At 43.2% G+C, this 144,179-nt stretch overlaps 3 protein-coding genes across 11 annotated transcripts; 2 read left to right on the top strand and 1 right to left on the bottom strand.

Annotated features, from left to right (window-relative positions):
- Window positions 1-42,953: 42,953 nt before the first annotated feature.
- EXOC5 (exocyst complex component 5) lies at window positions 42,954-95,427 on the bottom strand. The gene is made up of 18 exons (XM_056547294.1): window positions 95,311-95,427; window positions 79,176-79,267; window positions 77,743-77,890; window positions 75,472-75,666; window positions 73,074-73,138; window positions 67,720-67,748; window positions 67,528-67,637; window positions 63,300-63,344; window positions 63,072-63,212; window positions 52,788-52,870; window positions 51,189-51,398; window positions 50,933-51,080; window positions 48,533-48,641; window positions 46,392-46,512; window positions 46,212-46,298; window positions 45,898-46,006; window positions 44,766-44,981; window positions 42,954-43,515 (listed from the first exon to the last, which is right to left on the bottom strand). The coding sequence occupies exons 1-18, from the start codon at window positions 95,335-95,337 to the stop codon at window positions 43,327-43,329; spliced, it is 2,124 nt and encodes a 707-aa protein (XP_056403269.1). The 5' UTR covers window positions 95,338-95,427; the 3' UTR covers window positions 42,954-43,326.
- Window positions 57,385-117,467, top strand: AP5M1 (adaptor related protein complex 5 subunit mu 1). Of its 9 annotated transcripts, none has more exons than XM_056547302.1 (11): window positions 57,385-57,604; window positions 77,022-77,150; window positions 93,145-93,193; window positions 102,935-103,035; window positions 105,685-106,330; window positions 109,524-109,751; window positions 109,943-110,082; window positions 111,193-111,278; window positions 113,333-113,451; window positions 115,387-115,483; window positions 117,326-117,467. In XM_056547302.1, exons 4-11 carry the CDS (start codon window positions 102,968-102,970, stop codon window positions 117,406-117,408), a joined length of 1,467 nt encoding a protein of 488 aa, XP_056403277.1. In that variant the 5' UTR covers window positions 57,385-57,604; window positions 77,022-77,150; window positions 93,145-93,193; window positions 102,935-102,967; the 3' UTR covers window positions 117,409-117,467. The 9 variants fall into 9 exon arrangements, with proteins under 9 accessions (XP_056403277.1, XP_056403276.1, XP_056403272.1 ...); XM_056547301.1 differs by lacking the exon at window positions 93,145-93,193 and adding an exon at window positions 79,220-79,356; XM_056547297.1 differs by lacking the exon at window positions 93,145-93,193.
- LOC130295945 (protein kinase C delta type-like) lies at window positions 57,784-60,018 on the top strand. The gene has a single exon (XM_056547305.1). It carries the CDS (start codon window positions 57,937-57,939, stop codon window positions 59,014-59,016), a length of 1,080 nt encoding a protein of 359 aa, XP_056403280.1. The 5' UTR covers window positions 57,784-57,936; the 3' UTR covers window positions 59,017-60,018.
- Window positions 117,468-144,179: the final 26,712 nt, after the last annotated feature.

Raw genomic sequence — 144,179 nt, 5'->3', positions numbered from 1 at the left:
TGCCAGCATGCCCGGACAGCGTTTAGCTGTCCAGGCATGCTGGGAGTTGTAGTTTTGCAACCAAGTTTTGTTTACAAGCGAGACCAATGAGGAGAACAGCGGAGTTTCCATTGGCTGAAGATGTTCATGTCAACAGGTGAGCGCCGCCCTTGATGCCGGACCAGACACTAATTATAGGATATTATGTACACAATTCAAGTATATTGCACATGATTGCTAGTGTTGAGCGGCATAGGCCATATTCGAATTCGCGAATATTCGCGAATATATGGACGAATATTCGTCATATATTCGCGAATATTCGCATATTCGTTATATTCCCGTTTTATTTTCGCATATGCGAACATTCGCGTATGCGAAAACTATCATATGTGCATATTAGCATATACAAAATTAACATACGCGAAAATTCGCATATGTGAAAATTCGCATATGTGAATTTTCGCGCGCCAGTCTCACACAGTAGTATTAGAGCCTTCTTTACACCACACAAGCTGGAAGCAGAGGGATGATCACTGTGATGTGTACTGTGAAAAAAAAAAAAAAAAAACGAATATTCGTAATTACGAATATATAGCGCTATATTCGCGAAATTCGCGAATTCGCGAATATGCGATATTCGCGAATAATATTCGAATTGCGAATATTCGTGAGCAACACTAATGATTGCACGTTTTTGGACTTGATACTGTATATGGGTTCACTACCCTTCACTTTCTGTATTGATATATATGACCGATTGTGGTCTCTGATCTGTTTGTTATTATTGTGATTGTTTTCTGAGTACATGCCCCCTCCGTTTTGCATGTGCAATTGGGGGGGTGGAGATATATATATATATATATATATATATATATATATATATACACCATTTTGCACTGTTGATTTATGCTTGAGAAAGGCTTTATTGATAAGCCGAAACGTCGCTTTCACAGATGAGTGAATAAACCACGATTTGATGTGACTTTGGAGTGCCGCTTCTGCTTCTTTGTGGATATTACATTGGGGGTCGGTCTGCCCCTGAAGCTGAGCACCCATACGGATCTGGAATCCTGCATCACGGTGCTTCTTCCTTTTCTTCCTTGTTTATATATATATATATATATATATATATACATATTATATATATATATATCTTAGAAAAAGCAGCAGTCTTCATCATATACTTATGTACATAGAGTTAGAGGTGGGGAAAGAAGTAAAGGTCCATCATCATGCAGATACCATAGATGCTTAATGAGATTCTTGTATTTTAAAATTAATTTTAATAGAAATTAATGTTTAAATTAATTTCTATTAAAGGATATAACAAAATAAAGCTACTGGTACTGAATGTACAATTTTTTTTAACATAAGATAAAGCAGCAGCTAAGCTATAACTTGATCACAGTGCCCAGAACTGTCAAGATCGATAATTGTTGTTTTGCGTTCATTTTGAGCCCAGGTGACTCCAAAATTAGATGTAAACTATGCGGGGACACAGAAATGTTTGGGCCTCTCAGGAGGTGATACCAGCAGAAAAGTCTGGAATGTGCTCCTCTGTTCACCCGACACAGCATGCCATTAGAAATATTGGATTTAACGTTGTGCATTCTAAGATATAAAATTAGGCAGACAGAAGTCTGGATGGACGCCCTTGTTTCATACTGCTAACTTGTGGAAAGCTGGTAGCCAAAAGTGCTTGGAACAGTCACCTCTCTCCAGATGCTGCCATTCATTTCTGTGGGAACAGCAACACTTACATCTAATTACAGTTTGTGCTTAAATTAATAGGATGGGGATGACAGGAAAATTTGTCTGCACCACCGAGATGGAAGCCTCAGTTCACACAGCTTAGAGACTACTTGGACACCTCACATGTAACTTTCTTTTTTTCTTTCCTGCCAGTCAACTTTAGTGTTTTTGGTCGATCACCCGGGAGAATATCTTATACTTTGGATTCCTTTAAGATACTGTAGAACACTTGGAATATTTGTTAATTTAAAAAGGTTGTCCAAAATTTGGGTGCATTAACACCACGATTTGAGCATACAGCAGCCGGATCCATGAGGAGAATTTAAAAACCGGCGGCTGCCATATCCCCATCGTACCCGCGCCGTACCCCCATTCACTTCAACAAGCCGGACGGAGTCAGCTAGGGACTCAATTCGACTAATTTTTGGACCGTATCAGCTTTTGTTGACAGATGAAACTGCAGCAGGCCATGGTTTTCAGTCCTGCAACAAAAACTGATATTTAAAAAAAAAAGTTAAAAAAATATGAAAAAGCCTCTTCCCACTAAAAATTTTAATTGCTCTTTTTTTTCCAATTTAACCCAAAAAAGGGTAACGAAAAAAGAATGAATAAACATGTTTGGTATTGGCACACGTGTAAATTTCCAAACCATCAAAATATATTGTTAATGGTATGGTGAATGGCATAAACGTTTGAAAAAAAAAAGTACAACACATTCTAAATCAAATGAAATAGAAAGTTATTAAAAACTACACATCATATCGCATACAGCGCTGTATACGGAAAAATTAGAACATTATAGGTGGTCAAAATAGGGCAATTTTAAACATAAAAAAAAAAAAAAAAAGGTATTTTAAAAGCAGTCCAATAATGGAAAAGCATGCAACCATGGATATCACTGTAATCGTTTTGACCCGCAGAATAAAGAAAACATGTAATTTTTACTGTAAAGGATACAGTGGTTTTCTTTTCAATTTCCCCAAAAAAAATAATATGTCATTAAATAGTAAAATTGGTCACACAAAAATCAAGTCCTCATATGGGTCTGTGGATAGAAATGTAAAAAAGTTAAAGGGTACCTGCCATCAAACCATATTTTCTAAACTAAGGCCTCTTTCACACTATGAAATAGTTCCGTTTAGGAACTTCCGTCACGAGTTCCGTCACTATATCGGCGAAACCCAAACCCCTGACGGCCGTGACTAAATCGCATTGCATGCAGTAATTTTTCCGCCACGCTGTCTCGTCACTGTATAATGCCCGTAATGAATTATGGGCATATACGGGTGCAAACGGGCAGTTACAAAACCCCATAGGCTGCAATGCGATTTAGTCACGGCCGTCAGGGGTTTTGTAATGGCCGGGTTTCGCTGATATAGTGACGGAACTGGTGACGGAAGTTCCTAAACTGAACTATTTCATAGTGTGAAAGCAGCCTAACTCAGATTATATTCCCCAACTACTCCTAACACCCCTCCTGCCCTTAAATAAGAATTTCCGAGCTTAAAAAAGCTGGGCAATCTCCAGCAGGCGTGACATCACTGAAGCCTGCGAGGGCTGTGCCTCACCATGCCCTTCATGCACTTCCTGAGTTTGGTCTCCTGCCAGGCCGGGAGGAGACCAAACTAACTGTTTTACTTGCGAAGGGAACAGAACAGAGCCAACTAGTGGCCATTTTTTCCTTCACATTAAAACCATGTAAAGGTTGAGAATGTTAACAGTAAGTAAATAGCAAAGTGTCTTATAATTACATAAGGAACAATATGCAAAAAATTCAGTTTGGTGACAGGTACTCTATTTTTAGAAGGTGAGGAGGAAAAAACTTAAAATTAAACTATAAAATTAACTGTCCTCAAAGACTACCTGTCACTAAAGAAAACTTTTAATATAGTTTTCCTTGTGTAATTAGCAGACACTTTCCCATTCACTTAATTTTAAAATTATCAACATAAATATGTTTGAAAAGTAAAAGAAAAATGGCCACTAGGTGGCTCTGATCTGTTCTCTGCCACAATTAATACAGTGAGTTTGGTCTACTCCCGGCCTGGCAGGAGACCAAACTCAGGAAGTGTTTCTCTGCACTGAGCTTTATTGACAGCTGCACAGAGCCTCATTGAAAGCTGCACAGAGCTTGAGGTCTTCTATTCATCACAGCCCTGCAACGATGTGAGGATGGAAGTGGTCCCCCAGCAGGCTTCAGTGATGTCATGGGAAACGCCCACTTTCTCCTGCTGGGAGATTTCACTGTGGGAGCAAGAAGAACAGTAAGAAACAGAGCTTTTTAAAGCTCTGAATTTTTTTTAAGGATGGGAGGAGTGTTAGGAATAGTTAGGGAATATAGCCTGAGTTAGTTTAGAAAAGTTTATTTGGTGACAGGTACTCTTTAAGGCCAAAATGGGCAGTGTCCTTAATGGGTTAATAGATCTGACATTTCCGCATGCCTTAATTTTAAATATGTTCACTTAGGGTTTTTTATAGTTTCTTTTTATGGGAAATGGGGTACATTTTATTTGGGGATGGTCTTTATATATATATATATATATATATATATATATATATATATATATATATATATAATTATTATTATTATTTTATTTTTTTTACATTTTGTATTAGGTAGTTGTGCTGGCAATTTTTCTTTTTGTTTTTGCTGTACAATTTAGGGGGAGTGGCACCCTCTATAGCCGTGCACCCCTCCCTGTTTCACAGGAGGTTTCTTTAAATTGATAGTGGATCCAGCATGTCACCCAGTCAGAGGCTATATGCCCAGCAGAAGTAAGTGAAATGAGTTTTGGGGTCCCATCCGAAATGAGGCTGCCTCCGCATGGTGGATGGAGAACACGTTTTGATCAAAAAGTGCGCTAAGAGCATCCATTTTTTGACCACAAGTGCTGCTGCAACCTTCTTTTTTGTATAGATAGATAGATAGATAGATAGATATGTCGTGTCCCGGTACAGTTCCTAAAGTCCCCTCAGGTAGAGTCCCTCGAGTCCGCAGGGCTCTCCTGCAGGATCCCTCTAGGTCATTATTATTGTATATTACTCATGTTCATTAATTATAGGTTTTGTACAGTGAATATAAGCTATGTATAAAGGTTATTAGGATGTTTAAACTGTATAGGACCTTCCTAAGGTCATGTGATAGTCATGTGATCACCTGATACCCAGAGTTCCAGAGGCACAGGTAACCACAGGCAGCCAGCTACAAGTGGGCTTTAGTCCAGCCCCCTGATATATAAAGGGCTGTAGTATCCACAGTCCACACTAATTCTCTTCTCTAAGTCCCTGCTCTCTTAGAAGCAAGCACCAGTCCTGTACATGTTCAGTCCAGTCCAGCTGGGCCAATGCCTACAAGTCTGCAGTCACATCTGATCTCTAAGTCTACAAGTGAAGTCTCTACTGTCCCTACCAAAGTCATAACAGTAGCACAGTGGCGGCATCATCATTATTATCACTACAAGTCCAAGCAAGCCTGAGAGGTTCCCTGCATCCTGGTCACCTCTGGGGAAGTGGGCTATCTGTAAAGACTGTTTTCTGCCTTCAGTAAAGTTCCAGTTGCATCAGAACCTGCTTTGGCTCTCATTTAATATATGCCGTTTCTGGGTTGGTTGTCATAGGCGCCCTACACCAAACAACCATATGCTGGCATCACGAACACTAGGGGTTAACAACATCTTGCCCCAGGGGTTAATACCTCTGGCCCCACCCCCTACACCCCGTGGTCCCGCCATACACCTTGGGTCACCACAGATAGAGAGATAATTAGACAAATAGATAGATAAATATGAGATAGATAGATAGATAGATATTAGATAGATATGAGATAGATGGATAGATAGATAGATAGATATGAGATAGATAGATAGATAAATATGAGATAGATAGATAGATAGATAGATATGAGATAGATAGATATATAGATACATATATAATTAGACAGATAGATAAATATGAGATAGATAGATTTGTATATCTTCAAAGGTCTTTATGTCAGGAACTCCACTTGTGCTCATCTTGAAATCAATTTCCAAGCAGACATGGCTACAGTCCAAGTGGTTTGAGGCTATGTTTTTAATAGTAAAATGTTTCACAACTTCCCGTGATAAATGAAGAAAAAGATTATTGCATTTTCATGTGTTTTTAAAAGTACCCACAACAAGCTCCAATCCTGTCTTGTGGCACTGAGCTCTTGTTCCTTCAGATGCTGAAGTCCTAATCCTCTCAAATATTGGCTGTTATGGAATGAATCCAGGAACATTTATACCAGTTTATTTTAATGCATAATCACTGTTAATAATGGCAACGCGCGTAATTCACAGTATTATCTTTACTTGACAAAAATTTAGGAACTATTACACTGTTGTAACTTCAAGTCAATTTTTCATATTTTCTATTTAACTGGGTGAAATCTTAATGAAATTCTTTATGCGTGTTGAATGTAGTAATGTGCCATGTTTTTCGCAGTGAAACCGTCCCTAAAAGCCAAATAATATTGGCAAATGATTATTAGGCACCAAGCAAATGTTGTCATGATGGGCGTAATATGGCAAAGGCTTTTATGAACAGATTTCACTCCTTAGATTCCATCCAACAAAGAGCTGCAGGACAACACTAACTCATCACCAAGGAAAGTAGGACATTCTACCTCTGGATGTCACTCGCAAGACCCCAGATTGCCAAGACGATGAAACATTTATAACCTATATCCCCTTTGATGCAAAATTCAAATTAGATCGTGTCTCATCATTGGTTTCCAAAAACGCAGGGGGTTGTTCTGTAGACTAATGCTGTCTTAAAAAATAACTTCACAAAACAGCTGAGAAATTGGGAAAAGTTTTGTTCATCTTTCTTACCATCATAACATAAATAACAACAACGTTTCTACTTATAGAATCATGAATAATCATTACACTAACTTATATTTAAAGGGGTATTCCAGTCATTTCAATCCCTACCATTTCCTCTCTACCAGCATGGTCCTGGTAAGGAGAAGCTCTATGGAGTGTTGGACAAGCATGTGCACTGCTGCCTCTATGGGAGACATGGAAACACTTGAGTCAAGTAAAAACATTCAGCGTCTTCGATTACCATCTGATATGGAACATCTACATGCTGGCTCAGCTAATACTCTATACAGATCCTTCCTACCATTGATATAATGGTGATAAGAATGTTATGCCCCCTGCTAAAATAGAAAAAAAGACCGGGGAACGGCGCCTCGTGTATTACCCTTAAACACAAACAGCAAGTGTAAATGTGGGGAAACCCACGGCACTTATAGGTGGCTGCTCACCAGATGTAAATAGAAGTAGTGCATATCACCCCATATAGGGGTACTCACTGATGTCCAGGGGGGGCTGATCTGAGGAAGAGGGGAGTCACCCTTGAAACGCGTAATCTGTATGTTTATTATTTTTAAATACATTTTCGTGTATACAATATTCTAAGGTATACATTGCATCATTTTGTGCACCACCTGATGACCTAACCGGCAGCGCCTGGATGAATGAGGTCCTTTTCCATTTTCCTTTTGATGCCCCCTGCTAAAGATTAAAAGCCAATGGGATGCAAAGGCGGTCACATAACTGTCATATTAGAATTACCACCATCTCAATCATGTGACTCGGTTTACCCGCCCGACTATACTAATAAAGAGGACTCGGGAGACTCAGGAGGATAGTTACTATTGTAGCACCATCATTTTATACCCCATAGTGCCCCAGCAGGATTATAGCACATGCTATGTCACTCTGTCCAAATATTTATTGTACCACTTTAGTTTTATGTTATTGTCATTGTGGGAGATATTAAAACCTGTCCAGAGGAAAAGTTGCTGAGTTGCCCATAACAACCAATCAGATGGCTTCTTTCATTTCTAACAAGGCCTCTGAAAAATGGTGATCTGATTGGTTGCTATGGGCAACTCAGCAATGTTTCCTCTGGACAGGTTTTGATAAATCTCCCTGAATCTGATTGGTTGCTATGGGCAACTCAGCAACGTTTCCTCTGGACAGATTTTGATAAATCTCCCCCATTGTTATTAGGTCCTTTGGTGTTTCCTGTTTGTGTTATCCTGATGTTTGTTTTTAGAAGTTTTGTTTTTGTTTTGTTTATCTAGGTCCTAGAGTCTGCGTGTTGTTTTTGCTAGGGATAATTTATAGTTTAGGGTTATTGCAGGGACAGTAACATTTAGAATGTCTGGAACATCTAGGGAAAGATTAGGAAGAGTTAGTTATGGCGGTTCCAGTATTGCCTCTGTCTCGCCATCTTACAGCATTACAGCATTGTACATATCAGACAAGTGATAAAGGGTGTAAGGGATGTAACAAAACTTACTTTGAGTTTAAAACAAGATTTTGTCAAACTTTAGTCAGTGAGATTTCAAAGATTTCTATTTTGATTTATGAATCTACAATTTATTTTGCAGGTTTATATTGAAAGTCACGCTGGAGGCAACTAAGAAAAGATTTGTTTTTACATTTGTTTTTTGTTTTTTTTAAACCAAACGGCAGAAACAATTGTTGATATACCTCTAAAATGTTTCAATTCTTACGGGCCTATCAGATTAATGTTGGGAAAAAAAGTTTTAAAGGGGTACTTTGGTGCTCCAGCATTCTGAATATTTTGTTCAGAAAGCTCAGAGCCGGAGGCCGTGATCGTGATGTAATAGCCACACCCCCTCGTGACATCACACCATGCCCCCTCCATTAATTTCTATGGGAGAGGGCGTGTTTAGAACGTCAGCCAGGGTATGTTGCAGCCAGGATCTGTTGCAGCCAGGGTCACAACTTGTGACCTGTGACTAAAGATTCATCATCATTGGATTGTTGTTGTTGCAGTGTGACACCATTCGCTAACATGTGCTGTGCGACTAAAGTTGCTGTTTAGCTCTAGTCTTATGAACTTTTCCATATAGCATTTCTGAAGGCTTTATTCATTCATTTTAGAGAGGCCAACCAAGATGTTCCATCTTTATAAATGTCTTGAGTCAACTCAAGGATCTTGTTTCATCCTTTTTGTGAACTGTAAAGAATTTTTGCAGATTCTGCAACCCCAGAAACAGAAGGGTCTGGTGTTTTTTTCCCAGTACTTTCATTGACCCATTGTTCAATACCAACGTCTGTTAATGTTGCTGGCAATGCAATTTCATGGAAAATTGTTTCCAAAAGAAAAAGGAATGGGACCAACCAAGATGGGGCCCCATTTTTAAGGGCCCCTTGGCATCTGTATTGTCTGCCAAACGGTACATATGCCCTTAATTACAGTTCTTGACTAGTCTTGGCAATGCTTTGGAAGCTGACAGATGCTTTTGCATAATAGAATTAAAACACACACCGTGCCATGACAATTCTGAAATGAAAAAACTATTGCTCAATGATGTACTTTACAGTCCAGCACCACCACAGCATTTCCTTTAGTAGTTTGCTAAATTCATACATTTCTCCAACCATGACAGTGGCTTCTTATTGGGGTACTCCGCCCCTAGACATCTTATCCCCTATGCAAAGGATAGGGGATAAGATGTCTGATCGCTAGGGTCCCACCGCTGGGGACCCCTGCGATCTCGGCTGCAGCACCCCAGACATCCGGTGCACATGACTGGCGATGTGAGGCAGAGGCTTGTGACATTACGGTCACGCGCCACTCGTGATGTCCCAGCCACGCCCTTTCAATGCAAGTCTATGGGAGGGGGCATGGCAGCTGTCACGCCTCCTCCCATAGACTTGCATTGAGGGGGGGAATTGTCCTGATGTCAAAAGCATGGCGTGGCCGTGACGCCACAAGCCTCCAGGTGGTGCACCCAATGCTCTAAATGAACATTGGGTGCAGCAGGGAGATGGCTGGGGTCCCCAACGGTGAGACCCCCAAGATCAGACATCTTATCCCCTATCCTTTGGATAGGGGATAAGATGTCTAGGGGCGGAGTACCCCTTCATATCAACTCCATTTCTAACTGACTAAAATCTTTAACATCTGAGAAAAGATAACCCTCTTCTTCCTCCAGACTCTTCTCCACTTCCATTTTGTTTCTGCCTTTCCTTCTCAGCTCAGAACAGGAAACTGTGGCTAAAATTCCCACAGGCACCAAAATTAGACAATAGAAGACTCGAAGAACGTTGTTTGGTCTGATGAGTCTTAGTTCCAGCTACAACATTCAGATGGCAGGGTTAGAATTTGGCATAAACAACAAATAAACATAGATCTACCCTGCAATGTATCAATAGTTCAGGCTGGTGTTGGTGGTGTAATGGTGTGGGGTACATTTTCTTGGCACACTTTGGGCACCTTAGTATTAATTGAGCATGTTTTAATGTGACAGTCCATCTATTGTAGCACATGTCCATCCCTTTATCACCACAATGGACACATCTCCTGATGATACTTCCAGCAGGATAATACACCATGTCACATCACACCATCTCAAACATGACAATAAGGTTACTGGACTCCAATGACCTCCATAGTCACCAGATCTCATCCAATAGATTACCTCTGGGATGTGGTGAAACTGACAGTGGCTTTGATCAAAAGCCTTTTTGGGGTCATGAAAGCCTGCAAATATTAGGTTATGCAACATTCAAGAAAAGTAAAACATTCAAGAAAAGTGTCTGGTGGACTAACCAAGAACTCTGGTTAGTCCTTACCAGCCGAGATCCTTTACTATAGACTCCTCTACAGATTCGTGGATTACAATCTTTCGTCTCTCGCTGGAAACGAGCGCTACCAAGCACCGCTTCTTTGTGGAACCAGGATTCCACTGTCCTTTTCCCTACACATTTCCAGCACACACACAAAAAAAAAAAGGTGCAGAAAAATGCTTCACCTACAATGATAAATGCTGGCCCATATGTTTTCAGAACCTTGTAGAATGTTCATATGGATATCTCTATAATCTTTCCATAGAACTCTACTTCGTGCAATTTCTCTGTTTTTCCTCTTAAAGGGGTACTCCGGTGGAAATTTTTTTTAGGTCTTTATAAGTCAACTGGTGCCAGAAAGTTAAACAGATTTGGAAATAACTTCTATAAAAAAATGTTTTACCCTTCCAGTACTTTTTAGCAGCTGTATGCTACCGAGGAAATTCTTTTCTTTTTTAATTTATTTTTTTGTCTTGTCCACAGTGCTCTCTACTGACACCTCTGTCCGTGTCAGGAACTGTCCAGAGCAGCATAGGTTTGCTATGGGGATTTTCTCCTGCTCTGGACAGTTCCTGACAAAAAAATAAGTTCAAAAAGAACAGAATTTCCTCTGTAGCATACAGCTGCTAAAAGGTACAGGAAGGGTAAAGATTTTTTTTTATAGAAGTAATTTACAAATCTGTTTAACTTTCTGGCACCAGTTCATGAAAAAAAGGTTTTCCACCGGAGTACCCCTTTTAAACATGAATACATTTATCCACAAGTGGGTCACCATTCTCCTTATCAAAGTCACTGGACCTTACACAATCTGCCAGTGACCAATGGAAGCAATGTTATATTGTATACTCTATTGACAAGGGAATGCTAAGGCCCAGCTGTCATGTATTCCTTCATTCATTCATTCATTTAATATTAATTCATTTAATTTTATTTTATGTTTTGTAGAATAATGGTGACATGTAGTGAAAAAATTCCCTTCTCTTTAGACTTAGCCCAGTATGCATACTGCTGTTTTATCATGTACATTAGTACAGTGGTCCCTCAAGTTATAATATTAATTGGTTCCAGGATGACCATTGTATGTTGAAACCATTGTATGTTGAGACCATAACTCTATAGAAACCTGGTAATTGGTTCTGAAGCCTCAAAATGTCATCCAAAAATAGGAAAAAGTGAGGATTAAAGAAAAATAAGTAGATAACTAATATAGATAAAGCAAATCTTTACATATAAAAGTAAGAAAGATCTGCTGGGAGCTGTAATCACTGTCTATGTCAGGGTTTCCCAACCAGGGTGTGTCCAGCTATTGCAAAACTACAACTCCCAGCATGCCCGGACAGCCGTTGGCTGTCCGGGCATGCTGGGAGTTGTAGTTTTGCAACAGCTGGAGACACCCTGGTTGGGAAACAATGGTTTATGTCAGGAGCTTCTTCAGGGTCCTGTACAGTACACACAGTGTCCCAAATGGAGCCCCCCTTACTTGGTGTCCAAAGGAGCAGCTAACCCTGGCACAGGTAAGGAGTAGTACAGAAAATGTAGTTCCTCCCTGTACTGTAGAGGGCGCCAACAGACATCAGTCAGTGCATGCGCTTCAGTAATACAGGTGATTTACCAGTAAAATGCACATTCTGATTGGTCAGTTCCTCCAGTTGTGACAGGTATCACAGATCTGGACTGTCTGTACATTGTATGTTGAGTCTGGTTTCAAGTTACAATGGTCCAGAAAAGACCATTGTATGTTGAAACTATTGTATGTTGAGGCCATTGTAAGTTGAGGGATCACTGTAATAGGTCGGTAGAAACTCTATTATTATTTGTGTCAATGTTTATCCATCTAACAATATTCTTTTCACCATAGCCTCCTTCGCCTGCCATGATGGACGGCTCTTGGTGAATTGTGATTCTCTTTTTGTTCTGCATTGCTGCAGATATCCGACATTCTGGGAAGGTATAATGTACAGGTTCTTGGCACGAAAACCATCATTCCATTGGCTTTTAATACATTTTAGACACAAGTAAATGGAGAGGGATGTTACATTTATAAATTCAGGATTAACATAATATTGAATGGATCTGGACCGTGCTGCGGTTTAAATAGTATTCAGTGCATCCTACTTCTGTTGCCACTGACACACAAAAAAAAGCATTTTAATTGTACATTTGGCTGCTGAAAGTGGATCTTTAAATTGCATGGAAAAGAAAGATGGATTCATTGCATTCGGTAATCTGTAAATAGACTGACTCTCCATGAAATGTGGCATCAATTGCAGAAGCTCTCATTTAGTTTTAGTTGAATAAAGCCCGCGCTAAACACACAAATAACATCAAAACTTGCTGGATTAGAGTGGGGCAACTTGTACTTTAAATCACAATTGTCAATCATCACCCAGGATTAAGGGATATAGTTTAAAAACCTAAAAGCAAGCACTTCCTTTTAGCTGCTGCCTACTGGGCATTTTGGATTTGTGCCCAGGAATAGATTTGCTTGAAACAAGACTGCCCCCCTTCTTCCATCTGAGAGTAATGCATTAGTGCCATCTGCTACTCAGCACTTTGAATTAGATCAGCAAGTAGAGCAAATTGTAGCTCCTGTCTCGGCGACAGCCATGTGCGTTACTCCACGTGAAGTATATTACATGTTACATGTGTGACGGTTGTTCTTCTGGAGCGTTGTTCTACTTTATGGTAATGCAGGGTTTAGAGATTTGGTGACATCTACAGCAAAATTGTCTGTGATATGTCATGTGCTGCATGATTTATAGATTTTTTTGTGTATTTTTTTTTTTTTTTTTACTCTCATGGTTATGTAGATTGATTTCATTATGTTATTTTCATGACAAATTCACAAAATGTGAGAGAGTAAGAGAAAGTTATGAGATTAGAGAGATATTCAATTGCTTTCTCCAAAAAGGCAAAATCCATCAACCATCCTTACCAACAGGTTCCCTTATTTTAAAGGGGTACTCCGGTGAAAACCTTTTTTCTTTTAAATCAACTGGTGGCAGAAAGTTAAACATATTTGTAAATTGCTTCTATTAAAAAATCTTCCAGTACTTATTAGCTGCTGAATGCTACAGAGGAAATTCCTTTCTTTTTGGAACACTGATGACATCACGAGCACAGTGCTCTCTGCTGACATCTCTGTCCATTTTAGCAACCATGCATAGCAGATGTATGCAAAGGGCAGCATGGTGGCTCAGTGGTTAGCACTGCTGCCTTGCAGTGCTGGGGACTTGGGTTCAAATCCCACTAAGGACAACAATAAATAAAGCGTTATTATTATTATAATAATGTCAGCAGAGAGAACTGTACTCGTGATGTCATCAGAGAGCATTCCAAAAAGAAAAGAATTTCCTCTGTAGTATTCAACAGCTAATAAGTACAGGAAGGATTAAGATTTTTTAACAGAAGTAATTTACAAATATGTTTAACTTTCTGCTACCAGTTGATTTAAAAGAAAAAAGGTTTTCACCGGAGTACCCCTTTAATACAAAAATGTTCATGTGGGGTGTCCATGCTGTAGTACTCTGTTGACAATTATTTTTACTTTTAGAACAGAATAAAATAATTAGGACATTCTAAATAAACAATATATTAACCTTGAATAAAAATAAATCTTATTGTACGTAACAGTGACTTCCTATAAATTATTTAAACTTGTGTGCACTCCTCCCTCCTATGCTAGTAACTGATTTCGCACATGATGAATGCACATTCACCTTCCCAAAGATTCAGTACCATAAATGTGTGTAGTAACTTTAGTTGGGTTGTATACTGTCTGTGAGGATGGTTGTGCAGCATGCCAAAATAAGTTTCTGCCACTCCCCTGCAAATACAAAAGTTTAAAACAGTATAAGAATCAAGCATTCTCCTCTGGAAAACATTTTTTTAAATCAACTGGTGTCAGAAAGTTAAACAGATTTGTAAATTGCTTCTATTTAAAAAAAATCTTAATTCTTCCAGTACTTATCAGCTGCGGTATACTACAGAGGAAGTTCTTTTCTTTTTGAATTTATTTTCTGTCTGACCAGAGTGCTCTCTGCTGACACCTCTATCCATGTCAGGAACAGTTGATTTAAAAAAAAATGTTTTCCAGTAGAGTACCCCTTTCATGTATCAGAACAAAGTGCATAACTTAAATACAGCACTAAAGAAAAAACTCATGTCATTATCATAAATACAGCACCAGGGGTAAGTAAATAACATACATACAGGACCATAACCAAGCTCATAACATAGATTACAGCACCAATACCTAGCTCATAATTTAAATACAGCACTAGAATTGAGAACATAAAATAAATGTAGCACCAAAACAACTTATATAATTATCAGCAATATGGCACCAGAACTAAGCAATTAAGATAAAAACAGGACCAGTACCAAGCTCATAACATAGATAATAGTACCAATACCAGGCTCATACAGCACTAGAACCGAGCTCATACAATGAGCACAGCACCCAAGCCAAGCTCATAGCATAAATACAGCACCAGAACTGAGCTCATAAGATAAATGCAGCACCAAATCCAAGCCCATAACATAAATACAGCACTAAAACAAAACTCATATCATTATCATAAATACAGTATGAGGGCTAAGCACATAACATAAATACAGGGCCATAACCAAGCTCATACCATAGATAACATAGCAGCACCAATACCAAGCTCATAATGTAAACACAGCACTAGAACCAAGCACATTCAAGAAATGCAGCACTTAAACAACTCCTATCATTATCAGAAATACAGCAACAGAACTAAGCATATAACACAAATACAGGACCAGAACCAAGCTCCTAACATAAATAAAATCAGCAATACTGTAAGCTATGACATAAATACAGCACTAAAACTGAGCTTAGAACATGAATACAGCATCCAAACCAAGCTGATAGCATAAATATAGCACCAGAACTGAGCTCATAAGATAAATGCAGCACCAAATCCAAGCACATAACATAAATATTCCACCAAAACAAAACACGTCATAAATACAGCATCAGAACAAAGCTCATCAAATAAATAAACCAACAGAACCAAGCTGATAATATAAATACAGCACCAGAACTGAGCTCATAACATAATCGCTTTGGTGATGGCATGTAAAACATTCTGCAAGCTATACCACAACTATATTGATTTCTAAGTCGTAAAAATCAGCTCACCATTTGCTTTCAATGACATTCTTGAGGCCCTAACCGGCAATATCAAGATGACAACTCTACTAATGTGTCTTCCTAGAGCAGGCTAGGTGAACTACAATAAAACATTTTTACAGACCCCACATCATACTTTCTCTGGGCCTCCAGGTGACTGACTCTTCTAGGGTGAACAAGCCCATACTCAGTCAACACTGTCCTCCAATTAGCCCGAGTCCTAATTGGATAGGCCTCGGGCCTTACAGTTTCTATGGAGCAATCATATATTTACTTGACAGCACACACATCGACCATTTTCCTTCAGCCCCTTGGCACCAGAATACACCTTCTTTGTGCTGTTCTTTGTTCTCCACAATGGATAAATAAAGAGTGATCATCCCTCCCTGCTTCCAGCTTGTGGTCCAAAGAAGGCGAATATGCAAATGCAAATTTTATGCGAAAAATATGCAAATATCGGCACTTCCAGAGGACACTGACCCCTCCCTTCTTTTAGCTTGTGGACCAATGAGAAGGATTCAAATACAGTTGTCAGAGGTTAGCAACCAATAGGAAAGTGGTTAGTTGAAAGATATAATCGTGCATGCGCATGTTGTGAATTTTATTCTGAATTTTGCATGGGAAACAAAAGTGAACGAATATGCGAAATTCACAAATTTAGGATGAATATTCGACCAAATATTCGCAAAATATTGCAAATTATACATGTACTGTATTATATTTTGCTGAAAATACTTTTTTTTTTAATATGGAAGGTAATTTCCCCCTTTTTGTAGGCACCAGCGCCAAACGTATCTTTATCCAGCCTGAAGTCTATGAACCCGAACCCCTAGACTTTCAAGGGGTACTCTGGTGGGGGAAAAAATGTGTTCAAATCAACTGGTGTCAGAAAGCTAAACAGATTTGTAAATTACTTTTATTTAAAAATCTTAACTCTTCTAATACGTATGAGCTGCTTTATACTACAGAGAAATTTGTGAAGTTCTTTTCTGTCTGACCACAGTGCTCTCTGTTGACATGTTAGGAACTGTCCAGAGTAGGAGAGGTTTTCTATGGGGATTTGCTTCTAATCTGGACAGTTCCTGACAGGGACAGAGGTGTCAGCAGAGAGCACTGTTGTCAGACTGGAAAGAACTTTACAAATTTTTCTGTAGAACACAGCAGCTGATAAGTACTGGAAGGATTAAGATTTTAAATTAGAAGTAATTTAAAAATCTGTTTAACTTACTGGCACCAGTATGCGGTTTTGGACCGGACCTAAAACCGTAGTATACTACGGTTTTAGGTCCGGTCAGGAAACCTCATACGGGTCAAAACTGAGCCGACAGGAGTGACCGTTTGACTCCGGTCAGATCATTAAAGTAAATGGAGTCACGGGCTGATCCGACCGGGGGACGGGAGCGCACGGTTTGCCCCTCCCCTGCCGGATCCGGCACCCGTATGTACAAAACGTGGTGTGAATGCACCCTAAGACGGATCCACCTGTATTCATCCATAGAAACAAGGGGGGGGGGTGGGGGGAACCAACAGAGGGGAGATAGGACAGAACAATGGCGTCACTACTGCCAGCACATATAAATAGTACAGGTATTATAATAAAGAGGCAACAGGTAAACTGTGCATATCAATACAGTGACGTAAGTGCATAAGATACAGTACCAACCTCAAAAAGAAATCAATAAGGTGCAAGAATGCAGCAGGAGTGACGCCACCCAAAAGTACATTTCGGCGATATCCTTCGTCCTGGGGGTGACCCCAGGACGAAGGATATTGCCGAAACGTACGTTAGGGTGGCGTCACTCCTGCTGCACTCTTGCACCTTATTGATTTCTTTTTGAGGTCATAGGTACTGCCGAAAGAACAAAAATATTCAATCTTTCAGCTGAGCCCAGAATCTGGAAATACTGCAGTGTGCGTGGTGCAGCAGAATCCCATATTGAAAACAATGAGAGGCTGCTGCAAAGGAATTTCCAAATGGAAATGACATTGTGTGAATGAGCCCTCGTACTCAGTTGTACATTGAGTGACCCTGGTGCTCTACTGAAGTGGTCAAGTCTAAACCAAATCTATGTGAATCTACCTTAATGGAATTTTTGGGGATCTGCTCATTTCTATTTATTAGCAAAATGGGGGAGATATATCAAAACCTGTCCAGAGGAAAAGTTGCCCATAGCAACCAATCAGATCGCTTCTTTCATTTTGCAGAGGCCTTGTTAAAAATGAAACAAGAGAACTGATTGGTTGCTATGGGCAACTTTTCCTCTGGACAGTTTTTGATAAATCTCGCCTAATGTGTTTTATTATATGGATAGTGAGGCCCAAACAAACGCATCAATACAGGTGTCTGTGATGTCCCAGTATGGGATATGCATCTCACAGTCTCACAGTCCTTTCAGCTTAAAGGGGTACTCCCGTGGAAAACTTTCTAAAATGGACAGCAGAGGTCTGCAGAGAGCACTGTGGTCGTGACATTAGAGAAATCCAAAAAGAAAAACATTTCCTTTGTAGTATAAAGCCCCTGAAAAGTACTGGAAGGATTAAGATTTTTTAATAGAAGTAATTTACAAAATCTGTTTAACTTTCTGGCACCAGTTGATTAAAAAAAAAAAGTTTTCCACGGGAGTACCCCTTTAAGTCCCTGCACTTCCCCATGGCTCACCTGCATTGTACCCCTATATTCAGTATAATTGTATATTATGTGTAAAGGACCTTTGATATGGTCACATGGTTATTGATCACATGATAATGGTTGTCACATGTTAAAGCCACATGTTTTGTTACCCAGAGAGCACCAGGTGACCAGATGACCCACAGCTAGCCTATGGGCTCCTTGCTCAGCCCCCCGTTATAAGAGGGGGAGGTACTTGAATCTCTCTCTTATAATTTACTCTCTGCTGAGGTCAAGTCCAGTCCAGACGTCTCAGAGCCAGTGTCCAGCGCATCTGGAGGCCTCAAGCCTAAATTACAGCCACAAGTCCAGTAAGTCAAGTCATCATGGTCTGCTATCACTATCTTCAGTCAAGTCAAGTCTATTATAGTCAGCGTGGCTGTGCTAGAGTCTGTCAAGTCACTGCAAGTCCCAGCAAGCTGCGAGGCCCCCTGTGTTACTGGTTACCTCTCTGGGATCCTGGCCTAGCTGTAAAGACTATTACCCTCTGTCTACCTCAGTAAAGTTACCGTTAACCCTGACCTGTCCTTGGACTCTTATTTGCCCTGCCTAACTAGGACTAGCGGTGCTACCGTTCGGGTGGTTCTCAGTAAAACCACGCCCTGGCGTCACGAACATTTAGTAGTTAATACTATCTGCCCCATACACCTGTCTACTGGAAAAATCAGTGATTCTGCTTTGCCTTTAGAAGTGTATATGAAGAATATAAAGAATATAGAACAGTGTTTCCCAACCAGGGTGCCTCCAGCTGTTGCAAAACTACAACTTCCAGCATGCCAGGACAGCCGAAGGCTGTCCTGGCATGCTGGAAGTTGTAGTTTTGCAACAGCTGGAGGCACCCTGGTTGGGAAACACTTATATAGAGGTAGTGATTCCTGCCTGTCACTTATAGGGAATTGTCACCCTCTAATAATTCGGGGCACAAGCGACAAACATTGCATATATTACCAAGACAATAAAGAAAAGCACACATTGGCTCTCCGTGTTGTAATATGCTAAATCCAATCTTATGGATAAAAGAAATGTTAATAAGATTATTGAAACAATGTGTTAATTTAGGAACAGTTCGGCATTCTAATAAGTTACAAACAGTACATGAAATTACAACCCAACAGGTAGCATTATTGAATTCATACAGGCGCCCTTGGCAGAGACATTCCAAATTTAAACTTAATTAATAATCCTAGTCCTGGTTTCCATAGTTTCTTTTTAAACATGAGTACCAGTAGAAACTGGCAGTAACTTTCCTCATATTCTCGGCTATAAACCCCCACCAGCTGGCAGCGTGTATGAAAGGAGAAACATTCCGCATACCTCAAACCGCCTGTCATTCTAGCGCCTTTTGTCAAGAAACCTGCTGCTGAGTTGTGTTATTTTTTTTATTATTATTATTTTATATTAGTTCCATTTTGCTACCTAATTATTCTCTTTAGCGTTAAGCTAGTGACCATACCCATAATACACTGCAACGCCTGGTTTTCTAAGTAGATTGTGGAGGATGATTACAGGGTTGCTTTTTGTTGCGTTTTTTTTTTTTTTCTTGATTTAAAGGGGTAGTCCTATTTAAAGGGGTACTCCACTCCTAAATATCTTATCCCCTATCCAAAGAATCTCCCTGCTGCACCTGACGTTCTCCCTGCCGCAACCGACGTTCGTTTAGAGCGTAAGTGTGCAGCGCCGGAGGCTCCTGACGTCATGGTCACGCCCTGCTTGTGACCTCATGGCCACGCCCCCTCAATGCATGTCTATGGGAGGGGGCATTTCGGTCGTCATGCCCCCTCCCATAGACTGGCATTGAGGGGGGCGTGACTGTGATGTCACGAGCCTCCGCCCCGCATGGCCAGTCATCCGGCATGGAGCAAAGTTCGCTCCGTGCACCGGATGTCTGGGGTGCCACAGCAGAGATCGTGGGGGTCCCCAGTGGCAGAACCCCCGTGATCAGACATCTTATCCCCATCCTTTGGATAGGGGATAAGATGTCTAGGGGTGGAGTACCCCTTTAACTTGTGGCTCAATTCAGGTAGAAGTCTTGTGGAAAAGTAGCCAAAATCTTGTAATGTGTATAAAAACATCAAATATTTATATAAGTAAACAATATTCAGCTATACATGCTAACCGTATGTGGTACGGGGTGTGATGCAGGGCAGATGGAATAACCCTAGGGGCAGATGGCATTAACCCCTTGTATTCGTGACTCCAGGGTGTGGTTTACCGTCAATACCACCCGAAGGTATACCGCTGGATCCTGGGCTAGGCACGGGGGCAATAATGACTCCGACGCCAAGTTACTGACAATGGTAGCTTTACTGAGTGACAGATGGAACAGTCTGTACAGTGTAGCCAGGCCCCCGGAGGTGACCAGTGACTTCAGAGACCTTAAAGGGGTACTCCACTGGAAAACATTTTTTTTTTTTATTAACTGGTGCCAGAGAGATTTGTAAATTCCTTCTATTAAAACATCTTAATCCTTCCAGTACTTATCAGCTGCCGTTATGATCCACAGAAAGTTCTTTTCTTGTTGAATTTCCTTTCTGTCTAACCACAGTGCTCTCTGCTGACACCTCTGTCCATTTTAGGAACTGTCCAGGATAGGTTTTCTATGGGGATTTTCTCCTACTCTGGACAGTTACTAAAATGGACAGAGGTGTCAGCAGAGAGCACTGTGGTCAGACAGAAAGGCAATTCAACAAGAAAAGAACTTCCTGTGGATCATAACAGCAGCTGATAAGTACTGAAAGGATTAAGATTTTTTTAAATAGAAATCTATTTAACTAACTGGTACCAGTTGATTTGAAAAACATTTCCAAAAAGAGAAAAGATGCACTCACCATGTCTCGTAGAAGATAGCTTCTGTTTATTGCAGTGCAAAAACAACAGGACCCTTGCAGTCAGTGATGGGAGTAAGTGCAGGACGCTGCAGACGTCTAAAGGTGTGACAGCTGTTTCACCTGCGCATGTGGGCTTCGTCAGACCCCAGTGGCCCCAGGTCCTGTTGTTTTTGCACTGCAATAAACAGAAGCTATCTTCTACGAGACGTGGTGAGTGCATCTTTTCTCTTTTTGGACATATTCACATTGCGTTATGTGCACTATGGATAGCACTATGGATAGCACCATTCCAAGTCTAGCAATTAATCATGATTAAGGGCTGGCCAGAGTATAGTAGAAGAGGGGGGGGGGGGTTGCCAGGCTATAAGCATAACTGTATCTACCCTGCATCAATATATGATTTAAAAAAAAATTTCAAGTGGAATACCCCTTTAAAGAGAGTGTATAAAGTGGTGACCAAGCATGTACACTGGTGCCTTATGCTCTCTAAGTGACTGGTGATGGAAACACATCACCATTTACTTATAGAATACTATCTATGCCTTATTCTACCAGCATAAGGTGACACAGAAAGTACTTAAGTAGGGCAGGTACTCTCATAACACAGACTGGAATCCTTGCTCATTGTACAGTACAGAAAGCCAGTAATGCTTTCTGCATCACTGGCTCACTTTCTGAACACTTGCTGGGCCAGGCACTCTATGTAAGTAAGTAAGTAAGTAAGCTGGCTACTGTCTGAAGACTCACTGGGATATGATACAGTTGGTGGCAGCTAAATCTTTGGGCTTCTTATTGAGTAAGTGTCTGGGAATTCTGGTGGGCCACTTGAACACCATATGGACAAAGGACGGCCTTGTGCAAATTGACATGTAGCACTATTTTTACATTCACATGGAGTAAGGCACCATAATGTATAGATGCAAACTATATTCTTCCATGTTTACTTACAGTATATTGTCAGTTGTTTTCCTTGTGTTTCAATGTGTTTGTTAAATACTTTGATCAATCGCTTTGTTAATATTTGTATCACATTCGTAAAGCTTTATATTGTCAATGAAAGCTCTCAATTCTAATTTTGTCTCTCTGCCAGCAGCTCAAGGACTGGGATTGTCATCTGAAACAAGACTTACTGGAGAATTCGCCAGCTAATGTTTCTGAAGAAATTCTTACAACACATTAATTCCTCTTTTGCATATCCCTGCGAGAGTGTTCCAGTGGGGCCTAGTCTACCTTACTGCACTTCTCCTGCCTTGTACAATTGTGTTTGCTGTTTATTCCTTTATTTAAGTTTTTAAATTACAAACTCCACCCAACTTTACCCTTTATGCTATTCTTCCTGCTGCGGAGGGAGAGCAGTAACTAAAAATGACGGTCATCTCCTGCAGATGTGATTGATGGGAAATGTATGTCATGTGACGGCTGTGGAGTTAACGCATTATCAGTTTTATATCATGATATACTTGACTATAGAAAAAGTTCTCACAATATTCCAGCACTTTGTTGACTTGCTGTTTTGTTATTCTTTTAAAGGGGTTATACAGCCAAAGAGCAGCACCCACATTCTAACCCCCTCCTGATGTCACACCACGCCCCCTCCATTCATGTCTATGGATGGCTATCATGCCCCCTCCCATAGATGTGAATGGAGGGGGTGTGGCTTGACATCACGAGGGGGTGTTGCGTTACGTGGTGCTGCACGGAGATCGCGGGGGAACTCAGCGGCGGGCCCCCCGCGATCAGACATCTTATCCCCTATCCTTTGGATAGGGGATATGTCTTTGGCCGGATAACCCCTTTAAATATATATCTTTGTCTCAACAGGGTTTTAGGTTCTCGGCTGAGAACTTCTAGTTAGTTCTTTAATTTAGACTTGTGGTCTAGTACCTAATTTATTAGGGGCTTCGTATTAAGACATCTTCACCTGGGGATCTTGTATAGACCAGTCACACCAAGGAAAATGGTGGAAGTAGTCAGAGGGACATGAATTTTGGGTTCTTCACCAAAAGCTTCACCTCAAAGCCAGTTATTCTCCTCAAGGCCTCAAAGGGGTGCTCTTGTTTAAACAATCACTACATCTTAAGGGGACCCTTTCCCAATAAGATGATTGGAGAAATTCCCTTTATAAACAGTCTCCACTGTGGCCAAGAGATGAGGTGCCTGAAAATAGGACTGTCCCTATTAAATCAAAAATCTTTAATCCATTAATCAGCACAGATTTTAGCTACTTGGTTGCAAAAGAAATGGGGCATGGTCTGCCCTCATGGTTTGCATGCCATTAAAGGGGTACTACGGTGGAAAACAATTATTTTCGAAACAACTGGTGCCAGAAAGTTAAACATGTTTGTAAATTACTTTTATTATAAAATCTTAATCCTTCCAGTACTTATCAGCTGCTGTATGCTCCAGAGGAAGTTGAGTTGTTCTTTTCCATCTGACCACAGTGCTCTCTGCTGACACATCTGTCCATTTTAGGAACTGTCCGGGGAGGAGAGGTGTGCTATGGGGATTTGCTGCTACTCTGGACTGTTTCTGACATGGACAGATGTGTTAGCAGAGAGCACTGTGGTCAGATTGAAAAGAACAACTCAACTTCCTGTATAGCATACTGCAGCTGATAGGTAATGAAAGGATTAAGATTTTTAAAATAAGTCATTTACAAATCTGTTTAATTTTCTGGAACCAATTGATTTGAAAAAATAAAATAGTTTTCCACTGGAGTACCCCTTTATAAGGCTTCAACAGTGAATAATTGTTATATTATAGTTTTGGAAAGTAAGGTATAACGCCCCAACGGGTGTGGACCCACCCTGCCACTTACCAGTTTGTCTTTGGGCCAAACCTAAGAGCCAAGTTTTTTCCCTTTATCCCGCTCCAGGACTTCAGCTGCAGGGGAGATACCAGGCCGCTACCACAATAGTCGTCCCAGTTAAGTGGCAGCTGGTCTGGCAGGCTAGAGATCCCTGGTGCCAAGCACTGGGATACAGGCATGAGGGGCGAGGTGACACTGTGGATGATATGTGCCTCAAACAGAGTCCAATGTAGCAGAGCTTACTTAGTGTTAATAACAGAGCTCAATAGCTCTTACTCCGTACTCTGCCCCTAGACATCTTATCCCCTATCCAATGGATAGGTGATAAGATGTCAGATCTCCGGGGTCCCGCTGCTGGGGACCCCCGGGATCACCGCTGCAGCACCGCGCTACTATCATTACTGCATAGAGCGAGTTTGCTCTGCACGTAATGACGGGGGCCGGAGCATTGTTACGTCACGGCCCGCCCCCTCAATATAAGTCTATGGGAGAGGGCGTGGCGGTCATCACGCCCCCGCCATAGACTTGCATAAAGGGGCCGGGCCGTGATGTCATGAGGGGCGGAGCCATGATGTCACGCTGCTCCGTCCCCTGTATCGCCCGTCATTATGCACAGAGCGATCTCGCTCTGTGCAGTAATGATAGCGCGGTGCTGCAGCAGTGATCCCAGGGATCCCTAGCAGCGGGACCACGGTGATCTGACATCTTATCCCCTATCCTTTGGATAGGGGCTAAGATGTCTAGGGGCGGAGTACCCCTTTAAGTAGCCAGGTAGAGTTCAACTAGCTCAGTATGCAGAGGCGTGGTCCAGAGTGGGGGTCATTCACTGGAGAATTAGGAAGGTACAAGCAGGATCAGGGAGAGGCAGAGTCAGGCAACAGGCTTGGGTCAGGACTACAGGAACACAATAGATCAGAACAGCAGCAGATACCCTTACTAGTAGTCAAACTACATTATTGCTCAGGCACCACAGGAAGGGAGGAGTGCTCTCATATAACTGGTGCCTGATAGGGATTGGAGGAGGACAGGAATCAGGAACGCGCATGGCCCTTAAGGAAACAGCCCGCGAATGCATGCGTCCCTTCCGGGATTGGGAATCTCTTAAGTTCCTTTTGCAGAGAGCAGCTACTAATTACAGCTGATTAACGTGATCAGCTTATATAAGTGGACTTTTCTAACAAAATGGAATTATATAAAATAAACCACCCCCTTTAGGGTAGGGTCACACAAAACAGATCCGATGACCCGAACCTAAATTGTGCCTCCAACTGTTCCATCCTGTGTGCTGCTTGAATCGGCAATGCGCCGCTCTGAGCAGCCACACGGGCCTGCGAGTCACAGTGCATACCCGCAGTGTACTCACAGACATCATGGAGCGGCTGCAATGTCTGAGTACACTACGCATGCACGCGATGACTCGCAAGTCTCTGTGTGGCTGATCGGAGCAGCGCATTGCCACAGGGTGAACAGCTGGAGGCACAATTTAGGGTCGGGTCATCGCCGCGGGTCCGTTCCGTGTGACCCTACCCTAAATATTTAAGGAGTTAGGAAGCTAGTAGAATATGGTATTGAAATCTAATTTGTTGTGTGATTCATTGTAAATTCCTAATAATTTTAGTGACCACATTTTTCCTATATTTTCATGACCGTATTTTCAGTCTGTTGCTGACAATAAATAACATTTCTTTTCCAAACGTCTTTTTTAAGAGCCAAAACTGTTAAATATAAGGGTAGTCATAAAGTAAGAGGCTGATGCTGTGACCCATGTTTTCAAAGGCCCATTAGGGGAGAGGTGAAAAACATTCGGAACAGCTCAGTCATCCTTGTTAAATCATACACTGCTCTGGCCGTTTCAAGAATACTTAATCCATCAACCCTGAGCCACATATTATACAGTGTTACTCATGTGACTGATTTTTGGACTGAAAAAGAGTATCATGCTATTCAATTGTTACGTAACAAGTCTGGTTGCTTTGTAGTTAAAATTGTTTGTGCTGCCCATGCAGTTTATAAGGGTGACAATTTTGAAGTAATTATAGGCTAAATACACAAGATATTATACAGTGAAACTCTGTAAGAAATAAACTCATTGACCAAAAAAATAATGCATCTGGGTAGAAATATTGGATTGCTGCAAAACTCGTCATGTAGTTATGTCTCTGGCAGATATCAGTTCTGGTTTGATTAGACACTGGGTCTCGCCTCAAGAGGGTGTAAAAGTGCTCCCCCACCTACCCTATAAATAGGCTTTCAGAGGCTACTTTTGGGTAGTGTACCTCTTACTGAGAGATTGTTGACTGCCAGACGTGTCTCTATAATGCACCCAAAGATATTGATATACTTTGAGATAAGGCACATCATTGGACTGAAAGAAGGAGGATGGTCATTTCAAAGAATTGCCCACCATCTAGGCCATTTTGCTTAAGCTGTCAGTAGGTTTTAGGAGCAGTACATGAGGGCACACATACATGGTAAACAAGCTCCAGAAGGCCCAGACAGACAACCAGTAAAGAGGATTGTTTGATCTGCCAAGCAGCCTCCATAGTTTCCTTGACCACTGGAATTGAATTGTCTTTAGCAACATTTCCAGGTTCTGTTTGGAATCTGGAGACGATTGGGTTTGAGTATGGAGGTCCGTGGTGAGGTCTTCAATCCTGTCATTGTTGTGAAGCAAAAACATTGCCCAGACTGCTGATGTAATGTTCTGGGGAGCCATCACATACAATAGTCGGACAGTCCTAATAGTGTTACAAGGGACACTAACAGCTCAACCATATGTACAGGACATCCTGTGACCACGTGTTGCCTCTCATGGCTTTCTACTGGCATTTTACAGAAGGATAATGCTCACCTATCCACATCAAGGGTTTCCGAGTGTACCTGCCAGATTTCAACACTTTCTTGGCCTGCTGGGTCACCAGATTTATCGCCAATCAAGCATTTATGGAGAACCAACTTTTGGCAACCTATAATGGTGCAGAATCTACAGGCCCAACTATAGCATCTGTGGGGACATGTACTTCAGGATACCATATGGAACCTATATGCCTTCATACCATACTGTGTCTTATCCTGTATCCAGGCTGGAGGCACCCAACAGGGTACTACAGCCTTCTATCAATTGTACCATTTTCCCCAGTAAACTTATCCTTGCACAGCTAGTGCAAAATAAAAAAGCCACTCTTGATCTGATGGACACCTCCATGTATTAGGGTGAGAATGGTAAGTCAGCACATCCGTTTTCGGTGGTGCACTTGGATAAATCAGTAAAGTAGTAAAAAAAAATAGTAAAAAAGTTTAAAAAATTAGAGCCGAAACGCGTTCTGTTTCTATAAGGATTTGCACTAAACTACCACTTTTGCTTGAAGTACTGGTGAGTGCTGGGACTACTTTTCTACCATGTACCTCCATCTATTATAAAGACGCTAATTTTTTTTATTGGCCAGCATCCTATACTAAAGGTAACCATACACATCATCAAAGTTTGCTGACAGCTATCTCACAAATATACATGAAATGTTTGGCTGATTGTTCATGTGTTCGGAATGGAGAGAGGAGTGGTGAAACACTGCCAGACTCCTCAAGGTCAAAAGGATGAGGCAGCTAAACTCCAACATGCCCGATCCGTCCCTTCCTCAACATCAGCTGTCGGTGGTAAGTCCCACGTCACATCCCAGCTTTGGGCATAATTTCACAAATGTTTATGGGAGCCTTATGGGTGGCCACAGATGTCATTGCTAGAGGGTTCCCAAAGCCAGACCTTCTGTAATCAACACGAGCTGATGTAGGGAAAAGTAATATTACAAGCGACCATTCAAATTAATAGGATCAGATCTGGCTTTAAGAGGGGGATCCTGAATGGTGGACCACTTTCTATAACACCTCTCATAATATGAAGTTTTAGAGGTAAGTCAACCAATTGAATAGAATATTTATTCTTATAGGAAAAACCTATAAAGGGAACAATGAACATTACATAAAAATAATTATTCTCCCAAAAAATATTCATATTTGCAATTACCTACAAGAAGATACAATTTTAATTATGAACAAATAGCAAAACACTGTCTTGTTTACTCCTTCAGCTGTAGAATGAATTGGGTTCTATAAGTATACACCGAGGCAATCTGACGACAAGCCTTCATTACATATTCAGTCTGCAGTGTAGTGAGTATACACAGTACTATCTGGGAGAAAATGAATTCTTGACAATATTTAGACATGTTGCATGGCACACATTAATTTAGGGAAATGCATGTTATCGGAACTTTGTTGTTTACTGTGCACTAATCCATTCCACCTGCTCAAATATTAGTGCAAATAATTATATAATATTTGTAATGCATCATTGCGGTTACTATGTAACGCCAGGACAGTGAGGTGAGCAGGCGTACTCTCCGTCTGTTTGCGTTATGAGTGAAATGTTATGTGTTCCCGCTTAGATTGATTCGGTGGATCAGAAAGGGGAAGCAGGCAACCTTCACAAGCCACTTGCCTAAGACTTTGCAATTTCTTTTAATTAATTTTGTGCAGTCATCGAGAGAGACCCGCCAAATTAATGAAGAGGCTTTGTTTTATGGCAAATTATCAGCACCTATTTCCCTTTTCAGATTTATTTTCTCATTATGAAACCTTTGGAAGGCACGATACTCTAAGCAAACACATTCAAAAGCTCATGCAAAACTATGTTACACAATGTTTTAAAGAGGACGTTCCAAGAGAGAAGTCGGTGGAAGACGAGCAGTACTACAGTGTTGTAAATACATACTTGCCCCCTTCTAAGCATGTTTGTGCCTATTGTATATCAGCAAAAGATGCATGCTTGTATTGACAATGACTGATCACTAGACAGCAGAATTGGCCTTCACTGTAGCCTTTTCTGGGTCCTAACTGTTGCTGCCTGTACTCAGATACCTCCAGGACTTACAGTACAACCAAACAGTATGACCACAGGAAACAAAAAGCATACAAGATAAACATATCAAGCACATATGAATACTGACAGGTAAGGATAACAATATGGTTAAAGCAGTAGATAACAAAAACAAAGACAAATACAAAAATTGAGTAGCCTATGTACCCGCCCCTAAGTTTCTCCTAGATCTATTACGTGAACTCTAACCACCAGACCAACTAAAACCTGCTGTTTCTGCAATGTCCCTATGAAAATCCTCCGCAATCTTTCACTAGTAGAATCAACAAGAAGGCTCTAGGACTCAAAACAACAAAAACCTAAAATGACCTAAAATCTTAAATTTTCAAAAAGAGAAAATGAGCAAAACCGCAGCAATTTCTGAATACAAATACCAACAAGAAGAACATAAACTAAGGAGCTAGAGAAATACAAAAAACACTAAGTATGGACTCACAAAGCATATGCCATAATCCTCAAAGAACTGCACAAGCCAGGCATTTTTTTTTAGAGAGGCTAACAAAAAGGAACTACACTTTAAACAATTCAGGGATTACTGTTTGAGGCTGTTGCATCGCACTAGACAGGAGAGGGCTAAATAACAGAATAATTCCAGCAATTCCTTATATTACTTCTTTCTTCACAAAAGATGCAACAGCCATTGGGTGTGGAACTGTACAACCCAACAGATTCACTTTTGGGCGACTCTCGCAGACATTGCCAAAGTCAGACTGGTTAGTGTGGGCAGCACAGGTTTATGGTCAACAGTCCAGGTCATACACTGGAAAAGCAATACAGTAAAGAGAATCAGGCAGCGATGGCGTTGGGAAGTCTGGCAGAGGTTAAACACAGAATAGCAGAAAACTAGCAGAACATCTTCCCTTAGAACACTAGGAACTTTGGTCAGGCAAGGTGAAGCAGGAATGGCTAGCTAAAATAACAAGTGATGGCAGGTGATTGAAATGATTTGGATTCACGTGCTGGCCCTTTAGGAATTGTCAAAGGAGTGTACCCTATGTGTACAGGCAGAAGTGGTTGTGAAAGGAGCAGATGCATAACAGTGAAAAGAAACCTAGACAAGGCAGCATGGATTAAAAGGTAACTTCTAGGCTGTGCATGCTGATGTTTCCACACTCTATTTTACATCTTAAACTTCTGTGTCTTGTTGTAGACATCAAAGTTGGATTTTGAAAAGAGCCGCAGCGTCTAAAGCTCATTGAACCTTAGATTCGGACTCAGCAACAAAATGTGAAAACTTCTGCTATACTCCACTACTTCAACCAGGTCAGAAATGGAGACCAATCATCATGAATCCTCACCAGCTCTGCCAAATAACTAAAGTCTTTCTTACCCTATTATTTGGACCATTTGTGGTTGAGAAGCATTAAAGGGGTAGTCCCGTTGAAACCTTTTTTTTTTTTTAAACCAACTGGTGCCATAAAGTTAAACAGATTTGTAAATTACTTCTATTAAAAAATCTTAATCCTTCCAGTACATTTTATGGGCTGTATACTACAGAAGAAATTATTTTCTTCTTGGATTTCTCTGATGTCACGACCACAGTGCTCTCTGCTGACCTCTGCGGTCCATTTTAGGAACGGTCCAGAGCATCATATGTTTTCTATGGGGATTTTCTCCTGCTCTGGACAGTTCCAAAAATGGACAGCAGAGAGCACTGTGGTCATGACATAAGAGAAATCCAAAAAGAAAAGCATTTCGTCTGTTGTATATAGCCCCTAAAAAGTACTGGAAGGATTAAGATTTTTTAATAGAAGTAATTTACAAATCTGTTTAACTTTCTGGCACCAGTTGATTTAAAAAAAAAAAAGTTTTCCTCGGGAGTACTCCTTTAACCCCTTCATGACCCAGCTAGTTTTGGCCTTCATGACCCAGTCCGTTTTTACAAATCTGACATGTGTCTCTTTAACCTGTTAAGGACGGCGGGCGTATCCATACGCCCCCGTTTTAAAGTCCTTAAGGACTGAGGGCGTATGGATACGCCCGTGGGAATTCCGGCTAGCGGCGGGGACCGGATCGGAATGCCTGCTGAAATCATTCAGCAGGCATCCCGGCACATCACCGAGGGGGATCCTGAGACCCCCCATGTCGGTTATCGGAGAAAATCGTATGTCAATTCAGACATGCGATTTTCTCCAATTCCGGGCTGATCAGGTCTCTGGTTACCCCATCACCCGGAAAATAGGGATGATCGGAGTTGTCAGTGACAGCCCCGATCATCCTAAGGGATAGGAGTGAGGTCGCAGTGCTGCAATCTCCTCCTATCCCCTGCCATTAGTCAGAACTGAGTTCTGACCAATGGCAGCGCAGGACAGGGGGTTGCCATGGAAACCCCCCATTCTGCCCACCCCTGTCGTCGGGCAGAATGGGGGGGGGGGGGAGAAGATGGAGGCCTTTACCAGAGGACCAGATGCGTGGGACCCGGCGATCATCGCAGACATCCACCGGAGATCACGGCTCAGGTAGGGAATCGACGTAGGGGGGGAGAAATGAAAGTGAAAGTAAAGTGATCTTTACTGTGGCAACCACTGGGAAGGCCGGACTGCAACTCCCAGCATGCCCAGACAGCCTTTGGCTGTCTGGGCATGCTGGGAGTTGTAGTTTTGCAACATCTGGAGGGTCGCAGTTTGGTGACCACTGTTACAGTGGTGCCCAAACGGTAGCCCTCCAGATGTTACCAAACTACAACTCTCAGCATGCCTAGACCGCCCAGGCATGCTGGGAGTTGTAGTTCTGTAACATCTGTCCCTTCAGATTTTGCAATTTTCATGAAATTTTTGAAAATTGCTGCTCTACTTTGAAGCCCTCTCATTTTTTCAAAAAGTAAAAATATGTCCATTTTATTATGCCAACATAAAGTGGACATATTGTATTTGTGAAGAAAAATAACATTTATTTGGAATATCCATTTTCCTTACAAGCAGAGAGCTTCAAAGTTAGAAAAATGCTAAATTTTCAAATTTTTCATGAAATTTGGGGATTTTTCACCAAGAAAGGATGCAAGTAACGCCGAAAATTTACCAGCAAAATAAAGTAGAATATGTCAGGAAAAAACAATTTCAGAATCAGAATATTCGGTAAAAGCATTTTAGAGTTATTAACGCTTAAAGTGACGGTGGTCAGAATTACGAAAAAGGGCTCAGTCCTTAAGGGGCTAAGTAGTAATAACTTTGAACTGCTTTTACCTGGTAAAGTGATTCAGAGATAGTTTTTTCGAGACATATTGTACTTTATATTAGCGGTAAATTTTGGTTGATACATGAAGCGATTTTTGTGAAAAATGCTAAAATATTGTGAAAAATTGGAAAAAAATTATTTTCTCTATGTTTGAAACTCTACTTGTAAGAGAAATACCGTATTTATCGGGGTATACCACGCACCGGCCTATAACACGCAACCTCATTTTACCACGGATATTTGGGTAAAAAAAGTTTTTTACCCAAATATCCATGAAAAAATGAGGGTGCGTGTGTGCGCGTGTATACCCCGATATACCCCCAGGAAAGGCAGGGGGAGAGAGGCCGTCGCTGCCCGCTTCTCTCCCCCTGCCTTTCCTGGGGTCTAGAGCGCTGCTGTCGGCCCTTTTCACCCCCTGGTTATCGGCGCCGCTGCCCGTTCTGTCTCCCTGACTATCGGCGCCGATAGCCAGGGGGAGAGAAGCGGCGCCGACAGCCAGGGGGAGAGAAGGGGCAGCGGCACCCATTGCCGGCGCCGCTGCCCCGTTGCCTCCCCCCATCCCCGGTGGCATAATTACCTGAGTCCGGTCCGCGCTGCTCCGCTGCTCCAGGCCTCCGTCGTGCGTCCCCGGCGTCATTGCTATGCGCTGAACGGCGCGGCGCTCTGACGTCATGCGCCGCCCCGTGCATAGCAATGACGCCGGGGACGCACGACGGAGGCCTGGAGCAGCGGAGCAGCGCGGACCGGACTCAGGTAATTATGCCACCGGGGATGGGGGGAGGCAACGGGGCAGCGGCGCCGGCAATGGGTGCCGCTGCCCCTTCTCTCCCCCTGGCTGTCGGCGCCGCTTCTCTCTCCCTGGCTATCGGCGCCGGCACCGATAGTCAGGGGGACAGAACGGGCAGCGGTGCCGATAACCAGGGGGTGAAAAGGGCCGACAGCAGCGCTCTAGACCCCAGGAAAGGCAGGGGGAGAGAAGCGGGCAGCGACGGCCTCTCTCCCCCTGCCTTTCCTGGGGGTGTATCGGCGTATAACACGCACACAGACTTTAGGCTAAAAATTTTAGCCTAAAAAGTGCGTGTTATACGCCGATAAATACGGTAGTCATGCCAAATAAATTTAGTTATTAATTCACATCCACAACATGTCTACTTTATGATGGCATCATTTGTTAAACATTCTTTTACTTTTTTACGACATTAGAAGGCTTATATTATTATGAGCATTTTTTCAAATTTTCTACAAAAGTTTAAAATCTAATTATTTTTTTTGGGGGGGGGGGAAACAATAAAATTTTGAATATATATATATATATATATATATATATATATATGTGTGTGTGTGTTTATATATATATATATATCTATATATATATACACACACACACACACACATATATAATATATATATATATATATATACACGCGTATAGATATGTATATATACACGTGTGTGTGTATATATATATTTATTTATTTACTTCTGTACACCAGCTCTTCCCTAGTGTCTAGTGCACAAAACATGCAGTAACAGGTTTAGGACACTAGGGGGAGCTGTTATACAACAAAACAGCTCCTTTACACACACAAAAAATAAATAAATAAGTGAAAGTGAAACTAAAGCATGCCGGAGGGCACAGCGTCAGCAGCTCAGGATGGGTAAGGGACACCGGGGGAAGAGGGGACAGGTAAGGGGCACTGGGGTCTCCTAGTAGAGCAGGAGAATCCCTGTGATCGGGACACACACTGCGCTGCTCAGGATTTTTCTGTTTGAAACGCTTTCATCAGCTAGTCAGATTTGACTAGCTGATAGGAGCAATCGCTGTGAGGGGCGGGGGGATGAAACCCCCCTAGGTCCCGAGGCAAGATGGCTGGCTATCAGTGATAGCCATCATCATCCCGGGCACGGCGGGATGCCGCGAGTAGCGGCCAGTATCTGCATGACGTACATGTACGTCATAGGTCGGGAAAACCTTCCCGGTCATGACGTACATGTATGTCATGGGTCAGGAAGGGGTTAAATAAGTATTCTGGCCTTAGACATCTTATCCCCTATCCAAATATATATTAGGGTGTTTGGTATTTGCAACGCTCAGCATGAATATAAGATTGTTTTCATTTCACCAGACTCCCAAGTCCTGAAAAGATTATAGGCTCCTCTTAAATCAATTTTAGAGAATATGGCTGCTCGGAGAGGAAGAGGTAGGGAGGAGTAATGGTTGGATATGGTAATCTTGCGGGGTTTCCAGAGTGAAAATGTGGTCATGGAAATTCAGCTGTCTGAATGGGAAACCTGTTAGTGAGCCTTCAGGACTAGGTTGAGTACCTCTGACCTAGGGTATTTAAAACAGTGAAGGTTTTGAAATATATAGGGGGATATTTATCAAAACCTGTGCAGAGGAAGAGTGGTGCAGTTACCCATAGCAACCAGGTAGCTTTTTTCCTTTTTTTAAAACGCCTCTGAAACATGAAAACAATCTGATTGGTTGCTATGAGCAACAGCACCACTCTTCCCCATAGTGTAATGCTTACAGGCTGTGTCGGAATGGTGCAGAGCACCTACATAGTAATGTGATCTGTTTATAAAGGCGTCAGGGTGAAAAGGCAGCACAAGATAAGGCGGCCCCTAAAAGGTTGCTTAAAAAAAAAAAAAAAAAACTATTACAGCAATTGTTGAGCCATTAAAGGGGTACTCCGGTGAAAACCTTTTTTCTTTTAAATCAACTGGTGGCAGAAAGTTAAACATATTTGTAAATTACTTCTATTAAAAAATCTTAATCCTTCCAGTACTTATTAGCTGCTGAATGCTACAGCGGAAATTCCTTTCTTTTTGGAACACTGATGACATCACGAACACAGTGCTCTCTGCTGACATCTCTGTCCATTTTAGCAACCATGCATAGCAGATGTATGCTAAGGGCAGCACGGTGGCTCAGTGGTTAGCACTGCTGCCTTGCAGTGCTGGGGACATGGGTTCAAATCCCACTAAGGACAACAATAAATAAATTATAATAATGTCAGCAGAGAGAACTGTGATTGTGATGTCATCAGAGAGCATTCCAAAAAGAAAAGAATTTCCTCTGTAGTACTCAGTTTAACTTTCTGCCACCAGTTGATTTAAAAGAAAAAAGGTTTTCACCGGAGTACCCCTTTAAAGTGTACCTCTAATGAGATTCCCAGCACAAGGATCCCTTCAGATCCCTTGCCAAGAGTGCTATAAAGACGCTTTTGCTGGAAGTCTTATACAAGTCTATGGGGCTTCCGACAAATCAGTCTCCAGAATGGGTTCGTTCTAAATAGAAATCCTCACACCAGGACAGCCATTAGATGTATCCTTTACCAAAATAGAGGAGAACTGGAACTACATTCTATGAGCTTATATTGTGTATTTTGTTACAGTTCATTACAATAACAACAACTATAACATAAAGCACAACAGAGGAAAAACATTTATTAAAGAGAAATTTTACAAGTCAAAACTACAACAGACAATGTTTTTGCCAGTGTACTTTCAAGGGGGCAAAGGTTATTGCATGAGACCAAAAAGATCATACACCAGCAACAATATAGTAACTAAATGCATATTAAAGGGGTACTCCAGCGCTAAGACATCTTATCCCCTATCTAAAGGATAGGGGATAAGATGCCTGATCCCGCCGCAGGGGACCCCCATGATCTTGCACGAAGCACCCCGTTACAATCAGTCCCCGTAGCATGTTCCCTCCGGGTCTGATTACTGGCGATCTAGGCCGGAGCACTGTGACGTCATGGCCCCGCCCCTGTGTGACGTCACGCTCAATGCAAGCCTATGGGAGGGGGCGTGACAGCTATCCTTTGGATAGGTGATAAGATGTCTTAGCGCCGGTGTACCCCTTTAAGAAACCATCCAACAATACAGTGCTGTGAAATCATGTTTGCCCACTTTCCAATTTCTTCTATTCTTCTTATTAGACAAAGAAACCCCATTTATAGACAAAATGCAGTTATTAAATTATAATTTAATATATAGAACAAAATTCAGTTCAGTCCTACCCGGTCCTATGTGAAATGATGGCATGGTTCAAGAAATTGGGAAATGACTTGTTCACATGGGTGATTTAGGTTATCTTTGGATGGTATAGTTCAGCCTAGGCCATCATTAGAGAATAGTGTAGAACAGTTGCCAACGGCTGTCCGGGCATGCTGGGAGTTATAGTTTTGCAACATCTGGAGGTCCGCAGGTTGGAAACAATTGGTGTAAAAGTTCTTGTGTAAGCTTCAGGCTTACCTGTTTTAGCTGATATGGCAGGCATAGGTTTTCAGCCATTTCGGATTACCATCACTAAAATAGTTCAATAAGGCTGCCTACATGTTCCCTGAATCCTCTGGCTTTGGGTGTAGTGTTTGATCACTGCACCTGATCATCTCATTAAGCTACTAGTACTGGAGTTCACCCAGGTGAACTCGGACTCATAAGAGGGTTGAGGTCAGCTCACATTATGTGCAGTTTTGATGCATTCTCTTATTTAAAGTGCAAATTGCCATCATGCGAAAGTGATTTGACCCATCATCACATTTGAGGTGCTTTGTGAAGATTTGAAGTATTTAGATTGTTTACAAGTTACATTTTTACTGCATTTTCGTTGTTTCTGCTGTGATTTTCCAAAATTGCTGTAAAAATTACAAATCTTTACTATGATTTACACAATCAGAAACGGCACTGTACGACTAGTCATGGGGAGTGTGCAGAATGGGAAGTGTACGGGCTGCAGGGGTCATGATTTCATGGCTACTCCCACGTGAGGTCACACCATGCCACGCTGCCACGCCCTCCCATAGACTTGCATTGAGGGGGTGTGGCGTGACATTACGAGGGGGAGTGGTTGTGAAGTCATGACCTCTGCAGCCCGCACTTAGCATTCAGAACAAAATGTTCCGAACGCTGGGGCAGTGGAGTACCCCTTTAAATTAGTAACAAATTAGTAATAACTGAAAAAATTAGATGAGGGGCAAATGCTTTTTACAGCACTGTACATACAATTAACACAACTTTTATTTTAAAACCAAGCCTAAAGAGTATAAAAATGTTTAAGAACTTTTGTGAGATAGTCTTCAATGACAAAATGTACACCATGGTCCAATCCATAACCTAAAACTCCAGCGTTTTGTGTTTTTTTAATTTCGATTTAAAGTTCTGTAAGAATCCAGTAGTTGCGCGGGTTACTAAAGTTATTCCCGTATTCTTTTATTTTTTATTATAGTGAATCGGTCATCTGCAATTCTCGTTTTATACTGCGGACGCTTAGATAGTTGGTAGAACGAGGAGACACATGCATCTCTGGTGCAAAGAATCCCAAAGGTGCTCCTAAGGCTAAGTTTAAACGGCTGAAATTCGCACAGAATTCTGTTGAATAATTCTGCCGAAAATTCCAAAGAAATGTACTGCACATTATGTCCAATGGGATTCCGGTCTCCCATTCTCACAGCGGAATTTCTGCAAAAATAGAAGATCTGGCTTTAATTTTGCAGAATTCTGTGAAGGAATCCCATTGAAGTCAATGGGGCTTTGGATATTGGTGGAATTCTGTTTCTTTAACGCACAAAATTTCCGCTGGAATTCCATCCAAATTCTGCAAAAAATCTGCAGCCTGCATTTCTGTGCGGAATTTGAGTGGATTGCAGAAATTCCGGTGTGTGAACATAGCTAATCAAACATGCTAGAAGGCAAGCCCTGCATACAAATTGTGCACAGGTGCATAATTTGAAAACAGGGCTCAGCTTCCAGTTGTCAATCAAGCATGGACAGGGATGCAAAGGGCATCCCTGTAGACAGTAAAAAAAAGTGTTCCAGCAATTAGCACTTCAGGGGCTTAGGAACGCCTCTTTGTCACTTGGCATCAGTGAAGAAAGGCATTTTTTTCTAGGTTATGGAAACAAAGACTATATATATATATATATATATATACACACACATACATATACATATATATATATATATATATATATATACATATACACACACACACACATGAGCTATACCATGTACCTTGCACAGTTATTTAAGTATCAGCCGTTAAAAGTGACAGATACCCTTTGAGTGAAATCAGTATTTTCTTCTAATTTTATACGCCCTATTCTTTGTTAAAGGGGGTAAGTCCGGTGGAAAACTTTTTTTTTAACCCCTTAAGGACTCAGCCCATCATAACTCTTTTATATTTTCATCCACAGACTAGTATGGGGCTTGTTTTTTGCGCGACCAGTTGTCCGTTGTAATGTCATCACTCACTTTACCATAAAATCTATGGCGCAACCCAAAAAATATTTGTGTGGGGAAATTAAAAAGAAAACCACAATTTAGCAAATTTTGGAAGGTTTCGTTTTCACGCCGTACAATTTACGGTAAAAATGACATGTGTTCTTTATTCTTTGGGTCAATACGATTAAAATGATACCCATGATAACATACTTTTCTATTACTGTTGCGCTTAAAAAAAAAATCGCAAACTTTTTAACCAAATTAGTACGTTTAAAATCCCCCTATTTTGAAGGCCTATAACTTTTTCATTTTTCCGTATAAGCGGCGGTATGAGGGCTCATTTTTTGCAACGTGATCTGTACTTTTTATTGATACCATATTTGCTTATATAAAACTTTTAATACATTTTTTATCAATTTTTGTGGGAATAAAGTGTTCTAAAAAAAAGCAGCAATTTTGGACTTTTTTTTTTACGTTAACAGCATTCACAGTGCGGTATCATGAATATTATATTTTAAAAGTTCGAATATATATATTAAATACCAAATATGTATATTAAAAAAAGAAATTCACACTTTTTGGGGGTGAAATAGGGAAAATGGGAGAATTTACGTTTTTATTAGGGGAGGAGTTTTTCAAATTTTTTTTACTTTTATTTTTACACTTTAATAGTCCCCATAGGTGACTATTTATAGGAATCATTGGATTGCCAATACTGTTCAGTGCTATGCATAGGACATAGCACTGATCAGTGTTATCGGCCATCTTCTGCTCTGGTCTGCTCAATCGCAGAGCAGAGCAGAAGACCTGTGGAAGGCAGCGAAGGCAGGTGAGGGGACCTCCTTCTGGATGATCGGATCGCCGTATCTGTATTGATCACAGCATCTGAGGGGTTAATGGCCAACATTCGCTCGATCGCTATCAGCAGCCGGGACCTGCTGCTCATGACCCAAGCATCAAGCCGATGCTTGCGGTTATGTATAGGACGTAAATGTACGTCCTGGTGCGTTAAGTACCAGCTCACCAGGACGTACATTTACGTCCTGCGTCGTTAAGGGGTTACATGAACTGGTGCCAGAAAGTTAAATAGATTTGTAAATTAGTTCTATTAAAAAAATCTTTACCCTTCCTGTACTTTTTAGCAGCTCTATGCTAGAGGAAATTCTTTTCCTTTTGAACTTCTTTTTTGTCTTGTCCACAGTGCTCTCTGCTGACACCTCTGCCCGTGTCAGGAACTGTCCAGAGAAGCATAGGTTTGCTATGGGGATTTTCTCCTGCTCTGGACAGTTCCTGATACGGGCATCAGGTGTCAGCAGAGAGCACTGTGGACAAGACAAGAAAAGGAATTCAAAAAGAAAAGAATTTCCTCTGTAGCATACAGCTGCTAAAAAGTACTGGAAGGGTAAAGATTTTTAAATAGAAGCAATATACAAATCTGTTTAACTTTCTGGCACCAGTAGATTTAAAAAAAAACAAAATGTTTTCCACCGGAATACCCCTTTAAGTAGCAGAAATATTCTAATTGGAAGCTTTGGGTCCGGCATTGCTCTATGCAGAATTTTTGCACAATTGCAGAATTTTTGTGCAATGCTGAACCAAGGTTCACCCCCGCAGGTAAACAGATCTGACAACAGTTTTATGGTGTTATATGCTATACACAAAGAAAAAGGACATATATGGATTTGTGCTAAAGACTCCATATCATGAACATTTTAATTCTGGCAATTAAAGTAATTTCTTAGTGTTCGAGAAGCTTCGCATTCATTTTTATAAAGTGAGATCTGCTCAAGGAGAAAGGAACACAATGCAAAGGGGAAACTTAAATGGGCATTCCAGTGAATTTAATATATATATTTGTTTTTAAATCAACTGGTGCCAGAACGTTAAAAAGATTTGTAAATTACTTCTATTTAAAAAATATTAACCCTTCCAGTACTTATCAGCTGCTGCATGCTCCACAGGAAGTTATTTTCTTTTTAAATGTCTTTTCTTTCTGACCACAGTGCTCCAAGCTGACACCTCTGTCCGTATCAGGAACTGTCCGGAGCAGGAGCATAGCATTTCCCATAGCAAACCTCTCCTGCTCTGGATAGTCCCTGACACGGACAGAGGTGTCAGCAGAGAGCACTGTGGTTAGACAGAAAAGAAATGTAAAAAGAAAAGAACTTCCTGTGGATCATACAGCATCTGATAAGTGCTGGAAGGGTTAAGATTTTTAAATAGAAGTCATTTACAAATCTGTTTAACGTTCTGGCACCAGTTGATTTAAAAAAAACAAAAACATTTCACCGGAGTACCCCTTTAATGCAATATTTAGCAACAGATTGGCAGTAGAGATGAGCAAACTTACAGTAAATTCGATTAGTCAGGAACTTCTCGGCTCGGCAGTTGATGTCTTATCCTGCATAAATGAGTTCAGCCTTCAGGTGCTCCGGTGGGCTGGAAAAGGTGGATACATTCCTAGGAAAGAGTCTCCTAGGACTGTATCCACCTTTTCCAGCCCTCCGGAGCACCTGAAAGCTGAACTAATTTATGCAGGAAAAGTCATCAACTGCCGAGCCGAGAAGTTCCTGACGAATTGAATTTACTGTAAGTTCGTTCATCTCTTATTGGCAGCATCATGTGCGTTAGAAGAACTCTGCCTGAATACACCCATATGAGCATCTGCTTTGCAAGTATAAATATAAATGGTTGTAGGGTGTTTATGGAACAGAAAAAAATTTAAGGAAACTCCAGCAACTAATACATTCTTTACCTGCTGCTCTTACATAGGATGGGGCCGCATTCTCTATATAGACCAGTGTTTGCCAACAAGGGTGCCTCCAGCTGTTGCCAAACTACAACTCCCAGCATGCCCGGACAGCCGTTGGCTGTCCGGGCATGCTGGGAGTTGTAGTTTGGCAACAGCTGGGGGCACCCTGGTTGGGAAACACTGATACAGACTGTAGGGATAACGGCGGTTTCTGTGGCTGGGGAGGATCCAGTCTTCTAGGACTGTGGTGTAATATAAAGGATTTTCCCTCCATCAATATAAAGGTTTCCCCCTCCATCATTATCAGTGCCATAAGTATTCAGACCCTTTACTCAGGACTTAGTTACTGAAGCTCCTTTGGCAGAGATTACAGCCTCCAGTCTTTTTGGGAATCATCCCACAAATTTTACACCAGGATTTTGGGATTTTATTTCCCATTCTTCTCTGCAGATCCTCTAATGCTCTGTCAGGTTGGATTTGATAAAGTGTGGTGCAGTTGCCCATAGCAACCAATCAGATTTCTTTTATTTTTAAAAAGGCCTCTGAAAAATAAAAGAAGCGATCCGATTGGGTGCTATGGGCAACTGTACCATTCTTCCGCTACACAAGTTTTGATAAATCTCCCCTTTTGTCTTGTTGAAAGGTGAATCTTTGGTCCAGTCTGAGGTCCAGAACACTGTGGATCAGGTTTTTTTTTATTAAGAATATCTCTGTACTTTACTTCATTCAGCTCTCCCTCAACCCTGACCAGTCTCAGCTGCTGAATGAAAATCCCCACAGCACATTGCTGCCACCACCATACTTTATTGTAGGGATGGTATTGGACAGGTGATGAGCAGTGACTGGGTGACTCCAGACATGACGATTGAATTGAGGCAATAAAGTTCAATCTTTGTTTCCTCAGAGCAGAGAATCTTCTTTCTCATGGCTATTTTTCTTACTCCAGACAAGCTTCATGTGTTACTTACTGAGGATCGGCCTTTTTCTGGCCACTCTACCAATTGGGTCTTTATGGCAGAGTGCTGAAGTGATGATTGACCTTACGGAAGTGTTTTCCATCTGCATACAGAATCTTTGGAGTTCAGGAGAATAAGTTAGTGTCGTAGTTGTTCCAACCTTCTTCCATTTAAATATTATGGAGGCCCCTGTGCTCTTCAGTGCAGCAGAAATTTGTTGTACCCTTCCCCAGATCTGTGTCTCAGCACAATCCTTTTTCTAAGCTCTATAAGCAGCTATTTCCGCCTCATGGTTTGGTTTTTGCTCTAATACCTTATATAGACAGAGATGCGTCTTTTAAAATCCTGTCCGATCAGCTGAATTTACCGCAGGTGACTCCAACCAAGGTGGAGAAACATCTCAGAGATGATCAGGAGGAGAGGGAGGTCCTGAGAGTTTTCACTTTGTCATTATGGGGCATCCAGTGCAAAATAATATGGGGAAACTTAAAGGGGTATTCCAAGAAAAAATTTTTTTTTATATCAACTGGCTCCAGAAAGTTAAACTGTAAATTACTTCTATACATTTTTTTTTTTAATCCTTTCAATAATTATCAGCTGCTGAAGTGGAGTTGTTGTTTTCTGTCTGGCAACAGTGCTCTCTGCTGACATCTCTGCTTGTCTCGGGAACTGCACAGAGTAGAAGAGGTTTGCTATGGGGATTTGCTTCAAAACTCTGTGGTTCCCGAGACAGGTGTCATCAGAGAGCACTTAGACAGAAAATAACAACTCAACTTCAGCAGCTCATAAGTACTGAAAGGATTAAGATTTTCTAATAGAAGTCATTTACAAATCTGTTTAACTTTCTGGAGCCAGTTGATATATATAAAGTTTTTTTTTTCCTGGATAACCCCTTTAATGGGGTTCCTGGCTTGAACTAAAAGAGGGAGATCCAAGTGAAGTGTTGGCAATAGGAGAAAAACCCCTTTACGGAGAGTTCATAGGTAGGGCGTTATCCAAATCCAAGCTCAAAATAGGAGCCACTTGGTAACATTAGAAATTAAACTTATGTGACAGGACAGAACAAGGAGCTGAACTTTTTATTTCTTATCACTGAACCTTTTACCATTTTCAAATAAGGAATATTGTCTCTTAAAAAATAAGATGATCTGACAAGTCCCATTGTGACAGCAGTTCTTTCTGAAGGTATATACAGGTTGGAGTGGTGGCCTTGTGTTACCAGTAACACAGAGAATACACATCTAGCATCTTCCTGGGAAACACATTTTCTTAGGTGGATTGAAGCAGGAAGAGCAACATATTAAACATGGCTGCACTAAAGGCAGTCACTGCACTCAAAGGAATAAAGAAACGTCCATGTATCGGGGAGTGGATCCAGTGTGATTCTCTAGCTAAGGCTTAGCATCAGCTTGAACACATCTTCTCAGCAGTCAACCATTCAGTTGAAGTGTCGGCCAAGGCGGGATGACCTGTAGTCAGCTCTCAGCTGCACAAAGGAATGGAGAATATTCTTATCCAGGCTGGCAAGCTGCTCTCCAGAACACACCTGCTTCAAGTTTTCTGGGGCCACCACCAAAAGGTTGCAGAGGGAGTGCAGAGTATCAAAAAGCTGCAGCACAAGAGGAATCTGCAACGAGGAAAGACAACAGTAATGAATGGACCTCATAAGAAAAACAGTCCTACAAGACCATCCTACAAACGTGCTCTAACAACATACAAATCATTTTTAATTTATAGTTTGCTGGGGCTGTTGTAAGAATAAGAAAAAAGTGATACTTACCTATCTCTGTTCTTCCGCAGCCCCTGTTTCAGGGACTTCTGGTCCCCTGCTAGTCCAAGCAGGACCGGCCTGCCCAGCCAATCACTGACTGAGAAGGCATACCATAATGGCCAGTGATTGTCCGGGCGGTACCGGAATACCCCTTTAAAATAAAACTGCAATAGTACAGGGAATACATAGAATGCATTTTGCACTGGCAGGTGCCCTAAATTACAAAACTGCAAGGGTAAAGTGGATGTGGAAGAGACACTTAAAGTGAGTCTCATAGGGGTCAATAGGGAAAGTGACTTCTAGTTTACACAGCAGTAGCTGTGAGGATCAGGAAGACACAACGTAGGTAACAGACAATCAGTGAAACTGGCATGGCATCCTATCTGGGAAATAAAGAATCCAGCAGCGTGCAGATGTAGTCATCAAGATATCAACCCGTTAGACCTTAGAAGTTCTGACAATTCGTTGGACTCTAAGTGGCTGAAAACTATTTTTAGCAAGTTAAGAACAACTCAAGGATTTTGATGTTTTTTGTAGGGTGACTTAGTGTATACCATCCCAGAAACACAACACATAGGTCACATGGCAGAAAGAGGGCGAGACCCACGTTAAAAAGTTCCTTAAACCTGCCTGTCAATTTCCACCAGATTGGTCTATGGCCTGTGTATGGGGACCTGCCGACTCTCCCCTGAAATCTATTATAGGTTATATTGCAACATGACTCTGTTTCCTTTTTTTCTCAGAAGGTTGTTTGACAAAATATAAAGTATAAGTAGGCTCAAGCTGGGCTAAAATTGCAGTTAAAAGTTTAAAAGGTTATTTTCACTTCATAAGGTGATAATCATAAAGCATATTGTTAGGAATATGCATCACTGCAGCCCTTTCCATGCACGGAGATGTGAGGTCACCCGCTCTGCAGGGAACCATAGCTCAGCTTCAAATGAGGTCGGAAGCCCACTGACCATATAGTGATGGCATATCCTAGGCGTACATTGTGAGTTAAGGATATCTCTTTAAAATATAGACTTTCCTCATTATAGAAGTAGTCCGGTAGTAAGGGTTATCGCTAAGAAAAAAAATAAATTACATTATAGCTTACTACATACCTTAAAGTCTTTGGCACACTTCCTATATTCTGCAACATCGCAGATAGCCATCATGCCACCCATTAAGCTGTAAGAAAACTGCTGCAGATGGTCATTTATGAGGCGATGAAAACGCACCCCAAGTTCCATCAAGACTGTGTCCACATTCTTTCCATCCATTGAAACACGGATCTTTTCCACTTGCTTACGAATGTAAAGGCAAACTTTGGCACAAGCCTACATATGAGGTACACACCAAAATAAATGTAAGACAAATGTTTGGTTTTTGAACAAACATTAAAGCAGTTGTTCGCACATGTTCTCTGTGAGAAGCCGGGGTCCCATTGTAAGCACTGTGGGGGGTCCCAGCAATCAGACATTTATGCCCTTTAGTTGTGCTTCACCAAACAACTCATTTAATATAATAATCTCTTAGACACAACATTACTCTTATATACTTACTGTGTATGAAGTGTGAGATACCAGTAAAAGCTTGTGGGCATTAGTGGCACTATTGATTCGGGGGGAGGGTGCAATGGCCTCTATTACTGATATGGTAATACACCTTTTAGGATAGGGTCACACGTGCCATTTTTGCTGCTGCATATTTTCCTATCAATTAAAGTCAATTAAAGTCAAGAAAATCAGCTGCAGACAATACACAGCAAAATACTGCACACGTGACTCTACCCTTCTGTAAAAGACTGTCAAAACTCTTTGCAGATCTAAAGCAATGCAAGCCTGTAAAATATCTTAGAGTACCTGTCATCAAACCATATTTTCTAAACTAACTCAGATTATATGCCCTAACTACTCCTAACACCCCTCCTGCCCTTGAAAAAAAAACTCAGAGCTTTAAAAAGCTCTGCATCATACCTTTCCCCTTGCTCAAATTGTGTGAGCTCCCGGCAGTAGAAAGTGGGCGTTCCCCAGCCAGGCTTGGAGGAGACCAAGCTAACTGTTTGACTTGCGCAGGGAACAGAACAGAGCCACCTAGTGGCCGTTTTTTCAATCTCATTAAAAACATATAAAGGTTGAGAATTTTTACAGAAAGTAAATAGCAAAGTGTCTAATAATTACAATAGAAATAATATATTAAACGTTTAGTTTGGTGACAGGTACTCTTAAAAAAAAAAAAAAATAATAATCTTACACTTGTGTATTGAATTAAATCATGATTTTCATCCTCTGGTTTGAAATCCGTCTTTTTCTGCTCAGCAGCCAATATTTGCTTCATCTGTCCGACTGTACAATTTAGTGTCCTGCCAATGGATAAAAAAATAAATATATACATATTAATAAAAGCAACCAGCAGACAGATTATTACAACTTGAAGAAACCCTTCTGCAGTACTGCAGAGCCACATATCAACTTTCCGGTATACCAGCTGTGTGGAGCTTACAATACATAAGATGCCAGACTACAGGTGACCTCTGTACGATCGCCTTAGAAATGCTATCTGCTAACCTGTCAATACCAGTGTCCAGCTTCACTTCCATTTGTTCAATGATCTCTTTCTTTTTCTGCAGACATTCTGTCAGTTTTGGAGAAGAGCTATAAAAGAAAACAAATACAGATGGCGGGCGTTCAAATTTATGAACAACTTTATCAGTATTTCCTGTATGTCATGAACATAAAAGACCTTACCTTACTAAAGGCATGAGATGATCATTTATATGCTTATCGAATAAATGAAAAATAGTGTTGGCTTGATGTACAACATCCAGGAAATACAGGTTGGCATTTCGAGAATCAGGAGAAGGGATTGCTGGAATAGTGAAAATAATAATTTTTTTTTGTTTTTATGTTTATTTATGAATTTTCAAATAAAGAACACAACATACATAAACCAACCATTCCCCCCAGTTGAGCACACCCCAACTCCAAAATATAAGGATGGTCAATAACACAGGAAGCATGGAAAACCAATGGGAGAAACCCATCATAATTAGACCACAGAACAAAAAAATTAGGAGGGTATGGTTCACCCAGGGGAGAAATACCCAACAACAACCACCGCAGAGAAACAAACACACACACACACACACACACACCAGGAATCATCCTAGGAGCTCACCTCTCATCACTTCACCTTCTCTAAGACTGGGAGGCCCCATGTGTCGGAGGATCCGTAGATACATCTAACATCATCCATGGCACTCACACCTTGTCAAATTTTTTGGGTCACTTATGACTCACATAGAGGGCATGATAAAGGGGAACATATTTATTCAATAATGCAATCTACCGGGAAACAGGCAGAGAGGACACATCTTTCCAGGCCATAACAATAACTATACGCAAACAAAACAAAAGTAAAATTAAAATGTGCCTATAAGAGCCCAATACCAATCCATTCATAACTCCTAACAAACAGACCTCTGGTGACAGCACAAAGGGAAATTCCAGATGATCCGACAAGAATTGCATTACGTCTCTCCAGAAAGGCACAACACAAGAGCAATTCCACACCGCATGCAAAAAAGTGCCTCTATCCCTCCACACCAGAAACATACATCAGACCCCGAGAACCCAATACGATGCAACTTAACAGGCGTAAAATACAAACGAAGAATAAACTGGGACTGGATAAGAATGTCTCAATGAACTAACCACCATGGGAGAATATGTCTTAACCACCTCCTTACACATCTCCTCTGAAAGCTCAGAAATATCTCCCACCCATTTCAAATATGCCAGAGAAAACGGATCCAGACCCACCGATTGCAGTAAGGCATATGCTTGAGTAAGAGGCTTAGACAGGTCAGTGGTTCCCAGGAGCAACTCCACATCATTAAATGCATGAGTAACTTCCAGGGAGCCAAACTGGGCAGAAACCGCATGTCTCAATTGTAGATACCAAAAAATGGGCATCCTGAGGGGCATTAAAACGGCTCCGCATGTCAGCAAATGAAGGAAAGACACAGTCATCCCCAAACAAGTTCATAGCAAACTCCCGAACCCGGCTGCCTTCAACTCCTGTAGGTGTTCCAAATGAGGATTACCCCACAGGGGTGCTCGGGGAGAAACTGCCGGGTGAGGAAGGCGCCCAGAAACCACCGACCAGACCACAGCCACTGTCTTAAGAGGAGTAAAATAATCATTTTATTGAAGGGTATGACCCAGGGTTATATAAGATCTTGCAGCTATGTTACATTCACTTCAATAGAGCAGAGTTGCAATACCAGACAAAACAAGTGTGGCACTGTTCAATATTCAAATATTAAAGAGTACCTGTCACCAAATAAAACTTTTAATATAGTGTACCTTGTGTAATTAGCAGACTCTTTCCCATTCACTTGCTTTTAAAATTATCAACATAAATATGTTTACAATGTTATAGAAAAAACAGTCGCTAGGTGGCTCTGTTCTGTTCCCTGCCACAATTAATACAGTGAATTTGGTCTCCTCCCGGCCTGGCAGTAGACCAAACTCAGGAAGTTTTTCTCTGCACGGAGCTTGATTGTCAGCTACACAGAGCCTCATTGAAAGCTGCATAGAGCCTGAGGTCTTCTATTCATTACAGCACTGCAACCATGTGAGGGCGGAAGTGATCCCCCAACAGGCTTCAGTTATGCCATGCCTGCTGGGAAACACCCACTTTCTCCTGCTGGGAGATGTGAGCAAGAAGAAAGGTAAGATACACAGCTTTTTAAAGCTTTGAATTTTTTTTTTTTAAGGGTGGAAGGAGTGGTAGGAGTAGTTAGGGAACATAGCCTGAGTTAGTTTAGAGAAGTTTACTTTGGTGACAGGTACTTTTAAAATAATAATAATAATAAAAACTTTACCTGCTAATCCTATTTCCAAGGCATAATCAATGTGTTCAACACATAAGTAATCGACAAGTATTGAAAATATTCTAAATGCATTCTTTGGGAGGTCAGATGGATCAGAGAGCTAAAAATGTACAAAAGAAAGTGATTAGCATATTTTATATGGATAGCTAGATGCACATTAAAGAGCAAACAGTGGAAGATACATATAGTATTATACCACAACTACTTAAATTAACATAATACGTAGTCCCACCTGGAACAGGAACTAATAACACAAGCGGAATGGAGTTATGACAACTGCTTTATTCTGCTCTATTAAAGGAGATATGTCATGCATAAAAATGTATTCCCTATCCGCAGGATAGGGGATACGTTTTAGATCGCGGGGAGTCCCAGCAGTCAGATCTCCTCCATGGGGCCCCTCTGCTCTCCCTGGTAAAAGGGCGTGTCGACCCCGCATGAAGCGGCAGCCAATACGCCCTCTCCAAATATCTCTATGGGAGAGTCGTTCAGCTATCTCCGGCACTCCCATAGAGATATATGGAGGTGACGTGTCAGCAGCTGCTTTGTGCCACCATATGCAAGACATAGAACACACCTCAGAACAACCCTGAAAACAAAGGTGAAACCAATGGGTATATGGAATGTAGTCGGGCAGATGCATGCAGTCTCAACTAGAAACACCTGTCTTTACTCAGCTGTGTACAGCAGGCGTGCCAAGACAAGAAGGGCAAGCTAACTTGATGATCCCATTTCCATTCTTGCGTCATAAATGGCAATTCCTTATACTTTGGGTGGCTAGATAATGGCAGAGTATAGAAGGGAGAGAGAGCCAGGACAAAGAGGGGAGTAAAGGGCTAAGTTTTCAAAGAAAGACGGATCAAGTAGAGCAGTAGGGGGCAGTAAAGAGTGTAGGTTAGAAAACACCTGAATGAGTCTGAAGTGTTCTGAGAGGGGAGGTTTAGATCTATTGATAAGCTTTTTTCCCTTACTAAGAAATTATAAAGTATAGTTAGTTTCTGAGAAGATCACCATGTGAAGTCCAAGGGGCGTAAACCAGGAGGGAAAATTCTGCTTAGAATCTGACTCAAATTACTAGTGTGCAATGGCTTTTGCATGGTGACATAGAGGAAATTCTGGCATGTGAACATAGCCTAAAGGGGAACCCCCATCAAGAGCACACTTGTGCTTTTAGGAGAGCAAGGACCACATATAGGTGAAAAGACGAAGGTAAGTCCGGTAAGGTATCCAGGTTGCTTGTAAGAAACGGTCCCTCCAAAACCAGGAGTGAAGCACACACAGACAAAAACTATAATGGTATCTTTAATATACTATTATATTCACATTTTTCTGTGTTTTGGCTGAAAATACTGATCAAACTACTACATCGGAACCCATTAGCTTGGACAGATATGAGCTCGCTCTCCCAATTCCCCTATACATTTGCATACTCCGTGGAACTTGCACGTCTCTGGTAGCAGCTTCTCTTCCCAAAAATAAAAGGATGAGACAGTTGAAAACTTCCCAAATGAATCCCACAAGTAATTCAAAGAAAGTCTAAAGGGTAATGGTTATCTTTAGGGGATTTACCGTATTTTTCGCCGTATAAGACGCACTTTTTCTTCCCCAAAACTGGGGGGGAAAAGTCGGTGCGTCTTATACGACGAATACACCCCTATTGCGGCGGTCCCTGCAGCCATCAACGGCCGGGACCCGCGGCTAATACAGGACATCACCGATCGCGGTGATGCCCTGTATTAACCCTTCAGATGCGGCGATCAAAGCTGACCGCCGCGTCTGAAGAGAAAGTAACACTAACCCGGCTGTTCAGTCAGGCTGTACGGGACCGCCGCGATTTCACCGCGGCGGTCCCGAACAGCCTGACTGAATAGCCGGGTTAGTGCTTACAGGACACCGGGGGGGACCTTACCTGCCTCCTCGGTGTCTTCTCCGTTCAGGGATCCCCTGTATGGCCGGCGCTCTCCTTCCTCGTCATCACGTCGTCACGTACGTGCGTCGGCGTGCGTAACGACGTGATGGCGGCGACTGAGAGCGCGGATACCCGGCCGGCAGCAGAGACGTTCCGGAGCGACGGGGACATGGCGACAGCGATGGAGCGACATCCAGGGCAGCGGTGACGGGTCCGGAGCGGCGGGGACACGTGAGTATTACCATCTCCTGCAGTGGTCTTCAATCTGCGGACCTCCAGATGTTGCAAAACTACAACTCCCAGCATGCCCGGACAGCCAACGGCTGTCCGGGCATGCTGGGAGTTGTAGTTTTGCAACATCTGGAGGTCCGCAGGTTGAAGACCACTATTGGGTTCAAAATCTTTATTTTTTTAGATTTTGCCCCTAAAAATTGGGTGCGTCTTATACGCCGGTGCGTCCTATAGGGCAAAAAATACGGTACCTTATGGCATCTCTCAAAAGCATGTTTGGTTTCTTGTAAGAGGTTAGCCACCACTTCTTGTGCCAAAAACGTCTCACCATGAGTTTCTATGCTAGGGCCTAGAGGCAAATTGGTGCGTTGTCTAATCCTTTCCTTAAGGTCTTGAATTCTGTCAGAGAACACAAGAGAGTAATACATAAGATTGCGTTATACATCCAAGACTTCTGCTGCTGAAATGGATTATACTGCAGTCTAAATGTGTGATTCAGACACTCACCCGCCACCTCCAATGGGTCTCTTCTGATGGTTCTTGGAATCATAATACCGCTGTAAGATCACTGAACTCCGACTTCTTAAATAACCAATTTCTACATCAATATAGTTCTCCAAGTAGGTAATAAAAATTGATTTGATCAACTTGGACAAGAAAGTCTGCTTATCTGTTCCTAGATTGAATTCCATAAGTCTACTAGAAAGGTTAGTAGTTCTGTAAAGAAAATTAAAGAAGACATTTAAGGAGAATTTTAAAGGCAACTTTTTTCATAGTTTTTGGGACAAGGCCAGGAGTGGATCCAAAAGGAATTGGGAATACAGAGGAAAGACTTTACTTCTTTCTTCTGGATCTACTTCTGGATTTCTCAAAAAAATATAACAATGGTGAACCGGTAAAAACACATGAATAGTCCGATTCTGTGTTTTAGTGCCATCCATCTACCAATTTTCTAATGTCTGAAGGTTAGCAAGGTGCAGACTGGAATAGTAACAAGACTTCAGGATCAGACTACACCGAGGTGGTTTGCAGTCTGTAACCATGGTGACACATAGGTCTAAACAGGAGGTGTTGCCAGGGCCGGCCCTACCATGGGACCCGGTGGGGCCATGGTTCCAGAACCCCATCATGTGATTAACATGATGTGGTAATAATACAAAAATAAAATGGGACCTATGACTCCCACTGGGACCCATGCATTGGGCCAGCCCTGAGCATGCATCTGATGAAAGGTCACATGACCTGAAATGCGTCATGCCGAGCGTTTCCTGAGTATTTTCTCACTACCAATTTTCCTGAGACCACTCCATGTCGATGTTTTAACTTGGATGAAATAAAGGTGAAGTTACTTTTACCACTGGCTTTTGTCTTTCTACTGCCAGATTTGTAAATTACTTCTATTTAAAAATGTTAACCCTTACAGTACTTAGCTGCTGTATGCTCCACAGGAAGTTCTTTTTTTATTTTTATTTTTTCCTGACCACAGTGCTCTCTACTGACACCACTGTCCATGTCAGGAACTGTCCAATTCCCCATAGCAAACCTCTCCTGTTCTATACAGTTCCTAACATGGACAGAGGTGTCAGCGGAGAGCACTGTGGTCAGACATAAAAATTATTTCAAGAAGAAAAGAACTTTCTCTGGAGCATACAGTAGCTGATAAGTACTGGAAGGATTAAGATTTTTAAATAGAAGTCGTTTACAAATCTGTTTAACTTTCTGACACTAGTTTTTTTTTTTAAACTATTGCTTTCCACTGCAGTGCCCCTTTGGGGTTGGAGTAGTCAGGGGCTGGCTTCAAGATACAACCCTTTTAAGATTCTGCTACATAAACATTCAGATTGTTGATGTCAAAGGGTTAATACACAAGCCCAATGTCTATTTTCTATGCAAATGTAAGACCCTGAACCCCAAAGGACAGAAAAATGCTAACTCCAAATCTACCTCCAGAAATACAAACAAGCACATCAAAAGTTCAAAGTAATTATATTTTCCCAGACAATTCCAGAGTTTTCCGCCTGCAGCTTTTACTTAGACAAACACCCCCCTCCCTCCACAGAATCTGTACATTGCTCAAAATACATTTTCCAAATAAATCAATTTCACCTTGTGTACAGATCATAGAGATTCTTCAGATATTGTTCTGCATCTGATTTTCTGCATTCTTCCAAATGCTCTTTCACAAAATTCTAGAGTCAAATTTGGGGACAGAAAGGCAGAATCTTAGCAGACTGCGTAAAAGAGCAGATTATGTGTGTCCTGTACAATTGGTCACAGCGCATGTAAACAACATTATGAATGCTTAGCTTTTCTTTTCATCTCAATGTAAATAAGCCAATCCTAATCTTATATGGTATCAGGCTGCTAGGGATACAATGTAACTGCTAGAAAGCCAATTCTGAGAATGATATCAGACAGGTAAATGCTATACTGGGAGCAAGGGGAAAAGTGCATCCTCGCCCCATACCGACCACAGTTCGCTCCAATAGGGGATTTTGAAACTATACAAAAAAAAACATATAAACTATATATTTTATATATATTTTTTTTAATTCTCTATTTCAGAGATCTCATTTTATGATTCTGTCCATAAAGACCTATGAGGGCTTGTTTAAGTGGGAAGATAGGCATTTTTCAATAGCGCCATTTTGGATTGCATACCACTAATACCGTTTTTTTCGCCCTATAGGACGCACCGGCATATGAGACGCACCCAATTTTAAAGGTGCAAACTCTAGAAAAAAATGATTCTGCACCCAACAGTGATCTTCAACCTGCGGACCTCCGGATGTTGCAAAACTACAACTCCCAGCATGCTGGGAGTTGTAGTTTTGCAACATCTGGAGGTCCGCAGGTTGAAGACCACTGGCTAGGAGGTAATACTCACGTGTCCCCGCCGCTCCGGACTCATCACCGCTGCCCTGGATGTCGCTCCCTCGCTGTCGCCACGTCCCCGGGGTGTCCCCGACGCTCCGGACGTCTTCTTCCCCGGGGTCCACGATCTCCATCTCCGTCATCACGTCGCTACGCACGCCGCTCCTATTGGATGACGGGACGGCATGTGCGACGACATGATGACGTCGAAGGAGAGCGCCGGCCATGCAGGGGATCCCGGCACGGAGCAGACACCGAGGAGGCAGATAAGGTCCCTCCCGTTGTCCTGTAAGCTGTTCGGGACGCCGCAATTTCACTGCGGTGGTCCCGAACAGCTGGGTTACTGTCACTTTCTCTTCAGATGCGGCGGTCAGCTTTAATCGCCGCGTCTGAAGGGTTAATACAGGGCATCACCGCAATCAGTGATGTCCTGTATTAGCCGCGGGTCCCGGCCGTTGATGGCCACAGGGACCGACCCGATAGGTGTGTATTCGCCGTATAAGACGCACCAACTTTTCCCCCCCAGTTTTGGGGAAGAAAAAGTGCATCTTATACGGCGAAAAATACGGTAGATTAATTTTATTAGTACTGTCTGGGAGAAAAGAAAAGAAAAAACAAAACAGTAATTCACACTATTCCCAGTGTAGCATACATATCACCTTACCTTTATTCTATGACTGCCTTATTATGACACTATTACTTTTGCACACACACACTTGTAAAAATAAATCTGGTTTTGCTGTGGCAAATATTTTGACAGCTATAGCTCATTTGTTTATTTCACATGCTGGGACTCAGATACATGTAATGGCCAACGGGCCGTTTCACACTGTGATGCGCTTCCTCATGACCTTGGTCATGAGGAAGCGCATTACAGCATGAAACGGCCCGTTGGCCATTACCTGTATCTGAGTACCAACACGTGAAATAAATGGGTGTATTGCTTTGAAAAAGTGAGTGCTGTCTTACCGTATTTTCTTGTGTATATGGACTCAAGTCTAATATCCAGATTGAGCATTACGCAAAGCATTTTGGGAAAAGTGATTTTTAGGTGTAGGCTGCAGTGCACAAGAAACGTTTTACACATGGTAGCAGCGCCGACTGTTTTAATCTCTGGACTATAGTTATAACTCTTTTCAGCTTGTCTTCGATGGAGGTGCTTGTTTACTTTTAGGATAATTTTTTGTTTATATTGGTACTATTTTAGGGTGCATGTAACTTTAGGCTTTTTATAATTTTTTGTTTAAAGAGGCAGGATTCTGGCAGTTTTCATCTATATACATTTTTAAAGGGAATCTGACAGCAGGGTCAACCACACTAACCTGAATATACAGGTAGATAGAGCAGGTGATGCCATTTCTAATGATCTTATCGGGTAAAAATAAATGCAGCCGTTCAGGATATATTAATCATATTTCTAATGTGGTTATTCTTTTTCTGCGCAATAGAGACAGGGTTGCTGCTGTATGAGCAATGTTTTCTCACACTTTTTCTGCCCAATGTCACGAATATTCAGCCTTGATTCACTCTCATAGCATGATGGGGGGGCGGTGATATTGGTTGGGAGAAACCACTACTCATACTACAACGGACTACCTTTATGGCGTAGAAAAGGAATAACCATCCTAGCAACAAGATAAATTAACTTTTCATGTTTCAACACAGAAGAAATGACACTGAGCTACAATGAAAAGCAGTGAGTGAACAACCTGTATCAAAGACCAATTTGATGCAGTGTGTGGCGTATGATCTGAGCACTGACATATAAATATACATATATATATATATATATATATATATATATATATATATATATATATATACACACACACATACATTCATGGCCGTAAATGTTGGCACCCATGGCATTTTTCGAGAAAATGAAGTATTTCTCACATAAAAGGATTGCAGTAACACATGTTTTGCTATACACATATTTATTCCCTTTGAGTGTATTGGAACTAAACCAAAAAAGGAAGGAAAAAAAGCTAATTGGACATAATGTCACCAAACTCCAAAAATGGTCTGGACAAAATTATTGGCACCTCTGACGTGTTTCACCACCAGGATTTATTATGCTTTCCTAATGTACTTATACACAAGCCCAGACATTACCAGTTTTTCCATTACGCACCCTTTTTTCTATTTTTTGCCATACTGTTTATGTGGTACTACATTGTTTTATTGTATTTTTTCAATATACCTTAATAAAGATGATACAAGTTTTTTCATAATGTCCTAATGGTCTCCTTAGTTGTATTTTCTTTGTTTATAGGCTAATAGTATTCATAATTTATTCCACTAGACCTCTATATTGTTGTTTTTCTACCTTTTTAGTCCTTCCACTTTTTGCATCATATCTGTTCCACTGGAATAAATGGACTAAGTTGTAATACCACACACAATCTGCAAAAAGGTGTAGTGCTGTTTTTGGAAGACATTCGTTCTATTTTTGTATCCGGTACTAGGGGATAAGATGTCTGATTGCAGGGGTTATGTCTCCTCCTATAGACCTGGGAGGGGGTGTAGCATGAAGTCACAAGGGACGTGGTCGTGACATCAACACCTCTGTTGCCGAAACTCGTTCAGAACTTGTTCAGAAGGCTGGATGCTCCAGGAGATCGCAGGGGTCCCAGCAGTGGGACCCCTGCGATCAGACATCTTATCTCCTAAACTTTGGATAGGGGATAAGATATCTAGCAGTGGAACCCCTTAAAAGGTAAAACTATTTCTTTTAAATCAACTAGTGCCAGAAAAAAATAAACAGATTTGTAACTGACTTCTATAAAAAAAAAATCCCAATTCTTCCATTACTTATCAGCTGTAGTATAATACACAGGAAGTTCTTTTTATTTATTTATTTCCTTTCTACCTGACCACAGTGCTCTCTGCTGACACCTCTGTCCATGTCAGGAACTATCCAGAGCAGGATAGGTTTGCTATGGGGATTTGCTCCTACTATGGACAGTTCCTAAAATGGACCGAGGTGTCAGCAGAGAGCACTGTGGTCAAGCAAAAAGGAAATTCAAAAAGAAAAGAACTTCCTGTGTATTATACAGCAGCTGGTAAACACTGGAAGGATCTGGATTTTTTAATAGAAGTAATTTACAAATCTTTTTAACTTTCTGGCACCAGTTTATTTCAAATACAATGTTTTCCAGGGGAGTACCCCTTTAAATCTATACAATTTACCTATTTGAAACACCTTGTCTATTTGTAGCACTTTTTCCCTAAACTATTTATATTTTAGGGGGATCTGAGGCTAGGGGTATGTGCCAGAGAAACTAAAGGTCGCCCTTTTTAGGGCAGGGGCCCGAGTCACGTGAAACACAATCAGGGTGAGTCCCTTATCTAGGGTGAGTGTACTCTGATACTTATATACATACAGGGCAAGCTTAGAGAGAGCAGGGACAGTGAGGCACCACGGTACGATTACAGATTGTTCATGTCAAGCGATATTGGGGCAATAACTATAACGCTATCATTAAGGAGAAGGGGCATTTTCTTGATTCATACATGCTATGTAAATAAATGACCCTGTTAGGTTAGGCAATAGGGTACTTTATAGTGTGAGTTTTTTTTGTATACGTTTTACCCCGATAACTATTAGAAATTAGGTTTTATGTAGGCATGTCTAATCACAGTTTTTCTGGCAATAAAAAAAACGCAACATTTGGTGTTACAGGAAGATATGTTCTGTTTGGTATACATCTATTACTTGGAGAATATGAAAAATGTACAATGGATGATCCCACTGATGCTGGTGGATGAGCGCATGCCGGTTACCAGTCAGTAACTGTCGGACCTGGCCTGCAACTAGTAATACTGTAATAACCAGTAATACTGACATTCACTTAGATCAGTGGTCTCAAACTGTGGCCCTCCAGATATTGCAAAACTTCAACGGCTGTCAGGGCATGCTGGGGATGGAAGTTTGGCAACATCTGGAGGGCCACAGTTTTAGGCCATTGACTTAGAAGCTGTTGATCCTCCCAATATCCATTGGTTTAAGAAGATGACACTGAAGCTTATGCAGAAGCCCAGTCATGGTAATCTTATTACTGGGGGAATTTATTAATGCTTACACCAGGAAACGGGCATAAAAAAGTGGCTATTTTTGAGCGAATTTTTATTTATTTACTTATATTACCAAAATGAAACCTGCGCTAAAAATGTTGACTTTTTAATGCCAAATACTGCAATTCAAGCCTTGATAAATTCCCCCCTATATACTGATATCAACATGGTCATACTAGTCTACCAGTCCACTGTCATCGCTATGTTCTCTTATGACATCACATCTGTGATCCTGGACACCCGCTCAGTGTTCTTTTGGAGGGTGTTGAGAGCACACGTGCTATTGTACGGCTGAGCATTTTTTATGCGTTTTTGGAATATGGGGTCTTCAAATCACCACCAAGAAGCCCTGAATTCAAAGGGAGGGAGAAAAAGGCGTAGAGAGGAGCTATCACCATCAGAGCCCCTGAAAAAGAAGCCACGTCTGGACATAAAGGACGGTGGAAGAAAAAGGAAAAGGCCAGATAACAGCCTGGATGGACCAGCCAAGAAGATCCGAAAATGTGGATCACAGGCTGAAGTACAGGACAAAGAGCCCAGACCAGGACCAAGCGGTGACTACTCTGCAGGCAATGATACCATCACCAAGAGTAGGTTTACCTACGAGTCTTATATCGGAAAGGGCGGCTTTGGACAAGTGTTAAAAGTCAAGGATGAAGTCTTAAATAAGACGCTAGCAGTTAAAATTGTGGAAGAAGGCTCCTCAGCATCGGCAAGAAGAAGGATTGATGTAGAGAAAGAAGTTTTACAACTTGCTGCAGGTAGCCCTTTCTTAATACACTGTTATTTGACAATTCCATTTGAAAAAAAATGGTGCTTTTTTATGGACTTTGCCTCTGGGGGAGATCTACATGGCCTCCTGAAAAAGAAAGGATGTCTCCCTACTGCCGATGCCACATTCTACGCAGCCGAAATTACATCTGGCCTGCAGTTTCTTCATGGCAAAGGCTTTATCCACAGGGACATAAAACCGGAGAACATTCTCATAGACTGCACTGGCCACTTACGCATCAGCGACTTTGGCCTTGCCCTAAAACAAACAGAGGGTATCACAGGATATGCGGGAACCCGTGGATATGTAGCCCCAGAGGTTATCGCAAGAAAAGTATACAACATTGCAGCAGATTGGTACTCCTTTGGGGTAGTTATCTTCCAGTTAACAACAGGACAAGAACGCCTCAAGTGCAAAATCTCTGAACTGTCACAATATCAACTTGACAGCAGTGTTGAAGCCATTTTAAAGGAGCTGCTGAATGAAGAGCCAAAGGAAAGACTGGGATATCAGGGCTGCATAAGATCACACCCCTTTTTTAGAGACATTGACTGGGCAAAACTGGATGAAGTGAAATTACCACCACCGTTCATACCATCAATGCCCAGCTAAAAATTGACATTCTATGCCTGCCACCAGGGAAAATAACAGATCGGCGAGGCCATCATCCTGGAGGCCGCAAGGCACTAACTTCACTGTCCAAGGGCTGGGAGAAGTGGATTATTTCTCTGGAAGCACCTGTGGATGACAATACCGGTACTGACAGACATTAATGACAAACAGCTCACTGAGGAAAAGAAGATACCGCTCTGCACGGCAATACGGTGATCAGTGTGCTGGATATTAAAGAGTACCTATCATAAAAACTTAATATATTGTTCATTAATGTCTCCTTTCTAATTGCATGTTATTATCTAAAATGTTTACTTAAATATATTTATTATTCATTCTAACATATGACCACTAGGGGTCTCCCTACATGTCTGTTTCTCATAGATTTCGGACTCATGCCGTCCTGGCACGAGTCTGAAATCTCAGTGCAGCTGGGCTGACAAGCAAGCACAGCAGAGGTCATTGGGCTCCAACAGCAACACGGCAACTCTGTGCTCCGATCCTCCTCCTTTCTGTAAGACACATGCTTTAGTAAACTGAGAGGAGGAGACTCAGGAGCTGCTGGCTGTGCTGTTCTCATGCATAGAGGGATTGCAGCATAGAGGAGGAGGCCACGCACCCTTCCTCCCTCCACATGAACTGCAAAGTGAGAAGAGAAGAAGAGAAAAGGTACAAAGGGGGGTGTTTAGGGAAAACAATGTAGGGTTAGTGTCAGGTAGAGTCAGGGACAGATGAGGGGTGGCTTACTCAAGTTCATTTTGGCAAAATGTAGACTTGCTTTTTTAAGTCTCTTTGTCAGCAGTGGGGTCCTCCTGAGCCTCCTGCCATGAGTTTCATATAATTTAAATCTCGACAGATAGTTTGCGCCGACATTGATGCTCCCTGAGCCTGCAGGACAACTTGAATATCTTTGGAAACTTATTTGGGGCTGCTTTAATCAATATCTCTCTTCCGTCCACGCCCAGGGAGATTAGCTACAGTGCCATGGGTTGCAAACTTCTTGATAATGTTGCGCACTATGGACAAAGGCAAATCTACAGGGTGGGCCATTAATATGGATACATCTTAATAAAATGGCAATGGTTGGTGATATTAACTTCCTGTTTGTGGCACATTATTATATGTTAGGAGGAATCTATCCAATGTGGGTTAGTGTCAGACCAATAGCGGTGGTTTTGTTTGTTAACTTCACCATTCACATAAAAGTTTCCTCATCACTGAACAAAATCTTCTGCATAAACTGAGGGTCCTGTTCCAATTTTAGTTTTGCCCATTCTGCAGCACCTGAAACTACGGATACTGGAAGCCTGTGCTAGCATTTCTCCTGCGGTGTATATAGTAGTATATAGCAGTGTATATGGATACTGGAAGCCTGTGCTAGCATTTCTCCTGCGGTGTTGCTATCAGTGTGTGAAGAGTGGGAGGAGAGGGTTGCATTGACAATCCAACACAATGGGCAGCACATTGAACACATTTTATAAGTGGTCAGAAACTTGTAAATAACTCATGAAAGAATAAAGTTACGTTAAAACCAAGTACATCATTGTTTTTCTTGTGAAATTCCCAACAAGTTTGATGTGTCACATGACCCTCTTCCTATTGAAAAAACAAAAGTTGGATTCAAAATGGCCGCCTTCAAAATGGCCGCCATGGTCACCACCCATCTTGAAAAGTTTCACCCCTCACATATACTAATGTGCCACAAACAGGAAGTTAATATCAGCAACCATTCCCATTTTATTAAGGTGTATCCATAGAAATGGCCCACCCTGTAGATCTCTGGAGATGGACTTGTATCCTTGAGATTGTTGATATTTTTCCACAAATTTGCTTCTCAAGTCCTCAGACAGTTCTCTTCTCCTCTGTCTGTTGTCCATGCTTAGTGTGGCACACACAAACACACAATGCAAATACTAAGTGAACTTCTCTCCTTTTTATCTGCTTTCAGGTGTGATTTTTATATTGGCCTCACCTGTTACATGCCCCAGGTGAGTTTATAGGAGCATCACATGCTTGAAACATGCTTGATTTTGTCCAGCCCATTTTTGGAGTTTGGTGTGACATTATGTCCAATTTGCTTTTTTTTCATCCCTTTTTTGGTTTAGTTCCAATAAACACAAATAGAATAAACATGTGTATAGCAAAACATGTGTTACTGCAATCCTTTTCTGTGAGAAATACTTAATTTTCTTGAAAAATGTCAGGGGTGCCAACATTTACAGCCATGACTGTATGTGGGTAAGCTTTTAAAATCCCTATCCACTCGGATTGTCCTCTAAAATGTGGTAAGTGAAGTATCTGCTAGATCAGTGTTTTCTAGCCAGTGTGCCTCCAGCTACTGAAAATTGCAGTATGCCTGGACAGCCAAAGGCATGATAGGAGTTATCGTTTATTAAACAGCTGGAGGCACACTTGTTGGGACACACTGTGCTAGACGTTTCACCTATGTGGATGGGAATTTGTTCATTTTCATTCATAGAAAGGGATGAACGCTGCAAGCTGTTTTTTTTTTGTCTATGGCCACTATGACTCTTAACCTGTTCAATCCCACTGTTTCCCCCACAGATAAGCTGAGTGGACTGTCGGGCTGCACGATATGGGGAAAATGTGCGACTGCAGGCTAAAAATATTGGCATTTCGATATGCGATGGGATATAATAAACAAATGGTGAAATCCCCCATTTCATGTCCGATCTCCCCCATTTCACATCTATCCACCCATTTAACATCTCCCCCATTCAGTTTCTATAAGCCCCCCCCTGTCACATCCGCCCCTCCTCCTGTCACAATTTCCCCACCATGGACACATCACCCCCCCCCCCCCCCCCCTTCATCACATTCTCCCCCCATGCCCCATTTCTGTGGTAACACATTCTCCCCCCCCCCCCCCCTCTCAAGGTCACATTCTGAACAAGGTCACATCCACCCCACCCCCAACATGGTCATATTTAGAGATGAGCGAACTTACAGTAAATTCGATTTGTCACGAACTTCTCGGCTCGGCAGTTGATGACTTATCCTGCATAAATTGGTTCAGCTTTCAGGTGCTCCCGTGGGCTGGAAAAGGTGGATACAGTCCTAGGAGACTCTTTCCTAGGACTGTATCCACCTTTTCCAGCCCTTCGGAGCACCTGAAAGCTGAAATAATTTATGCAGGATAAGACATCAACTGCAGAGCCGAGAAGTTCGTGACGAATCGAATTTACTGTAAGTTCGCTCATCTCCTAGTGATATAGTTCTCTCCCCCATGGCCACATTTTGACCCCCCCCCCCCGACACATGGTCACTTTCTTCACCGACACCCTCCACGGTAGGTAGCCTTTTGTACTGCAAATACACTGGGTTTCCCAGATGGTTTTTAAATCGCCGGATCCGGGAAACCTAGTGTGTTTGCAGCCGAAAAAGACATTTCCTTATCAGCCAATCACTGGTTTGACACATGACACCGCTGCAGCGATTGGCAAAAAAGGGAAAGGTCTTTCTGCTTGTACATACAAAAGAGGAGACACCGGAGGGGAACGGCATCTGCAGGGACCGGGAGTAGGTGAGCATAAGGTTTTTTTTCATGTTTCTCCTTGCGCCTCTTACTTAGCTTAGTGTTTCTCTACCAGGGTGCCTCCAACTGTTGTGAAACTACAACTCCCAGCATGCCCGGACAGCCTTTGGCTGTCCGGGCATGCTGGGAGTTGTAGTTTTGCAACAGCTGGAGGCACCCTGGTTGGGAAACACTGACTTTCAGTGTTAGTATTTAGTATTATAAAATTTGTATTTCCCCGCTCTGGCTGGCCCCAGCCTGCAGCCGCACATGGGAGCCAGCCCCAGCAGATAATCGCAAGCTTTCCAGGGGGGCCGTATCGCTATAACGCAATTAGCAAAAATCGTGATTCGATTGCTTTTGCGATGTATCATGCAGCCCTAGTGGACAGTCACTTACCTTCATTGACATAACATGTGCTGTTTGCCTACAAAAGACCACAGCTATTCGATATCTATAGCCAGTTGCTAAAATGGTGTTTTTCAAATAATGATAGCTAAATAATCTTAGTTTTACCTACCTGGATTTTGACTTCAAAAATGTTCTGTATAAGTTTGGCCAAAATTATTTCTGGATTACTGAAAATGTCCCCAACTTCCTTGTTCACACGTTGGCACAACAGAGCTGAGTCCTCAAATATGTCATTCCTCATATAGGCCCCCTGAAATATGACAAACCATCATATACATCGCCGTAAAACATTTAGGACCAAATACACGTATGTATGAAGTTAGACGGCTCACATTACCTCCTGGCACTGATTTATGTACACGTCCACACAATGGGAATACCCCTGTAGAAAGAAGAATCAGATAAAATTAGAAATACATTAATAAGCGGTACTGAGCTGCATTCACAATTCTCCTGGTTGTTATCAATTTGGAACAACCTATATGTTGCCAATGGGAAAAGAGGAAAAAGCTGCCGCCAGACTCGCTCTGAAGTCCAATAGACTACTAGCTTATGTATGAGGAGATATATGGGGATCCACTGGGACTCTTTGCATACTTTTTCTTATATAATGTTGCAGGGTTCATAGATTTATCCCATAGTTTCTGATACTTTTTTATTGATGGAATAAACCCACTATTTTTTCACTATATGGAGTGCTGCACTACTTTATATATATATATATATATATATATATATATATATATATATATATATATATATATAGTCCCAAAATAATGCAGCACTACTTATCTAGTCCAGCAAACAATGGTGGTGCCAGCGTCCAAAAAAAAAGACTCGATCAAAGTCCTCCATAGACAAAAACCAAAAACAGGCGCAGCACTCCAAAAAACAGTGTGATTTAATATCTCATGTCAGCATTACAACGTTTCAACTCCTCCTGGAGCCATTTTCAAGCATGCTTGAAAATGGCTCCAGGAGGAGTAGAAACGTTGTAATGCTGACATGAGATATTAAATCACACTGTTTTTTGGAGTGCTGCGCCTGTTTTTGGTTTATATATATATATATATATATATATATATATATATATACACACATACAAAAAAACAAAAAACAACAGCACACTAAAAATGCAAAAAATATATAAAGAAAGGTGCAGGCAACCTGTAAAAGGATCAAGTCCAGCGATCAATCCAAAGATAAAAAAAAGAAGATCAGGGCAGCACTCAAATAACGTGAAAAAGGTGAATTTATTCCATCAAAGCAATGTGCAAAACAGCAGCGACGTTTCGATCCTCTCCAGGAAAAAGATTGAAAAAGATCCTGGAGAGGATCGAAACATCGCAGCGGTTTTGCACATTGCTTTGATGGAATAAATTCACCTTTTTCACGTTATTGGAGTGCTGCCCTGATCTATCTATATCTATATATCTATATATCTATATATCTACCTCTATCTATATATATCTATCTCTATCTATATCTATCTATCTATCTATCTCTATCTATATCTATATCTATATCTATATACACACACACACACTGGTCCCTCAAGTTACAATATTAATTGGTTCCAGGACGACCATTGTATGCTGAGACCATTGTATTGTATGGAAACCTGGTAATTGGTTCTGAAGCCCCAAAATGTCATCCAAAAATAGGAAAAAGTGAGGATTAAAGAAAAATAAGTAGATAACTAATATAGAAAAAGCAAATCCTTACATATAAAAGTAAGAAAGATCTGCTGGGAGCTGTAAATCACTGTCTATGTCAGTGTTTCTCAACCAGGGTGTCTCCAGCTGTTGCAAAACTACAACTCCCAGCATGCTGGGAGTTGTAGTTTTGCAACAGCTGGAGGCACCCTCGTTGGGAAATGCTGGTCTATGTAGAGGACAGGAGCTTCTTCAGGGTTTTGTACAGGATACACAATGTGGGAGATTTATCAAGACCTGTCCAGAGGAAAAGTTGCCCAGTTGCCTATAGCAACCAATCAGATCCCTTCTTTCATTTTGTAAAGGCCTTGTTAAAAATGAAAGAAGAAATCTGATTGGTTGCTATGGGCAGTTTTTCCTCTGGACAGGTTTTGATAAGTTTTACCCAATGTCCTAAAAAAGTAACATGGAGCCGCCCTCACCTGGTGTTCAAACGAGCAGCTAACCCTGGCACAGGTACAGGTAAAGAGTACAGAACATGTAACACCTCCCTGTAGTGTAGGGGGCGCTACCAGCCAGTCAGTGAATGCACTTCAGTAATACAGGGGTTTTACCAGTAAAATGTCCATTCTGATTGGTCAGTTCTTCCGGGTATTGACACATTTCACAGATCTGGACTGTCCGTAGCATTGTATGTTGAGTCTGGTTTCAAGTTACAATGGTCCAGAAAAGACCATTGTATGTTGAAACTATTGTATGTTGAGGCCATTGTAAGTTGAGGGATCACTGTATATATATTACATGACATCCATCCAGAAACATTTGTTTGTTAGTTAAACAATGTATTTTATGAACTGTTGTACACATAGGGTAGTTTTGTTGTAAATAACATTGATATATGTTAATGGTGTGGGATGACATTTTGACTTGTGGTGTATTTTTGGTGTATTTAGTGAATTAAAAGTTACATTTTATGCACCTCCCATTACAAACATTTTTTCTTTAGTTTGTGCTTTTGCTTTTTTTGCTGAAGAGAACAAATGGATTAGGAACTGAAACATGTCAAATCCTACCTTCTCTAACATCAAATTACAGAAGGTGTCCACACAAATAAAGGTGCTGTCCTGCCAAAATCTTCAAGTGCAACTGACTTTAATGTGTATAAGGGCCTTGGGATATTTCTCCTTTGCTTTTACCTCCATTGTCTATACTCGTCCAAGTGACTAAAGTATCTATTAAAGGGTACCTTTCATTAAAAAAAAACTTTTGATATATTATAGACTAATATATGCAGAATAACTTTCCAATAGCATGTTATTAAAAAATATGCTTCTTTCTATTTAATTTTCCACTTTGAAAAAATGACCACTAGGGGTCTCCCTATCAGTCCTTTTTTTTTTTTTTTTTTTTTATAGATTTCAGAGTCATGCTGGAGTCCTAAATCTGAGACTGCAGCCGGGACACAGACAAGCCCAGCACTGCTCCCTGGCAGTGAGCAGTGCTAAGTTTGTCTGTGTTCCAGGTGCAGTTTGAGATTTTAGGACTCCTGCATTGGAAAGTTATTCTGTATACATTAGTCTATAATATATCAAAAGTTTTTTTGATGAAAGGTACCCTTTAATAAAATTACTGTTTTTGTTTCCTCCAGGTACTTAGGCTTCCCCCAGGGGCGTAATATAGAGACAGACCATGCAAATGCTGTAAGGCCCAAGTTAAAAGTAGGCCCAGCCTTGGTTGGTACCATTCTATTTGCTACTGGGATACTGTATTGTCAGGAAGTAAGGGACAGGGGTATTGACCTAAAGGTCATAGAAAGAACTTTCTGTCCTGGGGAGCGGAATCAGATGCCATAATAAGAGGCCCAATTTGATCTTTGCTATGGGACCTCATTTCTCCTATGTAAGCCAAGGCTTCCACTCATACTACATACTGATATAGACCCTAGTGTTCATCAGAGACACAATATGGTGATATACTCTGAGTATCACTGGAGACAGAGACTGATGTGACCAATCTCTGTGAAGCACTGGAGAATATGTAGGAATAACAAGAAATAAACAAACAAATATCTTCAAATAAAAGATATTATCAAGGATTACAAAGACAGCACCACCCCTGTCCTCAGGTTGTGTGTGGCACTGCAGCTCAGTTTCATTGAATTAAATGGTGCCAAGTTGCAATACCACAAAGAACCTGATGACCAGTGTGGTGGTGTTTTTCTGTTCATGGAAAATCCCTTTAATTTCAGCATTAGAAAGTTAAAAAAATGATGGCGCTTACATAACGACACTTCTTAAAGGGGTACTCCGGCGCTAAGACATCTTATCCCCTATCCAAAGGATAGGGGGATAAGATGCCTGATCGCTGGGGTCTCGCTGCGCTGGGGACTCCCGTGATCTTCCACGCCGCACCCTGTTAGAATCAGCCCCCGGAGCGATTACTGGCGATCACGGGGACGGAGCATAGTGACGTCACGGCTCCGCCCCATGTGACGTCACGCTCCGCCTCTCAATGCAAGACTATGGGAGGGGGCGTGGCAGCTGCCACACCCCCTCCATAGGATTGCATTGAGGGGGCAGAATGTCACTATGCCCCGTGATCGCCAGTAATCAGACCCGGAGCGAGCACGCTCCGGGGGCTGATTCTAACAGGGTGAGGCGTGGAAGAACACGGGGGCTCCCCAGCGGCAGGACCCCCGCGAACAGGCATCTTATGCCCTATCCTTTGGATAGGGGATAAGATGTCTTAGCGCCAGAGTACCCCTTTAAAGTCATTTTGCAGCAATAATGTTTAATGACCCATCATATGCACAGCCTGTTCTCTGCTAGTCTACAGTACTAACAATGCCTTGTACCAGCACTGCTAGGTGAGGTGAGTTGCTCTCTTATGGGAGTGCACGGCATCATTTACCTTGAAGTATAGCAACACTGCCGCTACTTCTCTCATACGAGATATCTCCCCTCTTCGCTGCGCACTTGTAAACTCCTGAATTAACTGATGTTCAAGATCATGGTATTTACCTGTAAGGAACCATATATAATGGTCAATTCATGCACACTTTAATCCAGAAAAATAAAGATAATAATACTGACGGATACTTACTGGCAATTTTAGATTTCACTTCAGCAAATCTGGGGAGAAAAAAAAAAGTACATTTCAAAAATGCAACAATGAAATTTTACAAAATTGTTATCTGGCATAGCAAATTCAAGCTTATTTTTACTATTTCATTTTATACTTTAGAAATCCTTTCCGCAAGAGAACAGGCCGCCATTGTATTGGAGTTGAAAACAAACAGTTATGAGCACAGTCCGGGCAGCAGTCATGGACGCCGATACTCCTGCATCACAGATAGTGTGCTGATGCCTGTAAAAGATTCCTATAGTACAGTGGTCTCCAACCTGCGGACCTCCAGATGTTGCAAAACTACAACTCCCAGAATGCCAGGACAGCCGTTGGCTGTCCGGGCATGCTGGGAGTTGTAGTTTTGCAACATCTGGAGGTCCGCAGGTTGGAGACCACTGCTATAGTACAGTAAGCTTGGTTCAGTACAACCATACATCCAAAATAATCACTATTAAAGGAGTTATATAAAAAAAAAGTTTTTTCCTGGATATCAACTGGCTCCAGAAAGTTAAACAGATTTGTAAATTACTTCTATTAACCCCCTTAAAGGGGTACTCCGCCCCTTGACATCTTATCCCCTATCCAAAGGATAGGGGATAAGATGTCAGATCGCCGCGGTGCCACTGCTGAGGATCCCCGGGATCCCCGCTGCGGCACCGCGCTCTCATTACAGCACAGAGCGAGTTCGCTCTGCACGTAATGACGGGCAGTACGGGGGCCGGAGCATCGTTATGTCACGGCTCCGCCCCTCGTGATGTCACGGCCCGCCACTTTCAATACAAGTCTATGGGAGGGGGCGTGGCGGTCGTCACGCTTCCTCCCATAGACTTGCATTAAGGGGATGGGCCGTGATGTCACGAGGCGCGGAGCCATGACATCACGCTGCTCCATCCCCCATATCGCCCGTCATTACGCACAGAGCGAACTCGCTCTGTGCTGTAATGAGAGCGCGGTGCCGCAGCGGGGATCCCGGGGCTCCCCAGCAGCGGGACCGCGGCGATCTGACATCTTATCCCCTATCCTTTGGATAGCGGATAAGATGTCTAGGGGCAGAGTAACCCTTTAAGGACCACGGGTTTTTCAGTACTTTTGTTTTTTCCTCCTCACCTTTTAAAAATCTTAACCCTTTCAATTTTGCACCTAAAAATCCATATGATGACTTATTTTTTGCGCCACCAATTCTACTTTACAGTGACATCAGTCATTTTACCCAAAAATCTACGGTGAAATGGAAAAAAAATAAAATCTTTGTGCGACGATATTGAAGAAAAAATGCAGTTTTGTAACTTTTGGGGGCTTCCGTTTCTACGTAGTACATTTTTTGGTAAAAATTACACCTGATATTTATTCTGTAGGTCCATACGATTAAAATGATACCCTACTTATATAGGTTTGATCTATTTATTGCTTCGGGGAAAAAAAATCATAACTACATGCAGGAAAATGTATACATTTAAAATTGTGATCTTCTGACCCCTATAACTTTTTTATTTTACGGCTTATGGGGCAGTATGAGGACTCATTGTTTGCGCCGTGATCTGAAGTTTTTAGTGGTACCATTTTTGTATTGATCGGACTTTTTGATCGCTTTTTATTCATTTTTCATGGTATAAAAAGTGACCAAAAATGCACTATTTTGGACCTTGGAATTTTTTTGCACATACGCCATTGACCGTGCGGTTTAATTAATGATATATTTTTTATAGTTCGGACATTGACGCACGCGGCAATACCCCATATGTTTATATTTATTTTTATTTACATGTTTGTTTTTTATGGGAAAAGGGGGGTGATTCAAACTTTTATTAGGGAAAGGGTTAAAGGGGTAGTCCAGTGGTGAAAAACTTATCCCCTATCCTAAGGATAGGGGATAAGTTTGAGATCGCGGGGGGTGCGACCGCTGGGGCCCCCTGCGATCTCTCTGTACGGGGCCCCGGCTCTCCCCCGAGATAGCGGGTGTCGACCCCCGCACGAGGCGGCGGCCGACACGCCCCCTCAATACATCTCTATGGCAGAGCCGGAGATTGCCGAAGGCAGCGCTTCGGCTCTGCCATAGAGTTGTATTGAGGGGGCGTGTCGGCCGCCGCCTCGTGCGGAGGTCGACACGCCCCCTTCCCGCGGGCTGTCGGGGCTCCGTACAGGAGATCGCAGGGGGCCCCAGCGGTCGGACCCCCCGCGATCTCAAACTTATCCCCTATCCTTAGGATAGGGGATAAGTTGCTCACCACTGAATCACCACTGGACTACTCCTTTAAATGACATTTATTAACTTTTTATTTATTTTTTTTTACACTTTTTTTTTTGCAGTGTTATAGCTCCCATAGGGACCTATAACACTGCACACACTGATCTTATACCCTGTTCACTGCAAAGCCATAGCTTTGCAGTGATCAGGGTTATCGGCGGTCGATTGCTCAAGCCTGCATCTCAGGCTTGGCGCAATCAATCGCCGAAGGGACACGCCTGAGGAAGGTAAGAGGACCTCCGTTCTTGTCCCAGCTGATTGGGACACCGCATTTTCAATGCGGTGGTCCCGATCAGCCCCACTGAGCAGGCGGGCAGCTTTCACTTTCGTTTTAGACGCGGTGTTCAACTTTGAATGCCGTGTCTAAAGGGTTAATAGCGCGCGGCACCGCAATCGCTGCCGCGTGCTTTTAGCCCCGAGTCCCGGCTTCAGATGCATGCCAGGACCGACCCGTTATATCGCGGGAGCCGGCCAAGGACGTAAATATACGTCCTTGGTTGTTAAGGGGTTAAAAAATCTTAATCCTTTCAGTACTTCTGAACTTCTGAAGTTGAGTTGTTCTTTTCTGTATAAGTGCTCTCTGATGACACGTGTCTCGGGAACCGCCCAGTTTAGAAGCAAATCCCCATAGCAAACCTCTTCTACTCTGTGCAGTTCCTGAGACAAGCAGAGATGTCAGCAGAGAGCACTGTTGCCAGACAGAAAACAACAACTCAACTTCAGCAGCTGATAATTATTGAAAGGATTAAGATTTTTTAATAGAAGAAATTTACAAATCTGTTTAACTTTCTGGAGTCAGTTGATATATATAAAAAAAAAAAAAAAAAACTTTTTTTCCCTGGAATACCCCTTTAAATACAGATCACTTAATCCTTCCCCTCAGCCACTGCCCAGCCAAAAATATAAGACTTTATTAGGAAATGAACCCTTGTTTTCTCTCTAAGACTGTTTTAGGAACATGTAGAAGCTCCTATCAACTGATAAACGGTAGCACAAGATTTTCCTGTATATATGTGACATGGTGGCATGGCTGCAAATATCCTTTATGTAAGAAGTTCACCTTAAAAAGAACCTGTTACCCACTGGGTTCATGCTTTTCATTTTTCAGAGGCCTTTTCAAAAATGAAACAAAGCGAGCCGATTGGTTGCTATGGGCAACACAGCAACTTCCCCCCTCTGGACAGGTTTTAATAAATCTCCCCCATAATGTGCATTTTAAGTGAATGTTTTTATTTTTCTAATCAACTGGTGCCAAAAAGTTAAACAGATCTGTAAATTACTTCTGTTTAAAAATCTTAATCTTTCCAGTACTTATCAGCTGCTGTATGCTCCAGAGGAAGCTGAGTTGTTCTTTTCTGTCTGACCACAGTGCTCTCTGCTGACACCTCTGTCCATGTCAGGAACTGTCCAGAGCAGGAACAAATCCCCACAGCAAACCTCTCCTGCTCTGCACAGTTCCTGACATGGACAGAGGTGTCAGCAGATAGCAATGTGGTCAGAATGCAAAGAAATTCAATAAGAAAAGAAATTACTCCTCTGCAGTATACAGCAGCAAATAAGTACTGGAAGGGTTAACATTTTTATACAAAAAGTGATTTACAAATCTGTTTAACTTTTTGGCACAAGTTCATTTTCAAACATTTTTTTTCCACCGGAGTACCCCTTTAATAGTAGAAGCTGAACAGAAACATTAAAGGGGTTATCCAGGAAAAAACTTTTTTTTTTATATATCAACTGGATCCAGAAAGTTAAACAGATTTGTAAATTATAGTTAATACAGAGAAGAATAAAGGGTGGCACCTGACGGAAAATCAGTGCAAACAATATTAATATGGAAAAGTCTAGGAATGTTCATAAAAATCAATGTTTCTAATATACGTAGAGGCAATCCATAGTAAAAACTTTCTCCATGCGTTATGGTGGTGCCAGGACACAGGTAAGTAGTTCACACAATATATGTAAAAAAGGAATAATCCGGCAACTCACCGTAAGTACGCTGACTGCTGCGAGGCTCAAAACATGTTCATGAGGCAGAGATCAATGAGGGAAGCTCAGGAGGCGATTAACATGTTTTGAGCCTCGCAGCAGTCAGCGTACTTACGGTGAGTTGCCGGATTATTCCTTTTTTACAGATTTGTAAATTACTTCTATTAAAAAATCTTAATCCTTTCAGTACTTATGAGCTTCTTAAGTTAAGTTTGATCTTTTCTGTCTAAGTGCTCTCTGATGACACGTGTTTCGGGAACCGCCCAGTTTAGAAGCAAATCCCCATAGCAAACCTCTTCTAAACTGGGCGGTTCCCGAGACACGTGTCATCAGAGAGCACTTAGACAGAAAAGAACAACCTTAACTTCAGAAGCTCATAAGTACTGAAAGGATTAATATGTTTTAATAGAAGTAATTTACAAATCTGTTTAACTTTCTGGAGCCAGTTGATATATATATAAAAAAAAGTTTTTTCCTGGATAACCCCTTTAAAGAAAAGGTACCAACCACTGTGCAATTGCAAAATTACGGGATGCCGCAACCTAACAACTGTTTTAGTCCAAAAAAAAAAAACGTCTGACTAAGAAACCTGCTTGTGTCTCTTAAAACTGCGGTAAGGATTCCTACAGAGAACCTTATATACTGGGAATAGTAAATATTTTATGTTAGTCATCAACATCTCCATCTGACATGTTCTAGTACCCAAGGTTTTTTGTGAACTTTCAGATTGTTGCTTATAAAGGAACAAAATAAAAGCTTCTCTAAATACACCAGTTATATGCTATAAAGTGCTAAATAGAAATTATTAAAGAGGCGCGCCCGCCTGGTGATGTATGCAGATCCTAATGACAGGAACGCTGTTCTTGTCCACAGCGGCAAGAATGGAGAAGTCTGTCTATGACGTCCCATTTCCCGTGCGCAACTGTACACACGCAGGTCTCCGATCTGTCTCGGATCAGCACAGGCGCAGTTGCAAACCTATCCCTCACTGATCCCTGGAGGAGGACTCAAGTTGCTTAGTTACTGCCCTGGGCACTTGGCATTAGAATAGCATATGGTGGGGCCCTGCACTACTGAATGGATATCACAAAAGACTTACTTATCAAATGGTAGTTCTTGAGCAATTAAATGCAACTTCTGAATAATATCAGCCGCCTCCTTTATCTGTAAGAATAGACAGATTATTTTTGTACAATCCTACTGAAGTGGTTTTTACAGAAGCAGTTCTTTTGTCACTTATTTTATATAGTGAACTACTGTCGAGTTGATTAAAATTATTCTGACTGCCGATCAATCTATATACAGTCACCCCCCGACCTACGATGGCCCCGACATACGATCATTTCAACATACGATGGCCTCTCAGAGGCCATCGTATGTTGAAGGCAGCATCAACATACGAGGCTTTTGTATGTCGGGGCCATCGCATCAACGGCTATTCGGCAGCGCAGACTGCTTCAGCTGCCACCGGATAGCCGTTTACGGTGCCCCGTGTGGTCCGCTGACAATCACTTACCTGTCCTCGGGGATCCGTAGCGTACTCCTCGGGATCCCCTGCATCGTCGACGCTCTCCATCGTCGTTATCACGTCGCTGCGCGCGCCGTACCGTCATCCAATAGGAGCGGCGTGCGTAGCGACGTGATGGCGGCGACGTGAGAGCGAGGATGCCGGGGAAGCAGAGGCCTTGCCGGAGCATCGGGGACACCCCGGGGACGCGACGACAGCGATGGACAGCGACATCCCGGGCAGCACCAGGGCAGCAATGACGAGTGGTGATGGTCCGGAGCGGCGGGGACACGTGAGTATAACCTCCAATACCAGTGGTCTTCAACCTGCGGACCTCCAGATGTTGCAAAACTACAACTCCAAGCATGCCCGGACAGCCGTTGGCTGTCCGGGCATGCTGGGTGTTGTAGTTTTGCAACGTCTGGAGGTCCGCAGATTGTAGACCACTGTCCTATACTTTACATTGCACGGATCCCTCAACATACGATGGTTTCAACAAACGATGGTTCATTTGGAACGGATTACCGTCGTATGTTGAGGGACCACTGTATATTAATACTCATTTATATGCCATTTCTAATGCTGAAGAAAGATATTTGTTACCTACTCTTCAACTATACACCATGCCCCTGCTGTCATGTTCCGATCTTGCTATCTGATCGTGACTAAGATTGAAACCTTGGAAGATGAGACGTTAGAAGACAAAATATTTGAGGAAGATACTGAACCGGGTTTTTCCAGTCTGAGAGTGAAAAGAGCCGCATGAGTGAACTTTGGCCGAGAAAGAAATAAATGCCTAAAATATGCTAATCTATACAGAGATAAAGCTCAAATAACCAATCAAAAAGGTAACATGCTGATTTTGACATCATGACTAAACCTCCTCCTTTGTCAAATGTAAAAACCAAATGTACTTCCTGAATTAAACAGAACTCCTTGGGCAGCTCCTTAGCGAGTATGCTGAGAAGGGAGATACTATACCAACATCCTGTCTGGTGTGAATCCCTTGTGCTGGCCCTCAGCATATGCAGCAGCGGTCACTCACATTTTAATGCCTCACCTCGGTTCACCCCTGACACTACACTGCATGAACACAGTGATAAAGATACAGACATAATACACCCTTGTACAAATGGAAGAAAAAACAGCTCACCACTCCAATGCAGTGCATGGATCTGTGCCCTGCAAGGCACACAATATGCAGAAGAAAACGATGATCCAGCACTTGAAAACGATAGCTTTATTGAAGATCACTTGAAACTGTTAAAACCGACCATACCATCAGACGCATTTCGAGCGCATGCGCTCGAAACGTGTCTGATGGTATGGTCGGTTTTAACAGTTTCAAGTGATCTTCAATAAAGCTATCGTTTTCAAGTGCTGGATCATCGTTTTCTTCTGCATAATACACCCTTGCAATGATCCCCTTTAAAAGGGGGTGTCCCATAAGAACATCTCATGCCCATGTGTTTATTACTGCATATGGACCTACCTTCATGAGACAGGTTTGCCCATATGTTCATGGTCATTTTCTCTACTGGGGGATTATATGGGCCCAGTTTCTCTAACTCTTCGCTCCCATTTGAAAATGGGTTGTTCTTATAAAATAAAAACACCCTTAAAAAGTATCACTTTGACCTTTACCTTACTTTTTATTGTTATTTAGATAATTGCAGCATTCTCCATCTGTTTTAATGTACTAGTGTAAAACCGCTAGAAAGATGTAAAAAAGCTTATGTGTTTGTTGAATTAAACATACAAGCAGCTGGGCAGAAAATCTAACATAAAAAAGGCCGGATAACAGCATTTTAAAGTATAAATAAATGTGAGGCGCTCGGCAGGATAATATTGTAAACGCACACTTGTGAACAATTAAACTTTAACAAGTCCGTCTCTCAGCAGCTGTAAGTGTGACCAGCACAAGACCAGGCAATTAGGGCAACGCTGCTGGTCGCTTGCAATCACTTCACGCCCTGCTGGCGCTCCTTACCTTTTCAGGGTTGTTAAACACATCAGACTGCAGATTTCCATCCAGAAACTCATTAAAATAGGTCATCAGTTTTTGGGCCTCCACAGCCCGCTGCCGCGGCGTGTTCACCCCCTCCAACTGGTCACCGAGATGACACACCTTCGTAGCCACATAGCTGATATGCTCATCAAGCTCTTGGAAATGCTGGAAAGCAATCTGAGGGACAGAAGAGCGGGGCTTATTTACTCTACACTTAAGAGCCGTAACACTGTGGCAACATCGGAATAAAGATGTAAATACACAACATAAATACAGATGCAATAAATAGATGGATATTTTCTCTATAAACATCTTGGGAGATACCTTGATATATGTAATAGGTTAATTTCCTGCTGAACATACCAGCACTATAAATCCAAGTTAGGATATTAAAGGGGTACTCTGCTGCTCAGTGTTTGGAACAAACTGTTCCGAACGCTGGAGCCGGGAGCTTGTGACGTCATAGTCCGGCCCCCTCATGATGTCACGCCCCCCCCTCAATGCAAGTCTATGGGAGGGGGCGTGACAGACGTCACGCCCCCTCTCATAGAATTGCATTGAGGGAGTGGGGCGTGATGTCACTAGGGGGTGGGGCTATGATGTCACAAGCTCAAGGTGCCGGCTCCAGCGTTCGAAACAGTTTGTTCCAAGCGCTGAGCAGCGGAGTACCCCTTTAATTCCCTCCTCACTATATGCTGGATAAGAAGGACGGTAGTAGAAGAAAAACAATTCTAGCAGTGGCGCTTCTCCAAGATAAACAAACTTTATTGTACATAGGATAATATAAAATAGCCCATCCAATGTGTTTTAAGTCCAAACCGGACCCTTTCTCAAGTGCGTGCTACAGCTTCTCGCTACATGGGGAGGTAAGAAAATGCTCACACAGGACACATTTGTTGAGGATTTTACCTGCGCAGGTACCGTACATAGTAGATTACAATACCATGCTTGTGGAGGAGATTTCAAGAATCTTATTTACATGTTAAAAATTTTTCTGAGTGGAAATTGATCTGTCAGTATCAGCAAAGCATCAAATGTCTCCTTCATCACAAGGTCCTTTTTAGATGGACTGACAGGAGGCACACAACAAAAGGCAATCTCACTGATCGGCGCTCAATTGCTGAGCCTTCACAATGCTCAATCGTGCTGCCCATGAAATACATCACGGTCTGCAGCACATCCCATTTACACAGGGAAATTTACGGTAAACAGCATCTATTTTGTGTGGCCGACAATCGAGCTTGCTTGTTGGTTACATTGCCCGATTATCAGAAATGAGCATCCCTAGGTACTCTCATTTGCCCAATAATTAACCTGTGTTAAAGGGCCGAAAAGAGGTTTTCCAGCATTTGCATAAAAATTTATGTTTCTGGGGATCTAAAAAAAAAAAAAAAAATAAAAAAAAATCTCATCTTGCACTGAAAGGGTAACCGGGGGATCTTCCATATTCACAGTACTTCTTACTGCACTCAAAATGATATCTGTATCTTCAGCCGAGAAATAATATCTTTTATCTTCTAATTTTTTGGAAGTAGAGGGAACATCTTCTTCCGAATCAAAGTTAGAAGACAAAACATTTACTTCAGAATCTGAATCCACATGAATAGTTGGCTTCGGGAGGACCGGAAGAACAACAGTACCTGCGGGACCGGTGAGGGCAGGTATGATATATATTTATATATATATTTTTTATTATTATTGCAACATGGACGTTTTTATTAAAATGTTGGAATTCCTCTAAAATGTTACTTAGTTATAATCAAGCCGGGGCAGTGTCTGCAAGGCATGTTATAGGTAGATAATTTTTTTCCCCTTAAGATCATAAAGGGAAACAATGGCCCTGATTTACTAAATTTGTAAACCTGCCCTGTTTTGCCCAGAAAAGGGGGCGTGGTAAGTGGGAAAAGGGGGCGTGTCCCTGACATTTTCAAAAATTTCCAACATATTTACTAAGGTTTCCACAGAAAATGTGGTGGATCTGATCTGAGGAAAACCCCACAGATTAGAGCATGTGTAAAAAAAAAAAATTATAATAATTTTATATATATATATATATATATATATATATATATATATATATATATATATATAAATAATACCCTGGGGAAAAAGAGCAAAATTTAGGAAACCTTGGTAAATACTGTGGAAAATATCTGTAGGGCATTAAAACCCACAAAGAGAACTACACAACACTTAGTAAATCAGGGCCATTGTACAAGAGTGAGTTGTGCTTAGATTTGCTTTGTCACTCACCTGGTTGCTTTTCTGAAGTTCTTGGACTTTTTTGGCAAAGTCTTTAGCTTCCTTCTGGCATTGATTTTCTAATTTCTCCACTTTTCTCTGGATTCTTTCATCCATTAACTTCAGTTCATCAATATGATTGACAAATTGATCCAACAACCTGCAACACTCACTTTTCTTTATTGCAATCAATTAAAAAAAACATCATCCGCCAATTAACCAAAAGCAGGTGAAAGCGAATAGATTTTTCTAAACCATGTTTACATCAGAACCTTGTAAGAGTAACACAAAACAAGACAGCAAAAAAAGACTTAAGACATCTAGCTCTCAGTTTATCATAGAGGACTTAAAGGGATACTCCACCCCTAGACATCTTATCCCCTATCCAAAGGATAGGGGATAAGATGTCTGATCGCGGGGGTCCCGCCGCTGGGGTCCCCCGCAATATAGCTTACGGCACCCACCTGTTTCTTGTCCTGAAGCGCTGGGGGGGGGGTCACGACTCCACCCCCGTGTGACGTCACGCCCCGTCCCCTCAATGCAAGTCTATGGGAGGGGGCGTGACAGCAGTCACGCCCCCTCCCATAGACTTGCATTGAGGGGACGGGGCATGACCTCACGAACTTCTGTTCCCGTGGATGGGACCCAGACTTTACAGCGCTTCCGGAGAAGAAATAGGTGGGTGCCACACGCTATATTGCGGGGGTCCCCAGCGGCGGGGCCCCTGCGAACAGACATCTTATCCCCTATCCTTTGGATAGGGGATAAGATGTCTAGGGGAGGAGTACCCTAGACATAGGGGTGACATTTAAGTAGAATTTTCGGGATAAGTTGCCCTGTGTGTGTGCACATGAGGAGCTGCACTATTTCTGGTGATTGTTTAACATGTATATGACATTTTTCAGCACAAATTTCTGCTCTACAGGCTTTATCTGTAATTATCAGATCAGTCCCAGCAGCTGGATTCTCACCGATCAGTGAGGTATTCTATATCCGGTGGATAGGTGACCAACTTTGAATCTCGGGAAAACCCCTTTAAAAAGGTAATCTGTCTTCAATGTCACCGGCACTTACCTGTTACATACTTGTAATATGGGTATCACTGATGACAAATGATACTTACCGGTCTCCACTCCATGCCTCCGTTCCACCATTATTGCTGTTCTTCGCTATATGCAGATGACCTGCTTGGGAACGCCCCTGTACACCAAGCATGTCATTTGCATATTATGAAGAAGAGGTATTGTGGTGGGATTGAGCAGAGTCAGGAAGTATCACTGTCACCCACACTACAAGCCGGTAAGAACAGATTAGTGCGGGTGATACTGATGACAGATTCCTTTAAGTTAAACCATAATTTAACTACTTGAAAGGATATAGTGTGTAATCCCTTAATAAAACACTCACATAAAAGGTGGAATGGCTACTAAATAAATGCTAAGTACCTTTCTGGATCAAATGTTTCTGCTCCTCTGGATCCTCCTCCTAGAGTTCTCCACGCCAGTCGCTCAATGTATTCATCTGCATCGAACGGCTCCTACACAGAGAACCCCATCAATACCGAGGAGAGCATAATTACAGTGAAACAAAATATAGATATCACCATCTCTTATGTCTGCGGAGTAGGTGAGCTTAACTCTGTCTAACCATTAACCCTTCATATCAGATGTCTCCCCTATCTCATAGCATGCAGTCTCATTCAGAAAGAGGGGGACCGCAGCTGCACCCCTCTCTTTCCCATCTACTTATAATCACTTTTATTCTAGACAAACTTTGATGGCGATAATTTTAAGCGTATCCATCAGATCCAACAAAAAAAACATTTTTTTTTTTTTTTTTAAAATACAGTACCTATTCCTGACCATTTACATGTCATTTTTATGTGTCTAGCACCTTTATTTATTTTCTATTACACTTTTAATTTAGCTCACTAGTCTGAATTCCTCTCAAAGGGAGGGGGCGTGGCCTCACTGTGCAGGTCTCCGCCCCCTCCCTCAGTATGCTGTCTGCTCACATCTCCCCTTGCATTAGCTAAACTACAACTCCCAGCTTGTCCTCACTGACAGTAGCGGGACACAAGCTGACAGTGGGAGGATTTTTCCTCCAGCTATGAGCCCTGCGCTCACAGCTGTCAATCAAGGAAGTGTGTCCATGACATAGGTGATGACGCATGGACACAGCAGGACTAGTATGTGTCCAAGCAGGCAGGGGGGGGCAGTTCTTTGACTGGATTTTTCAGTATGAAATGCAGAAAATTTTCTAATGAAAGCAATTGCAAATCCTATTGGTTATACATGCTTTACAACATATCAAAAGTTTTTGTATCTGACAGTGCCCATTTAAAATGAGGGAACTATAGACTGCAGAGGTTACCATAAGCGATCTAGATAGCGGAAATGCAACCCCATTCATTTACCTAAGCTGTCATGCAGCGTGATCACTGTAGTGCAACACAGGTATTTTTGGCCACGTGACACGCGAAAAAACGCCATGTAGCCCTAGCCTTAAAACCTCTCCTGTCTAAAGCAGGAGAGGTTTGCTGTGGGGATTTGCTCCTGCTCCAGACAGTTCCTGACATGGACAGAGGTGTCAGCCGAGAGCACTGTGTTAAAGGGGTACTCCGCTGCTCAGTGTTTGGAACAAACTGTTCCAAACGCTGGAGCCGTTTTTTTTAAACATCTGGTGCCAGAAAGTTAAACAGATTTGTAAATTACTTCTATAAAAAAAAAAAATATTTATCCTTCCAGTACTTATTAGCTGCTGTATATTACAGAGAAATTTCCTTTCTTTTTTTTCTTTTTTTTATGTCCACAGTGCTCTCTGCTGACACCCCTGTCCATATCAGGAACTGTTCAGAGTAGCATAGGTTTGCTATGGAGATTTGTTCCTTCTCTGGAGAGTCCCTGATACGGGCAGACAGCACTGTGAACAGGAAAAAAAAAATCCAAAAAGAAAGGAACTTTCTCTGTAATATACAGCAGCTAATAAGTACTGGAAGGATAAAGATTTTTCGATAGAAATCATTCACAAATCTGTTTAACTTTCTGGCACCAGTTGATTCAAAATATAATGTTTTCCACCGGAGTACCCCTTTAACTACAGCAAGGTATTGTAATTATACGACACCGCTGAAAGGAAAAAAGGTTTGTGAAAGTTTTTCATGCCCCAATCTTTTATGATGAATTTTTTTTTATCCAATTGCGAGTGGTATTATTGAAAAATGGCATGACAGCAAATGGCATGACAACGGTTTGTCCCTGTTACCAGTGCAGCACGCGCCCCATAGAAAACCCATTTCTGGATACTCCAGTGACTCCAAGATTCATTTACAGAACCCTTCCACGTTGGGTCCGGCTTGGAAGTTGCCCCGCTTTCATCTATTTCTATATGCGGACAAAGATGTTGAGCTCTTCGCCCAACATCATCAGGTACATGTAACTGTTCTTATATGACTTGTTGCCTTTGGTAACGGCACAAGGCAGCGCCACCTGTGTTCGGTTTTTCTCTTTCTACATATTAAAGGGGTATTCCAGGAAAATACTTTTTTGTATATATCAACTGGCTCCAGAAAGTTAAACAGATTCGTATATTACCGTATACTCGAGTATAAGCCGAGTTTTTCAGCACGATTTTTGGTGCTGAAACCCCCCCCCCCCCTCGGCTTATACTCGAGTGAACTCTCCACCCTCAGTGGTCTTCAAACTGCGGACCTCCAGATGTTTCAAAACAACAACTCCCAGCATGCCCGGACATGCTGGGAGTTGTAGTTTTGAAACATCTGGAGGTCCGCAGGTTGAAGACCACTGCGGCCTTCGTCATCATCCAAACCCCCCCACCCCCTTTAGATTTGTACTCACCTCCCCTCGGCGGGAAGGAAGGGTGAGCTGGTCCGGGCCATCTGTGCTGCAGGGACCGTCCGGTGGGGAGGGATAGTCGTTCCGGGATGTCCATCTCCAACGAGGGGGCCTCTTCTCCGCGTTCATGCGCAACGTCCCTGTGCGTCGTCGTCAAGGCAACGTCACTATTCCGGGGCTGAAGTGCGGAGAAGAGGCCCCCCGTTGAAGATGTACAGCCCGGAACGACTATCCCTCCCCACCGGACAGTCCCTGCAGCACAGATGGCCCGGACCAGCTCCCCCTTCCTTCCCGCCGTGGAGAGGTGAGTACCCCCCACCGCACCGCCCGGCCCCATTGCCTCCCCCATCCCCGGTTTTATAATTACCTGTTCCCGGGGTCCACGCTACTTCTGGCTCCTGCTGCGTCCTGCGGTACGCTGTGCGCAATGACGAGTGACGCGACGTGACGTCACCGTCAGTGCGCACAGTGACAGCTCAGGAGGACGCAACCGGAGCCAGATGTAGAGTGGACCCCGGGCACAGGTAATTATAAAACCGGGGATGGGGGAGGCAATGGGGCCGGGGCGGTGCGGTAGGAGGCGCGGAGCGTTGCGGCGGTGGGGGAGGGGGCGGTGGTGGTGATAGGACTCAGGACCCCCGGACAGGCAGGGGGAGAGAAGCGGGTAGCGGCGGCGGTCTAAAGCACTGCAAAAGCCACTGCAGTTCATTGATTTAAAGCGCCAGCTTTAACCCCTTCAGGACCAAGCCCATTTTGGCCTTAAGGACCGGAGCGTTTTTTGCACATCTGACCACTGTCACTTTAAACATTAATAACTCTGGAATGCTTTTAGTTATCATTCTGATTCCAAGACAGTTTTTTCGTGACATATTCTACTTTAACATAGTGGTAAATTTTTGTCGATACTTGCATCCTTTCTTGGTGAAAAATCCGTAAATTTGATGAAAAATTAGAAAATTTTGCATTTTTCTAACTTTGAAGCTCTCTGCTTGTAAGGAAAATGGATATTACGAATACATTTTTTTTTGGTTCACATATACAATATGTCTACTTTATGTTTGCATCATAAAATTGATGGGTTTTTACTTTTGGAAGACACCAGAGGGCTTCAAAGTTCAGCAGCAATTTTCCGATTTTTCACAAAATTTTCAAACTCGATATTTTTCAGGGACCAGTTCAGGTTTGAAGTGGATTTGAAGGGTCTTCATATTAGAAATACCCCATAAATGACCCCATTATAAAAACTACACCCCCAAAAGTATTCAAAATGACATTCAGTAAGTGGATTAACCCTTTAGGTGCTTCACACGAATAGCAGCAAAGTGAAGGAGAAAATTCACAATCTTCATGTTTTACACTCACATTTTCTTGTAGACCCAATTTTTTTATTTTTACAATGGGTAAAAGGAGAAAATTTTTACTTGTTTTTGTAGCCCAATTTCTCTCGAGTAAGCACATACCTCATATGTCTATGTAAAGTGTTTGGCGGGCGCAGTAGAGGGCTCAGAAGGGAAGGAGCGACAAGGGGATTTTGGAGAGTACGTTTTTCTGAAATGGTTTTGGGGGGGCATGTTGCATTTAGGAAGCCCTTATGGTGCCAGAACAGCAAAAAAAAAAAACACATGGCATACCATTTTGGAAACTAGACCCCTCGGGGAATGTAACATGGGATAACGTGAGCCTTTATACCCACCCCACAGGTGTTTCATGACTTTTGCAAATGTAAAAAAATAATAATTTTTACCTAAAATGCTTGTTTTCCCAAAAATGTTACATTTTTAAAAAGGGTAATAGCAGAAAATACCCCTAAAAATTTGAAGCCCAATTTCTCCCGATTAAGAAAACACCCCATATGGGGGTGAAGAGTGCTCTGCTGGCGCACTACAGGTCTCAGAAGAGAAGGAGTCACATTTGGCTTTTTGAAAGCAAATTTTGCTCTGGGGGCATGCCGCATTTAGGAAGCCCCTATGTTGCCAGGACAGCAAAAAAAAAAAAAAACCCACATGGCATACCATTTTGGAAACTAGACCCCTCGGGGAACGTAACAAGGGGTTGATTTTTTCTACCTAAAATGCTTGTTTTCCCAAAAATTAACATTTTTTAAAAAGGGTAAAAGCAGAAAATATCCCCCAAAATTTGTAAGGCTGGTTTCACACTACGTTTTCTCCCATACGGGAGCGCATATGGCAGGGGGGAGCTAAAACCTTGCGCTCCTGTATGCCTTCGTATGCGCTCCCGTGTGTCATTCATTTCAATGAGCCGGCCGGAGTGAAACGTTCGGTCCGGTCGGCTCATTTTTGCGCCGTATGCGCTTTTACAACCGGACCTAAAACCGTGGTTGACCACAGTTTTAGGTCCGGTTGTAAAAGCGCATACGGCGCAAAAATGAGCCGACCGGACTGAACGTTTCACTCCGGCCGGCTCATTGAAATGAATGACATACGGGAGCGCATACGAAGGCATACAGGAGCGCAAGGTTTTAGCTCCCCCCTGCCGTATGCGCTCCCGTATGGGAGAAAACGTAGTGTGAACCCAGCCTTACACAATTTCTACCGAGTACGGCGATACCCCATATGTGACCCAAAACTGTTGCCTTGAAATACGACAGGGCTCCAAAGTGAGAGCGCCATGCGCATTTGAGGCCTAAATTAGGGACTTGCATAGGGGTGGACATAGGGGTATTCTACGTCAGTGATTCCCAAACAGGGTGCCTCCAGCTGTTGCAAAACTCCCAGCATGCTTGGACAGTCAACGGCTGTCCGACAATACTAGGAGTTGTTGTTTTGCAACAGCTGGAGGCTCCGTTTTGGAAACATTGGCGTACCAGACACTTTCATTTTTATTGGGGAGGGGAGGGGGGCTGTGTAGGGGTATGTGTATATGTAGTGTTTTTTACTTTTTATTTTATTTTGTGTTAGTGTAATGTAGTGTTTTTAGGGTACAGTCACACGGGCGGGGGTTCACAGTAGTTTCTCGCTGGCAGTTTGAGCTGTGGCAGAAAATTTGCCACAGCTCAAACTTGCAGCCAGATACTTACTGTAAACCTCCGCCCATGTGAGTGTACCCTGTTCACATTGGGGGGGGGGGGGACATCCAGCTGTTGCAAAACTACAACTCCCAGCATGCGCTGACAGACTGTACATGCTGAGAGTTTTAGTTTTGCAACAGCTGTAGGCACACTGGTTATGTATCACTGAGTTTGTGACCTAACTCTGTGTTTCACAACCAGTGTGCCTCCAGCTGTTGCAAAACTACAACTCCCAGCATGTACGGTGCATGGTGTACATGGACTGCTGAGAGTTGGAGTTTGCAACAGCTGGAGGCACACCGGTCGTGAAACACTGAGTTAGGTAAAAAAAACAGTGTGCCTTCAGCTGTTGCAAAACTACAACTCTCAGCAGTCACCGACAGCCAACGGGCATGCTGGGAGTTGTAGTTATGCAACCAGCAGATGCACCACTACAACTCCCAGCATGCACTTTAGCTGTTTGTGCAAGCTGGGAGTTGTAGTTATACAACAGCTGAAGGTACACTTTTCCATAGAAAAAATGTGCCTCCAGCTGTTGCAAAACCATAAGTCCCAGCATTCCCATAAGGGAATGCTGGGAGTTGTGGTGGTCTGCCTCCTGCTGTTGCATAACTACAGCTCCCAGCATGCCCTTTTTGCATGCTGGGAGCTGTTGCTAAGCAACAGCAGGAGGCTGTCACTCACCTCCAACGATCCACGCCGCGCAGGTCAGTCCCTCGTCGCCGCCGCCGCCGCTGCTCCTGGGGCCCCGATCCCAACATTGACACTGGGGATTGGGGTCCCCAGCACCTGGGGTGTACGTCCCGCACTCGCTCACGTCCTCCGGAAGAGGGGCGGAGCGGGTTGCGGGAGTGACACCCGCAGCAGGCGCCCTGATTGGTCGGCCGGTAATCCGGCCGACGAATCAGGGCGATCGTGAGGTGGCACCAGTCAGCCCCGCCGAGCAGCCGGGTAGCTTTCACTTTTGGTCTAGAGCAGGCCAAGGACGTAAATATACGTCCTTGGTCGTTAAGGGGTTAATAACTTTTGCTGTTTTTTGGGGGTGAAATTAGGGGCCTCGGCTTATATTCGGGTCAGCTTATACTCGAGTATATACAGTACTTCTATTAAAAAATCTTAATCCTTTCAGTACTTATGAGCTTCTGAAGTTAAGGTTGTTCTTTTCTGTCTAAGTGCTCTCTGATGACACGTGTCTCGGGAACCGCCCAGTTTAGAAGAGGTTTGCTATGGGGATTTGCTTCTAAACTGGGCGGTTCCAAAGACGTGTCATCAGAGAGGACTTAGACAGAAAAGAACAACCTTTTTTTATTTATTAATTTTTTTATTTAAAGAGCCAAGGTAAGTCAACGGCTGTCCGGGCATGCTGGGAGTTGTAGTTTTGCAACATCTGGGAGGTTGAAGACCACTGTTATAGAGTGTCAGCGCCGGTGGCCGCAACAAACAGGAGGACGAGGAGGGCAGCGCTTGAAGGTGACATATGTGAGTAGTAGCACTGGGCTAATAATTAATTGGGGGAACAGCGCTCGCGGGTCACATATGATTAGTTCCCCGATGTGGGGGACAGCGCAGCGCTGGGCTGATAATTCATTCATTCCCGGGGGGAGGGGACAAACCGGTATTGCGGTATGGGTTAAAATTCATATCGTGCAGCACAAAAATGTCAGTATGAACCGGTATATACCGCCCAGCCCTAGTAGATCGTGATCCAGATCTTCTCATCCAACACCTCATCTCACAATTTATTTTCTGAATAAAGGGATACAAGTTTCCAGACACCACCAATTTGAATGGGATGTCCAAAAAGCTCCCGCTGGTGTCCCAATACTTTTCTCCACATAGAATAGGTGTGATATTAAATGGCAAAATTGATATTGGTATATATTTTTTCATATATATCTCAACTGGCTCCAGAAAGTTAAACAGATATGTAAATTACTTCTATTAAAAAATCTTAATCCTTTCAGTACTTATGAGCTGATGAATTTGAGTTGTTCTTTTCTGTCTAAGTGCTCTCTGATGACACCTGTCTCGGGAACCGCCCAGTTTAGAAGAGGTTTGCTATGGGGATTTGCTTCTAAACTGGGCTTTTCCCGAGACACGTGTCATCAGAGAGCACTTAGACAGAAAAGAACAACTCAACTTCATCAGCTCATAAGTACTGAAAGGATTAAGATATTCTCCCCTTTGACCCCTCAACATATCTCCTCAACATACTCCCTAGAAATATTGCCAAAACAAAGACTAGGCTCATTTTATACATATTAACAGCTGCTAAGTGCATGATTGCAACTTGGTGGAAGAAAGCTAGTCCTCCTCCATTTAGTGCGCTAATGGACAGAATTCGAGAAATTCACAGGATGGAACGTCTCTCAGCAGTTCTTGAAAATAACCTAACCAGTTTCAATACAATTTGGCTAGACTGGGAGGTATACGAAGCCTGATAGTTACAATGGTTGAAATTAGGGATCGACCAATTATCGGTATGACCGATATTATCGGCCGATAATCACGATTTTGGGCATTATTGGTATTGGCAATTACCTTGCCGATAAGCCGACAATGCCCCGCCCCCACCCCCCCCCGACCCACCGCATCTCGTCGCACCCCCCACCGTAGTGCTGGGCAGTATACAGGTATGAACCGGATACCGTTTTTTTTTCTCCCACGGTATGGATTTTTGCCCATACCGCTATACCGGTCGGGCCCCTCCCCCACCCTCCGAGTCAATAAAAAAATTAAACTTACCCGTAATGGGGGTGGTCCGGGCCATCCATCCTTCCTGTAGTGTCTGGTGGCATTCCGGGTGGAGGGTGAACCGGTCCAGGCTGTCCTTCTCCGGGTGTCCTCTTCTCCACTCCGGGCAGGCTCCGGCCTAGTAACGCTGCATAGATGCCGCTACGTCGCTGCGCAGCGGCGTCTATGCAGCGTTACTAGGCCGGAGCCTGCCCGGAGTGGAGAAGAGGACCCCCGGAGAAGGACAGCCCGGACCGGTTCACCCTCCACCCGGAATGCCACCAGACACTACAGGAAGGATGGATGGCCCGGACCACCCTCCTCGGACGGTCCCTGCAGCAACTGGGAAGGGGAGTCAGGGTTCTGGGATGGACAGGGGTCTGTATAATATACTATACCTACAGTAGGCCCTCCAGCTGTTGCAAAACTACAACTCCCAGCATGCCCGGACAGCCAACGGCTGTCCGGGCATGCTGGGAGTTGTAGTTTTGCAACAGCTGGAGGCACCCCTAGGCGCGGTGTGGCGCGGCGGGGGTAGCGGTGGCGGTGATATGTCTCAGGACCCCCAGACAGGCAGGGGGAGAGTAGCGGGTGGTGGCGGCGGCCTATGGCACTGCAAAAGCCACTGCAGTGCATTGATTTAAAGCGCCCGCTTTAAATCAATGATCTGCAGCGGTGTCGCGGGGGGATGAATAGCCGATAATTTATACCGGAATAACGGTATAAGTTATCGGCTATCGGCCCTAACCTCCACCGATTATCGGTATCGGCCCTAAAATAAAAAACGATGTCGGTCGATCCCTAGTTGAAATGGAGGTGACTCGGAGGGGACCGTGCAGTAACATAGCATTGCAATTTCACTTTGTCTGCCCTTTTCCTTTTTCATTTTCTCTTTTTTGTTTCTTTTCTTACTTTCAATCCCCTAGTTATCACACTCAATATTTTATAATTATTAATATAGCCCTTTTTATCTTTCTGAGAGCTACATGCCCTTTTCCCTACAGGTGATCCATATGGAGTCTCTACCATTATGTATATTTCCTGACTTATTGCTGTTATTTAGCCTACGAAATTATCCCAATAATAGAAAGTGGTAATAGAGGTATCTGGTGATACACAAAATGTGATAAGAATAGATAAGATCTTGTTAGATATCATAAATACTAATAATTGAAGAGGAAATATGAAAATGAGAATCCTATAGTTGCCTGTACTCTTTCTATTTGTTATTATTAGAGATGAGCGAACTTACAGTAAATTCGATTCGTCATGAACTTCTCGGCTCGGCAGTTGATGAATTTTCCTGCATAAATTAGTTCAGCTTTCAGGTGCTCCCGTGGGCTGGAAAAGGTGGATACAGTCCTAGGAGACTCTTTCCTAGGACTGTATCCACCTTTTCCAGCCCCCCGGAGCACCGGAAAGCTGAACTAATTTATGCAGGATAAGTCATCAACTGCCGAGCCGAGAAGTTCATGACAAATTGAATTTACTGTAAGTTCGCTCATCTCTAAATGTGACCAAACAGCAGCAATTTTATTATTATAATTTTTTATTTTTTTTTACGTTTACGTCGGTTGCTGTCATTATTAATGATCCTGTACAGAAACCAGCGTAAATTTGATACTGTCGCATGGGTAACTGTCTGAACTATTAAAAAACAATGTTAACGATTCACTAATATTTTAATAGTTCAGACAGTCAGCCATGCGGTAGTATCAAATATGTAAAAAAAAAAGATTTTACTTTTTTTGTATAGCAATAGGAAAAGGGGGAGCTAATTTTTATTGGGGGTGCAGTAAATTTACATTTTTTTCTTGCCTTTTTTTTTATATAGCACTCCTATACACATGGGGTTATGTTTCTTTTAAAGACCCCTTTAGACAGCAGCCCCCCCCCCCTTTAGACAGCAAGGCCCCCCCCCCCACCTTTAGACAGCAGGGCCTCCCCCCCCCCTTTAGGCAGCAGGGCCTGCCCTCCCCCCCCTTTAGACCGTAGGGCCTGCCCTCCCCCCCCCTTTAGACCGCAGGCTCCCCCCCTTTAGACCGCAGCCCCCCCTCCTTTAGACCGCAGCCCCCCCTCCTTTAGACCGCAGCCCCCCCTCCTTTAGACCGCAGCCCCCCCTCCTTTAGACCGCAGCCCCCCCTCCTTTAGACCGCAGGGCCCTCCTTTAGACCGCAGGGCCCTCCTTTAGACCGCAGGGCCCTCCTTTAGACCGCAGGGCCCTCCTTTAGACCGCAGGGCCCTCCTTTAGACCGCAGGGCCCTCCTTTAGATCGCAGCCCCCACCCTTGTAGACAGCAGGGCCCCCCCTTTAGACCGCAGCCCCCACTCTTGTAGACAGCAGCGCCCCCCTTTAGACCGCAGCCCCCACCCTTGTAGACAGCTCACCTGCAGCTGTCCTCTGTCGGGTGCTGCCGCTCTGCTGCACAGTTCTCCCGTCCGCATCACGTTGTGCTATGGAGGACCATGTGACACACACGCCACTCTGCTTCCTCCGTAACATTACGACGGGCGCAGGGGGGGAGGTGGAGTGACGTGTATGTCACATGCTCCTCCATAGGACAACGTGATGCGGACGGGAGAACAGGGCAGCGGAACGGCAGCACCCGACAGAGGACAGCTGTAGGTGAGCTGTCTACAAGGGTGGGGGCTGCGGTCTAAAGGGGGGCCCTGCTGCCGCCGCCCGACATGTCCCCACTGCTGCCTTGCTCATAGCGCGTTTGGAAATCTCACCTCACACCGGCGGTGCGCTGATTGCACTAGGAGCAGGGCAGCGGCAGAGACATGTCGGCTTCATTCATTCACTGCCGCCACTGACGGTAGACAACGAATTGGGCAGTTATTCGATAACGGGATTCGTCGACAACGAATCCCGTTATCGATTTTAAATCAATCATTGCAGCCCTACTTATGACAAATTTTAAAAAAGCTGGACACAATCTATCTGGGGGTTATTGTACTTCATACAAGGACAGTGATGCTGCCATTGCCGTGAAAATCCTCATATATACATAGCAAAATGTTCTTGCTGCAAAGTGCCCTCTCCTACCCCTTCAAAGTGGTTGGGCAGCCACTATAGGTAGTCCTCTAGGTTTTATGCACAAGTTGTAAACTTGGCAAATCCTTTTTTTTATTCCCTCTTTTAGTGGCTGTTTGCTAGAACATAAACTTTTACGCACATGTTAAAATAGGTCCCACAGTTTAGTGCTAGATAAGCACTGACAATTCATTTCCTTCTATTGTCTGGGAAAGAGCAGGAAATGTCCATTCATACAACTTGTAAATGGCAGAAGATAGCCAGAAAAATATACAGTGACCCCACCGACTTATGATGGCCCCGACATATGATCATTTCAACATATGATGGCCTCTCAGAGCCCATCGTATGTTGAAGGCAGCCTCGACATATGATGCTGCTGTGTGTCAGGGCCATTGTACAAACAGCTATCTGAGAGTGCTGACAACTTCAGTAACTGACAGCTAGTTGTTTAATGTGCCCCGTGTGCCCCGTTCTGCCTCCTGTTACTCACATGCTGTCCTGCTAACTCACGCAGGCTTCCACTGTGAGCTCCGTGTAAGCCCCGCCCCCCAGTGCAGCCATAGCCAATAGCCTGCAGCATCTTGCTGCAGGCATCCAATGAGCTGCTGGCTGCCCTCCCCTTCCTTTCCTATAGAGCTGTAGTCGGCAGGATCATAATGGAGGACATTCTGTCCCCCCTGAAGGTATTTAAAGAACTGTACAGTACTGTATGCGATGTCACACATCACATACAATACATATACACACTATACACCCCATACATCAATGTTTCCCTATCAGTGTGCCTCCAGCTGTTGCAAAACTATAACTCTCAGCATGCCCAGACAGTCAGTGGCTGTACATGCATGCTGGGAGTTGTAGTTGTGCAACAGCTGGAGGCACCCTGGTTTGTTAAACACTCCCCATACACTCCACATACAATGGTCATCCCAGAACCAATTAGCAGTTTCCCATAGAGATATGTATTCAACATACAATGTTTCTGAGGCCCCAGAACCAATTACCATTTTTACATAGACATATGTACTCGACATATGATGGTTTCAACATATGATGGTTCTCCTGGAACCAATTAATATCATATGTTGAGGGACCACTGTACTGGGGTTCGCAGGAGCCAAAAAGGTGACAATTTGGATGTTTCAGACTGACATTAACCATCTAAGTTTATTTTTTAAATCACTATACATATACAAAGCATTTTGTTGACAAGTGACCAGTGTCTGATCGATGGAGGTCTGACCTCCCGGACAGGGGTGCGGGATCCGCTGCTTCATTCAAACCCAATGAGACTGTAAAAGTTAGTAAACGCTGTACTCTGCTACCTAAGGCAATGTCATAAACTTTGAGTGGAGCAGCAGTGTGCATATAAGGCATTCAAACACAGACGCTCAGGACCCCGGTTCTCATGACCTGCTGGGTTTAGATTCTTCAAAGAAGGCCTAAACTGGAGTCTCCAACGCAGATATTAAAGTGGTTGACCACGGTTTTAGGTCTGTTGGGAAAACCGCATCCGGAACAAAAATGAGTCGACCAGAGTCAGTGCTTTACACCGGTCGGCTCATTCAAATAAATTACATACGGGCCTCATACGGCTAGGATACGGGAGCACCCGGTTTTAGCTCCCCCCAGTAGTATGATGTCCCGTATTGCCTAAAACATGATGCGAACCCAGCCTTATAGAGAGGGGTCAGAAGAGGACAATTTTAAACATTCTAATTTTTGTACAAAAAGTTATATTTTTTTTAAAAAGTAAAACAAAATCAAATTTATATAAATTGTGTATCATTTTAATTGTATGGACCTACAGTGTCATTTTTACCGAAAAACGCACTGCGTAGAATCGGAAGCCCCCAAAATTACGTTTTTTTTTCTTATTTTTCCTCACAAATATTTTTTTCTGGTTTTGCTGTAGATTTGGTGGTGAAATGATAGACAGTATTACAAAGTTAAATTGGTGGCGCAAAAAACAAGCCCTCATATGGGTCTGTAGGTGGAACATTGAAAGCGCTATGATTTTTAGAAGAAGAGAAGGAAAAAACAAAAGTGCAAAAATGAAAAATGGCTCCGTCCTCAAGGGAATAAAAAGATACCCATGTTTACATAGTATTTTTATTGTATTGATTTTAACCCCTTTAAAAAGGGGTACACTGGCGGCAAACAATACAGATTTGTAAATCACATCTATTAAAAAATCTTAAAGGAAAACTGTCAGATATTTTCTCCTGCACTATCCACAGGTACTGGTGGATAGTGCGGGAGACGCTGATTAAAACGAGCCCTACCTTACCCGGATCTGCCCAGCCAGTCGCCCACAATTGTGGTTTTATTCTATGTGTATATCTTGCTGTAACTGGCACGGGCGGGGCTTCTGCAGGTTAACTGGCACTGACGTCAGCGCCGCTTATGAATATTTATACCCCTCCCTCCAGTTCTCCCTCTCTTCGCCGCTCCTAACTGGAGGGAGGTGAGATGAATATTCATAAGCGGCGCTGACGTCACTGCCAGTTAGCTGCAGAAGCCCCGCCTGTGCCAGTTACAGCAAGATACACACATAGAATAAAACCACAATTGCGGGCGAATGGCTGGGCAGATCCGGGTAAGTTAGGGCTCGTTTTAATCAGCGTCTCCCGCACTATCCATCAATACCTGTGGATAGTGCGAGAGAAAATATCTGACAGTTTTCCTTTAATCCTTCCAGTACTTATCAGCTGCTGTATGCTTCAGAGGAAGTTCTTTTCTTTTTGAATTTCTTTTCAGTCTGACCACAGTGCTCAGGAACTGTCCAGTGCGGGAGAAAATCCCCAAGGTAAACCTGTCCTATTCAAACCAATATTTTTGTAATGATCAAAGTCTTGAACTTAACCAAATAGACATGGATTTAATAGATTATTGCAGAGATATAGAAAATACTGAAAGGTTCCTAAACACCATTGTAACCAACTAGTCCTGCACAGGATCAGTCAGAGCTAGGCATTTCCCTTGGCTATCTAAGTGAAGCTGTAAATGGAGAGGGGGCCCGCCCAGCAGAGGGCAAGTGGAAAAGGGGGCCCGCCCAGCAGAGGGCAAGCGGAAAAGGGGGCCCGCCCAGCAGAGGGCAAGCGGAAAAGGGTTCCCGCCCAGCAGAGGGCAAGCGGAAAAGGGTTCCCGCCCAGCAGAGGGCAAGCGGAAAAGGGTTCCCGCCCAGCAGAGGGCAAGCGGAAAAGGGTTCCCGCCCAGCAGAGGGCAAGCGGAAAAGGGTTCCCGCCCAGCAGAGGGCAAGCGGAAAAGGGTTCCCGCCCAGCAGAGGGCAAGCGGAAAAGGGGGCCCGCCCAGCAGAGGGCAAGCGGAAAAGGGGGCCCGCCCAGCAGAGGGCAAGCGGAAAAGGGGGCCCGCCCAGCAGAGGGCAAGCGGAAAAGGGGGCTCGCCCAGCAGAGGGCAAGCGGAAAAGGGGGCCCGCCCAGCAGAGGGCAAGCGGAAAAGGGGGCCCGCCCAGCAGAGGGCAAGCGGAAAAGGGGGCTCACCCAGCAGAGGGCAAGCGGAAAAGGGGGCTCGCCCAGCAGAGGGCAAGCGGAAAAGGGGGCCCGCCCAGCAGAGGGCAAGCGGAAAAGGGGGCCGCACCAAGCGGAAAGGGGTGCACCCATAGGAAGCACCTTCTTGGCTAAAAAGTTAGATCAGCTTGATGCTAGTAACAGCCACCATCTCCCCCCAGTCACCTTGACAACAGAAACGTGCTCCTAGCTGTACACATATCACAAGGAATTAGCAGCTATAATGTTCGAGAACAAATTCCGCATCCAGGACTGCCACCATTCCTCAAAATGAGATACTGTACATATACAGTGGTCCCTCAAGTTACAATATTAATTGGTTCCAGGACGACCATTGTATGTCGAGACCATCGTATGTTGAGACAATAACTCTATGGAAACCTGATAATTGGTTCTGAAGCCCCCAAAATGTCATCCAAAAATAGGAAAAAGTGAGGATTAAAGAAAAATAAGTAGATAACTAATATAGATAAAGCAAATCCTTACATATAATAGTAAGAAAGATCTGCTGGGAGCTGTAAATCACTGTCTATGTCAGTGTTTCTCAACCAGGGTGCCTCCAGCAGTTGCAAAACTACAACTCCCAGCATGCCCGGACAGCCGTTGGCTGTCCGGGCATGCTGGGAGTTGTAGTTTTGCAACTGCTGGAGGCACCCTGGTTGGGAAACAATGGATTATGTAGAGGACAGGAGCTTCTTCAGGGTCCTGTACAGTACACACAGTGTCCCAAATGGAGCCCCCCTTACTTGGTGTTCAAAGGAGCAGCTAACCCTGGCACAGGTAAGGAGTAGTACAGAACTTGTAGTTCCTCCCTGTACTGTAGGGGGCGCTACCAGACAGACAGTCAGTGCATACACTTCAGTAAGAGGTGATTAACCAGTGAATGCCCATTCTGATTGGTCAGTTCCTCCAGTTGTGACACATTTCACAGATCTGGACTGTCTGTATCATTGTATGTTGAGTCTGGTTTCAAGTTACAATGATCCAGAAAAGACCATTGTATGTTGAGGCCATTGTAAGTTGAGGCATCACTGTACTGAGATACGGCCCCATTGAATGGAACAGCGCTGAGCTGCTGTCTTCTATAGGACAGTGATTCTCATACAGGGGGCCTCCAGCTATTGCAAAACTTCTAGAATGCCAAGACAGCAAAAGCCTGTCCGAGCATGCAGGGAGTTGTAGATTTGCAACAGCTGGAGGCACCCTGGTTGGCAAACACTGTGATGATACTGCCCTATAGGAGGTGCCCCAGTTCTTTCCTTGACTAAATCAGCAGTGGCCCAGGTGTCATCTCCCCTGGAGCTATGTATGCCATATACCGCACGGTTTCCTCTATCCTGTGTGAACAGTCACCAGCTGAGGACGCGTCTTTCAGGCAGCAGTTGGACTCACTCACCTCGAACAGGGACTCGGTGGCGGCCATGGTGCTGTGTATGAGGGAGCAGGCACCGGGATCAGCACCAGGTAGTTCCCTGCAGGGCGGGGATCAGTGAGCAGCTGTTGTTACCGGAAGTGACGCCGTGACAGGGGCCGGAAGTGTCCGTCCATAGCTGCTCTCCTCCGCTTGGTGGAAAAGTGAAGCTGGTGAGGAATGTCGGAGCCCATCGGGTAAAGTGAGAGGCTGAAGAACTACAGGTCCCAGGTAAGACTATCGTCAGTACATGCTGAGACTTGCAGTTCTATAAAGCCCCTGCTTTGTTAGATCAGATAATACGTAGTTTATGGTTATGTTGCTTGATGGGGTAAGCTAAAAAAAAAAAAAAATGGGAACTGTGAGAGATTTGTGTTGTTTCGCTTCCCGTGAATCGCTAGTCGCCATTTTTATTTCTGGCAAAAGGGAAACTCTGTGATTAACCAGAATGCATCACGTCTTCCTTTCCGGCCAATCGTAAGACGCCGTGTCACGTGATGCAAACAACTATAAAAGCCGAGGCGGAGGCTAGAGAGGTAACTAATAGAAGCTGAGTCCATCCGCTATGGCTGGTTATAGGGCCAGTCCTTACAGCTATACGTGTGATGCTGTTGCGGTCATGTGATCATTGTCACATGTGCAACACGAGGTTCATTGGATGATGGAGTCATGTGACCTCTAGACGTGTAATGATGGACATGTCACCATGGTGATATAGCTCAGGGCAATTTTTTTTAATTTTAGCAACTTAATTGACAGTCTCTTATTTTCTGTCTCTGTGAGGCATGGTTCTAATGTGCCCCTTTAAGGTTTAATTCACACGGTGGAATTTCTGAGCGGAAAAAAAAAAATTCTCTCCGAAAAGAAATTAACGTGTCAATTATTTCTACCGAAGCTGCTCGGAAATGCATTTCCATTTATAGAGACAGCGCGTTTACAAGTTGCCCTAGCGCTGACTGATGAGTGGGTACTTGTCGCGAACGCCATGTCTCCGGCATAGGGTTGCCACCTTTCCCTCAGAAAAATACCGGTCATGGGTGTGGCTATGTGGGGGTGGAGCTACAAAAGGGGAGGGGCCCGATTGCACAGGGGCTGAGGGATCAGGGGTTTAAGAAATGGCACGGGGATGGGAGGGGGGTTTAAGAAATGGCATAGGGGATTGGAGGGATACAATATATATGTGGGGGGAATTTTCCTATATCGCACAAAAAATGTACATTTAGAGAATACCTACCAAAACCCTATTTATGCCAGCGGCGGCGGTAGTGGTGGTGCGCGACAGCAACGCTGGCTCTCTCTGATGACGAGTGACGTCCCCCTGCGCAACGTCAGATAAACAGGCTAATCAGACAGTATCACACATGACAGATTTAGATGCACAGGCTCAGCAGATAGTATCCCACATGACAGGATTAGATGCACAGGCTCAGCAGGCAGTATCACACATGACAGATTTGGATATACAGGCTCAGCAGACAGTATCCCACATGACAGGATTAGATGCACAGGCTCAGCAGACAGTATCACACATGACAGGATTAGATACACAGGCTCAGCAGACAGTATCACACATGACAGGATTAGATACACAGGCTCAGCAGGCAGTATCACACATGACAGATTTGGATATACAGGCTCAGCAGACAGTATCACACATGACAGGATTAGATACACAGGCTCAGCAGACAGTATCACACATGACAGGATTAGATGCACAGGCTCAGCAGATAGTATCACACATGACAGATTTGGATATACAGGCTCAGCAGACAGTATCACACATGACAGGATTAGATACACAGGCTCAGCTCACAGTATCACACATGACAGGATTAGATACACAGGCTCATCAGGCAGTTTCGCACATGACAGGATTAGATACACAGGCTCATCAGGCAGTTTCGCACATGACAGGATTAGATACACAGGCTCATATCCCACATGACAGATTTGGATATACAGGCTCAGAAGACAGTATCACACATGACAGGATTAGATACAGAGCGCAGCAGATAGTTCCACACATTAAAACATTAAATGAGTGTTTCCCAACCAGGGTGCCTCCAGCTATTGCAAAACTACAACTCCCAGCATGCCCGGACAGCCAAAGGCTGGGAGTAATAGTTTTGCAACAGCTGGATGCACCCTGGTTGGGAAACACTGCATTAAATACACAATTTTGCAGAGAGGTCTCACCAGTCTCTTGTCTTCACTTTCTCCTTTCCCCGGGCGGCTCCAGGTTAAGGAATGTCCGGGGTTGAGGAGGAATGGGGTGGGCAATTATTTATCCCATGGGGCCACATGAGAAACTAAAAATATTGTGGAGGGCCGGGTAGTTTTTCCCCAGATCAGGCAGCATAGTTGTCCCCCAGATTAGGAGCATACTTGTCCCCCAGATTAGGACCATAGTTGTCCCCTAGATTAGGCAGCATAGTTGTCCCCCAGATTAGGAGCATACTTGTCCCCCAGATTAGGCAGCATAGTTGTTCCCCAGATTAGGCAGCATAGTTGTCCCCCAGATTAGGAGCATAGTTGTCCCCTAGTTTAGCATACTTTCCCCCAGATTAGGACCATAGTTGTCCCCCAGATTAGGCAGCATAGTTGTCCCCCAGATTAGGCAGCATAGTTGTCCCCCAGATTAGGCAGCATAGTTGTCCCCCAGATCAGTATAGTTGTCCCCCAGATTAGGAGTATAGTTGTCCCCCAGATTAGGAGCATAGTTGTCCCCCAGATTAGGAGCATAGTTGTCCCCCAGATTAGGAGCATAGTTGTCCCCCAGATCAGTATAGTTGTCCCCTAGTTTAGGAGCATAGTTGTCCCCCAGATTAGTATAGTTGCCCCCAGATAAAGCAGCATAGTTGTACCCCAGATTAGTTGTCCCCCACATTAGGCAGCTCCCCCCCCCCCACACACACACACACTGACACAGACACATATAAACACAGACACATATAAACACAGACACATATAAACACAGACACATATAAACACAGACACATATAAACACAGACACATATAAACACAGACACATATAAACACAGACACATATAAACACAGACACATACATATACACAGACACATATATACACACACATATATACACACAGACACATATATACACAGACACATATATACACAGACACATATAATCACATACAGACACATATATACACAGACACTCACCCGCCCTGCGCTGCAGAGGGAGACAGGATACACGGCCTCTCCTCCTCTCACCTCCCTGCTCTGCCTATGGAGGGTTGTAAGACTGCGTGGGGGAGGGGAGAGAGGAGACAGGAGGTGCACGCCCCCTCCCCAGCACTGTGCAATCTCTTCCTGTCATCGCACGGAGCTCTCCCTGTCACAGGCTGGTGGTGTCAGACCTGGGCATTGTACGGCCCGACAGTCAGTGGGCTTTGTGTCGGGGGCTGAAACTGTAGTGCGGCAGCCTGCAGGTCACAGGTAAAATGTAGTTGCCGGTCATGAAAGCAGTGCTCTTCTGGGGATGCTGCTCAGTCCGCCCCTGTCAGTGAATGAAAAATACCGGCCATTGCATGGACGGTATTTTTCATCCAAACTTACCGTCACAGCCCGGAATGTAGATGAAAATACCGGCTGTGCCGATAAAATACCGGCAGGGTGGCAACCCTACTCCGGCAGATTCCACAGTACATGCTAAGGCAATGCATTTCCGAGGGGACCAAGCCTTAGCATGTTCTGCCGGAATGTCCACAGCCAAGTTCGTAAATGTACGTCCTAGTGCGGAGGTACTTCGCGCACCACGACATATATTTACATCCTGTACATGACCGTGAGCATCGGAGCGGTGCTCGTGTCATGCACTGCAGGTCCCGGCTGCTATCAGCAGCGAGGTACCTGCCGGTAATAGCGGACATCAGCGATCGCGCTGATGTCCGCCATTAACCCCTCAGATGCTTTGATCAATACAGATCACAGCATCTGCGGCAATGAGAGCGTTTAAATGGATGACCGGATCACCCGTGGCGCTGCCGTGGGGATCCCATCATCTAAAATGGGGGACGGAGGTCCACTCACCTGCTTTCATTTGTCTCCAGGGGCCTTCTGCTCTGGTCTGAGATCGAGCAGACCAGAGCAGAAGATCACCGATAACACTGATCAGTGCTATTCCCTATGCATAGCACTGAATAGAATTAGCAATCAAATGATTGCCGTATGGGGACATAAAAAGTGTAAAAAAAATAAAATAAAATAAAAAATACCCTCCTCCAATAACAAATGTTAATCATCCTATTTTACCCCCAAAAAGCATTAAAAAAATTAATAAACATATTTGGTATCGTCGCATGCGTAAATGTCCGAACTATGAAAATATAGTATTAATGATCCCATACGTTGAATGGCGTAAACTATAACAGAGAAAAAATGTACAAAATTTCAGCTTTTTTTTTTTTTGTCACATTTTACTTCAAAAAATTAATAAAATGTTATTTAAGAGTTTTATATCCCCAAATGTGGTACTTATAAGTACAGATCACGGTGCAAAAAATTAGCCCTCATACAGCCGTGTATATAAAAAAATTAAAAAGTTATAGGTGGTCAAAATAGAGCGATTTTAAACATACTTATTGTGTAAAAAAAAAAAAAAAAAGTTTGATTTTTTTTTTTTAAAAGCAGTACAATAATAGTAAAGTATGTAAAGATGGGTATCATTTTAACCCCTTAAGGACACATGACGTACTGGAACGTCATGTGTCCACTCCCGATCTATAACGCGGGGCCACGGCGTGGCCCCGCGTCATAGCGGTTCGGGCCCGGCCTCTAACAACGGCCGGGACCCGTGGCTAATAGCGCGCGGCATTGATCGCTGTGCCGCGCGCTATTAACCCTTTAGACGCGGCGTTCAACTTTGAACGCCGCGTCTAAAGTGAAACCGAAAGCATGCCGGCTAGCTCAGTGGGCTGTTCGTGATAGCCGCGGTGAAATCGCGGCATCCCGAACAGCTGACAGGACAGCGGGAGGGCCCCTACCTGCCTCCTCGCTGTCCGATCGCCGAATGACTGTTCAGTGCCTGAGATCCAGGCATGAGCAGTCATGCGGCAGAATCATCGATCACTGGTTTCTTATGAGAAACCAGTGATCAATGTGAAAGATCAGTGTGTGCAGTGTTATAGGTCCCTATGGGACCTATAACACTGCAAAAAAAAAGTGCAAAAAAAAAGTGAATAAACATCATTTAACCCCTTCCCTATTAAAAGTTTGAATCACCCCCCTTTTCCCATAAAAGAAAAAACACAGTGTAAATAAAAATAAAAATAAACATAAATGGTATCGCCGCGTGCGGAAATGTCCGAATTATAAAAATATATTGTTAATTAAACCGCACGGTCAATGGCGTGCGCGCAAAAAAATTCCAAAGTCCAAAATAGTGCATTTTTGGTCACTTTCTATATCATGAAAAAATGAATAAAAAGCGATCAATAAGTCCTATCAATGCAAAAATGATACCGTTAAAAACTTCAGATCACGGCGCAAAAAATGAGCCCTCATACCGCCCCATACACGGAAAAATAAAAAAGTTATAGGGGTCAGAAGATGACAATTTTAAACGTATAAATTTTTCTGCATGAAGTTATGATTTTTTCCAGAAGTGCGACAAATTCAAACCTGTATAAGTAGGGTATCATTTTAATCGTATGGACCTACAGAATAAAGATAAGGTGTCATTTTTACCGAAAAATGTACTACGTAGAAACGGAAGCCCCCAAAATTTACAAAATGGCGTTTTTTTTTTCAATTTTGTCTCACAATGATTTTTTTTCCCGTTTCACCGTAGATTTTTGGGCACAATGACTGATGTCATTACAAAGTAGAATTGGTGGTGCAAAAAATAAGCCATCATATGGATTTTTAGGTGCAAAATTGAAAGAGTTATGATTTTTTAAAGGCAAGGAGCAAAAAACGAAAATGCAAAAACGGAAAAACCCCCGGTCCTTAAGGGGTTAATCGTATTGACCCACAGAAAAAAGAAAACATGTAATTATTACCGTAAAGTGTACAGTGTGAAAACGAAACCCAATTTGCAAAATTGTGGCTTTCATTTATATTTCTTCAAAAAAAAAATGTTTTTTGGGTCACGCAAAAAAACAAGCCCTCATATGAGTCTGTGGATGGAAATTAGGGATCGACCGATAGCGTTTTGTTAGGGCCGATACAGATAACTTATACCGATATTCTGGTATAAGTTATCGGCTATTTATCCCCCCGCGACCCCACTGCAGATCATTGATTTAAAGCGGGCGCTTTAAATCAATGCACTGCAGTGGCTTTTGCGGTGCCATAGGCTGCCGCCGCCACCACCCTCTTCTCTCCCCCTACCTGTCAGGGTGGTCCGGGCCATCCTTCCTTCCTGTAGTGTCCGGCGGCATTCCGAGTAGAGGGTGAACCGGTCCGGGTTGTCCTTCTTCTCCGGGGGTCATGTTCTCTACTCCGGGCAGGCTCCGGCCTAGTACGCTGCATAGACGCCGCTGCGCAGCGACGCACCTGACGTCACGGCGTAGCTGCGTCTATGCAGCGTACTAGGCCGGAGCCTGTCCGGAGTGGAGATAATGACCCCCGGAGAAGGACAGCCCGGACCGGTTCACCCTCCACCCGGAATGCCGCCAGACACTACAGGAAGGAAGGATGGATGGCCCGGACCACCCCCATTACGGGTAAGTTAAATTTCTTATATTGACTCAGAGGGTGGGGGAGGGGCCCGACCGGTATAGCGGTATAAGCAAAAATCCATACCGGTATACCGCCCAGCACTACGGTGGGGGGTGCGACGCGGTGCGGTGGGTCGGGGGGCGGTCGCGGTGCGGGGTGCGACACGGTGCAGTGGTGGGGGTTGCGGTCGCGGGGCGGTGCGGGGGGCGGGGCATTATCGGCTTATCCACAAGGTAATTGCTGATACCGATGATGCCCAAAATCGTGATTATCGGCCGATAATATCGGCCATACCGATAATCGGTCGATCCCTAACGGAAATATAAAAGAGTTTCAGATTTTGGAAGACGAGGAGGAAAAAATGAAAATGCAAAAATAAAATTGCCCTGGTCCTTAAGATCAAAATGGGTTTGGTCCTTAAAGGGTACTCCGCTGCTCAGTGTTTGGAACAAACTGTTCCGAACGCTGGAGTCGGCGCCAGGAGCTTGTGATGTCATAGCCCCGGCCCCTCATGACATCATGCCCCTCCCCTCAATGCAAGTCTATGGGAGGGGCGTGACTGCTGTCACGCCCCCTCCCATAGACTTGCATCGAGGGGGCGGAACGTGACATCACGAGGGGGCGGGGTTATGATGTCACGAGTTCCTGGCCACCTTCTGGGGGTCCCAGAAATGTATCAAATTCTCTGATCAGAGCATCACATGTATTCACCCAAGAGCATAGGTGATTGTGCTTGCACAGCTGCATTCAGCTAAATTTTACATCATGGGTTGGAAAGTGATTGAATTATGAAAACCCTTCCCTCTACAATACAAGTGCTACAGATCACATACAGATCACATACAGAATTAAGGTTAAGTAGTTTGTTCATTTTAATAAATATATCCTACAGTTTTTCCTTATTTCTATCTCTTTTTTTTTTCAGATTCCAGTTTGATGTAAATAGTGCAGAAACATAATGCCTATTCGCGGACTATGGATCTTATATCACCGGCCGGGGGGACAAGGAGAGGTAAAATTCTCAAGGTAATAAGGATCTTCACTGACGACTACTTACAATGCAAGTAATAAAATCTGCGCAGATTATTGTCTACGAATGATAAAGAATCAAAATATACACCTCTCAATGGAAACCACTGAGGACCATCTTACAAAATAGGTAGAACTTTATTAAAGGACAACTGTAGTGCAAGACTTTTATATATTCCCGTGCCCGGGCTGCAAAAATAAACTTTAACATACCTTCCTACATGCCCCCGTCAGTCCAGTACCGGCCTCACGGTCCAGCGGTGCGAACCTCATTCAACTCCCTGGGGACGGGGATGCCGCAGAGCGGTCGGCGTATCACCAGCCGCAGCGATGTCCCGCCCCGGCCTGTGATAGGCTGAGCGCACTGTCATGTAAGGAGCTCTGGCCGGCTGGACCGTGAGGCTGGTACCGGACCAACGGGGACACGTAGGAAGGTATGCTAAAGTTAATTTTGTTTATTTTTGCAGCCCGGGCACAGCAATATATAAAAGTCTTGCACTACAGTTGTCCTTTAAAGTACAAACAAATTAGTGACCTAAAAACATAAATAAAATATCCACATAAAAAACCTGAAAAGAATATGGGGCACTGGGCTGAAAACACTCCATAGAAATAAACACAATTATCCCATGTGAACAAAGCCAGGGGAACAAAAACCCCACATATCCTACTGACTCCCAAAAACTTAACTTTTAATATTCATGGAGTAAAGATAGACCAGTAATTAGTAATCTCCCTGCTGCACCCGGTGTTCGTTTAGAGCGTCGGGTGCAGCGTCGGAGGCTTGTGATGTCATGGCCATGCCCTCTCAATGCAAGTCTATGGGAGGGGGCGTGACAGATCAGTCATGCCCCCTCCCATAGACTTGCATTGAGGGGGCGGGGTCGTGACATTGCCAGTGGGGCATGTTGCCGTGACTTTATGGGCCTTCCCCCCACTCTGCTGCTCCCCGCCAATCTTCCTGCGGCACCCGGTGTTCGTTTAGAGCGTCGGTTGCAGCGCTGGAGGCTTGTGACATCACGGCCACGCCCTCTCAATGCAAGTCTCATAGACTTGCATTGAGGGGGCGGGGTTGTGACATCACGAATGGGGCATTGCCGTGATGTCACGAGACTCCTTCCCACATCGCCAGTCATCCGGCACCGAGTTAAGTTCGCTCCGTGCACCGGATGTCTGGGGTGCCACAACCGAGATCGCAGGGGTCCACAGTCCACAATCAGGGTGATCCAACTGTGCCAGACTGCCCTGACTGTTTCCTTACTGATCAAGCAAAGTGATAATACAGCTATGTGCCTGATCATGGAGAGAACGGTGCAGCAATTTATTGCTGTACACAGTCCTTTTCCTTCTCCTACCTGGGTCTGATCTGTATGATGGGTGCAGGGTAGGAGAGGATATACCAGCTTCCAGCCACCAGAATGACTTCTAGCTACTAGGTACTTGTATTGACTCCTTCACACAAAGCCATACAGATACGGTGGCTGCCTGCAAGGGGATTATGAAGTGAGTTCAGGAGTGGAGCTCGCTTCATACCCAGTAAGCACCGGCTGCCAGGATTGGCCACTAATGACAGATATCATGTCATTTAACCCTTTAGATGCCGCAATCAGCTCGCTTTATCGGCCCCTATACATGTTAAAATTACAGGCGGTCTCAATCAGGTAACATGGTGGCCAAAACATATTCCCCTACCTCTGTGCCAATTGTTATTTTTGTTATACAGTCTTTCTCATGCTGTGTGTACATGGTGGAATTTCTGCTATTCTGCACATATAAAGTTCACATAAAAAGCAGAATGCAGATTTTTCCCAGTTTTGCAGAATTTAGACAGAATTCCAGGGGAAGTTCTATGCCATAAAACGCAGAATTAAAGGGGTACTCCAGTGAAAACCTTTTTTCTTTTAAATCAACTGGTGCCAGAAAGTTAAACAGATTTGTAAATTACTTCTATTAAAAAATCTTAATCCTTCCTGTACTTATTAGCTGCTGAATACTAGAGGAAATTCTTTTCTTTTTGGAATGCTCTCTGATGACATCACGAGCACAGTGCTCTCTGCTGACGTTATTATAATAATAATAACGCTTTATTTATTGCTGTCCTTAGTGGGATTTGAACCCAAGTCCCCAGCACTGCAAGGCAGCAGTGCTAACCACCAAGCCACCATGCTGCCCTTAGCATACATCTGCTATGCATGGTTGCTAAAATGGACAGAGATGTCAGCAGAGAGCACTGTGCTCGTGATGTCATCAGTGTTCCAAAAAGAAAGTAATTTCCTCTGTAGCATTCAGCAGCTGATAAGTACTGGAAGGATTTAGATTTTTTTATAGAAGAAATTTACAAATATGTTTAACTTTCTGACACCAGTTGATTTTAAAGAAAAAAGGTTTTAACCGAAGTACCCCTTTAAAGAAATTCAAAGACCCATTAAATCCAATGGGATTCCGCTGCTGCATTCCGCAAAATTAAAGGGGTTCTCCACCATAAGGTGATTTTAGTATGTACCTGGCAGACAGTAATGGACATGCTTAGGAAGGATCTGCGCTTGTCTTGGGGCTAAATGGCTATGCTGTGAGATTACCATAATACTGTGGCTAGCTTTTTGTGAACTTGTATTTCCTGTTTGACTAGATATCTGTATCTTGCAGGCATTACCCTACAGTGGAGAAACGAGCAAAGGCCTTCAACAGGTCAAGTTATGTGACCATCCCAGAAGATGTAGACCTCTCCAAAGCATTACTCCATGAACTCGGACTGACAGACCAAAATAAAAACTTTGTGGAAAACAGGGACAATTGTGCCCGGATCAGAAAAACAAATGTACACTCCCTGATGGTTTCTGAAGGGAACCTCTGGCCTGTTCTGGCCATTCAGAGCGGTGACTATATCTACGTATGTCTACCTCTAGTGGAACAACTACTCACACCTGCCCCACCGCTTATTGGTATTAACAGTATTTCTGAAGCATTTGCACTTTTATCTGGAGTCATGCAGTTTGTGAACTCTGGGCACAACACAGAGGCAGACATTTCCGCCAGGCTGACCCAGCTTCCACTTCTGGTAACACAGGCCTGTCCTCTCGGCTCCCCTGTGGACACCAATTTGCTTGCACTGCCTGATAATCTAAGCAACGTATCTGTGAACCAGTCTCATAAAAGTCCGGCATGGAGGACCTGCAAGCAAAAAGGAAAAGCCCAAATTGAAGTTTATATCACGGAAAAAGTAAATTCCACACAGTATGACAAGGGTGATGATAGTGACATGTGGCAGGTGTATGGGTCAGTTTCCTGCAAGGTAAGAACATATATACTTCAAGTTTAGTGTTGGAAGCAAGAAAAAGTAAGGCTATTAGTGATTTTGAAAGGGAATTTCCAGTAAGCAAATCCAAGGAAGGACAACCGCTGACAGGGCAACAAATGCTCATTGATGTATGTCGGCAGCAAAGGCTAGCCTGTCTGCTCACTTACAAAAAAGAGCTACTGTAGTCACCTTGACTGTGATAGAATGGTGAAAAACAAAAAGTAGCATAGTAGGTTGCTCTGTAGATGCAAAATGGTCAGAGTGCCCATGCTGATCCATGTCTGCTTTGGAAGAAGATGGCCTGGTCTGATGAATTACATTATATTTTTAGCGCATTACTTAAAGGGGTTATCCAGTGTTTTTTTTTTTTTCTTCTGCCCGGACTGCCACAGAAAAATAATAAACTTTAACTTACCTTCTGCTGCTCTCCTGGTGCGCAGATATCGGTCTCCCATCCTCCAGCCCCAGTCTTCTTCTGTCTTATGGGGCCCAACATGTAACACTGCACTCAGCTAATCATTGGCTGCAGTGATGTGCCGCCTCGGCCGGTGAAAGGCTGAGCAGCAGTGTCATGTAACAGGCCCGGGCACACCTTCTTCCTTCCGCAGCAGTGTCATGTAACAGGCCCGGGCACACCTTCTTCCTTCCGCAGCAGTGTCATGTAACAGGCCCGGGCACTCCTTCTTCCTTCCGCAGCAGTCTCATGTAACCGACCCGGGCACACCTTCTTCCTTCCGCAGCAGTGTCATGTAACAGACCCGGGCACACCTTGTTCCTTCCGCAGCAGTGTCATGTAACAGGCCCGGGCACACCTCCTTCCTTCCGCAACAGTGTCATATAACAGACCCGGGCACTCCTTCTTCCTTCCGCAGCAGTGTCATGTAACAGACCCGGGCACACCTTCTTCCTTCCGCAACAGTCTCAGGTAACCGACCCGGGCACACCTTCTTCCTTCCGCAGCAGTGTCATGTAACAGACCCGGGCACACCTCCTTCCTTCCGCAGCAGTCTCATGTAACAGACCCGGGCACACCTTCTTCCTTCCGCAGCAGTCTCATGTAACCGACCCGGGCACACCTTCTTCCTTCCGCAGCAGTGTCATGTAACAGATCCGGGAACACCTTCTTCCTTCCGCAGCAGTCTCATGTAACAGGCCCGGGCCTACCTTCTTCTTCCTTCCTTCTGCTGGTCCATAACTGGGACCCGTCTCTCAGCCTCAGCTCTCAGCCATCCGCAGCACTTACTCTATTAATTTTTATGGGAGCACTGAAGATACCCGAGTACAGCTCTGATTGCTGGGACCCCCTACAATCCATAGGGGATAAGTTATTCTTCACTGCACAACCCCTTTCATGGCGGATCTGTTTCATGCTGAGACCCATTACAGCGACAGTATAGATGACTGATCTCCACCCTATTGTCCCATCTCATATGTCTGTACACGAGGATAAAACAACCTTGTAAATAATGTGGTTTACGCCGTTGTTTGGGAACCAGCATGTTCTCTTCAAACAAGTGTTGTAAATGTTGCTTTATTTTACATCCCTTGTAAGGCTTTTATCCCTGAACAGACATGGATCTCATTTTCCTTGATGTTCATGCCATGTCTAATGGGCTATCAAGAATTAACATAAAGACAGGAAAGGGCAGTGGAAATTGCATTTCTTCTGTTACCTGTTCTGGAATGATCAGTTTTGCCTTGTCAGCCTCTATGTATGTGATTAGTGAATTTGGCTTATGGATCTTAGTTCCGGGATGTATATCATTCGTAGGCTCATGTGCCAGGTAATTCACAATGAATGGGTAACATGCGACTATTCGTGAAGTCTGATGGATTTCCTATTACCATGTATTCTCTTTATTGCATTTATTCTCTTATTATACATGTATGCAAATTATATATTTTTTTCATTTTGTACTGTTAAGTAGAAACTCTCACAGTATTTAGGAAAGCGAAACCCAGCTAAGCGTCTATGAGATCATTGTATCATTGCTGACAATGGATATCGGCACTGCTGGTGTATGCAGTAGGGAGCCTCATTCACCTGATGAAAGAATGGGTTTGTAATCTCCTCCGAGGCAGAATATGTGATCTGATGTTCTGTTACATCGACCATTTAAAGGGATAGACTCATTACAATCGGACTGTTTTTATTATGAAATCTACCAGTCTGGTTTCCAAAACCACAGTAGCAATATGTGAGCCAAGACTGTACCAAGCCCCAACATTCATAGGATGTATCACTGTACTGACTGCAGCCTAAAACCTGTCCTTTTTTTTTTTTTCATTTTTAGTATACTATTATGGGGGCTGCCATCTTGCCCAAACTGTTTTAAAGGGGTACTCAGCATTCGGAAAATTTTGTGGGGGGGGGGGGGATGTCAAGTCACGGGGCGTGACGTCACACTACACCACCTCAATGCAAGCCTATGGGACTTGCATTGAGAGGGTGTGGGGTGACCTCACGACCCCCGCCGCCGGCACCCAGTGTTCTAAACAAACACCAGGTGCTCCACAGTGATGGTGGGGGTCCCAGTTGCAGGATCCTAGCGATCAGACATCTTATCCCCTATCCTTTGCATAGGGGATAAGGTGTCTAAAGGCAGAGTACCCCTTTAACAACATTTAGAGAGAGGCTTTACAGATTAACCTATAAAAGACAAAGTGAAGTGATTTTCCTCGTATTTCCAAGTGTTTGTGCAGTAGTCTGTTTACACAGTTTGCTGATAGTTAAATCTATTACCCGCATTCAGTAGACGGTGCAGTGGGCAGTCAGATCTGAGGCGGCTGAAGAGCAGGCAGATGTTTATGCAGGTGGTGGTCAATGCACATGGTGGGAGCCCGAGTCATTTCAGCTCTTCTCCTGCCGTTTTCTCTTTTGTTTATCTTTGTACAAGCAACATTAGCTCCGAGGGACCAACTTGTTCAGCACTACCTAAAATAATGACTCTTTGATTGCAGTCAACCTAAAGTGGCTCAAGGACTCATTAGCATGTACGGACCTATGTAAATTGTTATTATTATTTTTTATTATGCAAAAGGTACATTTGATTGATTTAATGCACTGATCCCACAGGGGGTCATTGGAGGCTTGTGCTGGGTAAGTGGACGTGTGGATTAAAAGCCTTGGTTGGAGCATTTACACAGATCTAATTAACATCATCATTTTTTTTTCTTTTTCCCAAAGTGTAATTTGGAAACAATCAGCCCAAATGTAATAGTCGGCTTGAATCTTCCTGCCAATGGCTCCCCCCTTCAGGATATCCTGGTCCATCCCTGTGTGACTTCCATTGACTCTTCCATGCTGATCTCAAGCAGCGTGGCTGTGACAGACGATTCGGCTTTCAACGGGCCGTACAAATTTCCATTTATTCCTTCCTTTGAATTGTTCCAATTGTGTTACTACACATCACAGGTAAATAGGGAATTAGGAGCCTTGATTTATAGTTTCATCTCCAGAGAATATTGCCTTTATTTTAGTAGATACAAGACCAATGCAGTCGTATGCTTCCATGGATATTGACTTTGCATGGATGTAAAAAACATTATGGGCATGATTTTATTTTTTTAAATTCTTTTTTAATATATATATTTTTATAATGACAGGTTCCCGTGCCACCAATTTTAGGTTTTTATCAGTTGACAGAAGATGGACATCTAGTACAGATATCCGTGAAACTAAAGCTACACGAGAGCGTAAAGAATGGATTTGACTATTGTGAAGCACAGCTACCCTTTTTCAACAAGTAAGATTTTTCATTTTTAAAGTAAAAACATTAATCTTTCTGTAATCCATTGTCAGTATATTTTTTAAATCATAATTTGCAATTTACACATATCGACCTCGTAAATAGATTTAAATTATACATGTTAAAAAAAGAATCTTTTTTTTTTTTTGTAAAATTATCATCATAAAAAGTATAATGTTTAAAAAAAATGTTTAATCCACATTTTATATTTTTTGTTTCATAATTATACTTTTTTTGTTTTATAATATAAAATAAGGAATATATATATATATATATATATATATATATATATATATATATAATATATTATATTCCATCCCTATATATTTAGGGATAAATCCTATTAGGGTAAATCAGTTTATGATAAGAAAATGAATCATTTCCTTAGTTACAAAGAAAACCGTTTTTAGAATAATTAGAATTCCCTAAATCTGCTTTCATTTTTTTAATGTAATATTTGTGTATATGTATAGTATTCTCGTATTCTAATATTGACTGTGGATTTAAAATTAAGGGTTAGGGCGTTGCATTTACATTCACTTCATAATGGAATGCTTTAGTGTAAATTTAATTTGCACGTATAATGCGATTAACAATACAATTTTAATTCTTTAATCTTTGTTGCTGATAATTTACCTTTTTTTAAATAAAATGTCCCTAAAAAAAAAAAAACTGTATCTAGGATAGTATCCTATCTCTAGGGTAGTTTAGAGTATTATTCTAATACTAGAAGGAACCATTTCACATATGCATCCCTTACGCTATATCTGTATCTTTTTTTTCTCAGATTTAACCCATCAATATAATTTGATAGGGCTATTGAACTACTCAATTAATTTTTTTCAGTTATTCTTTTTTTTTTTTTTAAATGTACAGTGTAAAACAAGTACAACACCAAAATTCCATATTCATATATCTATATACGGACAGATGGAAATTGCTCAGCTTAGATTATACGAATGTACAATTCAATTTTATTTTTACTTTATTTTTTACTCAGTTTTACTTTGAAATGTAATATAAAGATATTTAAAAACAACAGGGCATCAAAGTGATTATAGTTCTAGTGAAGCTCCTATAATCTTTGATGGCAATTGTGTATTACAGAGGACAGATAAAGCATTTTGAATACAAAGTAAGTCACGGGCAGCTCGAATTATCAAGAGAAAAGAGTCTTCTTGTTTGGGTGATAGGTAAGTGATAGCTTTTTTGTCTGTAATAGAAAGGTATTAGATTGCCTAGTTCATTTCTCATGCAACATATGTAATAAACATATAATAATATAGACACATATATAAAAAGATGATATAATTAAAGAAAAAAAACATCTTAAAATGTCATTCATTGGGATTAAAGCAACACTGTGGCCAAAAATGTTATTTCACCATAAGCATTGGTGAGGGTAAATGGCTTCCCTGCTTCCCTCTTCTACCGGGCACTCTGTTTTCATTATAGGATGCCAGCTTGAGTCCCCACTGCATTTCCAATTTACAGAACACTTGCTGTGTGGACCAGTAGTGACTTTGCCAGTGTAACTCTCTGAGACCCTCAGCGAGTCTCACCCAAATACACAGACCAAACCAAAAACCATACAAATCCACCGATCATCTGTAATCTGAGGAAACCTAAAAGAATCTGTTCAGCTTCTCTACAGCGCCACCTGTGGAGACATAAAGCATTGCACAATACCCATTATATTCAAAAAGCTATCTTTGTAATGCAAAGTCGTGCTGGGTCCGCCAGATTGAGACACTTTTTGCTTTGGTTCACATATGAAGTAAATTGACGTTTTAAAAGGCCACTGGAGTTAGTAGGCCAATCTTCCAATTCCTATTTTTCTCCACTCCAACCTTGTCTTCACAAATGGTTAATTTAAAATAATTTGTAATGTAAATTTACTGGTATCATTTGGCTTTTGATCACTATCATGTAATGGAATATTTAACCTCCTGACACCGAATGATGTACATCATGCCAGTGTGTAGGAAGTACAGGGCAGTTTCAGGCACTGAGGCAGCTTTACACACGGTGTATCATGGCTGTTAACTGCGATTAATATCTGCTGTCAGTGGATGGGATAAAATGATAACTCTGATGCCAACTGCTTGACCCCTAGAAGAAGCAGTTAATAGCGACCACAACATCTAGGCATTTAGATTGCATTATGTGGTCCCTTTGAACATCTGCCAGATGCCCTGTTCCCCTCCTGATTTGCAATTTTAAGGTTCCTTTCAAATGTGTCATAAATGTGCAACATATCAACAACATTACAGTACACTGCAATCGCTTAGTATTGCAGTGTACTGTTAAAGCAGTTGATCATTTAAAGGGGTATTCCAGGAAAAAACTTTTTTTTTCATATATCAACTGGTTCCAGAACGTTAAACAGATTTGTAAATTACTTCTATTAAAACATCTTAATCTTCCCAATAATTATCAGCTGCTGAAGTTGACTTGTTCTTTTCTGTCTGGTCATAGTGCTCTCTGCTGACATCTCTGCTTGTCTCGGGAACTGCACAGAGTAGAAGAGGTTTGCTATGGGGATTTGCTTCTACTTTGGACAGTTCCCGAGACGCGTGTCATCAGAGAGCACTTAGACAGAAAAAAGAACAACTCAACTTCAGCAGCTAAAAAGTACTGAAAGGATTAAGATTTTTTAATAGAAGTAATTTACAAATCTGTTTAACTTTCTGGAGCCAGTTGAGATATATATATATATATATAAGTTTTTTCCTGGATAACCCCTTTAAGTCCTCTAGGGGGACTAAAGGTGTGTAAGAAAAAGTTTTTAAAATATTTTTCAAATAAACTCATCTAAACTACTGTGAAAATAGAAATTATTTTCACCACATATGAAAAGATTCAAACTACTAAGATAAAACACAGTGAGCGCCACAGGTGAAAGAAAACACCCAATGCCAGAATAGCCATTTTTGGACACTTTGCGCCCCCCCCCCCTAAAATATTGAATTAAAAAGCAATAAAAAGTTGTATGTATCCCATGAGAGCTCACGCCACATAAATGAACCCCCAACACAGCTTATTATTAGTAGAATATAATAATGATAAAAATTGTATACATTTGATATAGGTAAAAATGTACTGACTCATGAATAAAGTGTCTCCTATTACATTACATGGTAAAATAAAATAAAGAGTGCCATTAAAAACTAAAACAAGCTCCACAAAAAAACAAGGCCTCCTATTCATGTGTTCAATTTTTTTTTTTTTTTGCAATAATCTTTAGGCCAGAAGTTTCCAAAATCTTTAGAGATTACCCTGTCAGGAACTGTAACTTTTAACTCTGAGGAACACCCCAATGATCCACTGGATCCCATTTGTGTTGGAAATACAGCTTATGTTAAAGTGAGTAAAATGTTTAAGCCTTTTTTTATTTATGACATTGAGCTTTTTGTCACAACATTAAAGGAGTAGTGTTCTAAAAAGTAGTTCCAGTCCGTTTTGGCCGGCCTGCAAAAAAAAGAAAAGAAACTTTAAGTCGCCTTCCTCCATTCCCCGTAGCACTGCTACAGCTGTTCGCTCCTACAGTGCTGGCTATGTTTCTGGATGTAATTACTTCATCCAGTGATAATCTTGTTAATCTTCCATGTCGATATCTACGTTTTCAATTGAGCCATTATTATCTTCAGTGGAAGCACAGTCTATGTGGAACAAAGTAGCCCAGGTATTGTATGGACATCTAAAATGCAGACAAGTTCTAGACACCCGCTTTAAAAAAAAAAAAAAGCCAATGCGCGTTAAACTGCTTAACTGTTTTTAAACGGGTTGTCCAGGATTAGAAAAACGCTGCTTCTTTCACTCAAAAGCAGCACCACTCCTGTCCATAGTTGTGATTTGTATTGCAGCTTGGCTCCATTAAAGTGAATGGGACTGAGCTGCAGTGTTATACACAAGCTGTGAGCAGGAGTAGTGCTGTTTTTGCAAAATAAAAAGAAGCAGTATTTTAATTATCCTGGACATTCCCTTTAAGAATAGTTAAAGGGGTTATCCACCATAAGGTGATTCTAATACATACCTGGCAGACAGTAATGGACATGCTTAGGAAGGCTCTGTGCTTGTCTTGGAGCTAAATGGCTATGTTGTGAGATTACCATAACACTGTGGTAGCTTTTTGTGAACTGGTATTTCCTGTATGAGTTTCCTTCTTTGCCTTCAAATCCCATAATTCCATTTTCCGGTATAAGTTATCGGCTATTTAACCCCCCGCGACACCGCTGCAGGTCATTGATTTAAAGCGGGCGCTTTAAATCAATGCACTGCAGTGGCTTTTGCGGGGCCATAGGCCGCCGCCGCCACCACCACCCGCTTCTCTCCCCTACCTGTCAGGGTGGTCCGGGCCATCCATCCTTCCTGTAGTTTCCGGCGGCGTTCCGGGTGAACCGGTCCGGGCTGTCCTTCTTCTCCGGCGGTCATCTTCTCCACTCCGGGCAGGCTCCGGCCTAGTACGCTGCATAGACGCCACTGTGCAGTGACGCCCGTGCGCAGCGACGCACCTGACGTCACGGCATAGCGGCGTCTATGCAGTGTACTAGGCCGGAGCCTGCCCGGAGTGGAGAAGATGACCCCTGGAGAAGGACAGCCCGGACCGGTTCACCCTTCACCCGGAACGCCCCCGGACACTACAGGAACGATGGATGGCCCGGACCACCCCCATTACGGGTAAGTTTAATTTTTTTATTGACTCGGAGGGTGGGGGAGGGGCCCGACCGGTATAGCGGTATGGGCAAAAATCCATACCGGTATACCGCCCAGCATCACGGTGGGGTGTGTTACGCGGGTCGGTGGGGGTGGCGGTGTGGGGGGCGGGGCATTATCGGCTTATCGGCAAGGTAATTGCCGATACCGATAATGCCCAAAATCGTGATTATCGGCCATATTGATAATCGGTCGATCCCTAATCCATATGCCTGGCACTTTAATTCACTGTAGATTTAACCTGCTCAGATCTGCAGCAGTTTAATGCCATGTGGTCTCACCCTACAGGTGGCTTCACACAGGGCATCTAGAAGTGAATTTACCATAAATCAGACCTTCCTTTATATTCTTAATTCCCTTGAATCCACTTCTCACTTATTTCAAAAAGCTGATAAAAAAATCTGCCACAAAACTGCAGTGTTTTTCCTTAAAATTATATTGGTGAAACCACCATTAGAGAGATCCTATAATAAAACTGGCACGTTTTCATAAATGTCTTATATTCTGTCAGCTGGCTTTTCCTTGAATAAGTTCATTTTTTGTATACGTCTGAAGAGTTATATGGTGCTTATTTTGTGTTTGTAGCTTTCATTTAGGATTCCTGATTACAGTCTGACGGGATGTTACACAGACCAGCACTCTATCCAAGTCTTTTCAACAACAAAGCCAAAAATTGTGACCTGTAAGAATAATTTTTTGTTCACTCTTGGATGTTTACAATTTTTTTTTGCCGAGTATATTTCTTTGTTAATATGCAAGAGCAATCAAAAGCATAAATGAGGTTCTACTTTCTAACCCCCATCACCCCCACTGTTATAGGTAAAGTGTCTTATATTTGATTTAGTTTTATTAATAGATTTTAAAAAGTTATCCCAAAAACAAAACTTAGCCCCAATACACAAGATTTCCAAGTGTATTACCAGTGTATTCCTATAAGATGCAGCTTCGCAATGCTCTTCGCTGGTAGCAAGGAAGCTGTCAATCACAAGCTGGAGACCCGGTAGAATAGTGTGAGCCTAGAATGAAAATACAGGTATGTACATTCACAAACTCAATCCATTGCTCTGTTGTGTGAAGAATCTCTAGTTTATCCTCTCAGAGCCAGCTTCATACTCCTTTCCACTGTCGTCTTCTTGTGATTGAGAGCTCTCAGACACCTCTCTCCACCGAGGGCTCTGTCCTACTTGTTTCCCTATACAGTGAACCCCCCGACCTACGATGGCTCCGACATATGATCATTTCAACATACGATGTCCTCTCAGAGGCCATCGCATGTTGAAGGCAGCATCAACATACGATGCTTTTGTATGTCGGGGCCATCGCATAAACGGCTATCCAACAGCGCAGACTGCTTCAGCTACCACCGGATAGCCGTTTACGGTGCCCCGTGTGGTCCGCTGACGATCACTTACCTGTCCTCGGGGCTCCGGCACATCCTCTTCGGGATCCCCTGCGTCATCGGTGCTCTCCATCGTCGTCATCACATTGCCGCGCATGCCGTCCCGTCATCCAATAGGAGGGGCGTGCATAGCGACGTGATGGCGGCGACGGAGAGCGAGGATGTCGGGGAAGCTGAGGCCTTGCCAGAGCATCGGGGACGCGGCGACAGCGATGGACAGCGGTGACGAGCGGTGACGGTCCGGAGCGGCGGGGACAGGTGAGTACAACTTCCTCTACCAGTGGTCTTCAACCTGCGGACCTCCAGATGTTGCAAAACTGCAACTCCCAGCATGCCCGGACAGCCGTTGGCTGTCCGGGCATGCTGGGTGTTGTAGTTGTGCAACATCTTTAAGTCCGCAGGTTGTAGACCACTGTCCTATACTTTACATTGCACGGATCCCTCAACATACGATGGTTTAAACAAACGATGGTCCGTTTGGAACGGATTACCATCGTATGTTGAGGGACCACTGTATATATTCCTTTATGCATAGTGTGCTGCTGAAGGTACAATGTCTGCCCTATTTAAAGGACCAGAACTGTAAAGATAAAGTACACCATGAATACTGCATTTATGCAACTCCCATGATTCATACTACCTGCATGTCCATGCTATCTGTAGTGTGTGGGCTGAAGTCTGTGTACAGCAATAATCTCTGGACTAGAAAAACATGACACAGCTTTCCATATGGAAAGCATTAGAAATGTTTGAATGTAACTGAGCTGGGATGAAACACAATACATTGCTGGAAAATGGATGGTGGTTTAGCATTATATGTGCGAAACATTGTTGTAATGCTTATTTAAAGGGCCTGTCTGGCCCCTTTGAATGTTGTAAAATAAGTAGTACTTACCTTATTGATCCTCCATGTTTGCCATGCCCCCTACCAGTCTCTACTGCCTGATTTTTGTTGAAACGGATAGGTGACCTCTGCAGCTGTCACATGTCCATGTTGAGGGGATCTAGAAAATGTTGGAACAGAATCTGTAGGGGATCAGTGGGTATTATTTATTTTATCATTTTACAGAATTTTGAGCTACAACTCAGGGCAGGGTATCATGTGACATTTTTCCTGTTTTACAGCACGGGAGCTCATCTCAGCAGACTACTATATATGGAACTCCAAGGCCCCAGCACCGATTGTATGCAGATCTTTCTTTGATTAATAACCTGCAGTGATTTTATGTGTGTCTATAATACTGATTAAAAAAAAATGAGAAGCGAATGAATGAACATGCTTTTTATTGTCATCCTTCTTGTATTAAGAGGCAGTGCAATTGAATATTTGCATTGCCAGATGGTGATAGGTGTCTACATAGAAAATACTGCCCCCCCCCCAATGGAAACCAGTCACTAGCCTCAGCAGTGACCTCCTGACCGTGCAGTTCCTGTTAGGACAGGAACCAGAAAGAAGGGAACTGTCAGAATGGCAGCTGTGGAGGGATCAGGGCACGTGTGTATGGTTAATTTTTCATTTTAGAGCACCCTGACTTACATTTAGGGAAGGGTCACACATAACGGATCCGCCACGTATTTTACGCTGCAGATCTGCTGGTGACCCAACCCATTTTGTGCCTCCAGCTGTTGCCACCCCCCCCTTTCCCCTGCCCCTGGCCTGCTCGAATGGGCAATCCGATCTCACGAGCAGCCAGACAGGGGGCCTGTGAGTCGCACATGTGCAGTGTACTCAGACATCGTGGCTGCTCTGCGATGTCTGGGTGGACTCGTCAACTCGCAGGCCCCCTGTGTGGCTGCTCTTATCGTCAGATTGCCGCTGCGAGCAGGCCAGGGGCAGGGGAAAGGGGGGTGGCAACAGCTGGAGACACAAAATGGGTCGGGTCACCGGTGGATCCGCGGCGTAAAATACGCTGCGGATCCTTTTACGTGTAACCCTAGCCTTAAAATGTTTCCTAGGGCTGGAATACCTCTTACACTTGATCATTGTTGTCCCAGTTGAAGCACAATGGGGGAGATTTATCAAAACCTGTGTAAAGGAAAAGTTGACCAGTTGCCCATAGCAACCAATCAGATCGCTTCTTTAATTTTTGAAAGGCCCAATCTGATTGGTTGCTATGGGCAACTGGTCAACTTTTCCACTGCTCAAGTTTTGATAAATCTCCCCCAATATGCTTATTATCATTTGTATCAGCTCAGTGTTCGATTTACTTTTCAACAACTTTATGGTTGAATCTACTAGATTGCATAGACGATGTGAACTATGGACTGTGGACCATGGGTAGTGAATGTGTCCTAAGTGACCCTTCTCTTCCACCTTGAATTGTGTTTAGAGAACAACGTAAAAGATTACTCAGTCGCCATCTATGACGAGAAAACTACAATAAACCTTTTATTAATTGGTCCATTTTGTACTGCACATTTTCCTCTTTCATACTGCCTTAAGCCCTTCCTAACTACCCTTCATAAATATGCATCAGCTAACAGCTCACCAGTGTGCATAGCTACCATGGTCCTCCTTCTACGATGGCAAAGTTTCTGCTTTTGTGGGTGACCAGATATGCTATAAGCCGATGGACTTTTATTTTAAATGTCGAATTTTAAATAAAAATATAACATTTCAAATAAAATATAATATATAGAATTTCAAATAAAATGAAGCAAACTTTGACTCGTAGGGTATCTTACTTTACTGCCTACCACTAGAAGAATAGTTTAGTGCCATCTTCAGGAGCCTCTCTACTTCGACTGTCCGCTGTGCGAGAAAACACTTTTTTTTTTTTTTACTCATTGTTCTTCTTACCCTGTTGAGAAAAAAAAAAAAAGCTTTTGATTTTGTCACGAAATCTGTCACTTGAAGATACATTTTTGAAGACAAGGTCTGTTTCCCCAGTTTGGTAGGTGACCTGTTTAATGTTCCCCCTGTGTCTGGGAACGCCTTAGTGTAATTAGCGACCTTTGAACCCCACTGCTAATCCCAAGCTAGTTTGTATTCCTTGCTCATCTTTAAGTCCAGACCTTTCTTTTCTTTGGAGTCCACTGCCACAATTAAAGAAGAAACAGCTGCATTTCAAAGGGATTCCGATTGCAGACCCTTAATCGTGATTGACAAGTTCTTATACTAAGCTATATGAAAATAGAGTCCTTTCTTGGGTTAAAACTTCAATCATTTTCTATAAAATTATCTCAATATGGATTTTATTAATTTTCTTTGATAGTGTTTCTTTGCATATATTTAACTTGAAAAAAAGCTTTGAGTCTTCAATGTGCCTAAGAGTTTCCTTTGAAGGCCTGAATGGTGTCAGCCTTTCATTAGTATCGGGATGTATTGATAGTGCAGTGAAACCTGTATATTGGTGTTTAATGCAAGTAGAGTGGACTTTGAAGAACGGGCATTAAGCAGGTGCATTATACAGAAGTTAAACACGTTAGTTTCACAACTTGCCCGTAGAGTGTTTGTTAAGGGTCAAAAGCCTTCAGTATCTAGTTTCATGGAAATTTTACATAAAACTCTGAAGTTGAGTATTTTTAGACTTTTTATTGAAGTCATACAACATATGGGAATTTAGACATCATAACTGTATGTGGTAGGTACTAGGTAGACTTGAAAACACAGAGACTGGTACAATATAGCATCTCTAGAGGTACCCAGTCTGGGAGCCTGAGCAATTTCTAGAAGGATAAGGCTCTTTACAGCACCTTTTCCATTCACATTTTGATGGTCTTACAAAGCTTCGCTCTAGAGACCAAAAAATGTACAGAAAAAATTCTTTAAAAAATAAATACCGTATTTTTCGCCCTATAGGACGCTCCGGCATATAAGACGCACCCAATTTTAAATTAGGAAAATCTAGAATACAATGTAAAGTATAGGTGACAGTGATCTTCAACCAGCGGACCTCCAGATGTTGCAAAACTACAACTCCTGGCATGCCCGGACAGCCGTTGGCTGTCCGGGCATGCCAGGAGTTGTAGTTTTGCAACACCTGGAGGTCCGCATGTTGAAGACCACTGGTATAGGAGGTAATACTCACGTGTCCCCGCCGCTCCGGACCCGTCACCGCTGCCCTGGATGTCGCCCTCCAACGCAGCGTCCCCGGGGTGTCCCCGTCGCTCCGGAACGTCTCTGCTGCCTGGTATCCTCACTCTCCGTCGCCGCCATCACGTCGCTATGCACGCCTCTCCTATTGGATGACGACGTGATGACGATGAAGGAGAGCGCCGGCCATGCAGGGGATCCCAGACACCGAGGAGGCAGGTAAGGTCCCTCCCGGTGCAGCCGGGTTAGTGTCACTTTCGCATCAGATGCGGCGGTTAGCTTTGATCGCCGCGTCTGAAGGGTTAATACAGGGCATCACCGCGATCGGTGATGTCCTGTATTAGCCGCGTGTCCCGGCCGTTGATGGCCGCAGAGACCCCCACGATAGGTGTGTTTTCGCCGTATAAGACGCACCAACTTTTCCCCCCACAGTTTTGGGGAAGAAAAAGTGCTTCTTATATGGCGAAAAATACGGTAAATAAAAAAATCAAAGATCAGCATTTGATCTTGTGTTGGTACAATTTCAGAATGCTAGTGCTAACTCTAGTACAAAATGGCCTGTTTATGTGATGTTGACCATAGGACCTGGATCAGAACCATATGACTGGTAGGGGACACTAGGTTCTAAGTTTCCGGAATGTTTTGACATGTCTGATGCCATTGGCTTACAGTTACATCTGCACTAATCACTAAGTGGTCACTGGTAAAGTAACACTGATTTATTACCGTTATTACTAAATTGTGATAAAATAACACATCACTTTTTATTTTGCTTTGGATCCTCGATTACCGAATACACCCTGCATACACGCGCCACCATGATCTCCAATACCAATAAACTCCTATTTTTATGTCACCTTGTGAGCGTGGAGTTTACACCACAAATTTTCTTACAAAGAATCCGTAAAAAGTGAAATCTTCAGCAGATCCTTAGCAAATACACCGCCAAGTCTGCAAGTGACACATGGATTTTGCATTAGTTTCACTATGGATATATTTCACCCCCTGAGGAAGTTGCTGCAAGCAACAGAACGCGTAGGGTATCATTGGGAGCATGTAGCTATTTTTTTTTTTTTTACTTTCATGGCTGCTCCTTTTTATGCTCACTCTAATATTTGATCTACCGTATTTTTCGCCCTATAGGACGCACCGGCATATAAGACGCACCCAATTTTAAAGGTGCAAAATCTAGAAAAAAAAGATTCTGCACCCAACAGTGATCTTCAACCTGCGGACCTCCAGATGTTGCAAAACTACAACTCCCAGCATGCCCGGACAGCCAACGGCTGTCCGGGCATGCTGGGAGTTGTAGTTTTGCAACATCTGGAGGTCCGCAGGTTGAAGACCACTGGATAGGAGGTAATACTCACGCGTCCCCGCCGCTCCGGACCCGTCACCGCTGCCCTGGATGTCGCTCCATCGCTGTCACCGCATCCCCGGGGTGTCCCCGAAGCTCCGGACGTCTTCTTCCCCGGGATCCACGCTCTTCGTCGCCGTCATCACGTCACTACGCACGCCGCTAATATTGGAAGACGGGACGACGTGCGCGACGACGTGATGACTTCGAAGGAGAGCGCCGCCATGCAGGGGATCCCGGCACGGAGCAGACACCGAGGAGGCAGGTAAGGTCCCTCCCGGTGTCCTGTAAGCTGTTCGGGACGCCGCGATTTCACCGCGGCGGTCCCGAACAGCCCGGCTGAGCAGCCGGGTTAGTGTCACTTTCGCTTCAGACACGGCGGTCAGCTTTGATCGCCGTGTCTGAAGGGTTAATACAGGGCATCACCGCGATCAGAGATATCCTGTATTAGCCGTGGGTCCCGGCCTGGTTGACGGCCACAGGGACTGACCCGATAGGTGTGTATTCGCTGTATAAGACGCACCAACTTTCCCCCCCCCCCCCCAGTTTTGGGGAAGAAAAAGTGCGTCTTATACGGCGAAAAATACGGTAATTAGTATTTTATATTGTCTATGTGAGTTATTTAGTTTTTTTGTTTAAACTGTACTTTGTGTATATAACTGTACTTTATTATATTGTAGATATAGTGACATTATCACTTTTTACATTGTGATTTCTTATATCACAGATTATTGTTCATAGGACATAGCCAACGTAACATGTACTGTATAAACCATTTCCATGTTCACAGAGGGTGATGTTTATCCCCTCATGCTGCAAGTGGTGCCCTTTTTAAGCTTTTTAAATGTTTTGAATATATTTTTTTGATACTATAAATATATCTTCTCAGTATTAGGGTGTGGGTTGTTATAGTGTTTTTATTTTTTATTTTTTTATTTTGCCTTCCTAAATAATTACACTCAATACCACCCCTCTTTTTTGGTTGTTATGGTTGACCTCCCATTTTTTTGCATATTGAAATCTGTGACAAAGTCATACTGTCCTCTGCAAATTTACCCATAGCATATATGAATATACAGTAATAGAGGGCACTTTCCTGCTCATGGCCTAAGTCTCTATAACAGTATGAAAGCAAACTGGAAAGGGATTATATTTGATAGTGAGTCCAACCAAAATTTGGTGAATACTTAGCTTCTGTTTGATCCATGTAGCTATTTTATATTTTTACAAAATTATCCAACTCTCGCTTGGAAATTTTTTTTTTCATAAAAAGGATTATCGGACTACTGAGAGGCAAACAATCCTTCAATTGTACTCTTGATCATTAACAATGTTTACTACTGTGCAAAGACAAAGATTGTTAGATGAAGTAGAGATGTCCAGGAGTCTAAAACAACAAAAAGTAACAAAGCGTAATGTGGACTAACATGATTAAGGAATGAACAATAATTGTAAGGAAGAGTGAAATGTAAGCATGTTCACCAACCTGAAGACACTATCCTTTTTTAGAAGAGTCCCCCAAAGATAAGTAGATTACAAGGTGCCCCACAGCTGGGAACCCCTAAGATCTTAAGGGGAATCTGTCAGCAAGTGTTTAAATCCCCTCGTGTGCCACCACTGTAGAAATGAATTACACTATTTCTACTATAATCCGTAGTCAGACAATATAAAAATACTTGTTGGGTCATCCGTAGTGCTAGATGCTTTTTGAAGATGTTCTCTGCTTAAAGGGGTACTCCGCCCTAGACATCTTACCCTCTATCCAAAGGGACCCCCGCGATCTCCCTGCTGCACCTGGCGTTTGTTTAGAGCATCAGGTTGCAGTGTCGGAGGCTTGTGATGGCCACGCCTCCCTCGTGGTGTCAAGGCCACGCCCCCTCAATGCAAGTCTATGGGAGGGGGCGTGATGGCCTTGTTGGGTCGTCCGTAGTTGTAGATGCTTTTTGAAGATGTTCTCTGCTTAAAGGGGTACTCTGCCCCTAGACATCTTATTCTCTATCCAAAGGGACCCCAACGATCTCCCTGCTGCACCTGGCATTTGTTTAGAGCATCGGGTTGCAGTGCCGGAGGCTCGTGATGGCCACGCCTCGCTCGTGACGTCAAGGCGACGCCCCTCAATGCAAGTCTATGGGAGGGGGTGTGACAGCTGTCACGCCCCCTCCCATAGACTTGGATAGAGGGGGCGTGGCCGTAATGTCACGAGCTTCTGCGCCGCATCGCCAGTTATCCGGCACAGAGTGAAGTTCGCTCCACGCATCGGATGTCTGGGGTGCCACAGCCGAGATCGTGGGGGTCCCCAGCGGCTGGGATAGGGGATAAGATGTCTAGTGGTGACATTGCTGAACTAGATGACCCAATTCTCAAAGCTTTTTACACAGGGTAACTCATAAAAAAAAAAAAAAATTATAACTATTCCCTGCAGGCAGTTATTATGAATAATTAATGGGTATCCTAAAAACTTTTGACATATTTTTAGACACACCTTTGGTGGGTGGGGGTCCACCGAATTGATGGGGCCGAAATTCTCAGCCGAGTACTGTGCCCCTTCATTTCTGATCGGCTTTTCTGGAAGAAACAAGTCATGCTTTTCTAATCTCATACAACCCCATTAAACACTTTAAAACTAAATTGAAAATCCAACAATGGACTTGACCTTGCGGTAAAAACAGGAGAAGTGTCGTTGTAATGTGTCCGATAATTACTGATTTAAGACAAAAAGGTCACTATGGCTGTTAATAAACAATCCTCGGGGTTTAGAGAACTTTTCCTGAGGATTACATTTTAAATTCGAACAAATCTGATTTAGGCGACGGTAAAGTGAAATTGATCCATCTCTCATCCAAACTTTTTGCAATACTTGCCGACACTGACACCATTTAGATAGTTAGTGGTATTATCAGATTAAAAGCCATTGTACGTGGGCAGTGAAAAGAAATGATGGCAAGAGCTAAACACGGGATGAATTCGGAACCTTTTAACCTGGCTGGAGTATGTTGGTCCCTCTTATGCAAATTCTCTCAATCCTTCTCTAAGTTCAGTGGAAATAATTTTCTTGAATGACAGGTTTATTCAGCCTGGATTCAGTCGGCCATTAATCCCCTCTTTGATCTAGCCTATTTCTCCTAACTACCAGTTACCTCGTTCTGACAGTGTATCTGAGATTAGGGAGATCACTAGAATACTAGTAGGGTGCGCGGCTATTCTCTATAACCTTTATAAGCAAGGGCCAGAAATGTAATCTATTTTCAGCATTCAAAGCAGTCAAAATCTTTTCAGCTAAGTTAGGAAGTCAATGGAATAGGTAATGAAGTTTGTTTCTGACTCTAGAAATAGGGACACAGGCGGTTTTGAGTCACCAAATTGTGATACATTGATAATTGTTTTCAACAGGGTGGGTTCCATAGAGGCAGACTGCAGCTATTATGGGGTCCTGGGAAAGAGGGGCCCAGACCAGTTTGGCTATATTGCATATTTTATTAAGTGGTAAGAACCTGTGTACAGATCCTTTTACAGGTTAAAAATTTAAAGCAGTATTCTAACTTAAAACTCATCCTCTATCCACAGGATAGGGCATAAGTGTCAGTTTTCAGTGGGTCCAACTGCTTGGACTTAAAGGGGTACTCCGGTGGAAAACTTTTTTCTTTAAATCAACTGGTGCCAGAAAGTTTAACTACTTCTATTAAAAAATCTTAATCCTTCCAGTAATTATTAGCTGCTGAATACTACAGAGGAAATGGTTTTCTTTTTTTAACACAGCTCTCTGCTGACATCATGACCACAGTGCTCTCTGCTGACATCTCTGTCCATTTTAAGAACTGTCCAGAGTAGAAGAAAATCCCCATAGCAAACGTATTCCTCTCTGGACAGTTCCTAAAATGGACAGAGGTGTCAGCAGAGAGCACAGTGGTCATGATGTCAACAGAGAGCTCTGTGTTCCAAAAAGAAAACCATTTCCTCTGTAGTATACAGACCCTAAAAAGTACTGGAAAGATTAAGATTTTGTACTAGAAGTAATTTATATATCTGTTTAACTTTCTGGCACCAGTTGATTTAAAAAAAAAAAAAAAAAAAAGTTTTCCACGGGAGTACCCCTTTAAAGGGGTACTCTTGTGGAAAACAAATGTGTTCAAATTAACTAGTGCCAGAAAGTTAAACATATTTGTAAATGGCTTCTATTTAAATATTTTAGTCCTTCCAGTTCTTATAAGCTGCTGTATGCTACAGAGAACGTTGTGTAGTTCTTACTACTTACCAGTCTGATCACAGTGCTCTCTGCTGACACCTCTGCCTATCAAGAACTGTCCAGAGCAGTAGGGTTTTCTATGGGCATATGCTTCTACTCTGGACAGTTCCTAACACGCACAGAGGTGACAGTAGAGAGCACTGTGGTCAGACTGGAACTACACACATGGAGTACCCTTTTATTGCAATCTTGAGAATGGGGAGAACCGTGGGAATGAAGCAGGGGCTTCAGCTGCACAAGACCACTCGCAGAATATGGGATAAGTGTCTGATCACAGGGGTCCGAACACTGGGACCCCCCACGATCTCCTGCACTGCACCCCGGCTCTCCCCTGGAACAGAATGTGTTTGCCCCCACACGAAGCAGTGGCCAAATCTCCCCCTCTATGTAACTCTATTAGATGGAGATATCATTGTATTTAGTTTTTGTGTGTATATTTGAGCAGCATTTCGGGCTCTTTTTTGTGACTTTTTAACCAGCTGTTAAGATTAGTCTTTTTCAGTGGTAATGAATTTTTCAACAGCGCCTTTTTAAATAAAAAGTTGCACATTTTTTGTGCAAAAAAAAAAGTTGCAAAAATTCACCAGCCCAGACTTAGCTTATCTGTTTGCCATGGGTATAGAGTGAAATTTCAGGAAATGTGTACCTGCACAAAGTTTATGAAATGCCCTGTAAACATTTAATACATTTGGTGCACCTACACATTACCAGCACACAACATAAAAGGTATACAAAAATGCTGCACTTACACCTACAATGATACATTCTCCCCTATCTGCCTAGCAGAGGTGAGTAGAGTGAGTGTGTTAGTGTTTAAACAGAAGTGAGGCCACCTCTGTGTGGTGGATGGGGGACACTTTTTGATCAAAAAGCATGCGAACAGCCTAAATTGTTGTGTTTTTAGATTTGCCACAGTAGCATGCACCCATGTATTTGGTCGTTGTTCTTGTTATCTCTGTTTTTGTTATATAAAAACTAGGGATCGACCGATTATCGGTATGGCCGATATTATCGGCCGATAATCACGATTTTTGGCATTATCGGTATCGGCAATTACCTTGCCGATAAGCCGATAATGCCCAGCCCCCCGCACCGCGACACGCCGCTACGCCGTGACGTCAGGTGCGTCGCTGCGCACGGGCGTCACTGCGCAGCGGCGTCTATGCTGCGTTACTAGGCCGGAGCCTGCCCGGAGTGGAGAAGAGGACCCGGAGAAGAAGTACAGCCCGGACCCATTCACCCTCCACCCGGAATGCCGCCGGACACTACAGGAAGGATGGATGGCCCGGACCACCCTGACAGGTAGAGGGAGAGAAGCGGGTGGCGGCAGCGGCCTATGGCACCGCAAAAGCCACTGCAGTGCATTGTTTTAAAGCGCCCGATTATCGGTATCGGCCCCAAAAAAACTATATCGGTCAATCCCTAATAAAAACCTATATATGGGGGGCTCTATGTACACAGGGAAATACCTATATGGGGACCTAAGTACAGAGGGGAACTACCTACAGGGTAGGGAGAAATGATCTATATGGGGACCTATATATGGGGGAGGAAACTACTTCCAGGGATGGGGACGTATATATACAGTATATTTATTTAGATATATATAGTAATTATTAATATAGGGGAGTAACTACCTACAGTATCTAACATAAGTGAGTACACCCCTCACATTTTTGTAACTCATTAGTGTTACAATGTCTCAGGTGTGAATGGGAAGCAGGTGTCTCAAATTTGGTGTGATTGCTCTCACACTCTCTAATACTGGTTATTGGAAGTTCAACATGGGACCTCATGGCAATCTTAGGATCCAAAAAAAAGAATTGCTGCTCTACTTAAAGAAGGCCTAGGCTAAAACTGAGCAGCAACACGATTGCTAAGGCCAAACAGCGGTTTCACAAGACAGGTTTCACTCAGAACAGACCTCGCCATGGTGGACCAAAGAAGTTGTATGCACATGCTCAGCGTCATATCCAGAGGTTGTCTCTAGAAAATAGACTTATGAATGTTGCCAGCTTTGCTGTAGAGGTTGAAGGGGTCAGCCTGTCAGTGCTCAGACCATACGGTGTACACTTCATCAAATTGATCTGAATAGCTGTCATGCCAGAAGGAAGCCTTTTCTAAAGAAACAAGAAAGCTCCCAAGTTTGCTAAGGACAAGCAGACTAAGGAGATGAATTACTGGAATCATGTCCTCTGGTCCAATGAGACCAAGATTAACATATTTGGTTCACATGGTGTCAGGCGTGTAGGGTGGCAACCAGGTGAATAGTGTGTCTTGCCTACAGTAACAACCCCAAACACACATACAAGATGACCACTGTCTTGCTAAAGAAGCTGAGGGTAAAGCTGATGGACTGGCCAAGCATGTCTCTAGACCTAAACCCTATTAAACATCTGTGGAGCATCCTTAAACAGAAGGTGGGGCAGGTCAAGGTTTCTAACATCCACCAGCTCTGTGGTATCCTCATGGTGGAGTGGAAGAGGACTCCAGTGGCAACCTATAAGCTCTGGTGAATTCCATGCCCAAGAGGTTTAAGGCAGAGCTGATCATTGGAACCCTCACTGATCACCAGAATTGAAGTTAAATGTCCACTGGAATGAAGGGATTGGACCAGTGCTCTCTACAGAGAGTCACTGCTCCATGAACAATGAATGAAGTGTAGCCTGCAAATGTGTGGTGTGTTTCTGAACAGCAGTTATAAAATATTAAATATGGCCGGGTGTGGTTAGAGGGCCTGATTGAGGCTGTGGTTAGAAGCATGGCTAAAAGCGTGGTTAGGGGCGTGGCTTTTGTTAATGGGATAGGCCGCGCATGCCTATAATATAAGTAAATATTTGCATGCTTGTAGAAAGTTGGAGAATAAAGAGAAATGTGTAATTTTTCCATTCATGCTGTAGACACCAAATGCAAAACTATGGTGTCGTTAGTAAATATATATTCATTAACCCCAATTATTGTGTAAGTTTTGTCTCGTCAGTGACATAATTTGATCTCAGCGGCGGTGTGGGTCTCTACTGCGCTCCTGTTTCATATTGTTGCCGGTTGTGTGTATAAACTATAGGTCATATGCTCAGGCTGCTGCTGGCGCTCGTGATTCACATAATTGGCTCTGTGAACTACGAGGGAAACTGAAGATGGCTACAACTGGGAGAATTACTCAGCCAAATTAAAAGAAATGTCTCCTTACACGGCTCCATGACACATCACAATGGCTTGGGGAGCAAATTGCTGTTGAAGAATTCTTTCAGCACTACGTTGTGACAGCTCCGCAGGTCCCTGCTGAGAGTCAGAGGCGAGGAAAGCTCTTGGGGATTCTTTTTTTCTTTCAGTTAACAAGAGATTCAATATAAAGATCAAGAGTCAGTTTCATTTGTTTAAGTGTTTAGGATATATTATTAGCGGCAATTTTATCTATTCCTGACCGCCTGTGCCTTTTTGTGCTTTGAAGAACTTTTGTTTTTGCACAAAATTATTCATTGTATAAAATGTAATAAATACACAAGAGGTATTTTGCTTAAATGGGTTGTCTTATCTCAATATTGACTTTCTATATACCATTTTAGAATGTATGGATCCCATGAAGGGTAGACCCCACTTGTAAGGCAAAGTGAAGAGCTACTAATAAGCAGTGGCTCATTCTGGTGGGCCTGGACACCCATACATAAATCACTATCTCCCCTGTAGTGATCCATGCAGAGGAAATGAGCAGCTGACTCCCAGTACCTGCACTGATCCACTGATTGAAAGGGACATGGTGCTTAGTGCAAAAGTAATAATACTGCTACATCACCCCCTCCTTTAGAACAGAATAGGCAATGTTAGGCAGATCTAGCATTGGGCCCAGCCCTTGACACAATAATGGGATCTGAAACTTCATTAATGAAAATCTGTCAGCTGTCACTATTAAATAGCCATTAGGACAAAGAGACACATGGTATGTTTAAAATATCTTTCTGTGCTTCCATAATGGAGAAGAAATGCTTTTATTCTCTAGAGCCAAGAGTCAAAGAGGTGTTTCCAAGCCATCCCCTCCCTGTCCCTGCCTGATTGACAGTAAGCTGGAAACCAAGCCCAGACGGTCTATCAAGCAGGAAGGGGGGCGAGAAGGTATTCCAATCCTCAGAAATTTAGGTTGTGAAATTTTCTTTAAGGGTAAGGTCACACACTGCGGATGTGCTACTGACCATCCCTAGAGTCAGCCTCCTACTTTGCTCATGTGCCCTGCTTTGTCTGCTCGAGCAGACACAGCAAGAGCTGCGAGTTGCTTGAGCATGCACAGTATGCTCACAGTCGTTCCCTCTGCTAGGCCGAGTGGCCGCGTTGTTTGTGATTATACTGCGCATGCGCGCAGCTCCCTCTGTCTGCACGTAGCACCATATTGCTGCTACTAGCAGGCAAAACAGGACATGGGCAAAGTAGGAGGATGACTCTAGGAGTGATCAGTAGTGAATCCGCAGCATCAAATACGCTGAGGATGCATTATGTGTCACCTTACCCTAAAATTAACTCATCCCCTATGTCCAGGATAGGGAAAACATAGCTGATTGCAGGGGGTCTGACCACTGGGACCCCAGTGATCTCCTGAACGGGACCCGGCGCTCAATGAGAATTTCTATGGGAGTGCTGAAAAGACTCAAGTTCAGCACTCGGGTATCATCAGCACTCCCATAAATATGGTAGATGACATGCGCTCCTGACTGAAAGAGCCGGGGCACCGCCCCAGAGATTGCTGGGGGAACCCCCCGTAATCAGCTACTTATCCCCTATCCTGTGGATAGGGAATAAGTTAATATTTGCTGGAGTTCTCCTTCTACTCCAGAGAATAAAAGCATTTTGCTGTTTATGTTGTGAATGGTACTGTGTGTCTCTTTGCTCTGATAGCTATATCACAGTGTCAGCAGTTTAGTATGTGAACGGCCGCTGAAGATTCTCTTTCAGGGTCAACTTTATTTGGAGTTGACTTTGGAGCAAATCACTTGGATATATTTCTTATGGGCTGGTTATGTGCTATACATGCATTAAAACATACTCCATGATTCCATTAAAATGGACATCTCGGGGGAATAATTTCATCTGGTGAGAAGGAGGAACTCCAGTCTGATGCTTAATATAAGTCAGATGTATCACCAGGGGACACATGTATGCCCATCTGATTAACCAACACTTTTTTTTTTTAAGTAGAACTGCCACCTACTGTTCCCAACACACAAAAAGAAGTGTCTCAGGAGCTTTATAACGATGATAGTTTTAATGTATTTATACCAGAAAACTGTCCCACTGTTTTGAAAATAAGAAAAATATTTCCTTTAGGAGAACATTTTTACTAAATAATGTCAAATTGCTTTTTAATAGCAATGGCCCTTTAACAGCATAATAATTAAAAAAAAATCCAAAATTTGGCACAGTTTGACTTTACAAGAGGTTCAGGCAAATTCTAGACTGCAGCGTGATGAAGTGATCTCAAACAATGAAATATCTGCCCTTTTATCTCTCGGCCTTCATTTACAAGCCCTTTAATAATAAATAATAGCCACTAGGAAATAATAGGAAAAATTGAAAGTCCTGCACACTCCATTTCTTTGTGTCTTTTGCATATGCCCAAATTAAATGACACGTTATTTTGTACTTTTTAATTTTCAATATTTTCTAACATTTCCAATTCACTTATTTTTAGCTCTTTGCCCTCGAATGTATTGAAGCTGATATAATTACACCTTTTAATTCACAAAAGACATGTATTTGCCTATTTGTGAAAAAGCTTTTTCACGCTGGCATGCTGTTGCTATGACAAGACGACTTTGAATGCACAGTGGGTAAAATAATGTATACTTCCATGAGACCCTAACAAATGAATGTTAATTTAACCAGTAAGGTAAAAATAAATTGCAGTGCCTTTTTTGTAATAATAATAATTTTCTAACTTATATAGAAATGGCAGTAGAGCTGAAATATACTGCTGCAAATTCATTGGATTTAAAAGAAAAAATAAAAAAAATAAAAAATTACTGGTTGAAGGAGTTGGGCCAGACAACGCTGTAGGACAGAAATACTGAGATAATGCAAAAACCAGACTTGGAAGCACCGTCCCCTCCCCCTGTCTTATCAAGTTTAATGTAAAGGCTTACATTTTGCCTCCCTTTTCAGTTCATTTTGGCACAAAGCATCTAAAAAGGAGTATAGTGCATTTATGAATTAACACTTTCTCTGCTGAAAAGTACATAGGTCAGCTGACCCCTGTAGGGCTACCATAAATGAGATATGTAGTCATATTTAGAGCAAGATACGAGCCATGTTTAGACAATCCCTTTTAGTCAAAATTGCCCACTCAAAATAAGCTAGTCATACAGTAGGCTGCACAACTGAAGAGTCCATAGGGATCAGCTGTGGAGGAACTAGTAGCAAGTGTTCAGTTTCTCTGTAGCGCCACCACAGAGGAAATTGAGCATTACACATTGGCCACTGAAAAAATAGTCCCTCCATGAAAGACACTCTTTGTATCGGCGATCTGCTCGGGTGAATTGGTACAGTCTGCAGATGAGGGACCACCTTGTAGTCTCTCTAATCCAGCTTATCCCTTAAATGGGCTTTCAGACAACCTTTTTTCATGTGTTCTGCATTATGTTTATCTCATGATGATACCTGTACCTGTCATATCTGGCTACCAGGTTTCAGAATGCTCTTATGTTATCCAGGGAGAGCCTTGAGAGATGTGAGAAATCCACAAATTCTTGAAATCCCTAGCAAACCATTGGTGCTAAGGGACATTGTTAAAGTCTGTTTTCAGGCCTGGATTTTTAGGGAATGACAGGCAGGTTGGTAGTGGGGTCTATCATTCCCTCCTTAGCCAGTCCAGGTTTTCAGTTTTACTCCAATCAGCACAGGGGCTCTATAGAGGCAGCTTATTAAAAAGGGGAAACTGGAACTGTGATGGAAAATCGAATCCTGTGAAGGAAAATGGTCTGCTGGCCTCTTGTGGGACACTTGAATCGGGTGTGAGTAACTTAATGTTTACTGTTTGGTGGAGCGACTGATAGGACGTCACAAAGGCCAATTTAATTTTTTGCATTTTTGTCTTTTCCTCCTTGGTGCCTTCCCTCCATCTGTCTAGCTAGGGAACATATTGTTAGTTAGTGCTTGGATGAGCAGGATTTACTTTGTATTTCTGCATGTAACATAGTAACATAGTTCATAAGGTTGAAAAAAGACCAGAGTCCACCAAGTTCAACCTATATCCCTAATCAGTCCCTACTACGTTGATCCAGAAGAAGGCAAAACCCCTCATACTAGAGGTAAAAATTCCTTCCCGAAATATGTCAGTCAGAATAAATCCGTGGATCAACGTTCTCTCCCTATAAATCTAGTAAACATAACCTGTAATGTTATTACTTTGCAAAAATGCATCCAGGTCCCTTTTGATCTCTTTTACCGAGTTCACCATGACCACCTCCTCTGGCAGAGAATTCCACAGTCTCACTGCTCTTACAGTAAATAACCCTCGTCTGTGCTGGTGTAGAACCTTCTTTCCTCTAGACGTAGAGGATGCCCCCTTGTTATAGATACAGTCCTGGGTATAAATAGATCATGGAAGAGATCTCTGTACTGTCCCCTGATATATTTATACATAGTTATTGTACACAGTATTCCATATGTGGTATGACTAGTGATTTGTACAGTGGTAGAATTATTTTCTTGTTGTGGGCATCTATGCCCCTATTGATGCACCCCATAATTTTATTTGCCTTGGCAGCAGCTGCCCGACACTGGTCTCTACAGCTAAATTTACTGTTAACTAAGACTCCTAAGTCTTTTTCCATGTCAGTTGTCCCAAGTGTTCTCCCATTTAATACATAATCCCAGCCCAGAATTTTCCTCCCCATGTGCATAACCTTACATTTATCAGTGTTGAATCTCATCTGCCACTTCCCACCCATACATTCAACCTATTTTTACATACTGCGCTCTACCCGGACACGCCGGCCTTGAGCGCATCTCCCCTCTCATGTCTCCTGCCAGCGGGGCTGGGATTCGCATAGCGGGATGTGCCCGCATGCGAATCCCAGCCCGTCACTCACCCCCACCTTCTGCCTCCATCTCTCAGCTCCAGCATGCGTGCCCCCTCCTCCTAGGGCGCACCGGAGCTCTGAAATTTAAAGGGCCAGTACGCCCATAATAATTGTTATTAGTTTCTGCACCTCTCACATACCTCTTCCGGATCTTTGTTTGCCACTGTGCCTAAGAGAAAGCATTTCCTGTGTTTTCTTGTCGTGTTCCTGACCTTGCATTCCGTGACCTGACCGTGTTCCTTAAAGCCCGCCTATTGACCTACTGCTATGTTCCTGATCAAAAGCTCCTGTGCCGCTTGCCCTGACCTCCTGCTGTCCTAACTACATCCTGTCTCATCCCTACTGTGCCCTGCTTCACCTCAGCTGCCTGGGTGGTCGAGTCGTGCCAGGGGTAGCGACCTGGGTGCTGCCTGCCGCAGCAAGACCATCCCACTTTGCGGCGGGCTCTGGTGAAAACAAGCGGCAACTTAGACTCTGCTCCCTGGCATGGCCCACATCATCTGCCACACTGGTCCAGCGGATCTACTACCTCTCATGTTCCAGACTACTGTGGTCCAGCGGATCTACTACCTCCCGAGTTCCAGTCGACTGCGACGAGTCTAACAGTAAGATCCGGCCATGGATCCTGCTGAGGTACCTCTGCCGGAGGTTTCAGATTTTCCTTCCATTGTGGTCTGTCAGTCACAGAAGTTATCTCATCAGGCGCAGCAACTAAGTAGACTGTCCGCCATGATGCAGCAACTACTGGCCATGCAACAGCAGCAGCAACCAGCTCCTTCCTCTACACCCATTTCTGCAACTTCTTCCGGATCAAAGCTTTGTCTACCCCTTCCCACAAAGTATGATGGTGATCCAAAGTTGTGTAGAGGTTTTGTGACTCAGTGTTCCATGCACCTGGAACTCATGGGGGACCAGTTCCCGACAGAACGAAAGAAGGTGGCGTTTGTGGTAAGCCTGTTGTCTGGAAAGGCCCTGGCCTCAATTACTCCTCTCTGGGATCGCAGGGACCCGATTACCTCTAACCTCACGGCCTTCTTAACTTAATTCCGCAGCGTTTTTGAAGAACCCACACGAGCTTCCTCTGCTGAGATGGCTCTTCTGAACCTCAGCCAAGGGACTTCCTCTGTAGGAAGTTTCAGTTTCGCACCTTCGCTTCAGAATTGGCATGGAATGATGAAGCCTTGTGTGCTACATTTAAAAAAGGTTTGTCCAGCAGAAAAAAAGATACTCTTTCTGCACAAGATCCTCCAACTAACCTGTGTGAACTAATTAATCTAGCCATACGTATTGATGTGCGTTTTGCCGAGAGGCAGGAAGAACTTCGTACAGAAAGAGAACCTGCCCGAACACAACGCTTTCCTCGCTTGGGACCTGTGTTCCAACGTCCACCTTTAAAGTCTTCTTGCCTCTTGCCGAAGAGGTTATGCAAGTGGATTATACTCGCTTAACGCAGCTGGAAAGATCTCGTCGACGCAATGAGAATTTGTGCCTATACTGTTCCAGTCTGGAGCACTTTGTCAAAGACGGTTCTAAACGTTCTCAGTGTGCGGGAAACGCTGGCACCTAGGACACGTGGGAGAGGCGACCCTAGGTGTGAATATTACCTCTCCTCCCTTGAATATACCTGTTCAAATCCACGCTTTTGCCAAGACTTCATTCTTCGCTTCTGCATTCTTGGACTCCGGTTCCGCTGGCAACTTCATTGATGCCTCTGGTACATGAATATCGTCTCCCTGTCTTGCCAAGCCTTTGTTTATCTCTTCAGTCAATGGACAAAATCTGGACTGTAAGGTGCAATTCCGCACAGAGCCTCTCGCCATGCAAGTGGGAGTCTTGCATAAGGAAAGATTGAATTCTATGTGCCCCCTCACTGTACTTCTCAGCTACTTCTTGGTCTTCCTTGGTTCCAACATCATTCTCCCCAACATGACTGGAAATCTGGGGAGATCACTCGCTCGGGACAGAGCTGTCAAAATCTTTGTCTTGTACAAGTCCAGCCTAAAGTTGTTTCTTTCTTCCCTCCTATGCCAGGTCTGCCTTCCCCTTATCAAGATTAATCAGATGTTTTCTGCGAAAAGCAGGCCGAGACTTTACCTCCACATCGTCCGTGTATTGATTATGGGGGTCTCAACAAAATCACGGTCAAAAATCGTTATCCCCTTCCTCTGATCTCAGAACTTTTTGATCATCTCAGGGGAGCCAAGGTCTTCTCTAAGTTGGATTTATGGGGAGCTTACAATCTGATTAGAATCCGTGAGGAAGATGAATGAAAAACTGCCTTTAATACCCGTGATGGACATTTTGAGTATCTTGTGATGCCTTTCGGCCTTTGCAATGCTCCAGCTGTTTTTCAGGAATTTGTCAATGATATCTTCCGAGATCTTCTCTACACCTGTGTTGTCGTGTATCTTGATGACATCTTGATCTTCTCTTCCAACTTAGAGGAGCATCGCTCACATGTGCGCCTGGTACTTCAGCACCTCCGGAGGAATCATCTTTACGTCAAACTGGAGAAATGCCTATTCTAGAAATCTAGTCTCCCGTTTCTCAGATACATTGTCTCTCATCAAGGCCTGCAGATGGATCCTGAGAAACTGTCAGCAGATTTGGATTGGCCCCGTCCTACTGGTCTTTGGGCTATTCAACGCTTTCTGGGATTTGCCAACTATTATCATCAGTTCATCCCACACTTCTCTTCCTTGGTCACTCCTATTGTAGCTCTCACCAGAAAGAACTCTACCCCTAAGTTATGGCCTCCTGAAGCCGAAGAGGCTTTCTCTTGCCTAAAGTCTGCATTTGCTTCAGCTCCCGTGCTTTCAAGACCTGATCCGGAAAGACCTTTTGCTTTGGAGGTTGACGCTTCGTCTGTAGGAGCTGGTGTCATTCTTACCCAGAAAAACTCCAAGGGTAAGACTGTAGTCTGTGGTTTCCTTTCAAAAACCTTCTTGCCAGTAGAGAGGAATTACTCCATCGGAGATCGAGAACTTCTTGCTATAAAACTATCCTTAGAGGAGTGGCAACATTTGTTGAAACGGTCTCCTCAGCCGGTCAGTATCTACTTAGACCACAAGAACCTCTCATACCTACAGTCTGCTCAGCGTTTGAATCCTTGCCAGGCAAGGTGGTCATTGTTCTTTTCCAGATTTAATTTCTTCATTCACTTACTTCCAGCTAACAAGAATATCTGACCTTTCCAGATCCTCTGACGTTGTGGGTTTGGACTCCATGCCTAGGCATGTTATTCCACCAGACCGTCTGATCTCTGCAGCTCCTGCCGATCTTCTGCAAGTACCTCCTGGTAAATCCGTTGTACCAGCCAGATTGAGATGCAAAGTTCTGAAATAGGGTCATTCTTCTTTATTGGCAGGTCATCCCGAAGTATGCAAGATTTTTCTTCTAATCTCACGGCACTATTGGTGGCTGCATCTGGAACGCAATGTCTCCGAATTTGTCCGCTCCTGTGTCACCTGTGCACGTGACAAAACTCCTCGACGAAAACCTGTGGGACTATTACAGCCATTGCCCATTCCGGAGACTCCATGGACTCACATTGCAATGGATTTTATTACCCATCTTCTACCATCTCATAATAACACAGTCATCTGGGTCTAAGGTGATCGGTTTTCCAAAATGGCTCATTTATGTCACGATTCGGCTTACAGGTTGTGGATCCACTGTGTCAGCGAGGGGTTGGCGTGGACCGTGCTGGTGGACCGGTTCTAAGAGGCTACTGGTGTTCACCAGAGCCCGCCGCAAAGCGGGATGGTCTTGCTGCGGCAGTAGCAACCAGGTCGTATCCACTAGCAACGGCTCAACCTCGCTGAGAAGGCGTGGGACAGAAGGACTAGGCAGAGGCAAGGTCAGACGTAGCAGAAGGTCGGGGCAGGCGGCAAGGTTCGTAGTCAAGATGGATAGCAGGAGTTCAGGTAACACAGGCTTTGGACAACACTAAACGCTTTCACTGGCACAAGGCAACAAGATCCGGCCAGGGAGTGCAGGGGCAGTGAGCAGATATAGCCAGGGAGCAGGTGGAAGCCAATTAAGCTAATTGGGCCAGGCACCAATCATTGGTGCACTGGCCCTTTAAGTCTCAGAGAGCTGGCGCACGCGCGCCCTAGAGAGCGGAGCCGCACGCGCCAGCACATGACAGCCGGGGACCGGGACGGGTAAGTGACTTGGGATGCGATTCGCGAGCGGGCGCGTCCCGCTGTGCGAATCGCATCCCCGCCGGCAATGTCAGTGCAGCGCTCCCGGTCAGCGGGTCTGACCGGGGCGCTGCAGGGAGAGAGACGCAGTGAGCGCTCCGGGGAGGAGCAGGGACCCGGAGCGCTCGGCGTAACAATTTAATCCCACTTCCTGGTCTTCCATCATATTTTCCGTCTACATGGTCTACCAGAACATATCATCTCGGACTGCGGAGTTCAGTTTGTGTCCAAGTTCTGGCGAGCTCTCTGTACCCGTCTTGATATTCATCTGGACTTCTCCTCTTCCTACCACCCTCAGTCTAACGGTCAAGTGGAGAGGGTAAATCAGATTTTGGAGACTTATCTTGGCCATTTTGTTTCACCTCTTCAGGACGACTGGGTTGATCTTCTTCACTGGGCCGAATTTTCCTATAATCATAAGGATTCTGCGTCCACGAGGAGCTCACAGTTTTTTATTGTTTATGGTCATCATCTCCGGTCTCCTCTTCAAGTTCCAGTTTCTTCTGGTGTCCCAGCTGTAGATTAACTTGTCCGTGACTTTTCTTCCATTTGGCAACAAACTCTTCATTCTTTGTCCCTGGCCTCCTCTCGCATGAAAACCCAGGCTGATAAGAAAAGAAGACCTCCTCCATCCTTCTCTCCCAGTCATAAAGTTTGGTTATCTTCTAAGTAGATTTATTTCAAAATTTCCAGCTACAAGTTAGGTCCTCAATTCCTCGGTCCGTTCGAGGTCTTACAAAAAAATCAATCCAGTCTCGTACAAACTCTGGTTACCCCCTTCTCTCTGTATTCCTAACTCTTTTCATGTGTCACTCCTCAAGCCTCTGGTTGTCAACCGTTACTCTCTAAAGAACACTGTTCCCATGCCTGTCTCAGGTTCCTCTGATGTCTACCAAGTCAAGGAGAGCCCTGCCTTCAAAACCATGCAAGGGAAAAAGTTCTTCCTCGTTGAAAATTTTCCTGAAGAAAATATCTTGGAACGTAGTCTCATAAAATTTTTGACCCACAGGAAGAGGGGGAGACCAAGGGGGGGGGGGGGCGTACTGTTATACACTGCACTCCGGCCAGACACGCCGGCCATGAGTGCATCTCTCCTCTCATGTCTCCTGCCAGCGGGGCTGGGATTTGCATCGTGGGACGCACCCGCATGCGAGTCCCCGCCCGTCACTTACCTCCGCCTTCTGCCTCCATCTCTCAGCTCGCGCTCGCGCCGGAGCTCTGAAATTTAAAGGGCCCGCACGCCCATTATAATGGGTTTCACCTGTCCCATTGTTTTACGTTTCTGCGCCTCCCACATACCTCTTCCAGATCTTTGTTTGCCACTCTGCCTAAGAGAAAACATTTCCTGTGTTGTCTTGTCATGTTCCTGACCTTGCATTCTGTGACCTGATTGTGTTTCTTGCCACCTGCGTATTGACCTACTGATGCGTTCCTGACTACGCTCCTGTGCCGCCTGCCCTGACCTCCTGCTATCCTGACTACCTCCTGTCTTATCCCTTCTGTGCCTCACTTCACCTCAGTCGACTGCGGTGAGTCTAACACCTATCCAGATCCATTTGTAACAGTTCACTGTCCTCTATAATGTTTACAGAGTTTAGTATCATAACGTGCAAAGATTGCTACTTTACTATTCAACCCCTTTACAAGGTCATTAATAAATATATTAAATAGACCCAAGACTGACCCAGTGGTACCCTACTAGTAACAGTCACCCAATCAGAATAAGTACCATTAAAAAACACCCTCTGTTTCCTATCACTGAGCCAGTTACTTACCCACTTACACACATTCTCCCCCAGCCCAATCCTTCTCATTTTATGTACCAACCTTTTATGTGGAACCATATCAAATGCTTTGGAAAATTCCAGATATACGACATCCAGCGATTCCCCCATGTCCAGTCTGGAGCTCACCTCTTCATTAAAGCTGATCAGGTTAGTTTGACAGGACTGATCACTCATAAACCCATGCTGATAGTCACACATTTATTTTTACCAAGATACTCCAAAATAGCATCCCTTAGAAAACCCTCAAACTATTTACATACAACGGAGGTTAAACCAACAGGTTTATAATTCCTGGGGTCACCTTTGACCTTTTTTTTAAATATTGGCACCACATTTGCTATGCTCCAGTCCTGGGGAACCTTCCCTGTCACTATAGAGTCCTTGAATATTAAAAACAGGGCTCTGTCTGTTACATTACTTAATTCCTTTAGAACACGGGGGTGAATGGACCTGGTGATTTGTCTATTTTGATTTTTTGTAGGTGGCACTGTACTTCTTCCTGGGTTAGAAAGGTGACCTGTACTGGGGAGTTTACCATATCTCGCTGAATTTCACATGGCATTTCATTTTCCACGGTGAATACAGTGGAGAAGAATTTTATATATTAGCTATTTCCTGATCTCCATCTATAATTTCATCCTCATCATTTTTTTAAAGGGCCTACACTTTTATTTTTGACCTTTTTGCTATTTATATAGTTAAAGAACATTTGGGGTTAGTTTTACTCTCTTTGTCAGTGAGTCTTTTTCCGTTTCTATTTTGGTTTATATCTGTTTTTTACATAATTTACATTTTTCTCTAGCTTTTTTATGCTTCTTCACTGACGTCCTGTTTTGGTAGATTAAACGCTTTATTTTGTCATTTATTGCCCCCTTAACACTTTTTTTCATCCACATTGGTTTTCTTTTACTGTCAGTATTCTTGTTTTTGAGGACATTATCCCATTTTATATTGTTAAAAGGCTTCTCTGAGTTGATCAAACTTTGCCTTCCTAAAGTTCATTGTTTTTGTGGCCCCTTGCGAGGTTCCCTTCTTTCAGAACAAGTTATAATGTATTATATTATGATCACTATTTCCTAGGTGTCCTTCTACTTGCACATTAGTTACTCTGTCAAGTCTGTTGGTTAATATTAAGTCTAGTAGGGCACCCCCGCTGGTCAGGCCCTGCACCATTTGAGACAGATAATTGTCTATAGCTATAGTCAGAAACCTGTTTCCTTTATGAGATTCACAGGTCTCAGTCTCCCAATTTATATCAGGATAGTTAAAGTCCCCCATTATTATCACCTCATTTTGATTTGCTGCCTTGTTTATTTGCCTCAGTAATTGAGCTTCTGCCTCTTCCATTATGTTTGGTGGCTTATAACAAACCCCTATCAGAATTTAATTATTTTTATCTCCATATATTTCTACCCATAATGACTCCACATTACCGTTTCCCTCCTGTATATCCTCCCGCAGTGCGGCCTTCAGACCGGACTTTACACAAAGACAAACTCCTCCCCCTTTCCAATTGTCTGATCCTTCCTGAATAGACTATACCCCTGTATGTTGACCGCCCAGTCACAGCTATCGTCCAACCAAGTCTCTGTTATACCCACTATGTCATAATTCTCCTCAGACATTATCAACTCAGGTTCAAAAGCTATATTCTTGTTTCGTCTGAAAATAAAGACAGGAGAAGCTCTGTTTAAACTAAATGTCTGTGTCATTGTCTCTTACTGCTGTTTCCCTGTAATTTGCCTGGCTCTATGGAGCTAACTTCCCTCAATGTTATAATAGAAATCAGGACCTCATGTATTGACTTCTGCTGAGCTTTTCAGGGAGGGAAAGAAGAACAGCTTGAGACAACAGATGCATTTTCGAATACCTTACAACCCCATCAGATCATGGTACCAGACTTAAAGGGGTACTCCGCCCCTAGACATCTTCTCCCCTATCCAAAGGATAGAGGATAAGATGTCTGATTGCGGGGGGTCCCACCGCTGGGGACCTCTTCGATCTCGGCTGCGGCACCCCAGACATCCGACGCAAGGAGCAAACTTTGCCCTGTGCTGGATGACTGGCGATGCGGGCGGAGGCTCGTCGCGGCCATGTCCCGCTCATGATATCACGGCCACACCCCTCAATGCAAGTCTATGGGAGGGGGCATGACGGCTCGGGTCTCCACCCAGCATCGCTAGTCATACAGCATGGAGCGGAGTTCGCTCTGTGCACCGGATGTCTGCGGTTCCGCAGCTGAGATTGCGGTGATCCCCAGCTGCGGGACCCCCGCAATCAGACATCTTATCCCCTATCCTTTGGATAAAGCATAAGATGTCTAGGGGAGGAGTACCCCTTTAAGGTAAACAAATATATATATATATATATATATTGGATGTATAAGCAAACAAACATGGCTAAGATAAAAATGAGTAGTTACCATAGTAACTGATAGTTGTTGCTTTTATTTTCCATCTGTCAAACATTGGAAATAAACCTAATTAATCGGTGGTGTATAACAAAAATATTGCTGGGGCCATTGCACTGCATAGCAACAGTCCATGTATGCATTGAGTAACTGTGGCATATCTTCACCTTGCTGTGTGCTCAAAAGTTTTCATTGCCCAGTTCAAGCACTGTAATTTTAGCTCTCATCTCAAGTACAATCTCCCTAAATCCATCCATGGTCCTTCTTCTCTCACTGGCCAGGTAACTGGCAGATGCGGATTATGTCAGACCTGGTGGACCTTTCAAGGGACAATTCTCCTCCGACACGTTGCCTTCTAGGATGGGTACATTCTGTCCTGACTCAGGTTGCTGTGCTGACCTCAGACTTGTTCTCTGACCATTCTCCTGCCTTGTCCTCCAATTTGTCCACCAGGTACCTAGTGTTCTACTCCTGTTAGGACCTCTAATTCTGTTTTTGACTATGCTCTTATCTGTGCCTCCTATCTCAGCTTAGTGGGCCTTCTAAATAACGGTGTTGTGAATGAGAAACCTAGATTTCTATAGACTTGAACCTTATTGTCTTCTATGACAATTCCAGGTCCTGTTTGTTTTCCGAAGACAGTCCGGTTTGAGTATGAAGGTCTCCACCAGTTTGCAATAACTCCACGGCCTGCCCAGTCCCCATATTTATCAACAATTGAGCATTAATAGCCAATAAGTGTTGGCAACCTATGAGGGTGCGGCATCTATAGGCTTAACTGTAAGATTCAACATTTTATCCATCTCATTCATTACATTCAAGTCCTTCTTGGAGTGTTATGACTTTTTTTGTCAATGAGTGTATATGTTGACATTATGATCGCTACGGTCTAAAATGCTTTGCTTGTGGATCCTACTTTTCTTGCTGCTCAGGGCCCAACCTTCGGCTGTCAGGGTTGCTAGGATTTATAGCTTTATCTAGTTGGAGACCACTACCTCAAGCTCCATTGTTCTAACCCAGCACTGATTACAATATAGCTGTTATATAGATGACCTATCTCTTACACGTACGGCAAGTATTTTCTAGCATGAATAGAAACCAACTATAGCAAATACGAATGTGAAACTTTTCTGGTTGCTCTCTTTTATTTTCTCATCAGGTAAATGATTGAAACATCATGGGAGTTAATTGTGGGGAGGTTTAATTGTTCCCCTTATCTTGGCCGGCCCCACTCCATAGGGACTAATACAGATAAAACGTTACTTTGAGCTTCCTCATACTCTCTTCATTAAGCTAATGGAACATTTTCCTCTCATTTTCCCGGCAGGGTGACTGTAGGAGTACGACCTTGTAATTGTTGCTCTTACAGTAATTGAAGGTGGTAGGTGTATTTGTAATCTCATTGTTTTTACTATGGGATTCAGATGTATTTATGGTCGGCTCGGCTTCTAAACATCTTCTGTAAATTACCATTATCCCCAATCTCACACTGCTACATTGCACTCACCCAGATACTCCTGTGCTGTTCTGAAATAATGCTTTTCAGTGGTTAAAAGAACTCGGATATGTACAGCCTTTTACCTGGAGCATAGAAATAGCAAAAATCTATATTATAGCCCAAAGCTGTAGTAACAATTCTACAAGTTTCAGAGCTAAAATCTCCCAGCATTCCCTGCTGACTCAATGATTGCACAAAGGTCCCTAAGGAGATTCATGTTTTAGCAAGTGTAGCTAGTATTCCAATGTAGGAAAGAATCATACCTCAAGACTGTTTCCACTACCAACTAGCAGAATTGAGATTGCAGCTCTGGGCAATATTACAGGTTGTAATTCAAAACAATGTGCCTGATAAAAATGTAAGTAAATGAATTTAGA

This window comes from Hyla sarda, chromosome 11 (genome assembly GCF_029499605.1).
Source record: "Hyla sarda isolate aHylSar1 chromosome 11, aHylSar1.hap1, whole genome shotgun sequence".
Lineage (NCBI taxonomy): Eukaryota > Metazoa > Chordata > Amphibia > Anura > Hylidae > Hyla > Hyla sarda.
The sequence above is the reverse complement of the archived record's forward strand: the minus strand, read 5'-3'. Positions and strand labels throughout refer to the sequence as shown.

Bases quoted from the DNA above. Each gene is read 5' to 3' on its own strand.
- AP5M1 (XM_056547303.1), top strand. From the start codon at position 102,968: ATGCCTATTCGCGGACTATGGATCTTATATCACCGGCCGGGGGGACAA. The intron at 110,083-111,192 runs GTAAGATTTTTC...TGTGTATTACAG, and splicing joins CAGCTACCCTTTTTCAACAA to AGGACAGATAAAGCATTTTG. The intron at 113,452-115,386 runs GTGAGTAAAATG...TTGTGTTTGTAG, and splicing joins GAAATACAGCTTATGTTAAA to CTTTCATTTAGGATTCCTGA.
- LOC130295945 (XM_056547305.1), top strand. From the start codon at position 57,937: ATGCGTTTTTGGAATATGGGGTCTTCAAATCACCACCAAGAAGCCCTG.
- EXOC5 (XM_056547294.1), bottom strand. From the start codon at position 95,337: ATGGCCGCCACCGAGTCCCTGTTCGAG. The intron at 46,513-48,532 runs GTAAAGTTTTTA...TCACTATTCCAG, and splicing joins CTTGGAAATAGGATTAGCAG to CAATCCCTTCTCCTGATTCT. The intron at 46,007-46,211 runs GTTAGCAGATAG...ATCCATTGGCAG, and splicing joins CTGGACACTGGTATTGACAG to GACACTAAATTGTACAGTCG.